The sequence below is a fragment of the Chanos chanos genome, chromosome 10 (assembly GCF_902362185.1).
Source record: "Chanos chanos chromosome 10, fChaCha1.1, whole genome shotgun sequence".
Classification (NCBI taxonomy): Eukaryota; Metazoa; Chordata; class Actinopteri; order Gonorynchiformes; family Chanidae; genus Chanos; species Chanos chanos.
Genome location: NC_044504.1, coordinates 26,150,453 through 26,294,631, shown reverse-complemented (window position 1 = coordinate 26,294,631; position 144,179 = coordinate 26,150,453). Strand labels below are relative to the sequence as shown.

At 40.9% G+C, this 144,179-nt stretch overlaps 6 protein-coding genes across 7 annotated transcripts; 2 read left to right on the top strand and 4 right to left on the bottom strand.

Moving 5' to 3' along the window:
• Positions 1 to 24,929: 24,929 nt before the first annotated feature.
• LOC115823487 (N-myc-interactor-like) lies at positions 24,930 to 39,936 on the bottom strand. Its single transcript, XM_030787539.1, has 10 exons — positions 39,892 to 39,936; positions 31,129 to 31,185; positions 30,445 to 30,558; positions 29,381 to 29,425; positions 28,929 to 29,045; positions 28,205 to 28,370; positions 27,238 to 27,344; positions 26,896 to 27,082; positions 25,448 to 25,551; positions 24,930 to 25,153 (listed from the first exon to the last, which is right to left on the bottom strand). Exons 1-10 carry the CDS (start codon positions 39,934 to 39,936, stop codon positions 24,953 to 24,955), a joined length of 1,143 nt encoding a protein of 380 aa, XP_030643399.1. The 3' UTR covers positions 24,930 to 24,952.
• A 2,016-nt stretch (positions 39,937 to 41,952) lies between these two features.
• Positions 41,953 to 49,272, top strand: LOC115823486 (kinesin heavy chain-like). The gene is made up of 13 exons (XM_030787538.1): positions 41,953 to 42,165; positions 42,473 to 42,619; positions 44,106 to 44,294; positions 44,707 to 44,824; positions 45,220 to 45,290; positions 45,423 to 45,532; positions 46,343 to 46,444; positions 46,540 to 46,600; positions 46,763 to 46,834; positions 47,535 to 47,639; positions 47,811 to 48,027; positions 48,328 to 48,483; positions 49,244 to 49,272. The coding sequence occupies exons 1-13, from the start codon at positions 41,953 to 41,955 to the stop codon at positions 49,270 to 49,272; spliced, it is 1,590 nt and encodes a 529-aa protein (XP_030643398.1).
• A 31,701-nt stretch (positions 49,273 to 80,973) lies between these two features.
• Positions 80,974 to 86,546, bottom strand: LOC115823073 (N-myc-interactor-like). The gene is made up of 9 exons (XM_030787080.1): positions 86,360 to 86,546; positions 86,199 to 86,261; positions 85,429 to 85,587; positions 84,977 to 85,093; positions 84,262 to 84,427; positions 83,295 to 83,401; positions 82,953 to 83,139; positions 81,504 to 81,607; positions 80,974 to 81,209 (listed from the first exon to the last, which is right to left on the bottom strand). The coding sequence occupies exons 1-9, from the start codon at positions 86,369 to 86,371 to the stop codon at positions 81,009 to 81,011; spliced, it is 1,116 nt and encodes a 371-aa protein (XP_030642940.1). The 5' UTR covers positions 86,372 to 86,546; the 3' UTR covers positions 80,974 to 81,008.
• Positions 86,547 to 86,880: 334 nt separating this feature from the next.
• parp14rs3 (poly(ADP-ribose) polymerase family member 14-related sequence 3) lies at positions 86,881 to 100,079 on the top strand. The gene is made up of 25 exons (XM_030787537.1): positions 86,881 to 87,052; positions 87,250 to 87,401; positions 88,213 to 88,405; positions 88,789 to 89,019; positions 89,340 to 89,576; positions 90,525 to 92,587; positions 92,738 to 92,837; positions 93,043 to 93,147; positions 93,504 to 93,566; positions 93,996 to 94,172; positions 94,305 to 94,471; positions 94,695 to 94,725; positions 94,837 to 94,941; positions 95,137 to 95,199; positions 95,429 to 95,605; positions 96,081 to 96,253; positions 96,470 to 96,494; positions 96,693 to 96,818; positions 97,051 to 97,113; positions 97,278 to 97,454; positions 97,560 to 97,745; positions 97,848 to 98,480; positions 98,882 to 99,039; positions 99,243 to 99,417; positions 99,751 to 100,079. The coding sequence occupies exons 1-25, from the start codon at positions 86,881 to 86,883 to the stop codon at positions 100,044 to 100,046; spliced, it is 6,048 nt and encodes a 2,015-aa protein (XP_030643397.1). The 3' UTR covers positions 100,047 to 100,079.
• Positions 100,080 to 101,095: 1,016 nt separating this feature from the next.
• On the bottom strand, positions 101,096 to 108,397 carry ubxn4 (UBX domain protein 4). 2 transcript variants are annotated; one of them, XM_030786845.1, is made up of 13 exons: positions 108,252 to 108,397; positions 107,359 to 107,461; positions 107,237 to 107,265; positions 106,783 to 106,901; positions 106,388 to 106,577; positions 105,534 to 105,666; positions 105,176 to 105,230; positions 104,722 to 104,886; positions 104,193 to 104,320; positions 103,780 to 103,882; positions 103,126 to 103,257; positions 102,417 to 102,631; positions 101,096 to 102,199 (listed from the first exon to the last, which is right to left on the bottom strand). In XM_030786845.1, exons 1-13 carry the CDS (start codon positions 108,331 to 108,333, stop codon positions 102,061 to 102,063), a joined length of 1,593 nt encoding a protein of 530 aa, XP_030642705.1. In that variant the 5' UTR covers positions 108,334 to 108,397; the 3' UTR covers positions 101,096 to 102,060. The 2 variants fall into 2 exon arrangements, with proteins under 2 accessions (XP_030642705.1, XP_030642706.1); XM_030786846.1 differs by having other exon boundaries at positions 102,417 to 102,628.
• Positions 108,398 to 112,513: 4,116 nt separating this feature from the next.
• On the bottom strand, positions 112,514 to 139,480 carry LOC115822462 (R3H domain-containing protein 1). Its single transcript, XM_030786316.1, has 24 exons — positions 139,406 to 139,480; positions 138,392 to 138,605; positions 134,765 to 134,800; positions 134,052 to 134,144; positions 132,327 to 132,453; positions 132,112 to 132,190; positions 131,824 to 131,883; positions 131,389 to 131,529; positions 130,937 to 131,045; positions 130,570 to 130,697; positions 130,228 to 130,287; positions 129,893 to 130,110; positions 128,282 to 128,539; positions 126,297 to 126,445; positions 123,233 to 123,481; positions 122,876 to 123,005; positions 118,999 to 119,150; positions 118,669 to 118,820; positions 117,736 to 117,839; positions 114,918 to 115,090; positions 114,472 to 114,616; positions 114,186 to 114,283; positions 113,687 to 113,771; positions 112,514 to 113,282 (listed from the first exon to the last, which is right to left on the bottom strand). Exons 2-24 carry the CDS (start codon positions 138,563 to 138,565, stop codon positions 112,825 to 112,827), a joined length of 3,378 nt encoding a protein of 1,125 aa, XP_030642176.1. The 5' UTR covers positions 138,566 to 138,605; positions 139,406 to 139,480; the 3' UTR covers positions 112,514 to 112,824.
• Between the last annotated feature and the right edge of the window lie 4,699 nt (positions 139,481 to 144,179).

Below are 144,179 nucleotides of genomic sequence, written 5' to 3'. Positions count from 1 at the left end.
TGCTGGCCAATACTGAATACCCTGCTTTTCTCAAACCATCTGGAGATAAAAGGCAGGAGTTGAGCTGTGACTCCCTCCTCCTACTCGCACTGGTAAGATAATAACATGCATTCTGATAGTCTGTTGGCAGCAGGGGGCATTCAAATTCACACAACGTTACAATTACACCATGGCACTAACCTGCTCTCAAAGCTAAAAAATAACAAAGTAAAACACACTTCAGCATAACAGCAATACATAACAATATTCTGTTAAGTTAAAGTGATAGACGCTCATTGAGACTAGCCAATAACAGCATATAATGGCCTTTTCATGTGCTAAATTGCCTGTGATTTTGCTGTAACAGTGTTTCAGTTCCACCACTGAAATGTTGATATTTGCTGTGTCCATGATGGCAAGACGTAGTGCTCATCTATGATTCTATGATTGCTTTTGATGTTTGAATGGAGGGAACAGTCATAGTATGGGAAAGAGAAGTTGGGTTGCTCTCCCAAACATAGCCAACAGAGAGGATTGCAAAACCCAAGTAAAGAGACATTCCACTGGATTACTCATACCCAGAGGAAGGGCAGACAATAAAATAAAAAACCCACAAACAAAACATGTCCCACTGATCTCAATGTATTATTTTTCATTTTTGAAGCCACCCTAAAAGAACTGAACTTGCTGCTAACATAGTTATGCCTGTCTGTGCGACGTTTGGCAGGACTGGTTGTTCCTCAGAATATAATCATATGTAATTACCACCACAATTCAGATGAACTGTACAGTCTATTGTTCAGTCAGAACCTCTTTGCCATGCAGCACATAGATTATCATGTTAATGTTTTTTTTACATGACAAAGTAATGTTATTAATCTTTTTTTTTTTTGCTGCTAGGCAAAAATCTTGCCTTCTTAGAATGGGTAGGTCTTTAATTGCCTGGCAGGGGCACTGCAGTAGTCATAAAAATGAGGGATTGAGAATGATTGGAGCATCCCAGGTGCTGATTTAAAAATGCAACCCTGAATACATTATTTGTGGGAGGCCTCAAATTCAAGCAACCACATAAGCCATAGTGAATACTTCTGCATGAATGTTATTACAGAAGTAGAGCAGCATTTCACACAGCTCTAAGAATTGTGCTTGAAAACCTTTTCTCTTGCTCCATTCATCCAGATCTGCTGGAACACAGGATGTCCAGCGAGCTTGCTGATTAACCTAGAACATTGGCATCAAATAGCCTTCTCCTATTTCATCCATCCTTGCACACAGACATGAGTATTTCACTACCACTTCACTTGAAATGGAACAAACTGCTCACTGAGACTGGTATCTTCCACTATTTCTGAAGAATGTGGAGGTCTGTGACCAATTTCAGTAATAAGCTGACCGTGCACCCCCCACTATGGTCACAGACATAGCCTTCACTGCAACACCAGGTGGCTGTGTTAGACCCCACTCCATCAGAGCAAGTCATTGACATTTTCTACTGCGTCATTTTTGCTCTTTTGTTCTCTGCATGAACATTTTTCTCTCCTTTGTACATAACCGGCAGGTTTAATAAGGAGAAAAATACTATAGACTGAGAGACATGTACACAGTACCACAGCATGGAAAAGGTGTACTTATTGATGTTTTTCTGTCTATTATGCTTAGTATCATTATAATAGTCTGTATTTTAATATTATAGCTGCAACGCATTAAAAAAAATTACAAAACAAATGAGGATTTATTGTAAACATGTGGAACCAAACATATATTCCTTGAGAGTATATGAGTAGTCACCGTTATTCATAGATGTTTAGTTTAGTAAACTAAGCTACAAAATAATTGCACATTTATTTACGAGAAGATAACATGAAACATTGCTCATTGAGAGCAAAAATTCAGCAAATTCTCATTGTGAGAGACATTATTTTTCATGTGCAGTATTGTGTATCCCAGACAGACTGTGTCAGAAGATGTAATAGGGATTTTCCAGCAGCGCCATTTTTAGGTTTCCAAACGCATTAACAGTTGATCGCTAATTTATATCATATAGTAACCTTTTTTCTTGTATCTCTACACCATTATCAGTTAGAGACAGTAAACCTGTGGCAAAAAAGAACTGCATATATAGAGTGATCCTCTGGTAACAAAATGTCACCTCCCTCATTTAGAGTCTGGATGTTGCAAAGGTGTGGTTCAGACTGTTGGCTCTGGGGGAAAGAGATAAATGGCCATGGATTTTGTTGGACTCCTTCATTCCCATGACCCCATCCAGGGGGTTCCTCATCTCACTTCCTATGGCAGGACTATGTTAATCCTTAGCTTTGGGACAGATAGTGGCAGGCTTTCTTTGTTTGCAGGCATCACATTTCAGCCAGAGCACAGATGATATTTCAAACCAGACCAGGCTGCCAGACTTTCATCATAATAGAGAGTGGAAGAAATGCAGACAGGGGGGAGGGGATGAGATAGAATATGGCATCTACATACTGTAAGGTATCAAAGTGTGGGGATTTTTTTTTTCTCCTAGGTCTGCCACAGCTGAGAAAAAGCTGAAGTTTATCCCTCTAAGAAAAATGTTTAAAAACCATGGACATGGGCATTGACAGAGTTAGATCAAATCCTAGCTCAAATTCTTCATTACTTCTTGAGATTCAACCCAATTTCAGAACATCTCAAGAAACACCCTATTAAATTAATATGGTAATTACCACTTACCATACTCCATCCTTCTTATGTAACACATTTGCATAACTTTATATTGCTGCATAATCTCTGAACGGGAGAAGGATAAATCCATTTACAACGTCAAAGCTGCATCGAGCACAACATGTAGACTTATGTACAGATGAATCTCTTGCATGATGAGGGAGCAGGTGGAATGGGCTAAACTGAGTCTCACGCCTAATTGGATATCTGCTGTGAGGAATACTTGGTCTGTGGTGAGATGACGTTTCCTAGGGAGACAGAATTCACTCCATAATTATCTGCCATGCAGCATGGTTCCAGATGCTTGACATGGTATCTAGACCATCTCCTGTTGCCCAGTCAACATTTTTCACTCTTACTTGAGAGGACAGTACTCTTTGTGCCGAAACCAGTTTCATCTGTACACGATAAATGCTAGTATGTATGCAGATAAGAGATTTTGTTAGGTATCTTTGTTTTAACCCCGTTTTACCATGGCTGCGTTGATCTTCAGTTGTTATGGCCATCCTTTCACTTCACTGAATGATGCATCTTGTGACTGTCATTGACTGGAACTCAAATGCATTTACTCTAGATGTCAACCTGTAGTGTTTCCAGGAAAAGCCACTGAAATCCCTTTCTAGTTTTGTGTTGCATTGCTCCTTCCCCCTCAGTAGTCTTTCACAAGATCATTTGACCTTTAGCAGGCACTGCCTAGCAGCAATCTACTTGACCTCTGGCACAGTGTTTCAGTGCGAACACTAAAAACATAAACAGTAAATCTTTTTCGTTCATCAGCTCTCTACCAACCTTCATTTCTCGGAAGTAACATCTGTTCGTCTGATGGTTCACTTCGAGGAGGCGTAAAGATATGCCAGTGGGTATCACCAGTCAAGAAGTACTGATGATATTAGCCCACATTATTGCCCACCTTAGGATAATAATTACAAATGTTAATTAGGGAGGAGGTACAAATAGTTGAGTCTGTTGTGTATATCACTCTCTATGTTCCGATATGCTGCACCGGCCAGTCATTAAACAATAATTAAAAGAAGTGCCAATTAGCCTTTTTTATATGACAGAATAGTTAAATGTAATCAGACTCTCCACTGCTTGCTTACATTCTGCGTGGAACATTTGAAATTGGGAGTGGTAGGCAGTCTTTGTTCATGTTGGCATGGTTGCAAAGCAGCCTTTTTAATTTGTAGAAATGACAGTGTTATTGCTGGTCTGGTACAGTTATACTTTCTGAAAAAACACCTTTTCACTCACATAAGTAAAACAGCCAGACTCTGATAAATAGCAAACATATTAAGCAAGTGAGACTCAAGTCTTTTTTTTTTTTTCACCATGGATATTTAAATAAGGTTTATATTCCAAATCATTAAAGAAAAAAAAAAACACATGCTTCGTAATGTTGCCTGGGAGATGTTGAACTGGTATTCATATTCAAATGAACATTCACAGACAAGTCAGACATGTGTGGGTGCTCATAAGATACATTAACATGTCCCCAAGGCTGTTCATAATCACCACTGGCAACAGGAAATGAGGTATAAATCAAACTGTCATGTCATAATTAAAACACAAGCCTTGCAATGGGACCTCACACACGTGAAATAACACATGACCTCAGCTCTGCCAACCTAAGCTATACATATGCTGGAGTAAGTGATTAATTGACCTCCTCAATACAACTAATGGCCCACAAACTACAGAAAAAAATCAGTCAAGTTTGGACTCATCACAAACATGTTACTGTTTGCTCAAATGGCAAAACTACCATCATTAGCTTTACAAGAAAGTGAAGCTAGCTGGAAATACAGCTCAGGACATCTCTGACAATTCACAAACCACATTTCATATGAGAGCACTAAATAACCAAAAGAGGTTGAGAGAGAAGATGGGAACAAAGGAAACAGAGAAATTGTTGCTGAGAGCAATAACATGAAAAGTGGTTTTGTTATGCAGCTATTTCCTTGTCATTATCCATACTGTTTCCTACCACTAAAGAGATCGATGCCACCTCGTCTCGAGCTGTCTTTTCATACGTGACATATGGAGATGTGTCGGCTGATGTGTACTAATGACTAGAATAACAAAGGGAAGGTTGAATCTTTCCAGACACCCCATAGAGAAATATGATTGTGCTCCATGAAGGATTTGAATGGCATTCCCCAAAATATACCTCATATCTCAGAAACAAGTGCTTCAAAACCCATCAGTGCACAACAGGATTATAGCATGGAACATTCAAAAATCACTGCATTTTCTCATATGACAATGGGTGTTGTTCGCCTGAGGTAAGGCATGCAAGGTGTTGCATGGAATCTGATCCTACTTATCTTTTTCAGATCCTTTACTGACAGACCACACTGATTCACCCACAGACCAGATGGATCTATTTTTGGTTGCTAATCTCTTTGTTAAGGATTCATCAGACCTTACACAAACTGTTATAGTATTGACAGAGGAAAACCCCCTCATGGCTAGTGTTTCATGAGACATCAGTCGCCAACAATAAGCTGTTATTTTTCTTATATAGTTTATAGATGTCACATAGCATTAATGATAAATGGTGCTTGACCATTGGATGAAATGTGTCACATTCTCTGTGCAGTGGATCTGATGATGAGCGATGGATGCAATATGCCACATGCACGGTGCCTGACGCCACTATAAATCATTGTGAAGTGGAACTGAGGCAGCATGCGTTGAACATTACAACCTTTAGAACACGTTTAAGGGTTGTACACTCACTCACAGTGCTTGCATCATAAAATCACCAGCAGAATAAGTTCTTTCCCAGCTAAATTCCCTCACCACAATCTATAACATGATAATGTTTCACAGAAAATATTATTTAAGGCTTTTGAGATAGAATTTAGTCAAACAATTCTAATTTATTTTTTGTGTTTAATGAGGAAAAAATAAAGTAATTTCTACATCACTACAAAGGAATGTATTGCGTTCTTGTGGGGAAAATCAACCCCTGAAAATAACCTATTACTGCTAATTTTTCCAATTTTTCCTTTTTTTGGCAGGCTTGCAGAAGAGCCTAATCAGCTGAGAGAATGAACTTGAAGTTACAAAACACGACCAGTGACACTGAGGAAAACAGGGCATTGCATCATCAGATTGATCAATTTACTTGAAATTTTGTAACCCAACCCCATAACCCCCCCCCCCCCCCCCCCCCCACACACACACACACACCACTGGTCAAACAGAGGTAAGGCCCTGTGAATGGTTAGAGAAATGAATGAACTGAGCTCCCAGTGTTTACTTTTGGACTCAGATAGTCAGCCACTGTCCCTTCAGTATGTTGCAATGGATTTGCAGTATGATATGTCTACACCGATGCACACAAGAAATTAATTAATCGTCTTTATGTGACTATTAATATACTGAATTTAGCAGTGTCATTTATGCAGAGACTGCTACATATTGGATATATTCTTGGTTTCTATTCTGCCTGTCTTGGAAGTGGCTTTGGATAAAGGCATCTGTTTAATGAATGAATGTAAATGTAAATGATTGTCAAAACTAAGTGCTGACCTTAGATCAATGAGCTAATTATTGCTAAGTGTGCAACAGAAGTATGAAAGAGAGGGATTGTCTAGTAGTACACTTATTACTCATACCACATGCCTCATGTCTTTGTTGCTTGAGCTGAACTTTCTAACTGTAAAAATATTTATCTCAGAGACTAAAATATCTCAATTGAAATCTGGGCTGCAATATTTTCCTTTATTATAAATGCCATGGCAGATCTTTTGATTTGTGGATTGTTCCGTGTGTGGGTTCAGAAGAGATGCTCCCTGAGTTTGGATTAGAGATCTCTAATAGACCAGGTGTGATGAAGTGATGAGAAATGTGGCTTGATTCTGTGACTGTCTGCACTTAATCCAGGGCAGAGGGGAATATGCCATAGTCGTGATCCCAGCCTGGATGTCATGAGGCTGGGGTGAAAGAACTAAAAGACCTGTCTGAGTCATGCTGACTTCAGGTCTGCCAGCTCGTACTGGTGATGACACACAGTGGCATTAATCTTGTGATCGTGCCCAGTGAGTGGAACAGCTTGACACACACTGTGATTTATGGTTTGCATATAGTTAGCAGTTGACCTCAACACGGTTTCTTGCGTTTGCTGGTGTCAAATTAGTTTTATTTGCAGTTAAACTTAAACTGTCAGATTATCATATTTTATGTTATGAAGGTGGTGTTTTTTTATTTGCATTCAGATAATGGCTGGACTGTAAACCCAATATTTCTGAGGGATAGGCAATATTTCAGTGCTGTTTCCTACGTACTTGCTTTTGCAAGACACTGATTCAGTAAACAAATCTGTGGGATTTCTGCTGTAGCGGAGGAAAGTTTCTTGACTCCCTTTTTAAATTATTGGCTTTTTTTTTTTTTTTTAACTCGTTTTATAGTTCAGACCAACACCATAGCTTGAAATAAACTATGGGGAAATTCTCAAAACACTGGTAGTAAAATTCTGTCCAGTTTCTCAGTAACTGCAACAGTTTCTGTAATACTAGCACATTTTAGAAATGTTACGCATCAACAATATTTTACCTTTATTAATTGAATGTAGAATAACCAAAATGTCTATGAACCTCCATAATGTTACCAATAACCACAACCACCTGTTTGTTGGATTTGTGGAGAGAAACTTCACATAGGCTTAATGCAGTTCTCCTGATTTTACACAGCTAAAATGACTAAACATAGTCCTGTTCAAGGCAAAAATGGTTATTTATGATGGAAAAGTATAGTCTTACATTATTATTCCAAACGATTGTCCACAAATCAGTAAATGTCTTCTTGAAAGTTTAGACATTTTTAAGGACTTATAAGGTAACATTAACTGGTTCCAAAGGCTCTCCTGAATGTGCCTAATAAGAGCTTTGGGGAGAGAAAGGAAGTGGTTTGAAAAGGAATGTGCCCATCTTTACCCCACTGCACAGACCCCATAAAAACAAAGCTGTGGTACAGATGCTGACACTTAGCTTGTCAGGCTAGTTTTTATAATAACACAGAGAATGCTTTGATCCATAACTTATTAGGAGAGAAGTTAATGTAGGGGGATTTTGCTGACATTTACCAAAGGCAAACAAATAAAACTGTGGCGTGATTCAAACAACTGGAAGCGATGGTTTTCCTAGCAACATTTAATTTAAAAATAAACTTTGACAAAATGTTTCAGAGAATGATCCCATTTGAGACTTTTTAAAAGCATTTCTCAGATGCTGATCAAATTATGCGAGGATAGTTATATGCGGGAGTTCATGTTAACCAGTCAAACATTCTGTGTGGAGCCAGTATCTGTGACGTCATGTCTATGACTATTGTTTATATGAGAAATATCTGTCAGTTCCATCACTGGTTTTGTTTTTCCTCAGTACTGAAATCTCAATTACACCATTAACAAAAGTAGATTTGGATTCCTGAGAATGAAATGTAATCGTAAGCAAATAAGATTATTTTGTTATATGATAATTGTTCTTATTAAAGATTGCTTTTGGATTGGAGACTTTAATGAGACTTTGAAAATCTTATAAATAATGGATTTTAGACACTTTCAGATACATTTTAGATCAATTTTATTTTCCACTGAAAAACTTGTGCAAAAAGATACATAGGGATAAATACAAAGAAACCATTATTATAGTCATTACAGTATTTAGGGGCTTGATTTACATGCTGGTGTTTTACAATGCATACAGCTATCAATGACAAGCAAAAAAAGCACGGGAGCTGAGGTTTTCTGGCCTCAAACTGGTAGCCTGCGTGGATCTTAGAAACTGCCAGTTTAATTTATGAGTACTCAAATTAACATGCAATTTTTGGGGTTTCTGGGGTAGGAACCACAAAATATGGGCTTTAGAGTATAAAAAGCCTAATGCTAACAGATGTATTTGTGTTTGTAAAGACTTTTATAAAGCTTGACTATCACTATTAGAAACCATATTGCTTGGACCACTTAACATGAAGAGTGGCAAGTGACAACCCCTAAGAATGCTGCAGACAGTGCTGTTATAAGATTAAAAACTGTTCTTACCACTTTCTGCGCTTGGCCTTCTTTGTCATATCTATTTTCCCAAATGGCACTTTTTTACACAACACTAATGTTTTAATCTTTTGATTCAGAAGCTTACTAGATCAGTTCCTCATATCATGCAACTCATACTGAAATGAATAGCCTTCCCTCTCTTAGCATGTATTTCACAAAAATGATCCTTTGGGAATTGTAAATGCTTGACAGAGGCAGATGCTGATTGAACACCCCTCAAAAGCAGGCTGTTCCTCCTGAGTTCTGAACGCACATTATGCTGTACACATGAGGCATCTAGCGCAGACACATGCACAGGTAAAGCTCATGGTTTAGGAATGTCCTCTCAGCTGGGAACTCTCTTTCAACAGCTGAGTCACATTTTGTTGACTCCAAAGCAATCCAAGCATTCTTGTCCTGTGGAGTCACTCATTCACCAAACAAAGTCCATGACTCACCACTTCAATATGTCACCTCTACCATATTGTGCTACTACACTCTGTGGAGTAGATGCAGAAGAAGTCTATACAACTCAGGTTCTTGTCTCATATTCTTACCTGACTAAATGTGCTTCTCACCCACTAGACAAATGGTAGTCTCACAACCATACACCTGGGTCCTTTCACTGGGCTGAGAGTTTATCAACCTTTAACCAACTGGACAGGGTCATTTCTCTTTTAGCGGGTAAGAAAACCATAAGGTTTTATGAGGGAAAGGAAATTAATTACTGGCCACTGCTCTGGAAAATGTCTTCATCGCTTGGGAACCATTAACACTCAAACAGTTTGCAGGGCACTGCTTTCAGGAGGAGTGCAGGGGTTCTAAAATAACTCAAATTTGATACTTCTTCTTTATTTATGTATGTGTGTATGTATTTGTTTATTCATTTATCCTGTGGTGGTCTACCTGGCTTATGTTAGAATGTTAATATCGAAGGGCTTCTGGGGGTTCTATGGATGGCAAGGCTAGAGGGTTATAGCAAACTCTTAGACCAGTATCTATTGTTTCAAAGAGTGTTTCAGCACATGACATTCCAAGCAGCTTCAACAACTGGCTAACCTGAATATTCTACCAGAGAAATTGTAGGAGAATATGGAGGAAACATGAGATTATGGACTTGAGCAACCATTCAAGCAGGAGTTACAAGAGAGTGTTCATTTGAAGATTACAGTTAACCGGGCTGTGTCAGCCAGACTCACCCAGTTCTGATTTATGAGCAGATGATCTAATACTGGAAAAAACAGAACAGATTAGAAAACCAAGATAAAATATTGTTCACATCTGAGATCAAGTGAAAATAATTACCTTTAATTATCTCAAAGATTCTGGAAAGTTGCCCCACAAGTTCCCAGAATTTCATTTTTAATAATACAGGTTAAATTCACAGGATGTTCCAGCTAAATATGACTGAATTACTAAGCTATTTTTTTAATGTCAGGCTATAATGAATGTTATGTTCACCATTAAGCAATCTGTATTTAATATGCAAAACCAAGGAGAACACGGTGTGACTGTCTGGGCAGCCTGTGGTTTGGTAAATTTAACTGACAGTGAAGATTTGTGCTGAGTGGGACAGCATTGCCCCAGCTGAGAATAACTATCCAATAACAACAGTACAAACAACAACAACAACAACAACAACGACAACAACAACAACAACAACAACAAAAAGGTCGCTCCTACCATCTTTACCTATGCTCTCCTCATATTCTCCTCATCTCTTAACAGTAGCCTTTCTTCACATTTGTTATATAAACACTGGTGACTGAGTGAATTTTAGCATCTTAAGTTGGTTTTAAAATAATTTGCATGTTATTAGTAGACATGATATACTGATAATGTGGCAGTGCTTGTCTGAAGTGCTGATTATATTTTGTTTAACCAACAGGTTTTTAGACATTTTTAAGATGGGGTAAGATGTTTTTTTTTGTTGTTTTATTCACCAAAGTCCTACCAGGAGATTTATTTTACTAAAGATTATTTTTTTTAATAAAGATTGCTCTTTAAATACTTTTGACACAGTGAAATCCCATGACTTTAGTAAACTTTACAAATAAGATTAACATGGTTTCCTCTTTCCTTTTTTCAGGTGCATCGCCCTTTCTGCGGGATGTAGAATCTGAAAGACATGAAGTAGTTATAATTTGTTGTGAATAAAACAAATTTTCCCAAATAAAATTTGGATCCCCCTATATTCCGGGCCCAGGTGTTCAAAAAGTTTAATCTGGATCAGAATGATCTGGATTTGGAAATCCCATGTTTTGCTGTCCAGGATGAGGTAATCCATCTTACTTTTGTGTTTTTCACAGCAACATTAAATTGGATCACCCTGATCCAGATACAAACTTTTCAAGATTACCAAATCCGGATAACCAGTGCTCTAAGTGGGATTACATATCACAATGTAGGCTCCTAGCTATGTAAAGAACAACAGGTAGAGTAGCCAATGTGGTGTCACTTTATTTGAAGAGACAGAAAACAGCACAATAAAACAATACAAACATCCACTTCCATTTTCAATTTCTTTTAAGCAGTCAGAGCCCTCATCTGACCCACAACAAATAAATAAAAACAAACCAATATACATTATTCACAAATACATTGTGGATATTTTGAACATGGATTTTAAAATCATAAAAAGGCTAAATGTCCAATAGTTAACAAAATAAAGAATGAGGGACAGACTGGATGTGTAATAAGAGATGCAATTGTTAGAAACTACTTTTGACTGGTTCATCTCTGATGATTGTGTCATTTTAATTAATATACAGTGATAAATGACAGCTACAAATAAATATATTGTTTTTATTTGATATTGACAGCTGTTCTGAGGATTATTTTATGGGGACAACCCCCCCCCCCCCCTTTTTAACTTTACTGTACTGAAAGGCTTAGGTAGGTAACCTAATAGATAGCCCAATGTCTACTTTACCTACCTTATCAGTGCAACGGTTAAACAAATCAAGTGCAAAATATAAATAAATGTATATATACTACATGATACAAATGTTGTATTGTTTGACCAATTTTAAAGTTTTATTACATTTTGTTCCTGAAATTCACCCTGAATCTACCGTTCTGCTGGGATCAGGATAATCCAGATTTTTTGGATTAAAGGGATCCCAATCCTACTAAAAAATTTGAATGACACATACTGAAGAATGGATTACATGATCTAATCTGATTTCAGATTCCTTTTTTTCTTCTGAACAACCCAATTTCAAGATTTGATCCAATCTGATAGCCGCAATCCGATCAGATTACTTCTGAACAACTGGGCCCCGATGATCAGATGCCAGGCGGGAGTCAATTCCAGAATTCTGCTTTGAGCACAATTATAGCTGACTGATGGCAACTGAGAAATATTATTACAATATTTATTGTGACCATTGGAAACTGTGTAATATCACAAATAAATTAGATCAAGAATATATTATTATTCCTTCTTAAATTCAGATTTGCAATTGTACATCCCACATCCCACATTTTCAAGCTAATGGACAAAAAAGAGAGTGTAAATAAACCAAAGTAGAGAGCAAATAGTATTTAGCTGACAGTCTATTGCATGCCGCTAACTGTTTAAGTAACCTTTCATCTCTTGGGTGGCTGACAGATCTTAAGTGCTACCAGGTGAGGAAACGATACATCAAAGAACAAAACTGCAGCACTCACTAAATGTCTGCAGCTTTGCTGAGGCAGAAATGTGTGGTGCTAGTGCTCCAAATTATATAAATTTATGAATTGTGGTTCTTAAATTTTGCTACTGAGCTGTCACTTTGATTGATGAGCAGTGTGATGTATGCTTTTGTTTGCAATCTGATGCTGATTTCTTTTGTATCGAAGACTTGAAGCAGATTAGCAATTTTCCGTCACTCCCATCTCCACGTGTCAGTGAGCCATGTATTGACTCCTGGATGAAAAAGAAACAGCATATGTCTTTTCATAACAACAGCTTGTCTTTTCAACATGCCAAATGCTATGTTACAGGAAGAAACAACTTCCTCTGGCAACTGCAGCCACTAAGGGAAAACGTCATTTCTGACATACAAAAAAAATAAATAAATAAAATAAAATAAATAAATATAGTTATCAATTTTTAAACACACAATCTTGTTCCTCTGACAGGTTTAGAAGTGGTAAACATCCAGGACGCCTGGCCCCTTTACAGTTTATTGCAGGCATTGCTGGAACCTGACTGAAGTTTCTGAGGCTTGTTAAAAACGAATTCCATTGCAAAGATTTACGATACAAAGGTCCTGTTTAAATATGTCAAACGTGAATTACAGTCCCAATTTTCCTCTCTCTCTTTCTATGAAATGATGTCTGCCAGAAAACGCCAAGCTACAGTTGATGAGGAAATAGTCCACATTTATTCAAGCCTCTTTGCCCTTAGGAAGTATCCATTTTATAGCTGGTTTTACTCATAGCACATCAAATTCATTGCAGGCAATGGGTGACGGCTCCCTTGATGTTTGGGTGCCGAAATGAATGAGGAAAGCATTATTTGGGTTCATGTTACAATGGCCCACATTCTGCATAACAAAAAAATGAAATGTAAAATATTAAGAAGAACCACATTTGCCATTCCCTTACACAAAGCTCTGACTGTATTCTTTAGATCTGGGAGGCCATTAGTTGTAGAGAGGCCTGAAGTTTTTTTTTTTTGTGAGCGCTGTGGTAGCCTTTTTGCTATTTCATTTTACTTAAAAGAACAGAAGGAAAAAATCAGACTCAAACATGATGTCAGTCCCCCTAAAGTTCACATTACAGTGGTCATAGCCAGTGAGGTACTTCCTGAAGAGCTAGCAATGTTTTTGGTATACATGGTGCTGTACTATAAGTGGTAGAAAACCAAAGTTGTGGGAAACCACTTTCAGGTCCATAGTGATTATGAAAGAGTTACTTACCCACATTGAAGCAACCCACAATTCCATGTCTCACTTAGCAAACATGGGAGGAATCCACTTTTTCCAACACAGATGATTGTGGCACAAGTTTTATAAACAGCATCTGAAAGATGGTTTTGTTGTATGAGACAGACTGGACAGATAGGGAGCAAGGAGGAGGAAGACATCACTCAAAGATCTCATCTGAGAACTAACCTCATCTAACGAAGGAATTCTTTTAGTCCTTTTTACCTTCTTTTAGTGATGAGTTGTAGCATAGCGGGACCCTCATGTGATGTGTTAAAAATATCTCCCTGGAAAACATGTGAAACTGGAACTCACAAATTTGGCCTGTCTACTCTAAATCAGCATTTCTTTGAAGATTGATTTAAAGATGTGTTTGGTTTGGTTTTTGTTACAGGTTGTTTTGTCTGTTTGGGTTTTTTGTTTGTTTGTTTGTTTGCTTTTTTGTTGTTGTTGTCTGTTTGTTTCAAGTTACACATTTTGAAGAATAAATGGATTGGAATGTCATCAAAATGTGCTCAAAATGTCAACTCTTTTAAGTGCCCTTGCAAAATCCACTGATTGCATGGCAGAGAATGAGATTCGCATTCCTTTTCCTGCAGTCTAAGAGAAAAACAATGCCTAAGAATATGTATCAGTCAGCACCTAAAAATGTCAGGAATTATTCTCAGTAAGCAAAGTGATCAATGAGGCATTCACTCATTTATTCACCAAGTTGTTGACTCTGTCTAAATTTCAAATGTAGTAAGAAGCACATAAGCTAAGGTGGTATCACAAAAGGAAGAACAACTTCCACTGTCCACCTGTCATTCACTTTCAATTTCTGCCATCATGCTTTGGTAGGCATTTATTTCTGGGAACCTGACATTCTGTTGAGTGGCACTGTTGGCAGATCCCAGATGGTCAATACGTGAGACAAGGTGAGGCTGTTCTCTCCTGTGTATGTCCATATATAGTATTCAGCGTATATACTATACAATACATATTGTACAGAATATCAGAATATATATATATATGTGTGTGTGTGTGTGTGTGTGTGTGTGTGTGTGTGTGTGTACATATATGTATATATGAAGAGAGACAGAGAGAGAGAGAGAGAGAGAGAGAGAGAGAGAACATTGGTCTACTGGGAGTAATTTGTCTCTAGTTTAAGTACATTTTCTGCCTTACTGTATTTTGAATCCAATCTGCAACAGTTATGAAAATGCCATGTGAAAGCAAGAAAGAAACCAGAATCCATGTTCCATTAAGCAACCCTAGGGCTAATAAATGTTTCCAATTCAACAGTATGTGTACACAATAACCCACTCTTCTCTGGTCTGGATCGGGAATTTCCTTTAAATTCTGGCAAGCTATGGCTCTGTGTCAAAAAAGGCCCCATCACAACTGATCCAACCTCCCTCTTTGATCCCTCGTTGGCTGAAATGCCAGCTGCCCAAAGTGGTGTTAAGGCACAACAGGCTAGCCAGACATCCATAGCTGCTGGGACTAGCTCCACAGACCACCAAGAAGAAGAAGAATTTCACAATGAGACAGCAGGACTCTGGCCAGGTCTAAGCCACAAAATACCCCCAGCTCTCTCTCTGCTTGATTGGGCTCCTCTCCAGCGGCCCTTGATGTTCTTGTTTACTACCACAGCCTGAAGTTGCATTGCACCAGTAAGAGCCAAATCAATCCTCTAAATATGGCCTGTGTTTTATTTTCACTTTCTTGCAGGTTTTTGCTTGCTGTTGGCTAACAATAAACAAAACTCAGTAACTACAAAAATAAACACGTGAGAGCCTCCTCTTAGAGAATATTTGCAGGATTATGCTGTTGACCAAGTTAATTTGTGTCATTACAGACAAAAGAGTGTCAGCTGTTTGAATAAATGACAGACTTAACTGAGCATTATGATATCCCCAAACACACAGTACCAACTGACTCTGCATAACAATAAAAAAATGCTTTTTTTTTTTTTTTATCGCTTCATTTCCGAGACAACGGCTAAGCACAGTCCTAGAACAAAATGTATTCTGAAGAGCAATCTATTTTCATAATCTTTGTTCTTGAAATAAGGCTTAAAAATGATCCATCAATCTCTGTCCTGGTCTGGCTCTGTACACAAGCATTCATAAAATAAGCCAGGGGGTCATTCACATAGGTAAACACAGCTGCCTCAGATTGGGTTGTCTTAAGAGAGGCCACATCACTGAGATGTAGCCAAGTAGCAGAAACTCATACAGAACTTTCCAGGTATTCAGAGCCTCATTTCCATTTAAATCACAGTGTAAAATATTCATGTGCATGACGTGGCATTGCCCAGATGAGGGGAGACATGCAAGCAGCATAGGTGCAAGCAGATTAATGAATACTGCCCTGCCTCCTGGATTGGAGAGAGTGCCCTTTAACTCTCCACAAAACATGAAATATTCATTGGACATTTGTTCATTAAACTTTCAGGGATGACTCCTGATTTTGGCTGTTTTACTCCCACTAGGGGTGTTATCAGCAATAATCAAGAGCTATGTTTCCTGTGGAAGAACGTTCTTTAAGGTTGATAGGTTATTAAGGTAGGTTATTCAACTCTGTGGATACATTGTATTGTGAAAGCATTAGTCAGAACACATAAGAAGCTCTAAGATTTTATTTTTTACTGACTAGGGAGCAATGTACATAATGAGTTAATGAGATTAAACTTCTATGTTGTTTTTTTCTCAGTTCGTATGCACTGATGGCCTTCAGATAGAAACAGACAGAGAGTGAAGGAAGAAGGACAATGCTGAAATGGATAGAAACCATGTCCAGCTGAGGTATTTCAGTTAGTTTTATTGCAGTTTTTCACCTCTAGGCTTGGCCATTATTTCTCCCATTAATATATGTCATCACTGAAAATTGTAGCATCATTGACCAGTCTTGCCTCTTCATCCAGGCTACCATTAATTGAGCTGTTCCCAAAATAGCTCCCATTACATTCTGAGGCAGCCTAGCCACTTAAATATTCTCCTGATAGTTAATTGGCCATCCACAGCAGTTGCTCCTGGCTCTTGACCAAAGGCTGTATCCCCTTTAATTCTGTTTAACCTACGCCAGGGACTAAGACCTAGTGTTGGTCCAAATAACAGATTCATTCATGCAGAATAAGAATTTTTATATACATATTGGGTCACTGATGATTGATGATACAGGCCTCTAAAAAAGAAAAAAACTTCTACTTTCCTTGTGTATTGAATACATTCTTGATGTTCTGTGTCTGAAAGTGTTGAGTTACATCATTATACCCTCTTCTGTTGAAGTCACCACACACAAAAGTATTTCAGTCAATGCTGAACCTCCCCCATGTGCACTAAGGATTTGAGTATACTTGCATCGCTGGCAGGACCTAAGTGCGTGCAGACAAATGGTTTGTGTATGGTTTGTGGGGAAGGTAAGAGTTATTCACAAGCACGACCCAGTTTTATTCTCCCTCCTTCTTGGCCTCTGATGTATTAAGCTATATTGATTCTCAAATAACAACTCAGATATTCAGCTAGCCAGGGATTAATCGAGATGTTGCCTACTGCTATTAGCCAATGGCAAAAATTAGACACTTTGCAATGGCCCTCCACTATTCCTCTTTCCATTGACAGCAGCTCAAAAGCTTTCAATCTCAAACTGTTTTATTCTGCGTCTGCCGTTTGGATCTCCTGGTGTGGCAGGAAAGCAGCAAATCAGACGACTTCATCTGTAGCTAGTATAAACAAGCATCATTTAAACCCACCACTTCCTATACTTGGGTACAAATATGCTCTGAACTTGTTGGTTTGACCACTGCTCAACTCTAATCATTTCACTGAAAAGTGAGTTTAGTAATACTCAAACAACTGAAAATCAAAACCCACTTTGAATTTGTCAGAATTTGTCAAGGGAATTGAGTCTGTTCACACCATCATCACTTTAGATGTAAGTCCAATAACTTAACTTAATATGGTACAAAGAAATCCAACTGGTCGTATTTATTTGTCACCATAATCCAACATGCTGTCCAACATAAACACAAATCCCATCCACCCTCCAGCTGTCAATGCACATAGCCTAATAAAAACAGGCAGTTTTCTCCACCATCTTACTTTTACAAAACTTTTATATTACAAAGTCTCCAAGCTGCCCATACCAACCTAAATCCATCTCCATCACTTTCCTTATCCAATACCCAGGAGCCCCATTCATCACCTAACTCCTGGTGCATGCCGAAGGGGGCTGGTCTCCCTTTCTTACCTCCAGGACTCCCGAGAAACCTCAAGCAAGTCGTGTAGTCTGTCTGGCTGGACCGGAAGCACATTCCAGGGGTTCAGGTCAATGCAGAGCCCATAACAACCAAGCAGCATCTGTCAGTCAGCCCAGAGACACTCAGCTAATGCTCACCTCTACATCTGGAGTCTTTTTCAGAATAGTTTGTTAACCCAAGGTTATCACAGTATGTGTCCTTGCACTGACAACATAACAGTGACTTTAGACCTGGCATTGCAATAGCAAATCAGAGCAAGTGGTCTCTGTAGGCCTTTAAGTAGAGCTGTGACTGTTGTAATTTTATTTCTCTGCTAGAGCATACAGAGTGAGGTGACAAATACATTGCATGAATGGTTACTTCAGGCCATAATCCAATAAGCAATGAAGGTCGAAGCTTGTGAGCTTTTTTTCAGTGAAGCCGAACCAAGGGCATGCTTTGGTCCATATCAACTGTACAACACAGGGGTGTCAAGGGCACCATGTGGAAGCCATTATGATATCAGGAGGGAATTTAAGGAGGGTTTGTGTAGGAGGAAAGAAAGAGGAAGATTTCTCACAGGAAGCAGTCCAGGAGACGTGACCCCATATGTAAACAATTACTCTGGGTTTTATCAGAAGGCTTTGGAATCACTGCCTCAGATTTATTTACGTCTGACCACGCACATGTACCTTTGAGGCCTGGCGCATTTAAGACAACTCAAATGTCTCACTCAGGAAGTAATAAAGCTGTTGCCATCTGCACTCTCATAGCTTAGAATCCTGTATTGATTTGACAAGATAAATATTTGATAGACTCTACAGAGTGAGCAATTATCAATATATATCACATCATGTTTGTTTATTGCCCAAAATGCTCCATGCACCAAACTGTCCTTAAACAGTTATTATACAGGAAAGATGACTTAAAAACCATGAGTGTCTTTATGCTTCTGTAACGACCTTGCCTCCCCCCTTGTCTGCTTCAGCCACTCAGCGTTCAGTGTCGCCGGTCTACTGATCACCGGTCTGATCATCACTCACCACCTTCACCTGTTTGCTCTTTAATTTAGTTAAGTCTCCTCCTTATTTAAACCCCTCACTTTTGCACACTCTTTGCAAAGTCTACACTTGGTTAAGCGCCACAGACCTTTGCCGGTTTCCATCGTGAGACGAATCCAGTTTGTACCTACTTGTGAGAATCCAGTTTGTATGAGCTTTGAGAACAACCTTGTCTAACTTCCCAGTTCCTTGTTTACCTCTGCCTTTTGTTTGAATAAAAGCCTGTGTTGCGCACTTGCATCCTGCGTTCGTTTTGGCTGGCTGACAGCTTCTTACCCTTAATCAGTACTCAGATATTGGTTTTCATGTTTCAAGGGTGCTTTATTGAGATTTATAAAGTATGATACTATAAGAGTTATGTGAGTTACCACAAACACACAGAGTATTCACCGTTTTCTTTCTCATGTTTCTCTTTCTCTGTTTGCATTGGGATTTATAGTACACAATATTATTTCTAAGACAATATTATTTCTATGTCTACAAATATCTGTAGGTTCACACCGAGTTTTCATTGTGTTCTATGCCTTGTGCACAGAGACTTTTATGATTTTCACACAAAACAGGTCGTTGCTTTTAAGCCCGAAGCCTGAAAAAGTTCCATTAACACAAAATACATTATGGTGACAATGGAGATAAGGCAAGCAAACTGGGTAAGTTGAGACAGAGATTTTAGCTGTTGAAGTTTAGAATGTGGCCTGTCTGATGCTGGCCCAGAACCATTAAGTTTGGAGATTTTTGAAGGGCTTGAAAGGACTTGGAGATCAGTGCTGAGCATGGTAATACAGACTAGACCTATGCACATGTTCCAGTGCAAAGTGTATCCAATTCTGCCGTCCACATAAGACTCTTAACAAGCTCATTATTACCATTTTAATACATTCAGTTCCCTCTATATATATTCAGATCAAGCTTGACATTTTCCCTATTGTGGGAAACCCTTAAGCTCACACATAAAACGTCATTCAAAAATCTGAAGGTCATCAAATTCATGAAAGCTTGAAAATTGCTCCTGTTTTCATTTAGAGAAATGAATTTTTGTCCCAGACTGTATACCTAACATAATTCCAGCAGCTGTAGCTCATTTGTCATCCATTAACCTTGACTGTGTTTGAAAAGTTCTCGTTGGCCAGGGGCCCGACAGGACAAGCCCGCATGGTGAAGTCAATGTTATTCCAAAATCAACTAAAGACCTCCAGTTCAGCAATAATGAGAAAGCTGAGTCACATTCAGTAAGCATCCAGATCACGATCTTGCAATAAACACTATGTCTAGTGATGAAGCTCACCTATATATGTCAAAGAAAGGGTGTGGACATGAAGAACTCTGGGAGTTTGCATTTACTGTAGACTATGAAAGAGGAGTCTGATTCCACATGAACCACAATCAGAGGAATTAAATGCTGGCATCACTAGAGAGCATTTTCCTTAGTGGCTATGAACAACTCAGTCCTTACATCTGATAAACCTGCCCTCATATTAATTGTCACTAAACTCAATTTAGTCCAACTCTTTAGTCTACTTTTGTCAGAGACACCTGATTATTAATGGTTAAACCATTTTTATTTTCCTTTCAACCTTTTCTATTCTGAACTTTTTTCGGAAAACATTCACTCTCATTTAAACTTCAGTGCTGTAAGTTATAATCTAGGTTTGTATTGTCTTAATGTGTATATGAAGTGAAACTCCACAGAAAATACAGAATGTAAACAGACAACCAAATTGCAATTAGTGATTTTAAACCTCAGATTAATCTCTTCTAAATATGTGATTTCTTGTTGTCCTCCTCTGCCATAGAAACCATCTTATGTGATGAGGTCAGAAAGCAGCAGCACTTGGCCCTCAGGAACTAGAACTGAGCACTCCTGGTTTGTATAGAATGGATTATTCACAGTAGTCTGAAGAATGCTTAGTTCCTCAGAAAGGTTAAGTTTATGACCAGAAATAAAAAAACTGATTTCAAAACACTAAGGAATGAACCCAGTTCCTTCAGTTATGGTAACCTTATGAGAAAGCAGAATGTGAGATAAATAGAGAGAGAGAGAGAGAGAGAGAGAGAGAGAGAGAGAGAGAGAGAGAGAGAAAGAGAGAGAGAGAGAGAGAGACAGAGAGAGAGAGGGAGCAGAGAATAAATATGAAATTGTATTGGATATGTAGAGGTCAGTAGTGGACTTTGCAAGTTTCTCCAGGGACTCTAAACATAAGCTGCTGCTTCAGTGAATTAAACAGCACTCTATTCATCCTAAAACTCCCACCTGTGAATAATTCAGATCTCCTGGTTACTCCAGCTAATCTCCCATGATTCGAACCTTTAAATTGAGGATGGTAAACTTTACCAGACAGATTGTCCAAAAGGGATGTGCTCAGATCCAGAAAACAACTGTATCCTTCTAAAAACAAACCACCTACATCAAAAAGTTGCCTGGAAATGTAGTGGATTTGAGGGAAGGGTTGTCTCATGGCAATTCCAAGGTTTATTTACTGCATACCATTTATGACTGTGATGCTGAGATGTCCGTTTTCAAACTGATTTTAAATCTGTAGAAAGGAACCATTTCTTGACATTCAGACTCTAGATAGCCACTCTCTGGTACCATGAAGTGTTCGCTGTATGCTTTTTAATAGACTTTATTTCTCCTGCCTAATGTTTGGAGTAGTTCTTGGCACTAGCTTTTGTTGATTTAAGTCTATTTGCTGAGCTCTTTCGTAAAGTGCTTTGGACAAAAGCGTCTGCGAATGACTAAATGTAAATGTAAATGTAAGTGTTTGCCCTGTCGTGACAATGGCATCTGGAGTTTTTTATGATCAGACAGGAACAGGAGGGGAAAACAGAACAGAAAGGAAGTAAGGATGGACAGAAATGGATCACCATTACTGCTGTTAAACAGCAAAAATGGTCTTGATACAAATTCAACAGACTAAAGGCTTGAATATCAGGTATCCTTCAAATGAAAGGGTTAGTATTTATAACTATCTTAACCAACCTCATAGATCTTGCTGATCATTAGCTGCCAATACAATAACAAATTTCTCCTTAGACTGCATAGCCTTCTTTCCCATTACCCTTCACATCTGAGCTTCCGTCATCTGCTGTGTCTAGTAAAGACAGTGTTGTCAGATCCAAGGGAACTGATCCCTGTCTTGAAGCCATACGTTGCCATGACAGTGGAAGAGTTCCAATCTGGTCTAATCCTGTTTACCAATCCTCGCCTGTCCCCAAACCCCGGAGCAATATGCATCAAATGGGCAAATGGCTGGTTTTATGCCGAAGGGACAAGCCAAGCTGATTTAGCCAACAGAAAGCGCTTAGACCATGAATTATTCACACCCATAAACCATAAAGCTTATTTGAATGAGAGTGCAAGTGCAAGTTAAATAATTTATGCCTAGAAATTTGTCCCGGTTGTCATTGTCACATATTATTGACATAGGTGTCTCTTTTTTTTATTTATTCATCAATTTATTTTTTGATTCTATAAAAAGGACTACATGGGCTCCACTCCAGCTGACAGTATTTTAATTAGCTACTTCTGTCTGTGAGTAAAACTGTGTGCTGTCAAAGACTCAAGGCACAGAGCGTCAGAACCATATGGGAGTCTGTCTATCACCCTCTATGTAATTTTTTGTTCTTTCTCATCATGTCATTGTTTTTGTCATTGTCGGAACTACAATATCTCTCTTCATTCATAGCAGACTTAAACGGAATATATAATACAAATAACTGCACATTCGTTCATTAGAAAATGTCAGTCTAAAAAATGCTGCAGAGGTAATAGGAGGGAATCTTAATATGATCATATTATCATTAAAACTTTGTATTGTGTTGCAATTTGGCCATTGATGTCCTCACCTCCTTCCTTTACCTCATGATAGTAAGATGCATTGCATGTAGGGACAGACATCATCATTTGATGTAAAATGCTTTCAAGCTATAGGGCAAGAAAATTGCACAAAGCATCCATGACACTGCATGAGTTTGGCTTAGGCTTAGCTTTAGTGTTACACATGCGAATTTATTGGTCTCTTTCATACTCTGGAGACATCCCATTCCTCGGTTGGGGCAAAAGCATCAGAAGTTCTTGCAAAAGGATGGGAATGCCTATAAACAGACCTTTCCTGTGAAGATTTTTAAATGTGATAAAGAACTTCAGAACCTTTTCACATAACTCATTCTGTCATTCCAATATATAAACTCATGAATGTGATGATGTGGGTAAGCCCACCATGAAAGCCCAACAGGGCAGAGCAGCAGCTTATGTTTGCATCATATTTGCGAAATCCCCTTTTTGACTTCAGTCAAATGGTTATCTCTGGTAATGAAAAATAAATAAATAAATAAAAGCCTGACAGCTGTGCTCTACTTATGCGTAACCCTTTACTTTTGTTTTGGTGTAGTCTGAGAATGAAAAATTCATACTACAAAATCAAACACTAGTGTCCATCCAACACGTCTCAACGTATTGCCAACTCACAGCAAAATAAATGTCTGAAAACCACCTTTAAAAAACATCTTAGAAACACAAGAGATTAATACACATTGACGTGTAAATACCATACCTTTCTTTCAGTTTCTGTTTCTTTGAAAACGACTGCTTCTGCTCACAGCGCCACTATGACATAATGTCATTGGACTGTACAGGGAAGCGAACCAACAGGAAAGCACCTAGGTTTACCACTGTGTACCATGATCTACTTTTGAATTATTATTTCTTGTAGCCTTGTTTCACATTTTATGAACTATGAATAAACAATTTAACTTCTTACTAACTGGGTTAGACATTCTGAAACAGATATTCCTAAACAGCCTACTGCCTTCAGAAGACCAACTGAACGTATTTCTTGATGTTAAGCATTGTTTGGGATATGGGATATTTATGTGTGAAATATTTGTTAATACATGTATACAGCTTTCATGACAATATGGTGGCAGGATTATGACCAACAACCAACATATAGTGGGATCAGTGCATTACTCCTGTGATAATGTGTGACCAAGCCATAGCATTCCAGTCCTTACAGACTTATCATTGAACTGTCAACTTTAGAGTTCAAAGCAGCTGTTGAAAACCGTAATCATAATTTCCTAAGATAAATATCCTGCTGAAATATTACTATAATTAATGAGGACCATTCAAAATGAACATAGAATCCGGAGCATTGCCTTTCCTCTTTTATTATGATTATGGGAACAAGAGTTAAACCAGGAATTTTCACCTGGCAAAATTCAATAATGGAGGGCTACTCCACATATCAACACTAGTTGTAACACAAAACAGTGGTGTTCCTGCTCTGTGAGATGGCTTTTGTAATCTTTCACCCTACATGAGTTTATGTGAATTTAAATGGGATATATCTTCAAAACAGGAAAACTGTTGTTGTCCCTGTAATTCAGTGAAATGACTTCAAAGTCATTTTTCCATTGTGCTTTAGCGCCCTCTACTGTTTTCATACAGCAAATGTCAGAACATATAAGAACCTGAGCAATTGTTCAGCATTAAGATTCACTTCACATTTCATATTACAAAATCTCTTGCAACCTAATTCAACTATTGTATGTATTATTTATAATCTATCTACTAATGCATCTAATAATTGATAACTGACCATATTGATGATAACTGATATATGATAATATGATAATATATATGGAAAATGATTTTTTTGAAAAGCAATATGTGATCTAAAACTTTTAATACCAGTTTTTATCAGGGTGAACTACATGCAGTATACATATTCTAAAACCCTACTAACAGGGAGAGAGGCTGATTAAGGATTGACACCTGTTTGATAACTTTTAAACGCTCAGTCTTTCTACTATGGCACACAGAGATTATTCTTGAAGTAACCAAAAGTTGTCCATGATGAAAATCACAAATTTCTCCCCGTTTTCTCTCATAGGCCATTCCCCATTTAACCCTAGACTGAGCCATTATTACTATTTATAGTGATTTTATGAAGACATAATATGACAGAAAGAGTAAGATAGGACCCCTAAGTTCCATTTAAACGCTGAAGCTTCACATACATTTGCATTGGTTTGGTGCTTATGCCTCCATCTCAGAGAGGTCTTCACTGAAGAAGGCTGTCAGCTCCTTCTTTGAGATGTATTTGATGGTCTCCACCTCTCCACCATAGTTGCTAGGCTTCTGGAAGTGGATCTCCAGGTGGTCCTGAAGATCCTCCTCATCCAACTCGTCTCTGATCCCATCCAGTAGGACTGTCCGTTTAGGCACCCCAGAAAATGTCTAGATGATATACCAGATTGTACTGTAAACAAGTAGCTCATAGCTATACTGTATTTACAAGTCATTTTTGTGTTACTTCTTATATTTCAACATCTCCAAGCACTGAATAACTTATTTTAGTTCTCCTCCCTCAAGGTCATAACTGTTTTTACTGTTTTCAAGTTTTTCCATTAAATATAATCTGTGTTACACTATACCTTCCAAGCAGGAAGTTTCCACAGTTTTTAAAGGTAACTGGGGAATGGGGATTCACTCTGAGGAAGTAATTGCCCATCAACATCGATGCAGTCTTACCTGAAACTTCTTTAGCTGGAAATCATAACTTGGGGCAACATCTACCATCACTTCACGGCCAGCATTAACACAGTGCTTCCGCTTGAGAGACAAGTTCTCAGCAACTGAAGGGAAGAAAATACAGATGACATTTGAGTCCTACACTGCAGACAAAACCTTGTTTCCATGACAACACATGATTTTTCTTATACATTCATGAATCAACCTTTCCAAAGACAAGACAGACCAACTATAAATTGGTAGGCTATATTTTTTTCTCCTATCCGGATCACAATAATACAGTATACACTACATCTTCAAAATGGAGCATTAAGGGGCTGTCCACACGACAACTGTGAAAATGGAGTCTCTGCGAAAACAGAAAAGTTTTGTGGCATTTTGGTTTTTGGTCCACACAACAGTGGCATTTTCAGGGCCTGAAAATGCAGTCTTTTGAAACCAGGTTCCAGAGTTTAATCTTTTGAAAACGCAACCCTTACATCGCTGACAGGCGAATACAGAACCGTTTGAAAATGATGATGACGTGGTCCCAGTTCACTCACTCGCTCTCATTCATTATCTAAGCTGCTTATCCTAATTAGGGTCGCGGGGTTCTAAAGCCTTTCCCAACATCCATTGGGCAAAAGGCAGGGAAACACCCTGGACATGCCACCTGCCCATCACAAGGCAAACACACAGACAAACACATTCATACCTAGAGGCAATTTAGTGTCTCCAATTCGCATGTCTTTGGACCGGGTGTGGTCAAATTTGGTCCTGGAGAGCCGGTGTCCTGCCGGTTTTTGTTTTCACCTCTTAGTTGCCTATGGATTTTCACCTTGAAAACAGGTGTGCACGCTCTTCAGCCAATCACAGGTTGTATTTAGTATGTCGACAAGAAAAACAGCAGGACCATGGTCCTCCAGGACCAGATTTACCCACACCTGCTTTGGACTGTGGGAGGAAACCCACACAGACGGAACATGCAAACTCCACACAGAAAGAACCCTGGTCGCACAACTGGGAATCAAACCCAGAACCAGCTTGTTGGGTGGCGACAGCGCTACCCACTACACCACTGGGCCACCCCAGCCCCAGCTTGCACATGGCTATTTATGTTTACGTGGTGTTCTTCTGTGGTGTTTGTACATTTGAGTGGCAGAGTTACACTGCACCTACTACCCTGGCATACATACATACATACATACATACATACTACAGCATTTTCACTCGTTTTTGCGAATCCGTGTGGACAAGAATGAATTCTCAAAATGTTGTCATATGGATATGAAACTTTTTGAAAATACAAAGGAAAAACGTCGTTTTCGAAACATTCCGTTGTCGTCAGGACGGGGCCTAATTTTTTACTGGTGGAACTGCTGAAGTGTCATTTTTCCAACATACTGAAAAAAAAGCAGACTTCAAAAGAAAAAAAACAAAGAAGAGAAAAACAAGACCCACAAACTTACCTCCAGTTTTGAGGAAGGTGATAATGCCCGTGCCTGTCTTTTTATCATAGTCCACTCTGTCCAACTCTCCTCCACCTTGACTTGGCTTGGAGAAGCTGATCTCCAGTCGGTCCCTCATGCGATCCTCATCTTGATTCAGAGGAGCTTGAGAGAACTTGATTGTCCTCTTGGAAACCTCAAGATGCACCTGTGGACAAAATCACACATACACACTTTCACGCTTTGTGCTGAAAAGGTTGTGAAATGACACTCTATTTTACGTGGAACAGACCACATTGTGAACGTAAAAGGGACTGGTAAATACTTTTGAAAGGTTCCCAATCCATTACACCTTATCATTACCTCAAATTTCACAGATGGGCCCAGGGGAATCTGTCTTGGCTTCACATCCATCTTGACTGTGTCACAGGCTACAGAGCACTTGGCCAATCTGAGGATTTGGTCAGCCACTAAGAGAAGGACCAAACAAATCTGCTTAGTGCTCCTTTCAATTTACCTGCCCATCAATTTTTTACTCAGCATTAGAGAGACCTACATGACAGATTCTCACAGCTCAAGTTCTAATGACTAATGAGATTTATTCTCTGCAATTGTAATAGTTGAAAGAGAGTGGGGACAGTTCTCACAAGGGGTTGGTTGTTACACTGCCTATTACAGCTAAACTGTGTAATGATGTGCATATTAAGCGTGCAAATTTCACCTTTAGTATATTAATCTAGTTAGTTCATGTACAAATGTAAACCAGTATTATATACCTGATATTATACATTTTTAACTCATTGGACTCTCTAACTTAAGAAACAAAAAAGTTCAGAAATTTCTTGATTTTTGTCAAAACCCACTGAGAGAAATATAGACACAACCAACTCAATGTCTCACAACAAGCAACCCAGGAGTGGCATTAGATGCTACAATTTGACAGACTATCTTTGAAAGCTGATAACTTTGTATTAAGTATACTATGAGGATAAAAGTGATGCCTATTTCTACCAAAGACTTTAAGAATTCCACTAATGTTGTAATGAATTTTGTTAGGGTTCACTGATGCTAAGAAATACAAACAAGAGTAAAAAGCATGGCAACCATTCCTAGATTACCTTGTGTGTCTTTAAATCTTTAATGCGTTTCTCATTTGTCCTGAGATAACTCAGACTTCAAATCAGTTGAAATCATTTGAATAAATATATGGAAGATGCGCACTACTATCAGAAGTATTCTGATGAGAAGACCGTGAGTGGTAAAGTGTCTAAAAATGGCTAAATATCAATGATGAAACAACGTGATGACTGGGAGCATGTCGGGTCAGTACCTTTCTCTTCTTCAAAGGTGATGAGGGCTTGCCCACCCCTCAGAACGAAGGAGGGTCTTTGAGTGATGGTGAAGATTCCTTTAATGTTTTGATATTCTTCATACTCTTCTTCATCCTTGACCGCCTCAGTGAACTTCACTCTTTTTTCAGGGATCACAACTCTGATCTAGAAGAGTTACAGTTGTGTTGCTGTGTGGCTGAACTAAAATGGATCATGATTTCTCTTTTATATGATTTCTGTGTTTAGTTTTCATGTTATGTTCCAAGCTTTTAGTCTCTGCTTTAGAAACTCAGAGTGGAGGTCTTTTCAGGATAACAAACTGCTCTCAAGAATATTTTCCTGAACTATCTCTATACATAATTTCCTCCCGTTGCGCTCTCTAATGTACTGTATTTTAACTAAAGCCAAATTCTACTAAAGATGTTAAACATGTAGCAAACTGACATTAACCACACAATCATCTCATTCATATGACTGAAAGGCTGTCAGATACTGTATCAGAGTTACTGAAATGTTTTTGTGTTCAGCTGCTGAAAAATCAGGAATAATTTATTGTTCAAAATAAATTTAAAAAATCATTTTAATAATAATTCTATTCTGCACTTAATACATCTCCATCAACAGGTACTGATGCATATTCTGCTACTTAATTTTCTCATTTATTCAGAAGAAATAACTGCCCTTTTGTCTGATATTCCTCTCAGCTGAACGTGCTGAACGTACCTTAAATCTTTGCTGTAGAGAAGTGGTCTCAGCCTGTTTAGCTTCGAGCTCCTGCTGCAATTTCTGGAGTTTCCTTGACAAATCCTGAATGGTCTTCTCAAGATCAGTGTTTTCCTTCTATAAAATTGACAGCGCAGATTTACTGCCTTATTCCACGAAATCAAAATGACTGAAATTCAAAGACTGTTACTACAGCTTTCCCAGACCGAGGAAGCTGAATTTGTAGTTAATGAATGTAAAATAACTTTGATAGTAACGCTGTGAAACTCCAGTACAAACACATATATTTGCTGTGTAATATATTGTGTTGTAGTTACTGTCATATTCATAGCCAGATCTATGAACATGAGGGTTGGCAATCAGGAACATGGAAATATTTTTTCGTTAGATCATCATAAGCCCTAAAAACTGATCAAGTTATTTCATACAACACGATAATACAACATTCCTACCTGTATTCCCTGCATTTTTTCAATAAATTTTTCTTTAAGTTGCTCATGGTGGCTCAATGGTTAGTGCTGTTGCCTCACAGTCAGAAGGCCCTGGGATAGAATCCCGGCCATCCAAGGTACTTTCTGTGTGGAGTTTTCCCCATGTTTGTGTGGGTTTCCTCCGGGTACTCCGGTTTCCTCCCACTGCAAAGACATGCATGCTAGGATTAGTACTCCTCTCGGTGACCTTGACCAAGGCTCTGGCAAAAAGACCTGGAGTTGGTCCCTGGGCTGCCCACTGCTCCTACCTCATAGTGTGTGTGTGTGCTCACTGGTGTTAGGATGGGTTCAATGCAGAGGCTTGTCAGAGAAATTATATGTTCCCTTAAGATAATCATTGTAACAATCATGATAAACACTGTAACAATATTTAATCATTGTTATAGGGGTGAATCAATGTAATCATTTGTATTAAAAGTTGTAACTATACAATTTTTTGTATTACAAGAAATATCAATTTCTTTGTGTTCAAAAAGAAGAGGTATGTGAGGGGGCCTCTGCCGGCGCGTTGTGGTCATTAAAAATGCATGCAGACGGTAAAACGTTCAAGGTTACATGGTATGTCTTATTCCACGAATGAGAGGGGCAGTAAAAACTGGTGATAACTTATGCTTGTTGTAAAGGGAAAATATGAAATAATGACGTATTGCAGAGTGGCTGGGGAATCTATGAGGTGGGGCCGGCAGGAGCACCCAACCAAAGGAATTGATAAGAATATGTATAAGAATCCACGCTTTGTGAGGATTGCTTCAGCCACTCCCGGGACCAGCTCCATTTGTTGTATGCTGCATTGAGTTCATGCAATAAATGTAGACTCTGACGACTTTGATTATTTATATTCTGAAAGTAAGTGAACAGCCTGGTTAGAATCTTAGCCATATCTAGCCCAGGCTGAGAATTCTCTCCCACAGGCTCCAGTTCACTGCTCAGTGTGTGTGTGACAAATAAAGTTCTTCTTCTTCTTCTTCTTCTTCTTCTTCTTCTTCTTCTTCTTCTTCTTCTTCTTCTTCTTCCTCTTCTTCTTCTTGAGCCTCAATTAAATCTGCTGGCTCCTTTTGGATTTGTTTCTTTTCTGCCTCTGAGTCCATGCTTTGCAGTAACAACGTGGATTTTTCTAGGTCTGCGAGCTCACACAGTTTCTGTGAGAAATGTTGTTTAAATTGAAAACTGAAGTATGCATTTTGAGAGAATTTTGAGAGAAACTGTTAGTCACATCAGTTTGTAAAATGTAATAATACATCAAGATGTCAACAAAAATTATTATTAATAATTATTATGCACAGTTCCCTGGTGCAGTTCATTATGCCCTACTCCTATCCTGAGGTTAAAAAAAGGAGGAAAATACGTAATCAAGCCTTTATAATGACAAGTATTTGCATAATACCCACCATGCATTGCTACACAAACAAGGAATGGATGTTTTTCAATATGCATTCTTGTCATTGAGAAACACTCAATGGCTCGCTCAGGTGAGCCATGCAGTCTATAAAGCATAAGGCTATATATGCTTTCGAAGAATGGGAATATTCCTTGTTTCACAGCTATCTTAAGCATGGCCACACGTTGATACACAAAATCTGAATTTATATGGCCCTATACTGTCCAAAGGCGGAAATTTGACGAAACAGGCTAAGTAGTCCTTGCTATCTGGAAGATCCAACAGGTCCTTAACCCAAAAGGTTAGTGAAATTAGTGGGTGAAGCAAGTACCTTCCATTTGTCCAGTTCCTTCATAGCCTCGGGCAGTTTATCATTGCTGCTGTGAAGCTGTAATAATAATTAAGTTATAAGATAAGAATTTAGTTCACCCTCTTGCACAAATATATACTGAATATATATATATATAAATATATAATGAAGTCCTTTATCAGGAGCCCTTGCTGTTCCAATCATTACGAGGTACTTTACTGAATCTCCTTGAAAATACAATAATAATAATAATAATAATAATAATAATAATAATGCAAGTTAATTTAGAACCCAATATCACTATTTATCATCTCAAAGGGCTTTACATGTCCATAACAAAGTCAAATCAAAATTATATTATCCATAAGCTAGAGAAAATAGATAAGTCTTTAATCTGGTTTTAAAGTTATGAAGAGAGGTAGACCATTCCAGAGGAAGGGAGAGCAGTTAGAAAAGGCTCGGTAGCCAATGGACTTCTTTTTAGTTCTTGTAACGACTAATAGTCCAGAATCTTGAGAGTGCAGGATACAAGGTGGGTTATAGGGTATAATTAAGTCAGATAGGTAGGCCAGTGAAAACCCATGTGAAATTATATATGTTAACAGGAGGACCTTAAAATCTGCCCTTGCATGATTTGGGAGCCAGTGAAGGGAAGCCAGGACAAGTGTAATGTGGTCAAACTTCCTTGTTCTGGTCAGGATTCTAGCAGCAGCATTCTGGACCAGCTGAAGACTTTTGGTAATAGAGGCAGGCAGCATAACAATGGAAGTTAATGTTGTAACTGAATAATGTCACCCAAAGGGAACATGTAAATATAGAATAGAAGAGGGACAAGGACCGACCCCTAGTTAAGCTCATGGTATTCAGAGGTCACAGTGTTATAATGGACACACTGCTTTCTCTCAGAGAGATGAGATTTAAACCAAGAGAGCGCCAGGCCATGAATGCCAATTTTGATTTTCCAGGTGCTTTAACAATATAGTGTGATCGACTGTGCCAAATGCTAAACTCAGATCAAGCAGAATAAGAATAGAAGTAGTACCAGCATCCATGGCTAATAAAAGATCATTAGTTACTCTAGTAAGCACGGTTTCAGAAGAGTGAAAACACCTGAAGCCTGACTGGAATATTTCAAACAGACTGTTAGAGGACATATTGGCTATAAGCTGAGCAGCTGCAATTTTTTCAAGTATTTTTGAAAGAAATGGGAGATTAGAAATCAGCCTATAATTATTTAAGGCTTCAGGGTCAAGGTTCGGTTTTTAAGTAAAGGCCTGATCAGGCTGGAGGGTAAAATGCCAGATTTAAGAGACATATTTAGAAGGTTAAGCATTGTTGAGCCAACGACTGAGAAAAGCTCTATGTAAAGTTTAGCAGGTAGGGGGACAAGCAGGCAAGAGGCTTGTTTATCAGTGTGCACCAATTTGGACAGCGCATCTAGAGAGACAAAAGAGAGAGAGTTAAACTCAGTGAAAAAGGTGCACATCCTGATTAATGTCAGGCGCAGTGACGGAGAGCGTGCAGGCAGTCTGATTTGATAAACTACTTTGAATATCACCACGAATTAAGTCTATTTTTTCGCGAGAAAAGTTCAACAAAGTCGTTTGCAGTAAAAGGGCTAGATTTAGGGGAGTGATTCTGGGTACGTTTAGATACGGAACGGAACCTTGGGTTGTTTTTGTTAAGGTTAACGATTTTCGAGTAATAAGCGGATTTGACTGTGGAGAGGGCGCGTTTATTATCTATCAGGCTGTGATATTCCACACAAAGTTCAACGTTCACTGCCTTAATTTCGAAACCCCCACCTTAACTTTGATTGTGCAGATGGTTTGGAATGTACTAAGCCTAATGCAGCCCAAACGCAACACAAAAGTTGTCGAAACAACAAAGACTGCCTTAATTGAACTGGGTAGTGTGGATGACGGCCTTTAGATCCCAGAAATCATGTGAATCACAGAATCAAAAGTGAAACTCAGTCTAAAACACAAGATAGTAGAGGCACTTTCAGTTTAATTTCTGTGTAATCGTCGTATGATTAAGAGTCCTCTCAGAGGATCCTCAACCCATTCGAGAGAGTTTGTTCAATCTCATGGCCAGGTATCTGGTTTTAGCACCGGTCGTATAGCGACTGGCTCTTCCAATGATAGATTAATGCAATTAACGCAGTATTTTAGGACATGGACGAGAAAACATTGGTACTAGAGGGGCTCCCTGACAATTTGGATCACATAAGAAAAAAGTTAGAGCTATACTTCAGGAACAAGAGAAAGTCCGGTGGGGAGATCAAGGAAGTTAGAGAACACCCTGAAGACACACGGAAAGCACTGCTCGTTTACATCGATGATGGGGGTGAGACAGAAATTTAAGATAATATTATGCACATTACAATGTACCGAGGAAGTGCCCAACACAGATACTATAATTTAGTTCATGTAAATAATATGTCAGTATGTTGTCATTAAATGTAAACTTATGTTTGTACTTCAGTGAGTTCAATGAGTTTTTGAGGAATGTGTCTATCTTTTCCCTTCTCAGATCTTAAGAGAGTGCTTGACAAAGGGATTCATAAAGTTGATTTAAAAAACAAAGGATTAGCTGAGTTAAAAGTAAGTCAACTGAAGGACGGGGGTCCCAAATCTATAAAATGCAGACCTGCACATCTACTTAACCCAGAATTGCAAAAGCAAGCCTCTGATAAGGTAAACTTTTTTTAATTATTCAAATTCTTCTGACACTATGCAATTAAAGTTGCAGGCTATAACCTAGTTTGCCATAAGTATGCGAGCGAGTTGAAGTTCATTCATTGCATTCCTTTCACCCTAGCAGTAGCGTGGTTCCATGGTGAAACACCTACATAATCACAGCTCATTCACAATCACAGACCATTTTAGCTAGAACGCAGAACCATCATCGCACTGGACACAATTTATCTGCCCCCTGCGTTTGAAATACGCATGCTAGTGCTTGATAATTATAAGGGTTGGAAGAAACAAAAATTAACTGATAAAAATAGAAATGATGAAAATGCACGAGAATTGAAAAATAGAGCGGTAAAAAAATGAAAAATAGAATGAAAAATTATCAAGTGATTTGATTAATGCCGATTTGATTAAAATAGTCGTGATATGATGAAAATAGAGCTATTTCATGATTTTCATTCATCATTCACAACCCAAAACTGCCATTTATCATTTAAGGAAAGTAGCCAAGGGTGGAAGTAATGAAAATTACCTGATAAAAATGGAGGTGATGAAAATGCATGTGAGCTGAAAAATAGAGGGATAAAAATGTATGTGAACTGAATAATAGAGTGATAAATTGTAAATTGTAATCCTTTTTTCCGCATGCTAATTTCACAACAAAGAGATGTTCTGTTGTAAGTGATGTAAGCTGTTGCTGTAGTGCTGAAGAATACTGTGAAAATATTTAGCGTTATATATTTAATCTAAGATGATATTATTTTTCTTTCTTTCTTTCTTTTCTTTCTTTCAATTTTTTACACTTTCATTTCTCTGCGATGTAACAGCCAGCATCAGAAAGTGACACAGGTAGGTCTATGACTTTTATTTTTTGTCCGAGAAACACATGGCGATCATCTCTCTCTCTCTCTCTCTCTCTCTCTCTCTCTCTCTCACACACACACACACACACACACACACACAAACACTTTCCTACAGTCTTTTAGGGTTCTTCTGACTTGTGGTTCCTATGAGTGCGTCTATAGGCTACACATTAAATATAATATGCTGCAAATATCATTATTGACAAAATCCACAACGTTAGGTTATTTCTAGAGGCATCAGCCCAATACCTTCCTCATCTTTTTTCCGCACCAAAAAACTCCATACCAAAACAAAAATTCAAAGGTATCACAAGGTAGGGATGGGACTGACGTTTCGACGCTTTGCCGAGCTTTCGGAGCGCAGACGTTTCGAAACACCGCTCCAAGGTGTGGTTCGAAACGCCCATGCCACGTGATAAGGGCTAAGCGAAGGTTCAGTGCGCTTCACCCCTGTTTCGAAACTCTGCACCCGTACTTACAGCTCCTACGTTTGATTGACAGTGTCAGGAGGATCTTTTACCTTATTGAGCTTCATTTTCCATAAGCATAATTAGCTGCATTCACTCAAACGTGGCGGCTGCTGAGCTGGAAACAGAGGACGCCCAAACCTCACCTTTATATCTATCATTAATTTCCACCTGTTCCCGTTAATCCGCCCTGATTAACAGTAAAACTAATGACTCGCAGAATAGTCAACACCAATCGCGTAAACAGAGTAAATGATTATCGATGTCATTTCTGTCTCTTTTCCACTACGACGGTGCTGGTGCCCGTGCCCGTGCCGGTGCGGAGCCAGTGCTGCCTTGGTGCCTTTTGAGAACCGGCCCGCATTTCCACTGGTTAGGGAACCGAACGCTACATAGTGAAAGTTTGGGTAATTTCCGTGGGGAAAAAATAATGTCGGACAGAACGCATTGCTTGCTCTTTATAAATTTACTTTTACTCTAGGCTTCCACACAGCGAAACACCTCACGAATTTTGTCCCAGAACTTTTCTCTCTGGGGGCAAAATTCATGAAAATAGTAAGTCTGTCACCTAGCTCAAAAGTTAAAACGAGTGTTTAAATGAAGGTCTGCATGAAGTGGTTTAATTGCACCAGCCAGAGCCGAGAGAGAAAGTGTCTTTTTCTACCACTCTGGGTCCGACTACGTTCATGTAACATGTAAACAACAGCCCGTATTGATGTAGACACAAATTGTTACTCATGCATCTTTTAATCATATACATTTTCATGCTACAAACACCCTGAGGGGTTAGTTCTCCAATACGTGCTCAGATAATTGCCATCCCAGTTAAGCAATTTCACGCTGTAGCTTTCGCTATAGCACACAAGCTTCAGACAATCCACGGCGTTTCGCGAGCATTAAAACGCCAGAATAGTGCAAAATAGACGAGCGCATTTGATATTAATATTTCCTGACGTCGGTCAGAGGGCGAACGGTTCAGTTATCCACAGATTAGGCCTACAAGAACGTGTGGGTAGCCTATAGCCTAACACATGCTACACAGTTCAGTAAAGAGAAATAATATTATCACGAAATGACATTGGTAATCATTTACTCTATTAAGGCGATTGGTGTTGATTATTCTGCGAATCGTTAGTTTTATTGTTAATCGAGGCGGATGAACGTGAACAGGTGGAAATTAATGATAGATTTAAAGGTGAGGTTTGGGCTTCACCACTACATGATGTTCCACAAAGAAGGTACATTAGAGGGGCACTTCATAAGCTACAAAGTACAGTCACACCCATAAAACCCATGTGGTTATTTATACCAGTAAACATTGTAGCCTTTTGTCAATAGATGATCCTCCTAAATGTCATGTCTTACACATGAAACTGAAATGCCAAGCAGCTGAAATAGCACCACAGATGTTAATAAACACGACACAACATAAAAAAAGAAATATTTGTTGAAACACACTGTTCATTACAGTCCCAATTTACTGTCTCTGGCAATCTGAAAGTTTTTGTTTCTTTGTTTGCTGTATGGTGATTTCTCCGAAATATGTATTGATCATATGCACTGATAGCCTGGCATAACCCACCAGAACAGTTTAGAATTTGTCAACGCTTGTCTGAATCGTTGTTTCGGAAAACAGCATTGTGAAGATGTGACGATCGCAAAAGTGGCCAGTAGGTGTCACAGTGGAGACGTGTGTCTGAATGTTTCGAAATTCCCGGCACAGTTGCTTCCAATGTTTCAGTATTTCACAAAACCTCGCTTTGCCCACCACTATCACAAGGTAAGAGCATGTGCAATTGCAAAGACTGCGATCCCCATAAATCCTTGTTGCCTAACCCTGCCCCTTCAGCTCTTTTTTACGAGAGGTAGGCCTATGTCTATATGTCTGCAGAACCGCAGAGCCGCAGTTTTACGCCTGACAGCAGTTTCATACCAGCAGGTGTCAGGCTAGTAGCATTTAGCGCATACGCTGATACTTTATGGTTAGAGTTAGGGTTAGAGTTAGACGATCGGTCATTGGCCTGAAACTGCTGGCGTGAAACTGCGGCTCTGCAGTCATGCAGTCAGACCCTTCAAAGCACAGTACTCCACGGCACGACTTCTACAACACACACACACTATGGTTGTGATTAGGGTTGTGGATAGAGTTATGGCTGCAGTATGAAGAGGGCAGTATCGAAGGTGGATGGTGTGGTGCAGATGCTGCTGGAAAGACGAACCACTGGATGCTATTTCTGAATCCCTGCAGTAGTTGAGAAAGAGAGGACGTTCTCGTCTCAATATAGAGCCGAGTCCTAACATAATTTATCCTCCGCTGTCTTAAGTTTGTTTTTCAAGCCTTCGAGTCCCCACAGGTAACCGCCTTGTTTTTGGAGAAGCTGATAGTTCACTGGAATGCGTGAGGGCTGTGGGATTTAGCGATTGATATTTTTCCCACAGTGAAACTGCTGCTGGTAGGGCTGCAAGCTTTTGCTGACTTGATCAAAATTTCCTCGGCTATTTTTTGTTCGGATTGACCAATAAATTAGATGCAGCCGAGTGGGGCGTTAAGGTGATGTGCCGATTCATCATGCAAACAGACTGTCTACAATTGCAATGACTTCAGTATGCAAGTGTCGCCTTTTTAAAAACCTTTAGGTAACCCCATTGTTTCGTAAGTGGTATAGCCTAATCGCTGCCATAAGCAAATTGGTGGAGTTTATAATTTTACCCCTTTATCATGTTAGTGGATAATTTAATTCTGTCATCGATAAGCAAACTAAAGCATGAAAGCAGAGTTAAGCCCAATTTACAGTACCATTAACTGAACAAAAACAACACAATTAAGTCACTTATATCACTCATTATATGCAATAATCGAGAAAATACTTTATCCTGCAAAAACTGGACTGACTAAACCCTGCTTAGTCTGACGATTCATTACATTTTCAGACCGCTACATACCTGATGTGTGACTGTGAAACATCTTGTTCATTTCGGCGCAGTCTAGCTTTGCTGCTCAGTATTGAAATGGGCATGGTGTCACGAAATTTTCGTTGCCGACCGGGCGCACCTCCAAAGCGGTAGGTCTTGTCCATCTACTCAACGATTTACTATTTTCTGTATGAATGGTTTGATCCCGTAAAACGTTGTGGATTACAGAATGATGCGCTACTCCATAGATACATACACAACTTGGATTCTCTCTTATCTATCATGACATCTTAACCGTTATTAAGACTGTTTCAAATATGTATTCCAGTGTAGAATTTAATAAGTGTGCGGACAAAAAAACCGAACCAGTAATGAGGACATAGTATCTCTAAATAATCTTTTACCCAAATCTCATCAGTGTCAGATTCCAGCTGCACACAGGTTCTAATCTCATTCTGGTGTAATCAATGTGATATCCTGGACAGAAAATGATTGTGTAGCTGGTCCTATCTTTAAATGTTTGAGATTACTGTAGTAACGAAATGCTACTGTAATTTGATTTTGTCTTAAGCGACTCAGTTCTGTTTCAATCCTGAAATAGGTCAGCATTTGCAACTTTGTACCTAGATTAAATTTTGTTAAAAAAAAAAAAACTCATCTATTTCCCTCTGATATAATTATTGTTATAAGGAGACGTGAAGACAAATGTGTTATGATGAAAAGGGAATGTCTTTGATGGAAAAATTATCATTCAAATCTGTTGTATGAGGATGTGCTAAATAAGCAGGAGGACAGCTGAAATTGTGTTTGTGTTTGTGTGCATGTGTTTGTTCTGTGTCAAGCTTTGGTCTGTTGCTGTAGAGGATGACATGTGGAATTTTGTATAAGGGTTTTTGTGTTTTCTCCCAGCTGTGATAGTGCTGTGACCCTTGCCTCTGTGTTTTGTTCTCTCTGGATATTGTCTTGAGTTTCAATCCCTGTTATGACTTACTGAAGTGGTAATCTATCCTACCAGCTATTTGCTCTGCTAGTTTTCACAAACAACAGTAATTGTCAGAACAGTAGCATCTCAAGATTGATGTAGGATCAGAAGACTTTTTTTTCTTTTCAGTTTGTACAACACAGTGAATTTTATTTAATTCTACAAAATTGTGTGTAACCTTCCTCATGAAGAGTTTTGAAATTGTGAAGTATGCTCTAAAGTTATATATCAGTCAGCTCCAAATTCCAATGCATTTGAAGAAAGAAGTACCCCTGTATTTCTGTACAGGGGAGCTGTACGGTTTAACCTCTCTCATGTTGCAATACAAAACTGTAATCATCTCTTTCTTGTATCATGTTAAGGTTTTATACAAATAAAGACAACCAATATGGAAATTGGACATGATTAAAATGCCTGTGGAGAGGTATGCAGAGCTTCAAGACTACACATCCAATCTTAAGACAAGTATACAAGTATCCAATCTTAAGACAAGTATTATGTGCCTAATGGCACAACAATATCCAGATGTGTTTGGTGATAGCCTGCACCAGAGCACAATGTATCATTACAAAACATCTCAGCTTTACCTTATCACCTCTGCAATATACCCTTAGAATAAAAGATTCAAAGTTCCTGAGATTAAAATTCAGAATGAACCATTTACAGTTCAACTTTGAACCTTCTTTAAAAGTTCTTAAAAGAGCCCCCAATGCAGGATACGTGTAGGAAAAAGAACCCAGTTTATCTGAGGGTACAGTGGATACTGAAATAGATTAGCCCCAAGTCAGTTTCAGTCTCCTGATTTCAGAGCAAGAGTCATATCTCTTTAAAGAAAGGAGAACAACCCTTGATTGGCATACCTTTGCCACACTTATCCCTTCAATCTTAGTACCTGTCTGCATCATGACGTCTCTGAGTGTTTTTATTCTATGAGTGTGCACTGCTATAATACGTTACACACTCTATATTCGTAGTATATGATATTAAATATTCATCATCATTGGTTTCATAATATTTAGTGTATTACACACCTGCCAGAAATTCGGTACAGGATAGGGTTTGGCAGTGCAGCAAGATTACTGTCTATAAGGATGTGAAGTGTAATCTCTCTCTCTCTCTCTCTCTCTCTCTCTCTCTGCCTCTGCTGCCCCCCCCCCCTTTCATCTCTATCTCCTGGTGAAACTTCTCCAGTGGAAGAACAGCTCAGTGGCAAAGAGCAGAAGAATTGCAATGCCACACCCTTAATTGATAGCCTGGCCCCATCTCCTGCACGACTGTCTGACTCAGAAAAGACTCAGTATGAAGAGTTAATCTGTAATTCGTATCAGCAGTTGGATGACCAGGTAAAAACAAATTAAAAACTATAGTGAACATAGCTGTATTCAATCATTCATTTTCTAAGCTGCTTATCCTAATTAGGGTCGCAGGGGTGCTGAAGCCCATCCCTGCGCACACTGGGTGAAAGGCAGGGAAACACCCTGGACAGGTCACCAGTCCATCACAGGAACATAGCTACATAAGTTATATATAAGTTATATAGCTATATGCACCTGAAGTGATGTGATTTTTTTTTACCACAGTAGCTATGGTATAGTGGGTGTCACAGTATGGTTGTGACCAATTTTTTAAATTCTCTCTCTCCCTCACACACGCACACACACGCACACATGCACACACACACACACACACACACACACACACACACACACACACACACACACACTCAAACCCTGCCTCACTATATGAAGCTTTTAAAGGCCAATCATAGAGCAGTTAAAGATTTCAGCATGAAGACAATCAGTATTTCCTGTAACATAAAGGGCTAATTAACCAAATAAACAGGCAACCTATTGTCTATTCAAGCTTTCATCAAAATACACAGTTACTTTACAATACTTTCCAGTGAGGACTAGCCCCCTCATAGAGAGCACTGTTTCATCTCAGATAGCTTCTGAATGGTTTTAGAATATTCATATTGTTGACAGCTGTCAGTGTGTCACCTTTTAAAGTAAATTAATTTTGTCTAATTAATGTGTGAATTGAATTGTACTGGAAATCTGGTGAAAAGGGATGGTTTTTCCACATTTAATATGCATAGGGGCTGGGATGATTGCTCATCATCTTTTAGACCAATAAAATAAATATCTTTTATCATTTTGTATATGGATACAATATGAAATACCTCTGCATGAACGAGTGGACATATAGCTAGTGGTGATTTGTCAGTATTTTAAGGTATTAATCATAATATAGCCCAGTGATTCTCAACTCCAGTCCTGTGGGTCCACTGTCCTGCACATCTTTGTTTTGACTCTTCATTATGACAGTTAACTGAGCTCATCAAGGGCTTGATGATTAATTGATCTGTGGAATCTGGTTTGTCAGTCCTGAGTTAAAACAAAGATGTGCAAGATAGTGGTCCCCCAGGACTAGAGTTGAAAATCACTGTTATAGCCTGTACAGAATACAAATATCACAGTCAGTTGCCAGCTGAAGAATGCAAAGATCAGGGAAATCTTAACAGCATAAAAATCATAATTTCATTCATCTGTGAAGATGAAACACCATTAAAGCAACACATTTGTTTTTCAGCTGAGTGCTTGAAAATGTCACTTGATACTTAAGAGCCTCTGGGATGTCAACATAGGAAATAAAAAATCACATTTTCATATCTTTGCAAGCTAATCATCTTAAAAATCCTCCATTTGAGAAATCAAACAGCAGCTGCTGTTTGCTGTGAAATACATATATGTCTCATTCTGTAATACTAAATCATGCTAAACTGCAGACAGCAGACTGTGTATTTTTTATTATTTTAAAAGGAGTTATTCCCAAGCTATTCAAACTATGTTATAGCCAATTAATATTTGTCTCATGCCTGTTCTCACATACATTAAATATGTACATCTGAACACATATGCATGCAGTTATTGGCATCGACACGGAGGGACTATGGAAGAATCGAAGAGGAGTTGTCACGTCTGCAGCTAGAGAATGAGGCAGCAAAAGAGGAGGTGAAGGAGCTGCTACAGGCCCTGAAGGAGCTTGCTATCAGCTATGATCAGAAGAGCCAGGAGGTGGAAGAGAGAGGACGCAACAATGAACAGCTCTCAGAGGAGCTGATGCAGAAGAGCGTAAGTAGGAGAGCAAAGGAGATCTCAGAACAAAGGAGAGGAAAGTAAAGGAGATGTAAAGAGTAGGGCTGTAAAGAGGGAGAGGAAAGAAGAGGAGAGGGAGAGGGTTAGACCTGGAGACACTGATAGTCACTCCTCACTATCTGGTGACTGAGTGGGTAAAAAAAAGCAGGTGTGGAGGTCAGAAACATAAGTGAAGATGGTAGAGAGAAGTTACGCAGAACTTCTTATCTTGACTGAGAGTGTATGTGTGTGGGTGGGTGTGTGTACTCATGTGTGTGGGCATATGTGTTTGTGTGTTTTCCAGGCAGCACTGGCGTGTGTTGAGAGGGAGTTGGCCCAGCTGCAGGAGTTGAGCAGCCACCATAAGAAGAGAGCTGCAGAGATCCTCAGTCTTCTGCTTAGAGACCTCAGTGAGATTGGCAGTATCATTGGCACTAGTGATCTGAAAGCTGTAAGACACACACACACGCACGCACACATGCATATCAGTGGATACTCACCAATTCAAAAAGTCTTAGTCATAAATGTTTTTTTGCTGTGTATTTATGACACTTCCGGCATACTATGTCATAGATGTGATTTCAAACTGGTCATTGTAGGCATTAGAGCCTGACTGATATATCGGAGTGCCAATATTATCAGCCGATATGAGCTACTTGCCAATGAAATGGTATCGGCGTTGATAAAGGCCGATACGTGACAATTAAAAAAGAAACGGAGAGACGGAGGATGTTATGAATGTGCTCGTTGTGTACTTTGTCCTCTAGAGGGCACACTACAACTCCATTGTTGGCAACACATGCGAAAACAACAAATGTCAACAATCAGCTGACCCAAGCAGAGCAGCTCGTGTCAGACATTATCTGTGTTCATGGTAAATTGATCACTGTCATGTGAAATACATTACTCAAATAATAATAAGCATCCCCCATCATCTCCTCTTAGCCCAAATAAACTTTACAACATTCATGTCAGCCATGCCTGGTTTTGCTGCAGTAATGTGAAAGCCCGAACCGTGAGTCAAACATCAAAATTACGTTAAATGTCAGGGTATTTGAGTGGTGTAGGCTAAGCTGTCGACAAACTTGATTGTAGATTTATTCATTAAACAGTACGGCGGTTCTAGCAAATAAACAAACAATGGTCCTATCATTTCTCCCTCCTTCGTTGTAAAAAATTTCTGGCAACATCGCTTGCAGCAGGTTATAATGCTGTCCATTGCTAAATGAGGTTACCCACAAAGCTAGCTAATGTCATCTTTATCAATTTAAAACAGCTAACGTTAATGCACGGTTTAACTATAGCATTTATCTTATTCTGCCTAAATGAAGCAATGGTAAATATATCTGCGACTCGTATGTCTGTCGGTGAATTGGAAATTATTAAACCGGAGGGGACACGTAAATAAACGTGAGCCGAACAAGTACCTAACATGACTTGGTAGTCAAACAAAGTTAACTAGATTCTCTTTCAAAGGTGTAGCGTGAAATCCCAAGTCCCAAGTCCTCGTTGCAGTGTTGTAGTAGTAGATGCGTTCAACAGCAGTATTTACTCCAGATCACTGTCAGATCACTCATAGCTTGCATTGGACAGAATTAAAAGCAAAAAAATAATAATAATAATAATTCTCTCTCTTATGTGTGTGTGTGTGTGTGTGTATACACACACACACACACATAAGAGAAAGAATATATATAAGAATATCGGCTGATATATCATTATCGTTTTTTTAAATCCTCAAAAATCGAAATCGGTATTAGTCTTAAAAATCCTGTATTGGTCAGGCTCTAGAAGACATCTATCAGATCTTAGGTCCATAACCCATGGGTATAAATCACACACTGTTCTTTCCCTCCTTCTCCATCAACCCACCTACCTTTCGTTCTTCCTTCCTTTTCTCTTTTTCCTGCCCCCCCTTCCTCCTTCCCTTCATTCAGATGAATGAGGCAAATGGTGTGATTGAGGAGGAGTTTACAATGGCGAGACTCTACATCAGTAAGATGAAGTCGGAGGTGAACTCTCTGGTCAATCGCAGTAAACAGTTAGAGAGTGCCCAGGCTGAAACTGCACACAAGATGGCGGCCAATGAAAAAGAGCTGGCTTCCTGTCAGCTCCTGATCTTCCAGGTAACAAAACTGGAGGCTATGCTTTGTTATGTAGACTACATTAAGTTTCTAATCATACCTAGCCAACTGATTCTTTATATTGTGTACTAGGCCTGCATCTGGAAAGAATGTATGCCCTGAAATTTAACCTTGTGTGCAGCACAAGGTCACATAATGGATCAGGATGGATCTAGATTAGGCCCAGTCATGACTCTTTTTAGCATTTTATGTGTCTTAAATAATTCTGAGGTTGCTGTATGATAAAATTCATGTCAAATTGTTAAAGTCCTTTTGTTCATCTCTTCATTCTGATGGGGTCATGTCCTCTGGAAATTTCTAGCATCCTACCCAAATCTAAGCCATAGCTGTCTTCACTCCTAGCCTGGGTGTTAAAGCTTATCAATCACACTGTGTTTGTCTTTGTCTGATTCAGCACCAGGCGAAGATCAGATCTCTGACAGACTACATGCAGAACATGGAGCAGAGGAAGAGACAGCTGGAGGAAAGCCAGGACTCACTGATGGAGGAGCTGGCCAAGCTCCATGCCCAGGGTGAGTTTCACGTTCTTCCTGTACCTCTTTGTCTTGCTCTTGCTTTCTCTCTCTCTCTCACACACACATACACATGCACACATGCAGACACACACACACACACACACACACACTTCCTTGTCACCCTCCAGATGTCCTTGCACAGATGACTTTATTGGCCTAATTATAGCCAGGGATTTATGTGCTGTTCCAAGAGTTCTCTATTTTTTTTATTGTCTCTTTTACTGCTGCCAGTATTAACATTAGAAGTCCTTTGACAATGTTATTGGCTGTGTGTTGCAGTAATGAAACTGATTTTATGGAGACAGCTGTATAACAATGCTAACATCAGCATTATGCTTCCATTGTGTGTTTTAAATATTTTGTAAAGACTTAATGTTGGTGGATCCAAACAGAAAAGATGCATGAAGTCTCTGTGATGGACAGGGAGAAGGAGCATATGAGCAAAATGCAGGAGGAGATGAAGGTATGGACTGTTCGCTCTCTCCCTCTCCCTCTCTCTCTCTCTCTCTCTCTCTCTCTCTCTCTCTCTCTCTGTCACACACACACACACATTGTGTGTGTGTGTGTGTGTGTGTGTGTGTGTGTGATATATCAGAGGACTCTGGAGGAGCAGATGGAGAGCCACAGAGAAGCCCACCAGAAGCAGCTCGCTCGTCTTCATGATGAAATTGATGACAAGCAGAGGACTCTGGATGAGCTCAAAGAGTAAGAGTCATAAAATCAGTACACATCTACTGACTGATTTTCCTACCCACAGCAACTTCTATCTGAGTATTTGTTTCAGAAGTTGCCTTCAGAGGAACATTTAGGATAAATACCTTGCTTAAGGGAACACTGTTAGTGAGCAGTTAGTGAAGACCTTTCACCAGCATTTCTCCAGAACATAGTCCAGTTTTTCACTTTCATTCTCAGGACTCGAACTCATGACCCTTCAAATAAGTGAGCTATTTTGCATACCTCCCTTAGTCAGCAAAACACTATCAACCTTTGAAAGTAGAAGACACCAGACAATGACAATGCAAAGCGTACACATCCTGTAACATTGTCACCCTGTACATTACAGTTTCATCCAAAAAGAGTGTAAAACCAGCCACTTTCTAAATGTATCATAATACCAGTCGTTTAGTTGCACAGTTTCAACAAGCCTAAGCAGTGAGACAAGATGTCCCATTAGCTGAAATCAAAATATTTGGAATTGACCTCTCTCTGGCTATGAGATAGTGAGTGACTAACTATAGAAGAACTGTTTGTTTTTTGCAGTGAACCAAATTCAGTTTCTGACATTTAAAATTAAGTTAAAATCACGTTTTGTGGTTTGTGGCAATTTAAAATCCAAACTCATGAAGTGAATAGCAGTCACTTCCAAAATGCTGAACTCATCACAACCCTAATGGTAGTGTTGTCAGAACAGGACCAGAGTAAAAAATATGACTGTAAAACAGACAGTGAAGTGTTATTTTAAAGGGTATTGTATTATAGTGTTGTTTATCAGACTAATGCAGGGTGCTCTCTCAGTCTGAACCAGGCTCTTCAGCTGGAACAGAAGAAGCTCATCTCCGACTATGACAAACTCAAACAGGAGGAGCAAGAAAAAGATGAGAGGCTGCAAAAGCTCATGTGAGTCTTACTGTAGTTTCTCACTTATTAACTGTAGATCTCAGGTCTGATATTCTGTAGTTGCTTGTCAAATTTTCAATTTTTGCATTTTATAGCATGTTGAATGTGAAGAGGGAGGAGGCCAAGGAAGATTTCAAAGGCCTGGACGAGACTGTGGTGAGTAGACTGCAATTCCCAGCATACGATGTTGTAATCCAGGAATAACTGTTGGTGTACCATTGTTGGGTCCGACATTGTTAGCTCATTTAACTCAGTTATTAGTCAGTCAGATATTGAAGCTTCAGTGCATGTTAACCACACAGTCCCTTTCACCTCCAGGCCAAGGAGCTCCAAACTCTTCACAACCTGAGGAAAGTCTTCATTCAGGACCTCACCACAGGAGCCAAAAGGGTGAGTGACATTTCCCAGGACTCCCAGGTGTCTCAGACTGACAGTCTGCTTACTCAGCCATTCTCACAGATGTCACTTTTTTTTAATGTGTTCCTATGTGGGCTCGACTGCTCTATTACAAAGAAGACTGATACATTACAATCTTCCTATGAGAGCTGAGAGGAACAATATTTTATCTGTAGGTGAAACATTGACAGTGTGCTCAGGAAACAGTGTTATGGGCTTCTATTGGTGTGTGTACAATAAATATATCATTACCTTGTTCATATGAAAACTGAACTGTATGACTAAGAAGGAAGGCATGTTGTCAACACACTAGATATTTGGAGAGCATCACTTTTCCATTCTTTTCGGCCACATTGTAAACTATGGTTACAGTATTGTAACCAGTTTAATGAATAGCTGTTATTGTATCCATGAATTCAACAATATTTAGGGAAAAAATGAGCTTAACTATTGTAATATGTCCATTATATACAAAGTGTTAACATACAATACATAAGTTGTATCATTTTTAAATCGTTATTTAAATTGGACATCTGATTACTTTATAACAGTATTATTGTGACTCTCAATGTATTAAGTGTAAAATGAAGTACTAGTTTACCTCTGCTGAGTGTATCATTTCTCTCTCTCTCTCTCTCTCTCTCTCTCTCTCTTTCTCTCTCCCCATCTCCCCCTCTCTTATCATCTCTCTCAGAGTGCTGAGCTGGATTGTGATGAGTCAGGTGGTAGTCTAGCTCAGAAACAGAAGATTGCATTCTTGGAGAATAATCTGGAGCAACTCACTAAAGTCCACAAACAGGTAGGTGGAATCTTTTTTACTCTCACTCAGTCATGTTTCGCTCTGTGGAATGGGTTGTTGGGGAACTCCTACATTGGTGACTGCATATATTAATTTTCTGTCCTTGTGCTACCATCTATCTTTCTTATCCTTCCTTTCTGTGATTCCCCCCCCCCCCCCCTCCACCCCCAGCTGGTGCGTGACAATGCAGATCTGCGTTGTGAGGTGCCTAAACTGGAAAAGCGTCTGTGTGCGACTGCAGAGAGGGTGAAGGCTCTGGAGGCTGCACTCAGGGAGGCCAAGGAGAATGCTATGAGAGACAGAAAACGCTACCAGCAGGAGGTGGACAGGATAAAAGAGGCTGTGAGAGCGAAGAACCAGGCCCGGCGGAGCCATAATGCACAGATTGGTTAGATCATTTTTCCCTGGAGTTTATTTACACACAGAAAGCTCACTTCAAAACTCACATGCTAAAACACTGTGCCCAGAAGAGGGTGCTCTGTATTCATTCATGGGGAACAGAGAAAGCATAGGCTTTAAGAGGGCAAACATGAAGGGATGCACACACCTTACATTTGTCTGAGGTGAGGATATTAGTAACACACATAAAATATGGTTTGAAATATTTTTGCCTGTTTTGCCAGAGAAAGGTGTGTGTCCATTACCTACAATATTTATTACTTTTACACCTCAAACCCATCTATTATAGCAAAGCCTGTTCCTGCTGGGCATCATCATCAAGTAGCCCCTCCCACATCAAGCTCTTCCATACAAGGAGGTGGAGCAGCGACCACCACCACCACCATCAGCAGCAGCAGCAGCAGCAGCAGCACAAGCAGCATCACAGTAGCAAGTGAAGGACAGGGTAAGCGTCAAAACTTTTAACCCAAGTTTAGGGGGAAAATTTTTTTTTTCAATATAACTTCACACCATAACAAGTATGAGTTGTAAAACCCCCTTTATATCCTTCACTGCAGTGTTGTTTAGCGAAATGTAATTCATTTTCACCTGACGGATATTTCAGTTTCTGTTTTGCTCTGTGAAGATTAATGACAGAGCATGAAAGACCTCCTCTAATAAAGTTTTACCAGCATGTGACAGGTCTGGGAATACCTCACAGGTTAGGCTTCTTGGAAAGGCATTGCCTGGCATTTGCACCAGTGCCAGCTGTTAGACTAAGATGGATGAATTTGGTTTGAAAGGGTACAAAAAGATCCTGTGTCCCCAAGGCCTCTGAAATCCATGGGAAACTGTGTGAACACTGAACAGTTTCTGGACATTTCCTAAGGATTTCTAGACATATATGAATGAGCTTTGGTTTCAGATGTGTTGAAAGTTTATCCCCTCTGATTGAACTGATGTCTGAAATCAGGTCATCCCGGTTTACAAAAACACACTCTTGTTTTAATTGAAGTACACACTTCTTTCATCAGTTTCTGCTTTACATGTGTCCACAAGGAGGGAGTAATGAATCCTCAGAGTTCTGAACAGGTCTTTTCTTCTTAATCTTTATCCAAGTCCATATTTAAAGACTGGGCCAGAATCAGTGGTGCTTTTTTGAGTAAATGTTTTCTTTCCATTAATGAAAAGATGTCTCCCTCTTTCTCACTCTGTTTTTGGTGCAGTTACGGTGAAAGTCCTGTCTCCAGAGTAGTACCTGTTTTGGCCATTTGGACTTCACTTACAGACAGACCAGGACTTTTCCCACAACAGGCTTGGCTATAAAGGGAAATGCAACAACTCCTATCAACTCCTTTCACAACCAGGACCTTGTATCATCAACAGCACCCAGGGAAACCACTTTCAGATCCATAGTGATTATGAAAGAGTTACTTACCCCTCAAGCAACCCACAATTCCATGTCTCACTCAGTAAACATAGGAGGAATCTGCTTTTTCCAACACAGATGACTGTTGCTCAAGTTGTACAAAGTAAAAAAAATGTTTACTTCATTGTCAGAGCTTGGACTGCTAGATTTTTGCTACACTTGGTCAGGTGTTAAATACCTGATTTCTACTACAGTAGCTCAAAAGATGGTTTTGTTGTACGAGACAGAATGGACAGACAGGGAGCAAGAAGGAGGAAGACATCACTGAAAGATCTTTTCAGAGAACTAATCTCATCTAATGAAAGAATTCTTTTAGCCCTTTTTACCTTCTTTTAGTGATGAGTTGTAGCATAGTGGGACCCTCATGTGATGTGTTAAAAATATCTTCCTGCAAAACATGTGAAACTGGAACTCACAAATTTGGCCTGTCTGCTCTAAATCAGCATTTCTTTCAAAACTGACTTACAGGTGAATTTTCTTTAGTTTGGTTTTGGGGCAGGTTGTATTGTTTGTTTGGGTTTTTTGTTTGTTTGTTTGTTTTGCTTTTTTGTTCTTCTTGTTGTTGTTGTTTGTTTGTTTCATCATGATCCTCTGATTGAATGGCACAGAATGAGATTAGCATTCTTCTTCCTGCAGTCTAAGAGAGAAACAATGCCAAAGAATATGTATCAATCAGCATATATATATATGTGTGTGTGTGTGTGTGTGTATGTGTATATATAAACATATATATATATATATATATATATATATATATATATATATATATATATATATATATATATATATATATATATACACACACACTCGGGGGTAATTTGTCTCTAGTGTAAGTTAATTTTCTCCTTTACTGTTTTTTGAATTCCGTCTGCAACAGTTATGAAAATGCCACATGAAAGCAAGAAAGAAACCAGAATCCATGTTTCATTAAACGACCCTAGGGCTAATAAATGAATGTTTACAATTCAACAGTATGTGTACACAATAACCCACTCTTCTCTGGTCTGGATCGGGAACTTCCTTTAAATACCAGCAGGCTATAGCTCTGCAGCAAAAAGGTCCCATTAGAGCTGATCCAACTTCCCTCTTTGATCCCTCATTGGCTGAAATTTTAGCTGCTCAAAGTGGTGTTAATGCAGAATGGGCTAACCAGACATACAAGGTTTGCTTGCTGTTGGCTAACAATAAACAAAACAAAACTACAGCAGTAAACAAGCGAGAACATCCTCTTAAAGAATATTTGCAGGATTACCAAATACATTTGTGTCATTACAGGCAAAAGAGTGTCAGCTGTTTGAATAAATGCCATACTTACCTGGGTATTATGATCCCCAAACACACATTACCAACTGACTCTGCATAACAATAAAAATGTTACAATAACAACAAAATTATTGCTTCATTCCTGAGATACTTGTTAAGCATAGTCCTGGAGCAAAATGTACTCTGAAGTACAATCTATTTTCATCATCTTTGTTCTTGAAATAAGGCTTTTTTTAAACAGATTTACAGTTTATGACAGATTTGACAGATGGAAAGACTAAGGACAATACAAAACAGGAATGTACAAACACAATGCATTGACAATAAAGCATCTACTGTCCCAACACCAGACCACAGAGTCCTGCTGTTATCGTCCGCAAACAATCAGGGTTTTAATTGATTTGGAAGAATATTTGGGTGATTTTCTATACCACAAATGCATGATGAAGGAGAAATGTTCACTGTTTGACCAATTATATCATTGATTACTTTAAGAACATCTTTCCAGGACTTGTGTGCACATTCTAGTAAACAGTGAAAGTATGTTGCTTCTCTAATCTTGCACTTATTACAAAACTTTGATTGATTTCGGTTAATTTTATTCCATCTCATTGGGGTAATATGTAGTCTATGATTTAGGTTAAATTGTAGTTCCTCTGCTCTGTTAGTGGTAAAACAGCCAGATAGGTTGAGCCACATATCATCCCACTCTTTATTTTCAGTTTCAACACCGAAGGCATCCTCCCATTCTGTTTTGAGTTGTATTTTCCCTCACTGTCCCAGAGAGTGATACAAAAAATCATGTCACTAGTTTGGTTAAATTATTAATGAATATGTGCTCTAAAGAGGAGATTGCACAGAAATACTGAGACTGTTTGAGAGTGGATACGCCATAGTTGCGTAACTGGAAGTACCTAAAAAATTGTATGGCTGGAATTTTGTGCCTATCTTTTAACTGATCGAAACTCATGATTCTGCCATTTTCTACAGTGTCTCCCAGTGTCTTAATGCCTTTATCAGACCATACACAGAAAGAGTTCTGCTCTAGACCAGGGGGGAAATCTGGATTGGAGTATAGGGGCATCAGTGGGGATGTAGTGTTGTCCAAGCCCTTCATTTTCCTAGTTAGCCTCCAAACTTTAAGAGTGTTTTGTAGAAGAAAGTTACCCTTAACAGCCGAACTGATCCACTTCCTGGAAGTGTACAATACATTTTTCAGAGGTACAGGGGATACTGAGTCTGATTGAATATCAAGCCATTTAGACTCTGGGTCTTCTTGAAACCAGTCTCGAATATATCTGCAGAGACATGAGAGTTGGTGCAGTTTAAGGTTAGGAACAGCTAAACCACCTTTCTCCAGCGGAAGCTGTAAGCAGGCCAGTTTGATCCTTTGTTTCACAATAGAAAGACTATGAGAGCACTATTTAACTCTGATAGTGATTTATGTGACAATAATATAGGGACCACTTGGAATGGATACAGTAGGCATGGTAGAACATTTATTTGAAATAGGTGTACCCTCCCCAGCAATGACAAAGGGGGACTGGACCAACAGACAAGATCCCGCTTAATACACCAGATTAAAGGAGTAAAGTTGGCCTTATACAAATCATGTAAAGAGGGGGTAATGTGGCTGCCTAAATAAGGAAATCCTGATGGGGACCATCGAAAAGGAGAAGCATCAGCGGGTACACAAGGATCCTGCTTGGAGAGAGACATTGCCTCAAATTTTAAAAAATAATAATCCTGTATCCAGAAAATGTAGTGAACATAACGATAAGCTCAATCACTTGGTTAATTGACCTGGCAGGATTACTTAGGTAGAGTAATATTTTGTCAGCATACAATGATATTTTGTGTTGCTTTGCCCCTGTTTGGGTGCTGCTTGTAATGACCAAAATATTGAATCCAGTTTTAGACGGTGTTTAAGTTACGCGCTAGCTTATAGGCAGTGCATTGAGCTGCGAGTCATACCTGTGTTCAGTGATGGTGGGAGAGAGGTGAGCAGGCAGGCGAGCAGGCAGGCAGGCAGGCAGGCAAGCAGGCAGGCAAGCAGGCAGGCAAGCAGGCAGGCAGGCAGGTGAAGGGGTAGGCAGGTAAGCAAGCAGGCAAAGACGTAAGCAGGCGAGTATGCAGGCAGGCAATACACAGTGGTTTAAATCAAAATTCCCAAGTAATCAGAAAAGGGGCTTTCTTAAGTCTCCAAAAGGTATAGAGTTTTCAAAATGGCATATTAAACTGAGTTTGTAGAAGTGTATAAGTGTAAAAGAGTGTAGTATATAAGCGAAAAAGCAGTAAAGAGTGTAAGCGGTAAAAAACTGTTGGTTCACCAGTGTCTTCCAGTGTCTAAACTATGAGGCTCAACCTGTGCACATGAAAAACGCCATCTTAACTGATAAGGTATCGTGTGGCAAATGTCAAAATAAAAGTCTCAAGCAAAAGGCCAATGAACCTAAGCAAAAAATAAGTCTCTGAAGGGAAATAAGTTTAAATTCCAATCTGGCTCCTACACCGCTAATGTCAGGATCTGTGCAGATGGCCTCTGTAAGTGGCTCTATTGCTAGTGCAAAGAGTAAAGGTGATAGTGGGCAGCCTTGTGCAGTGCCTCATTCAAGTGGAAAAACGGGAGATCATTTGCCATTTGTAATTACAGAGGCTTTCCTGTGGCATTTCCTTTCCTCTACAGTGGAAACATAAGTGTTGCTGGTACACTAAGAACCTCACGCTATTGTGTGACATTATTTTACTTTGGCGTCGTCGGCAGGATACCAGTTCCACTGTTGAGAAATGGACACGGCCCAGCAGAGTAGTGCTAATTCACCCATAACTGCACAGTTTGTTATGCCATGGTTTACGGAGGCTGCTTGGATTCCTAAATTTGATGGTGAAAAAGCAAAATTTACAGTATGGAGGGCTCAGGTGGAAGCCATGCTGAGGGCAAAAGGGCTGAGTCAACAGCAGCAAGCAGATTTTGTTTTGAGCGCCCTAGAAGGAGAGGCTAAGCGTGAGCTGCAGCTAGTGAATCCAAGAGATAAGAGCTCTGGAGCAAGTACTGGGTATCTTACAAAAAAAACTGTAAAAAACTGCCAAGCCACCCACTAAAGCACAGCTACAGGCCAGTTTTTTTTAACTGTAAGCAGCAAGCTGATGAAAGTGTGAATGCTTTTATACTAACACTGCGAGAAGTGGATGAAAATGAAGTAGGTGATGATCTGTTGCTTGACCAGTTTACATGGTTTAAATGGCTGGTTCACAAGCAGGACCCATAAAGCAGGAATTGAGCCAACAGGTGCAGTGAAACAAACATATGACCTTCGCAGCTGCCTGCAAAGAAGCTTAGGCCCTAGAACAGGAGCTGCAAGATGGGGAAGACGCCATCTTGGCTCAGAGGGTCACTGTTCCTGCCTCACAGAGCACCATTACAGCGAAATGGAACTACTAAAGGGCCAGATACAGGCTGAACTGCAGCAGGGGCTGATGGGAGAAATGAGAAAGGAAATTATGGAACAGCTGAAAGCCCTTTCAGCCAACAAAATGGAGGAGATGAGGACACACCTTGCAACTAGGGAAGCGCTTCCAACCCCTCGAACTCCACCTATGGATCAAGGGGAAGCCGCAACACAAGCCCCTCAGTTGAGACAACGGCAAGCAGGCACTGTGGCACCAGCCTATCAGTGGGACGCACAGGGCAGACCCATCTGCTGGAATTGTGGAGCAGCCGGGCGTGCTCATTGCCAGTGCCCCCGCAGGACATCCGGGCCTCAGGATTTTTAATTTCCCCTTTAGCTGAGGGCCGAGCAGTGGGGGCAGTCACCCAGGATAAGGAGCCCACCTTACAGCCTAAGTCTGCCTTAGTTGGTGAGTGTGCGTATGTTGTCATTCAACTGAATGGATGCTCTACACCTTTTGTGCTTGATACAGGATCGCAGGTCACATTGCTGAGCTGAAGTTTGTTTGGGAAGCACTGGAAGGAACCAGTGTGACCAGTGCCAACAATTACCCCTTTTCCACTACCGCGGTGCCGGTGCCTAATCGAGCACCCGGCACCGCGCTTTTCCACTGACAAAATACTGGTGCCGGTGCCAAAAAGCTGGCACTGGCACGGCACCACAGAATTGCTGGTCCCAAAAGTTGGAACCACTGACGTCAGAGGCTATGCAAATAAAAACCACGCAAAAACCAATCAGTTCAGCGTTTGATGTGTTTGGTATGTGAAGTTCTCTAGAGAGGCGGGAGTAACAAAAAACGTCTGACCAAGTAGCGGTAGGCTAAAGGATATTTGTAGCATGAAAATATGTATATGACTAAAAGATGTATGAGCAACAATTTGTGTCTACATCAACACAGGCTGTTGTTTACATGTTACATGAACGTAGTTGGACCCAGAGTGGTAGAAAAAGACACTCTCTCTCTCTCGGCTCTGGCTGATGCAAATAAACCACTGCAAACCTTCATTTAAACACTCATTTTAACTTTTGAGCTAGGTGACAGACTTACTATTTTCATGAATTTTGCCCCCAGAGAGAAAAGTTACAGGGCAAAATTCGTGAGGTGTTTCGCTGTGTGGAAGCCTAGCGTAAAAGTAAATTTATAAAAAGCAAGCAGATGCGTTCTGTCCGACATTATTTTTTCCCCACGGAAATTACCCAAACTTTCACTATGTAGCGTTCGGTTCACAAACCTGTGGAAATGCGGGCCGGTTCTCAAAAGGCACCAAGGCAGCACTGGCTCCGCATTGGCACCGGCACGGGTACCAGCACCGTCGTAGTGGAAAAGAGCTAAATGTCCCCTGGCTGACCCTGCGTGCTGCGGGCTTGAAGATCCCCTATGTGGGCTATGCTTTGGTTGACTGTATGGTAGGAAGTGTTCGTGTTCCTGGAAAAAGTGTGATAAATGCTAATGATGAATGCCTCGGACTAGATAAGGGCATACTTATAAGGGCATGAATATTATTGAATCTGTATGGTCCACACTCACTCAGGGGAACCATCCAGGGCTGTCAGATTTTAAAACCTCCTTGCCTCCTGCAGCAGGGCATGTCTAAAGCATTCGCAGAGTGCCAGCGGGTTGTCACTAGGGGACCTCTTCCACTTTACCAGGGCATGGCAAAATTACCATGGTAACAATCAGTGATTATTCCACCGCAAACTGAGATGGTCCTGTGGACACAGGTATCTGAAGGCACAGCCAACCTGTCTTGTAATTTTATTGTAGAGCCTCTTCCTGACAGCAACACCGCACGGCATGTGGGGTGGACCCTAGCCACACTAAATGGAAGATGAGTGCCCTGCAGGATCCGCAACCCCAACACTTACCCAGTAGAAGTTCCTCGGCACCAAGCAATGTGACATACAAAGAGAACAAGTTAAGTTTCAGTGATTGCGCACGCACACACACACACTGTGAATAGTGAGCAGTGAATTTGTCCTCTGCATTTAACCCATCCAACACACCAGTAGTGAACACACACCAGACGCAGGAGCAATGGGCAGCCTCCTTGGTGAGCGCCCGGGGAGCATTGGGGTTAAGTGCCTTGCTCAAGGGCACACAGCAATGGATGTTGGGCCTGGGAATTGAACCGGCAGCCCTCCAGTCACAAGTCTGGTTCTCTACCCGTTAGATCACGGCTGCCCCCAAGAGCTCATACTCAATAGTGTGGTGTCGTTGTGGAGGTAGCGGTGAGGCAGGTAGGGATCACAGAGGGAGCTGGTGGTGTTGAGTCACATCCTGCGCTGGACACAACAGGATGTGTAACGTGATTTACTTGCATCTAGCCAAAGACTGTGATAGGCTATATTTAGAAGTCCTACAGTTAGTAGTCCTATAGTAAGGCTGGCGATGAAAGTTCTTGGCTTACTTGAGAATAAAATGACATATTTGATTAAGTATTTTAAATGCACAAAATACAATCTCTCAAAGTATTTTCTTACAAATTACAAATACAAATTACAAAAGTAGAAAAGTTATTAAATACACATTTTAAATACATTTAATACTGCTCATTGTAGCGGACTCATACACAAAGCCAATGGTTGTGTTGGTGCCACATATTTAATGGTTTAATAAATGTCTGAAAATACACACAGATATATTTTATAACAGGGGTGGGCAAATCCGGTCCTGGAGGGCGATGGTCCTGCTGTTTTTCTTGTCAGCTAACTAAATACAATCTGTGATTGGCTGAAGAGCGTGCACACCTGTTGACAAGGTGAAAATCAACAGGTAACTACGAGGCGAAAACAAAAACCCGGCAGGTCACTGGCCCTCCAGGACCGGATTTGCCCACCCCTGTTTTATAAGCTTAGTCAATGCCTGCATATGTGCTTTGCATAGAGCTAACACGGAGAATATAGCAATGAGTTCGTTCTGTTCATTGAATACGTGTTTTTGTTTCTCATTAGCTTAAAACAGACACCATTCATCAAGAAAAATAACAGGTCTTTTGCACAGTTATTATCCAACGGGTGAGAGAAAAACACACACATTCAATCATGTTCTCATCCACCACAATGAAATGTACACTCCCACGACCCATTCTTTTCATTCGTATCACACTCGCGCTAGTCGCCAGCCTGAGAATTACTGTGCTAACCAATACGGCACCGTCTAGAAAACATTTAACATTTAACGTACGTTTAACACGGTAAACACAAATAAGGATTACTACACAATCGCGGCAAATTATTTCACTCAAACATCACCAGCTCACCTGAAAATACACACAGATATATTTTTTAAACTTGGTCAATGGCTGCACATGTGCTTCGCATAGAGCTAACACGGAGAATCTCAGTATAGCAATGAGTTCACTCGATACCTCGTGACTAGCAACACGAAGCACTATCTAGTGCGCCACTGCCACCTACTGTGCACCAATGAACTTGCTGGTGATAAAGAACAAAGAACTGTACGGCATGTATGTATGGGCTGCCGACTCCAAACTCGTCTGCTGAACTTAAAGAAAGAACGGATGACATCATGTCTTACTATGCTACCTCATCTCTGGCTGGCAGTACGGAGTGACATCATAACCGGGAGTCAAACATTAATCCTAAAATAATGTGGACTGGGCTGGCTATGAGCTCCCTCACTTACGAGCGCGAACGCGTTTCTGCTTATTCTCGTCTGAAGTTTGGATCAGCTAAAGAAAGGCAGGTGACACCCCCCCCACACATAGAAATACCTGCACAAATCAACAAAACTGTACATTAGAGGCAAGGTTCCTGCTGCAATCATTAACTTCTCTCTCTGGCTGCGTCCAAAACCGCATACTAACGTACTAAATAGTACGTCAAAACAGTACGCCACCATTGGTAGTACGTCCAAATGCATAGTATGCATAGAGTAGTATGTGAATAGTACCCGGATGACATACTACTTCCGTTGGAAAAACGAAATATGCGAGCACTGGACACTTTTCAATCCCATAAGGCTATATGGAAAAAAGGGGCATTTCTGTTGCGGTGTTTAAATGTACTGCTGTGTCCGTTTACAGGTAGTCGTCATTAAACCGCGATTATAAAGCTCGTGCGCAAAAATGTGGCGCAATTTGATTACCTCATTAGTGCGTCCAAATTCTAGCATACTTTCTTGTCTAAAATCTTTTAGTATGTACTCCGCACTACGTACTTCAATGCAAGTTTAGTGTGCAGTATGTAGTATGCGGTTTTGGACGCAGCTTCTGTCTTTTGGCATAACGTGGCGGTGCTGATTAACACAGATATTCTGAGAGCCAAAAGTCCCGCTTCCGATGCCCCAGGTGCAGACTGGTTTGATATTATTTTTAACGATTTTGCGATTGCATTTAACGATTTCAGAAGGAAATTTAACAATATGCCTGTGACTGATTTTACAAATTGCATTAGTGCTGTACAAAGTTAGAGGTGTGCAATTTTTTTGTGCCCCCCCCCCCCCCCCCCCCCCCGGGCTTCCAGTTGGGAGACCTGAGGTCAACCAAACCCCACCCCGTCCCCATCTCATACTTCTGAGCGGGAGTCTTTCTCAGGTAGTAGCGTACCTAACTCACAGACTAGAATCAGGGCACACACGCCGACAAAGTTAATTGACCAAAACAGTGACATTATATTATTGACATGATGTTCAAAGGAACGACAGAAAACTGATCGTGCAAATGTCACCATTCCGATTTTTTTTTGTGCAGGCGCCCTGTGCCGACCCTGGCAAGATGCCACCCCTGCCCATGTCACCCATGCCTAAATCCGCCCCTGATCTAGACGATGTGGTTGTGTTTTCTCCTGATTTTGACAGCCATGTGTGCCATCTGGAAGAGGTGTTTCCTGGTGGCTCCACCAGCATGTCCCGAAGCTGCAGCCCAAAAAGTGCCACCTGTTCCAGTGAGAGTTGACTTATCTGGGGCATGTTATCAGTGAGAAAGGGGTGGCGACAGATCTGGCTAAGACAGCAGCAGGCAGGGACTTGCCAGTACCCCAGACAGTGAAACAAGTAAAATCTTTTCTTGGCTTTGCTGGTTATTCTCGCCGCTTCATACCTGCTTTCTCCAAGATCGCAGTGCCACTGAATGCCCTGACACACGGTACCTCCACACCCGAAAAAAAAGACAGCTGCAATTGGTTGGTCCCCAAAGTGCCTGCAGGCTTCTGACCATTTGAAAGGAGCCCTGTTGAATGCACCTGTCTTAGCATATGCTGATTTCTCTCAACCTTTTAGGTTGTACACAGATGCCAGTTTTTAGGGCCTGGGGGCAGTGCTGGCACAGGTACAAGGAGGCCAAGAGCCGCCTATGGCAGCTGTAGCCTCCATCCTGCGAAGCGCAACGACCAGAACTACAGCTCCTTCAAGCTGGAGTTGTTGGAGTCACAGAAAAGTTTAAAGACTATCTCTATGGCACAGAATTTACTGTTTTTACAAACAACAACCCCCTGGTGCACCTTGAGACAGCCCAGCTTTGTCCATGCTTTGTCCAGGTTGCCTGATCAGCAAGGAGGAACGGCACCAATGCATGCTGACCGGGTCATGATTGAGGGGGATGAAACTTGGGAGGAACGCCAGGCCAGAGATCCAGATCTTGCCCAGTTATGACAGTGGAAGGAGCAGCAACTGCCTCGGCCAGAGGTATGCGATATGCAACAACTGCTTAGAGAATGGGACACAGTTTTACTGAGAAATGGTGTACAGGGAAGATTGTGTAAAGAGACGGGTTCAAGTAGGAGGCCAAGGGTGTGTGGAGAACATACCACGAGGGGATGGGCCACCCTAACAGTGAAAGAGCTTTGGCGGCTCTGCAGCAGCACTGTTATTGGCCCAGGATGACCCAGGATATAAAAAAGTGGACTGAAACCTGCTTACAGTGCGTCTGTGCCAAGGCTAGACCGGAGGTGAGAGCCCCGTCATTACCCATTAACACCTCGTATCCATTTGATGCCCAGATGATTGGTACTCCTACATTCTGGTTACTACAGACTTGTTCTCAAAGTATGCTCTTGCAGTACCTACCAGGGACCAGTCTGCTTACACGACGGCCCAGGCCTTATACAGCGGTCCTATCCAGACATTTGGCTACCCAGAAGTTATGTTGACTGATCAAGGGGCTGCCTTTGAGTAGTCATTAATAAGTGAGCTTTGCCAACTCTATGGATGCCAAAAGAGCCACAGCACAGCTTATCACCCCCAAGGGAATGGGGCCTGTGAAAGATGCAACTGTTGAGGCTGCTAAGTTCCCTAACAGAGACTGACAAGGCACAGTGACCCACCGAGCTGCCAGCCCTAATTCAGGCCTATAATAACACCATCCACAGCACCACCGGGATGGCACGGCACTGCGTGGTGTTTGGCCGGCATGCCAGACTACCTGTGGACTGGGCAACTGGCCTTAGCCCTGCTATGGAGTCCTACACACTACAAGGCTGAGTCAAGCAACACCAAAAAGCCCTGAGTCACGCATACCAGGCAGCAAAGAAGCAGTCTCAGGACAGACAAGAACGAGACCAGGCCCTTTACAACTGACGAGCTAAGCTTGCACCCCTGCTTCCAGATGAGCAGGTGCTCATTCACAATTTCCGCAGAGGAGCAGAAGGACAGATGACCCTGAGATGGGTCACAGAACCATTTGTTGCAGTGACTCAGCTGTGGGAAGGCCACTCGGTGTATGTCCTTCAGCCAGAGGGTAAGGGAGCCCCAACACACACAGTACATCATAATAATCCCCGACCATGCCCTTTAAATGTGCTACAGGACAGAAGAGAGCCAGCTCAAGAACAAGAACTCCCAGTAGTGGACCAGCCAAGTCAGTTGCCCCCTCCCGTGTGGTGGCTCCCTGGTTGGATCACAAGCGCTACCCAGCAGCAGGCAGCACCTACAACTGACCAAGCTCAGGTTGAACCACCTGACCCTCCAAGGGGACCAGCAGTCCTCGCTGAACCTGAGCATCCCAGTGTGCGTCACTCACAGCAAACTAATTTTGGGTTACCTCCAGCGATGTATAGTAACTGAGTAATTGTTCGGGATGGCCAAGGGGGGGGGGGGGCTTTTTTTGGCTAGATTTTGATTCATTTGATCCCAATGTTTGTTTGGTTTAACCTATCATTAAGTATGGGTTTGCTGGTTTGATGTGTATTGCACGGTTTGATTACTGTTACATTGGTTTGATTAGTATTGTTATTGTGTGAATTTATGGATTAGTGGTGTTACGCCAACTTTAGACTGAGCATGAAAATGATGAGATATTGTTGTGATTAACTGGACCACACCCCCCACAGCTCAGTATTGGCCGAGACAGGAGAGGGTAGTTTGCGAATGTTCATTTGAGCCAGGTGAGGGAGAGCTTCGCAGAGGAGCACGGGAGGTCAGCAGAACAGCAGGGATTTGATTCATGGAACAAGGACACCAGCAAGGAAGTTGGCTCGAAGTGCAACAGCACGAGTGTATCAACGGGTGAGAAACTACTGTTACTGGGCAAGGACTGGGACCATTGCCCAGACATATGTGAGTACATGCCTTTATTGTTTGCGTCGATACACAAGGCAAGTGCTGGCTGTGGGTCCAGGCCGAGTGGCTGGGTGTCCTAGGCTGTGCTCTTATTTAAAACATCAGTGTTACTTCTGTAGTTTTATCCCTGTAGTTTTTTTATTAACTGTTTTAAGTGGCTGTGATTTGATTGGAGATAAACTATTCAAAGTTATCCTGTGGCGTTTCCGTTTCTCAACAGTGGAAACATATTTGTTGCTGGTACACCAAGAACCTCACACTATTGTGTAACAGATTTGCAAGGTATTTACTTGGCTTATTTCCATACTTGTTGTTGGATTTTCTTGTGATTTTACAAGTAAACGAACCGGAGCAACAGCGCGCTTGGAGAAAAGCTTTATTTGGTGGTGGTGGAACCCGGCAGCAAGTCCGCTTGCGCCGCAGCTTAACTCAGAGAACTGTTACCGTGATCGACCTTTTATACCATGAAGCAAACAGACAATAGGTGTACAACATTGCTTGATGCAAATCAGAATCTAGGTGTTAATGCTAAATTCCCCTTTTGTCTGTGATGGCTGCCATTTGCCCATTACCGGTTGTATTTTGCCTTAATCAATTGCTCTTGGCTGCAACAGTAACGCGGCGCCAAAGGTGTGAAGCTTACTTTGTATCTATGGTAATAAGACCATCAGGTTAAACAGTTCTCCTATCATGAACCATGTCTGTTCAGATGTCACTATAATCTTACAATCCCCCCTTTGATCATAACAAAACATGATCACAAAAAGAAATAATTGTAAGAAAATACATGAACAGAAAGAGAAACCAAGATATGTTAATAGTAATCACGTACACAGCCTAATACTGAGTACAGGCATCTCTGCTTACAGTATAAAATAAAATATCTTTTTAAGATGATGCATAGATATTGAAAGGATGTACAGCATTATAAAAAATGACATTGTTGGCATGGTGGATGATTGTATTTAACAGTTATGGTGCTGGATTGTATTGGTGGATGAGATCTCCTGAAGCAGGCTGTGCTATACTGTGTGTTTGACCGATGCAGATGTGTCCCGTGTCCGGTGATTCTTCAGCAGATGTCAGTCAGGTGTCAGGTACAGTCCAGTGTAGATGTCTGATGTCAGCCAGGGCACCCTTCTCTAGAGGGTTGTTTAGGATCCTCCTTTTCACTAGAATACCTGCAATGACACACAGGAGAGGAAACGGAAACGCACCTGGCCAAAGTTCATTGACATCAAAATGAACTGTCATTTGTATAGACACCTAAAATATCCCTATTTAGCTTCGGCTGGAAGCTACAGTATTTATCAGTGGTGGTATCCTCAGGCGACAAGCTAGAGCCTAGACAACTCTAGTCCCGCCATTTCTGGACTCTGATAAATACTACCGCCATTCTGTCCCTAATTTTTAGGTGGATTTACTAATTTACAATGGCACCAGTTGTCTTTTCCCTGCACCTTAACTGCTGCATTAGTGACTAAAAGAACCTGATATGGACCTTTGTACTTGGCCTCTAATGCTACCCTTTGAGGTTTGACCAGGCAAATGACAGTGTCCCCCCTCTGGAGGTAGTTGCCAAGCACTGTAAACCTGTTTCTCAGCATCCTGTACTGCGAGACTGAGTTGTTCACAGTACTGCATCAGGCTGTCAAGTAAGGTGCGCATCGGCTTTGCACAGATCCATTGTTCCGGGTAGGGGCATGGGCTGGCCTGTGATGACTTCAAAAGTGCTTGGTCGATTTTCCTTGTTGTGTGTTGTGCAGCTCTGAGCCTTATTTTGCATTCCCTCCTCCAGTGTCCTAGCTTGTGGCAGTAATGACAATGTCCATTTCTTGCTTTGTTTAGGTCATGTGTCTTGCCCTTCATTGTTTTGTGTTCAGTTCCTGTTTTGTTGTACCTCAGAGCGTTAGATTGCAATGCTCTGAGTTTGACGTCCTGTGTTTCAGATCTTGCTGTTCTGACACCATCCCAGTCATCATAACAGACTTTGGATACCTCAGGTTTTAGTCCTGAGGACCGCTTGAACCACTTATCAGTTTGTTCTGGTGTAGCTGGTTGATAAGTCTTACATGGGAGGTATCTTTTGACCTTCTTTGTCACAATGCAAGTCTGTCTCTGGCCATCCTCCTCAAACTCCTCTTCACTTTGAGCTTCCACTTCAGTTCTCCAGTGTTTGATTACTACAGGAGCAAGCCTAACCTCTGATGAATTGTTAGACCTTGTCGTGGAGAGAGATTTGGCCTGTGAACTGCTGTCCTTTGTCACAGATGCAGGAGCAGGTGTGTCATTGGACAGTTCCTTGCCATCTGAGCTGCTGTCAAAGTCATGTGGCAGTTCCCTCAGCAAATGGCGATGTTGTTCCTCAGTGTCACTCAGCTCTTTGAATGGATAGAGCGGTTCTGGTTTCCCTTGCTTGGCGTCTTTTGATTGTAGCTGGTTGGAGATTAAGTTTAGCCATTTTTGATTTTCAGCTAAAAGTCTCTCTTTTTCCTTCTTCTCCTCTTGCAATAGAGAAGATAATGATTTGACCTTTGCTTTTTCTGCAATGATTTCACATTTCAGTCTTTGGATTTCACAGTTATGCAGATGTTGTCTGATTTGCTTGCACAAAATAACAGACCATCCGTCTCGTCTGCTGCTTGCAGACATCTGCTGTGTCTTTCCCCAGGCCTTTTTCATGTCGAGCAAGGTCCAGAGTCTGTCCCGGGAAGGTTTAATGTTGTATTTCTGTTGGATGTTGTCATCGCATTTCCTTAGTCCAAGCCTTTTTTCCATATATGAATTTAGGCTGTCCATCATCTGAGCGATTGTTACGCCTGGAGGAGCTTTTCCGTGACGTTCTGTCGTAGGTTTCAATGGCCCAGCCCCATGAACACGGATCTGCGCAGCCGACGACAACTCAGCAGCCATGACAACAGGATCCCTCTTTAAAATAGGTTATTAATCTTTCCGAACCACCGTCGGAGGGCTACTGCATACAGGTTAACACGAAAACAAAACAAAAACAAACAAAACAAACAGGCTACTTTCTTTCCAAACTCAAGTTGGAAGGCTAGATTGCTTATTATTTTTTTTTAGCAACTTAAAAACAAATACAAATTCTTACCACATATAACCTTAAGAAAAGTACAAATTTTCAAGCATGCTTTTGGGACAAAGTAAGTCCGTTCTTGCGATCGTTCACCATTGGAGTTCCACCTCACAACACAACCACACTACTTTGGGCATTAACCCCTATTGTTGCTAACACTTTAATTTCCAGACTTACAATCGGAACGCGAAGCTCAATACTACTATACTTCTCAACTTTCCCACTAAGAATAATTATACAGTATTGAATTCGGTGTAGCTTCAACACACTTTCTTATTACAGAAAGGTGTCTAGCAACCAGTTGCAGCGTTTCTAACTTTACTTAGAACATTTCCAGACTTATAGTCGGAACACAAAGCTCACTTAACAATACTAGTATACTTAACTTTCTCACAAAGAATAATTATACAGTATTGAATCCTGTGTAGCTTCTATCAACACCCTTTCATACCACAGAAAGGTGTCTATAGCAACCAGTTGCAGCGTTTCTAACTTTACTTAGAACATTTCCAGACTTATAGTCGGAACACGAAGCTCACTTAACAATACTAGTATACTTAACTTTCTCACAAAGAATAATTATACAGTACTGAATTCTGTGTAGCTTACACCAACACCCTTTGATACCACAGAAAGGTGTCTAGCAATCAGTTGCAGAGTTTCTACCTTTACTCAGAACATTTTCAGACTTATAGTCGAACACGAAGCTCACTTAACAACTTACAGTACTGGTATAATGCGCTACTTCTTAATTTTCTCACAATCAAGAAAAGCACCAATTTTAATTCTCTCACAGCGAAGAATAATTAAACAGTATTGACTTCTGTTCCCGAGCTTTACAACAACGCCCTTTCCTAACCATAGGAAGGTGTCTAGCAACCCAGTTACTTATAGTCTCTCCATCGATCTCCGATTAGAGGTCTGATAACCGGCTCGATGCGAGATGACTAACAACACTATAGTATAACGCTACAAAAGAACTCCGCTCTCGGAATCTTTCACCGTTAGACTTCCACGTCGGAACACGAAGCTCACTTAACAACTTACAATACCAGTATAATGCGCTACTTCTTAACTCTCTCACAATCAAGAAAAGCACCAATTTTTAACTCTCTCACAGCGAAAAATAATCATACAGTATTGAATTCTGTTTCAGAGCTTACGACACCCTTTCCTAACCATAGGAACGTGTCTAGCAACCTAGTCACTTAGTCTCTCCATCGACCTCCAATTAGAAGTCTGATAACCGGCTCGATTGGAGATGACTAACACTATAGTACACACTCCGTCAGTCTCAGGTCTAATCGAAACATATAACTGTAACAGTAGCCAAGTTACAACAAAGTATTTACGGGGAGACGACGTGAGCTGTCTATATAGGCTTTCCCTAGCCTGGACCTCGGTACCTCGGCCTAACTTAATAGAGCCTTTACAAACAGTGTTTACCGAAATTTCACTGTTAGTTACATGCGCGTATATTTACTTGCCTGTTTACTTATAAAACAGTCAAAAACAGGTTCTTCAAGAGGGGTAGTACGTTTCTTACCAAATTAAGATCTTTGAGATGTTAACTGGCCCACCGACTCTTGTCTTGACGATCTCCTACTTGAAATTTCAACCGGAAAATCTCCGCGATTCTTCTCGCTGAATTAATTATTATAGCTGTGTCGGTGAGTTGCTCTCGTACCAAGCCCTCCTGGCTGGCTCGCCATTTGTTGGATTTTCTTGTGATTTTACAAGTAAACGAACCAGAGCAACAGCACGCTTGGAGAAAAGCTTTATTTGGTGGTGGTGGAACCCGGCAGCAAGTCCGCTTGCACCGCAGTTTAACTCAGAGAACTGTTACCGTGATCGACCTTTTATACCATGAAGCAAACAGACAATAGGTGTACAACATTGCTTGATGCAAATCAGAATCTAGGTGTTAATGCTAAATTCCCCTTTTGTCTGTGATGGCTGCCATTTGCCCATTACCGGTTGTATTTTGCCTTAATCAATTGCTCTTGGCTGCAACAGTAACGCGGCGCCAAAGGTCTGAAGCTTACTTTGTATCTATGGTAATAAGACCATCAGGTTAAACAGTTCTATTATGAACCATGTCTGTTCAGATGTCACTATAATCTTACATTGTGCATTCTTTGTTTACAGAAGAGTAGTGACTTTTCAGCCTTTGATGTAAGAATGGTTTTGAAAGCCGTTTTAGTTGCATCAAGCTTTACTCACAATTTATGTGATGGATTAGCATCATGTTCCTTTTGTAGATCCGATAATTGATTCTCAAGCTCCAAGCGTTTGAGTGTCCGAGTTTCTCTGATGTGCTGTGTATAGGCGCTTTCGCACCGAACAGTTCTAGGGTCTAATTCGATAGGAACTACCCCCTGTGGAGCTTCCCCTAGAACTACATTCGTTCTAGGGCCTTTTTTCTGTTTGCTTTCGCACCGCCAGTAGGAACGCTGAAGTGACGTAAGCCGGCCGACGGTATAGCAGCTAAGAGCTGTTGTTTACGACTAACCAGGATAGCTGCACATTTTGAAGTACAAATTTAATGACTTTTAAGACCTTTTAAATACCTCCAAAAGGAAAAAAAGAACCATTACTGCGGCAAAAGAAATCGACAAACTAGACTACAGTATACGCAATGAGTTTTATTGAATTTGAATAACCGAAATATTGATTGCACATTAGATAACCTATAACTGCCTTCTCATTAACGAAAATAAAACTGTATGGCAATAGACCCAGTCCAATGGAGAAAATAATTTCCCAATGCATTTATGCATTTACCACCGCAGTAGCAGTGAATGACTTGATGGGCATAGTACCTTCGGGTGCTAGCATAGCGCTTGTGCCTGACCCTTGCTCGCGGCATCGTGTTTTTTTCCCCCTTTTTCCCCCGCCGCAGCCCTAAAATCGTAAGCTGGATAAACACATTCTTATTTTAGGTTAAAATGCGGATCACAGCCACACAAGCGGACACACAAGCACCTACCGAAGCGGAGTGTACGCTACCTCTTCAATGTACAAATATACATTGGACGTTGCAAAATGGTAATTTTTGGGGGATATAAAATACCGGTAAAATAAAACATAAAAACGATGTGCCCCCTCCTACAATTCCAGACATTTTGAGACATGAATATCAAAAGCTAAATGAAATACGTTCTAAGACTTTATATTTTGCACGGATCTTTAAAAATGGCGGTTGTAATCATCGTATACCTGCATCTGGGCCAATGGCTGTACACCTACGTCACAAGGTTCCTGTTGTGCTGCAAAAGTACCTACCCTTGAGTAGGGGCTAAAAAAGCCCCTCAAAACGGCGTTCGTAGAACTAAAATCGTTCTAAGTTCCTGCGGTGCGAACACGCCAAAAAGGGGGCACTTTCTCCAACAGTTCTAAGAACTATGAAAAGTTCCTCCGGTGCGAAAGCGCCTTATGAGATAATGGTTCCTCGTATAAATGCTTTGGCTGTGTCCCATAGCAGATGAGGCTTCACTTCAAGAATTTTGTTTTCATTAACTAAGTATTGAAACTGTTCTCCAAAATGGGTCCTAAGTGTGGGATCTTTTAACAAATAGTTTTTAAATCTCCAACTGCCATGCTGACACTCTGCTGAGCATGAGAGTCCTAGGAACATTGGTGTGTGATCAGAAATCAGGATGTTACCCGTCACAAGGCTGGACCAGTTGGGCTTCGAACCCAGGTTGCTAGGGCAGAAGACAAACAACCAGTGAACGCTCCACCCAGAACTAGGCTGAACCCAGTTGCAGAGTCAGACACTGGAGTGTAGGTTAGATCTCAAATTTTAATGAAATACAAAATCTCAAGTCCAAAGAGAGACAGCTCAATCCAAAAAGGGAAAAAGAAGAGGAGATCAAAATAGGGAAAAAACTTTTGCAAAATGCTTTTTCAAAAAACAAGCAAAACTAGTCCAAAAAGTAAAAAACAGGTTCAATCCAAAAAGGCAAACAAAAACATTTCTTCAGACAGAAAAAACATTGCACATTTCAACAAAAACCAAGAACTCAGGTGTCTTACATGAAACAGGACTCTAGAACGCTGGGAAAATGGCTCAAAGACTAAGCAACGGGTGAACAAAAGACCATGGTTTAAATAGACAGACAAGACAAGACACAGGTGATACACATACATCAATAATGAACAGGGAAACTGAACATGTGACAGGGACAAAACAGAAAGACTGAGGACCCCTATGGCCAAAAAAGGAATTACACCCACAGTCATGACATTACCCATTGAGCAAGAGATCACTTTTTCTACTGACACCTTAGGTGTAAAAAAATGGTCAACTCTGGATGAGGTCTTGTGTACATGCGAATAGAAGGAAAACTCCTTTTCATTGGGGTGCAGCATTCTCCAAGTATCGAGTAAATCTAATTCACTAAGACACTGTGTTAGGGACTGGTTTAGTTTTGGGTTGGGTTGTAATTTGTTGTTAGATTTATCAAGACGGTGCAGACAACAGTACTGCACTCACGTACTGCACACTGCCCTACCCCACCTTGACATCAGCAGGGAACTATGTTAGAACACTGTACATTGAGTACAGTTCAGCTTTTAACACCATAGTCCCCTTCTTACTGGTCAGTTCGCTATTGGACCTTGGACAGCATAGCTCTGTGTGCAAATGGATCCTAAACTTCCTGACTGGTAGATCACAGGTGGTTAGGGTGGGCAGCCTCACATCCACCTTTCTCACCCTCAACACTGCAGCTCCTCAGGGTTATATCCTTATTCCCCTGCTGTACTCTTAGTACACACATGACTGTGTGGCAAAGAGCAGCTCCAACACAATCATAAAATTTGCAGATAATGCTGTGGTGGTGGGCCTCCACCTAGAGGAGGTGGAAGACCTAACAAAATGGTGCCAGGTCAACTGTAAAAAGTATTTCAGTCAATGCTGATATTTCCCCGTATGCACTAAGGGTTTGGATATACTTGCTTCACTGGCAGGACCTAAGTGTATGCAGACAAATGGTTTGTGGGGAAAGTGGGAGTTATTCACAGGCACAACCCAGTTTTATTCTCCCTCTGTCATGGCCTCCAGCATATTAAGTCATATTAATTCTCAAATAACAAATCAGATATTTAACTAGCCAGTGTAACAGACTGTGAGGCCTGGGGTGTGGCGTACTGAACCCTGAAGCAGACTCTTGGGTGAGAGTTCAATAAAAGCAGTTAAAGTTTCAAGTTTCAAGTTTAAGTTTATTTAGAGCCCAATATCACTGTTTACAGTCTCAAAGGGCTTTACATGCCCACAGGATTACAACAAAACAGAGCAGGGTGGCACCCCCTGACTTGATCCTCATAGCGGGCAAGAAAAAACTCCTCAAAAAACCCAGACGTTAGGGAAAAATAGGAGAAATCTTGAGAAGGACCACAAAGAGAGGAGACCCCTTCTAGGCCAGCCAGGCGTGCAGTAGGTGCCAGCCCAGAGGGCAATTTACAAAACAACAGAGTGATAATAAATGAGAACACAACTGGTAGGTAGTATGAGGAATGACACAACAGCATGGGGCTCAGTTGGGGTGGACGGCACAGCTGTAGCAGCGCAGGAGGACACGAAGCCGCAGCAGCCATCGGGATGACGGTGAAGAGGGATGGCATGGAGGGTGGGGGGGGGGGGGAGACACCTAAGAGAAAGTAGCCACATTCACACCAGACACTCATGCTCAAAACAGATGAGCCACAGCCATGCAGGAGATGAGGGAGGGAAGGAGAGCAATTGGAGTAGCGGCACTTAACAGATGAAATAAGAAAAGTAATTTTATAGATAATTTTGTATTGAAAGTTGCAAGAGTAGTAGCTGAGGAGGGCGCAGGAGGAGCAGGGCCACGTGGGGGAGCAGGGCCAGGGACAGCAGGGCACAGTCATTCAGCCGGTCAGGGGAAGGTGCCACATCCAGGAAGCAGGCGCAGACATCGACCACTCACACAAAGAGAAGAGAGCAGGTTAATGACAGCAACTGATCAGGTTAAGATAAGAGCAGAGGAGAGGAGAGGGAGGAGAGAGAGAAGATGAGAGGTATCTAAGCCGGCAGCTACTAAGCTAAACTATGCCAGGAGAGACTACAGCAGAGACTGAGCTATACCGGAAGATTAGTTTGAGACTATGCTATCATACGACACGGAGAATAAATGAGTCTTAAGTTTGGTTTTAAAGGTAGCAAGACAGTTTGCCTCTTTAATATCTATAGGTAGGCTGTTCCAGAGAAAGGGTGCGCGGTAGGCAAAGGCGCGATGGCCAGCAGACTTCTTTTTAACTTTTGGAACAACTAATAATTTAGCAGCCTGAGAGCGCAGGGTGCGGGGGGGGGGCGTAGAGTGTAATTAAATCAGAAAGATAGGCCGGTGCAAGCCCATGGAGAATTTTAAATGTTAATAGGAGGACTTTAAAATCAGCCCTCATGTGAACTGGGAGCCAGTGAAGGGAAGCCAGGACGGGAGTGATGTGATCGAACTTCCTAGTTCGGGTCAGGATTCTGGCAGCAGCATTCTGGACAAGCTGAAGACTTCTGGTGCTAGAGGCGGGCAAGCCAGAGTACAGAACGTTACAGTAGTCGAGGCGAGACGTGACAAATGCATGGACAATGGTTTCTGCATCAGCTAAACATAGTAGGGGCCTAATTTTGGCGATATTGCGGAGATGGTAAAAGGCCGTTTTGGTAGTGTTCTTGATATGAGTGACAAGCGAGAGACTAGAGTCAAAAATCACACCAAGGTTTTTAGCTGTAGAATTTTGCGAGAGAATGCAGTTGTCAAATTTTAATTTAAGATTACTAAAAAGATGCTTATGCACAGGGGGTCCAATGACTAGCATTTCTGTCTTACCTGCGTTAAGCATCAGGAAGTTTGAGGACATCCAATTTTTAATGGCACAGAGACACGCCTCAAGGTTAGCCAATTCAGAGCGGTCACTGTGCTTGATTGGTAAGTAGATCTGAGTATCATCAGCATAACAGTGGAAGTTAATGTCATAGCTACGAATAATGTCTCCAAGAGGGAGCATGTAGATAGAGAAAAGGAGAGGGCCAAGGACCGCCCCCTGAGGGACACCACAGTTAAGCTCTCGATACTCAGATGTCACATTATTGTAGTGGACACACTGCTTTCTCTCTGAGAGATAAGATTTTAACCAAGAGAGCGCCAGGCCACGGATGCCAATTTGATTTTCCAGGCGCTTTAACAATATGGTGTGATCGACTGTGTCGAATGCTGCACTCAGATCGAGAAGAATAAGTAATGAGGTATCACCAGCATCCATGGCTAGTAATACATCATTAGTCACTTTAGTTAATGCGGTTTCAGTGGAATGAAAACGCCTAAAGCCTGACTGAAACACTTCAAAGAGGCTGTTGGAGGACATATATGCGATGAGTTGCGCAGCGACAATTTTTTCGAGTATTTTAGAAAGAAACGGGAGATTAGAGATTGGTCTATAATTATTCAAGCTTTCTGGGTCGAGGTTAGGTCTTTTAAGTAGGGGGCTAATCACGGCTGTTTTGAAAGCAGAGGGTAGAACGCCCGACTTAATTGACAAATTTAAAAGGTTGAGGATTGTAGGGCCGAGGATCGAGAAAAGTTCTACGTAAAGTTTAGGAGGTAGGGGATCGAGCAGGGAAGAGGCTGGTTTAGCGGAGTGCACCAGTTTGGAGAGCGCGTCTAGGGAGATAGGCTCAAATTGGGTTAAAGAGTGCACATCCTGATTAGGCTCTGGGGCAGCGATGGGGAGTATACCGGCGCATTGATTTTGTTGACTGTTTTTAATATCACAACGGATTAAGTCTATTTTTTGTGAGAAAAAATCGACAAAGCCGCATGCGGTAATAGAACTGGATTGAGGGGAGTGATTCTGGGTCAATTTTGATACTGTATCAAATAGAAATCTCGGGTTGTTTTTATTAAGATTAATTATTCTTGAGTAATAGGCGGATTTGGCCGTGGAGAGGGCACATTTATAGGCTATTAAGCTATCATGCCAGGCGAGGCGGAAGACCGCCAGCTTAGTGGCGCGCCAGTTTCGTTCAAATCTTCTGCATGCTTGCTTCAATACACGTGTATCATTATTAAACCAGGGTGTTCTATGTTTACTCCTATTTTTTAGCGTTAATGGTGCTACCGTATCTAAAGCATTGCGGAGGGTACAGTTTATACTGTCTGTCAGATCGTTCAAAGACCCTTGTTGATCATTGAGAGAGCTGAGGGCAGCAGGAAGTAAGTTAGCAAGTGCGGCAGTGGTGGAAGCATTAATGCGGCGGCAGCGACGAACCACGGTGGAGACTACAGGAGGAGAGGGGAGCGTGACCTGGAAGGTGACAAGAAAATGGTCAGATAAGGCAGTGGAATAGGGAGAAACAACCACATGAGAGACGGTTAGGCCGCGAGCTAGAATAAGATCTAAGGTGTTGCCATTGGAATGAGTGGGCTCGCAGACGTATTGGTTGAAGCCAAAAGTGTCTAAAATAGAAGTAAATGCTTTATTAAGAGAATCAGAGCTATCATTGATGTGGATATTAAAATCCCCCATTATAAGGATTTTATCCACCGTAGTTATAATGCTAGAGATCAATTCAGTGAAATCATCGAGAACTTGACTATAGGGCCCAGGGGGCCGATAGATCACTACTATGAGGAAGGGTGAGGTAGAGCAGGATTGTTTCAGAGAGAGCAGCTCAAAGGAGGTAAAATTTGGTGCATTAAAGATGCTAGGCGAGAATTCAGTGTTATAAATTAAGGCTACACCCCCACCTTTCTTCGCTGCTCGAGCAGCATGTGAAAAGGAATAATTGGGGGGTGAGGCTTCATTTAAAGAAAAATAAACATCTGGCTTCAACCAAGTTTCACACAAACCCATCATGTCAAGGCTAAGATCAGTAATAAGGTCGCTGACCAGCAAGGCCTTGTGGGAGAGTGATCTAATATTAATAAAACCGAACTTCAGGGTTGTTGGGCTTACAACGATCGAATCGGAAGAGGGGGTCAGTTGAATAGGAATTAAGTTATTGTGGGAAATAGGCTGTCTAAATCTAGGCCGACGTGGTCTGCGAGGGCGTGAGAGTACGCTAATAGCAAAAGCCAAATTGCTGCTGACAGAGGGATGACCATAGAGCGAGTTATGTTGAGCAACTAAGGCAGAATGAGGACCAGGCTCACAGAGGGAGCTAGTCTCTGCTGAAGCCCCTCCACTAAATGAATAACTAGTCAAATTAATCTTTGCCTTATGCTGGAGGAGAGGAGTCATTGGTTCATGGAACTCAGCAGCCTCTGAGGGGATTTCATTAGCAGGTTCTGTAATCACCTGCGACCTGGCCCGCTCTAGTGGAAGATGTCATAGCTGACTCAGACATCTATCTATGTTACCTGATAAAACAGCAGCGCCATGCCCATTAGGGTGCAGGCCGTCCGCTTTTAGCAAGCCAGGTCGACCCCAGAACGAGGGCCAGTTATCTACAAAATCAAATCCCTGATCTAAACAAAACTGCGCCAGCCAGCGATTCAGTTGCAGTAATCTACTATATCTTTCGTCGTTACCCCTAGCTGGTAGAGGGCCAGAGACAATTAATCGATGCCGACACATCTTTCTGGCGAAGTCACAAGTCCTAGCTATGTTGACTTTTGTGACTTCAGATTGCCTCATTCTAATATCGTTGGTGCCGACATGAATAACGATATTGTCATAGCTAGTGTCTGTGTGGTGTGCCTTATCGATACGGCTATTCCTGTTTGCCAGCACCCTAAGGTTAGCTTCTATGTCGGGAGCTCTGGCCCCGGAGAGACAGGTAACAGTCGCTGGCGTTGCTAATCTAATCCCTCGGGTCACTGAGTCCCCTATAACTAAGGTACGGGGCTTGGGGCGGTCGTGGGAGGTGGAGGACCCGGGCCGGCAAGCAGGAGAAACAAGAGTAGCATAGCGATTCACCACCGGCAGCGGTTGTGAGTCGGGCCGTACGGATGACGGCTGGTGTCGGCGTCGGCGAGACCTCCTGCCACTCATGACCGTAACAAACTCCTTTTCCGCCGGCGAAACTGCACTAAAGGGAGAGACTGAGCCGCTAATCGGCTCAGAGGCTAAACTAATGCTATCTGGGGTGCCCGTCGTATCTATAGTAATAAAACTAGGGCTAGCGCTGCCTTGTTCTAGCTGACGGACACGTCTCTCTAGGAGAGACAACTTCTCTACGAGAGCGAGGCAGAGAGAGCAAGACATAGTGGCAGATAAAGAGAGGTAACGTAAACGTGAACTATCAACACACTATTGCTGTGCAAATAAGGTTAGCAAGAATGCTAGGCTGGTGTTACCACGCTAGCAGCCAAACAGTAGAAAGAATGTGTTGATAGGTAACGTTAACGAAGCAGACACAGAGCGAGATTAAAACAAGCACACAATATTACAAGATTAGAAGCGCAGCACAACGTAAATGTTAGAGACAGACCGTAGAGCAGTGACGAATAATCAGCACAACAGCAGCAGCAGGCTTGCACAGGTACGAACCGGAAACCGGAAACGGACATAAATATAAATATACATTAAATATAGCTGCAAGCAGCAATGAAGGGGCCAAGCAGCTCATGGCCACCAGGTAGACAAGTACTCAGAGCAACCCCAGAAGAAGACACCAGTCCATCACAGGGTGAACAGACCTTGACACCCACTCTTATAGCTTTTGGACATGTCAAGAAAATCCACATAGCATTTCTATGGCCTGCCATAGAAAACCAAGGAAAAAAGGATAATGCTAAGATGGCCATAGAACAAAATAGACAACACTTAGGGTTCATAATTCCCCAACCAGGGTCCTTTACCATGATAATTCACAAGAGTTTTAGATGAAATACCTTCTTTTTTCTGAAGTTATTGGTATTTTACTACAATGCCCCTTGCACCAAACTGTCCTTAAACAGTTATTATACAGGAAAGATGACTAAAAACAATGAGTGTCTTTATGCTTCTTACCCATAATCAGTGCTCAGATATTGTTTAAAGGGTGCTTTATTGAGATTTATAAAGTATGATATTATAAGAGTTATGTGAGTTACCTCAAACACACAGAATATTCACTGTTTTCTTTCTCACGTTTCTCTTTTTCTGTCTGCATTGGGATTTATAGTACACAAGACAATATTATTTCTATGTCCGCAAATATCTGAAAGTTCACACCGAGTTTTCATTGTGATCTATGCCTTGTGCACAGAGACTTTTATGATTTTCACACAAAACAGGTCATTGCTTTTAAGCCCGAAGCCTGAAAAAGTGCCATTACCCCAAAATACATTATGGTGACAATGGAGATAAGGCAAGCAAACTGGGTAAGTTGAGACAGAGATTTTAGCTGTTGAAGTTTAGAATGTGGCCTGTCTGATGCTGGCCCAGAACCATTAAATTTGGAGATTTTTGAAGGGCTTGAAATGACGATTAGTGCTGAACATGGTAATACAGACTAGACATATGCACAGGTTCCAGTGCAAAGTGTATCAAATTCTGCCGTCCACATAAGACTCTTAACAAGCACATTATTACCATTTTAATACATTCAGTTCCCTCTATATATATTCAGATCAAGCTTGACATTTTCCCTATTGTGGGAAACCCTTAAGATCACACATAAAACGTAATTCAAAAATCTGAAGGCTATCAAATTCATGAAAGCTTGAAAATTGCTCCTTTTTTCATTTAGAGAAATGAATTTTTGCCCCAGACTGTCTACCTAACATAATTCCAGCTCTGTAGCTCATTTGTCATCCATTAACCTTGACTGTGTTTGAACAGTTCTCATTGGTCGGGGGCCCGACAGGACAAGCCCACATGATGAAGTCAATGTTATTCCAAAATCAACTAAAGACTTCCAGTTCAGCAATAACGAGAAAGCTGAGTTACATTCAGTAAGCATCCAGATCACGATCTTGCAATAAACACCATGTCTGGTGATGGAGCTCACCTATACATGTCAAAGAAAGGGTGTGGACATGAAGAACTCTGGGGGTTTGTATTTACTGTAGACTATGAAAGAGGAGTCTGATTCCACATGAACCACAATCAGAGGAATTAAATGCTGGCATCACTAGAGAGTATTTTCCTTAGTGGCTATGAACAACTCAGTCTTACATCTGATAAGCGTGCCCTCATGTTAATTGTCACTAAACTCAATTTAGTCCAACTCTTTAGTCCGCATTTGTCAGAGACACCTGATTATTAATGGTTAAACCATTTTTATTTTCCTTTTAACCTTTTTGTATTCTGAACTTTTTTCAGAAAACATTCACTCTCATTTAAACTTCAGAGCACTAAATTATAATCTAGGTTTGTATTGTCTTAATTTGAATATGAAGTAAACCTCAGATTAATCTCTTCTAATTATGTAATTTCTTGTTGTCCTCCTTTGCCATAGAAACCATCTTCTGATTATGTGATGAGGTCAGAAAGCGGCAGCACTCTGGCCCTTGAGGACTAGAACTGAGCACTCCTGGTTTGTATAGAATGGATTATTCACAGTAGACAGAAGAATGCTTAGTCCCTCAGAAAGGTTAGGTTTATGACCAGAGATAAAAAAAATGATTTCAAAACACTAAGGAATGAACCCAGTTATCAGTTATGGTAACCTTAAGAGAATGCAGAATGTGAGATAAATAAAGAGAGACAGAGTAGAGACAGAGAGACAGACAGAGAGAGAGAGAGAGAGAGAGAGAGAGAGAGAAAGAGGGAACAGAGAATAAATATGAAATTGTATTGGATATGTAGACGTCAGTAGTGGGCTTTGCAAATTTCTCCAGGGACTCTAAACATAAGCTGCTGCTTCAGTGAATTAAACAGCACTCTATTCATCCTAAAACTCCCACCTGTGAATAATTCAGATCTCCTGGTTACTCCAGCTAATCTCCCATGATTCGAACCTTTAAATTGAGGATGGTAAACTTTACCAGACAGCTTCTCCAAAAGGGATGCGCTCAGATCCAGAAAACAACTGTATCCTTCTAAAAACAAACCAACTCTGTCCAAAGGTTGCCTGGAAATGTAGTGGATTTGAGGGAGGGGTTGTCTCATGGTAATTCCGAGGTTTATTTACTGTATGCCATTTATGACTGTGATGTTGAGATGTCTGTTTTCAAACCTATTTTAAATCTGTAGAAAGGAACTATTTCCTGACATTCTAGATAGCCACTCTATGGTAACATGAAGTGTATGCTGTATGTAGACTTTATTTCTCCTGCCTAATGTTTGAAGTAGTTCTTGGCACTAGCTTTTGTTGATTTAAGTCTATTTGCTGAGCTCTTTCGTAAAGTGCTTTGGACAAAAGCGTCTGCGAATGACTAAATGTAAATGTAAATGTAAGTGTTTGCCCTGTCGTGACAATGGCATCTGGAGTTTTTTATGATCAGACAGGAACAGGAGGGAAAAACAGAACAGAAAGGAAGTAAGGATGGACAGAAATGGATCACCATTACTGCTGTTAAACAGCAAAAATGATCTTGATACAAATACAGACTAAAGGCTTGAATAACAGGGTTAGTATTTAAAACCATCTTCACCAAGCTCACAGATCTTGCTGATCATTAGCTGCCAATACAATAACAAATTTCTCCTTAGACTGCATACCCTTCTTTCCCATTACCCTTCGCATCTGAGCTTCCGTCATGTGTCATTTATTTTTTGATTCTATAAAAAGGACTATGTGGGCTCCACTCCAGCTGACAGTATTTTAATTAGCTACTTCTGTCTGTGAGTAAAACTGTGTGCTGTCAAAGACTCAAGGCACAGAGCGTCAGAACCATATGGGAGTCTGTCTATCACCCTCTATGTAATTTTTTGTTCTTTCTCATCATGTCATTGTTTTTGTCATTGTGGTAACTACAATATCTCTCTTCATTCATAGCAGACTTAAACAGAATATATAATACCATTAACTGCATATTCATTCATTAAAAAATGCCAATATAAAAAATGCTGCAGAAGTAATAGGAGGGAATCTTAATATGATCATATTATCATTAAAACTTTGTATTGTGTTGCAATTTGGCCATTGATGTCCTCACCTCCTTCCTTTACCTCATGATAGTAAGATCCATTGCATGTAGGGACAGACATCATCATTTGATGTAAAATGCTTTCAAGCTATAGGGCAAGAAAATTGCACAAAGCATCCATGACACTGCAGGAGTTTGGCTTAGGCTTAGCTTTAGTGTTACACATGCGAATATATTGGTCTCTTTCATACTCCCATTCCTCAGTTGGGGCAAAAGCATCAGAAGTTCTTGCAAAAGGATGGGAATGCCTATAAACAGACCTTTCCTGTGAAGATTTGTGGTGATAAAGAACTTCAGAACCTTTTCACATAACTCATTCTGTCATTCCAATATATAAACTCATGAATGTGATGATGTGGGTAAGCCCACCATGAAAGCCCAACAGGGCAGAGCAGCAGCTTATGTTTGCAGCAGCATCATAGATAGTATCATCATAATTGCAAAATCCCCTTTTTGACTTCAGTCAAATGGTTATCTCTGGTAATGAAAAAAATAAATAAATAAAAGCCTGACAGCTGTGCTCTACTTATGCGTAACCCTTTACTTTTGTTTTGGTGTAGTCTGAGAATGAAAAATTCATACTACAAAATCAAACCCTAGTGTCCATCCAACACGTCTCAACGTATTGCCAACTCACAGCAAAACAAATGTCTGGAAACCACCTTTAAAAAACATCTTAGAAACACAAGAGATTAATACACATTGACGTGTAAATACCATACCTTTCTTTCAGTTTCTGTTTCTTTGAAAACGACTGCTTCTGCTCACAGCGCCACTATGACATAATGTCATTGGACTGTACAGGGAAGCGAACCAACAGGAAAGCACCTAGGTTTACCACTGTGTACCATGATCTACGTTTGAATTATTATTTCTGGTAGCCTTGTTTCACATTTTATGAACTACGAATAGACAATTTAACTTCTTACTAACTGGGTTAGACATTCTGAAATATTCCTAAACAGCCTACTGCCTTCAGAAGACCAACTGAACGTATTTCTTGATGTTAAGCATTGTTTGGGATATGGGATATTTATGTGTGAAATATTTGTTAATACATGTATACAGCTTTCATGACAATACGGTGGCAGGATTATGACCAACAACCAACATATAGTGAGATCAGTGCATTACTCCTGTGATAATGTGTGACCAAGCCATAGCATTCCAGTCCTTACAGACTTATCATTGAACTGTCAACTTTAGAGTTCAAAGCAGCTGTTGAAAACCGTAATCATAATTTCCTAAGATAAATATCCTGCTGAAATATTACTATAATTAATGAGGACCATTCAAAACCAACACAGAATCCGAAGCATTGTCTTTCCTCTTTTATTATGATTATGGGAACAAGAGTTAAACCAGGAATTTTCACGTGGCAAAATTCAATAATGGAGGGCTACTCCACATATCAACACTAGTTGTAACACAAAACAGTGGTGTTCCTGCTCTGTGAGATGGCTTTTGTAATCTTTCACCATATATGAGTTTGTGTGAATTTAAATGGGATGTATCTTCAAAACAGGAAAACTGTTGTTGTCCCTGTAATTCAGTAAAATGACTTCAAAGTCATTTTTCCATTGTGCTTTAGCGCCCTCTACTGTTTTCATACAGCAAATGTCAGAACATATAAGAACCTGAGCAATTGTTCAGCATTAAGATTCACTTCACATTTCATATTACAAAATCTCTTGCAACCTAATTCAACTATTGTATGTATTATTTATAATCTATCTACTAATGCATCTAATAATTGATAACTGACCATATTGATGATAACTGATATATGATAATATGGTAATATATATGGAAAATGATTTTTTTGAAAAGCAATATGTGATCTAAAACTTTTAATACCAGTTTTTATCAGGGTGAACTACATGCAGTATGCATATTCTAAAACCCTACTAACAGGGAGAGAGGCTGATTAAGGATTGACATCTGTTTGATGACTTTTAAACACTCAGTCTTTCTACTATGGCACACAGAGATTGTTCTTGAAGTAACCAAAAGCTGTCCATGATGAAAATCACAAATTTCTCCCCGTTTTCTCTCATAGGCCATTCCCCATTTAACCCTAGACTGAGCCATTATTATTATTTATATTTTATGAAGACATAATATGACAGAAAGAGTAAGATAGGACCCCTAAGTTCCATTTAAATGCTGAAGCTTCACATACATTTGCATTGGTTTGGTGCTTATGCCTCCATCTCAGAGAGGTCTTCGCTGAAGAAGGCTGTCAGCTCCTTCTTTGAGATGTATTTGATGGTCTCCACCTCTCCACCATAGTTGCTAGGCTTCTGGAAGTGGATCTCCAGGTGGTCCTGAAGATCCTCCTCATCCAACTCGTCTCTGATCCCATCCAGTAGGACTGTCCGTTTAGGCACCCCAGAAAATGTCTAGATGATATACCAGATTGTACTGTAAACAAGTAGCTCATAGTTATACTGTATTTACAAGTTATCTTTGTGTTACTTCTTATATTTCAACATCTCCAAGCACTAAATAACTTATTTTAGTTCTCCTTCCTGAAGGTCATAACTGTTTTTACTGTTTTCACGTTTTTCCATTAAATATAATCCGTGTTACACTATACCTTCCAAGCAGGAAGTTTCCACAGTTTTTAAAGGTAACTGGGGAATGGGGATTCACTCTGAGAAAGTAATTGCCTATCAACATCGATGCAGTCTTACCTGAAACTTCTTTAGCTGGAAATCATAACTTGGGGCAACATCTACCATCACTTCACGGCCAGCATTAACACAGTGCTTCCGCTTGAGAGACAAGTTCTCAGCAACTGAAGGGAAGAAAATACAGATGACATTTGAGTCCTACACTGCAGACAAAACCTTGTTTCCATGACAACACATGATTTTTCTTATACATTCATGAATCAACCTTTCCAAAGACAAGACAGACCAACTATAAATTGGTAGGCTATATTTTTTTCTCCTATCTGGATCAAAATAATACAGTATACACTACATCTTCAAAATAGAGCATTAAGGGGCTGTCCACACGACAACTGTGAAAATGGAGTCTCTGCGAAAACAGAAAAGTTTTGTGGCGTTTTGGTTTTTGGTCCACACAACAGTGGCATTTTCAGGGCCTGAAAATGCAGTCTTTTGAAACCAGGTTCCAGAGTTTAATCTTTTGAAAACGCAACCCTTACATCGCTGACAGGCGAATACAGAACCGTTTGAAAATGATGATGACATGGTCCCAGTTCACTCACTCGCTCTCATTCATTATCTAAGCTGCTTATCCTAATTAGGGTCGCGGGGTTCTAAAGCCTTTCCCAACATCCATTGGGCAAAAGGCAGGGAAACACCCTGGACATGCCACCTGCCCATCACAAGGCAAACACACAGACAAACACATTCATACCTAGAGGCAATTTAGTGTCTCCAATTCGCATGTCTTTGGACCGAGTGTGGTCAAATTTGGTCCTGGAGAGCCGGTGTCCTGCCGGTTTTTGTTTTCACCTCTTAGTTGCCTATGGATTTTCACCTTGAAAACAGGTGTGCACGCTCTTCAGCCAATCACAGGTTGTATTTAGTATGTCGACAAGAAAAACAGCAGGACCATGGCCCTCCAGGACCAGATTTGCCCACACCTGCTTTGGACTGTGGGAGGAAACCCACACAGACGGAACATGCAAACTCCACACAAAAAGAACCCTGGTCGCACAACTGGGAATCAAACCCAGAACCAGCTTGTTGGGTGGCGACAGCACTACCCACTACACCACTGGGCCACCCCAGCCCCAGCTTGCACATGGCTATTTATGTTTACGTGGTGTTCTTCTGTGGTGTTTGTACATTTGAGTGGCAGAGTTACACTGCACCTACTACCCTGGCATACATACATACATACATACATACATACTACAGCATTTTCACTCGTTTTTGCGAATCCGTGTGGACAAGAATGAATTCTCAAAATGTTGTCATATGGATATGAAACTTTTTGAAAATACAAAGGAAAAACGTCGTTTTCGAAACATTCCGTTGTCGTCAGGACGGGGCCTAATTTTTTACTGGTGGAACTGCTGAAGTGTCATTTTTCCAACATACTGAAAAAAAAAGCAGACTTCAAAAGAAAAAAAACAAAGAAGAGAAAAACAAGACCCACAAACTTACCTCCAGTGTTGAGGAAGGTGATAATGCCCGTGCCTGTCTTTTTATCATAGTCCACTCTGTCCACCTCTCCTCCACCTTGACTTGGCTTGGAGAAGCTGATCTCCAGTCGGTCCCTCATGCGATCCTCATCTTGATTCAGAGGAGCTTGAGAGAACTTGATTGTCCTCTTGGAAACCTCAAGATGCACCTGTGGACAAAATCACACATACACACTTTCACGCTTTGTGCTGAAAAGGTTGTGAAATGACACTCTATTTTACGTGGAACAGACCACATTGTGAACGTAAAAGGGACTGGTAAATACTTTTGAAAGGTTCCCAATCCATTACACCTTATCATTACCTCAAATTTCACAGATGGGCCCAGGGGAATCTGTCTTGGCTTCACATCCATCTTGACTGTGTCACAGGCTACAGAGCACTTGGCTAATCTGAGGATTTGGTCAGCCACTAAGAGAAGGACCAAACAAATCTGCTTAGTGCTCCTTTCAATTTACCTGCCCATCAATTTTTTAATCAGCATCAGAGAGACCTACATGACAGATTCTCACAGCTCAAGTTCTAATGACTAATGAGATTTATGCTCTGCAATTGTAATAGTTGAAAGAGAGTGGGGACAGTTCTCACAAGGGGTTGGTTGTTACACTGCCTATTACAGCTAAACTGTGTAATGATGTGCATATTAAGCGTGCAAATTTCACCTTTAGTATATTAATCTAGTTAGTTCATGTACAAATGTAAACCAGTATTATATACCTGATATTATACATTTTTAACTCATTGGACTCTCTAACTTAAGAAACAAAAAAGTTCAGAAATTTCTTGATTTTTGTCAAAACCCACTGAGAGAAATATAGACACAACCAACTCAATGTCTCACAACAAGCAACCCAGGAGTGGCATTAGATGCTACAATTTGACAGACTATCTTTGAAAGCTGATAACTTTGTGTTAAGTATGCTATGAGGATAAAAGTGATGCCTATTTCTACCAAAGACTTTAAGAATTCCACTAATGTTGTAATGAATTTTGTTAGGGTTCACTGATGCTAAGAAATACAAACAAGAGTAAAAAGCATGGCAACCATTCCTAGATTACCTTGTGTGTCTTTAAATCTTTAATGCGTTTCTCATTTGTCCTGAGATAACTCAGACTTCAAATCAGTTGAAATCATTTGAATAAATATATGGAAGATGCGCACTACTATCAGAAGTATTCTGATGAGAAGACCGTGAGTGGTAAAGTGTCTAAAAATGGCTAAATATCAATGATGAAACAACGTGATGACTGGGAGCATGTCGGGTCAGTACCTTTCTCTTCTTCAAAGGTGATGAGGGCTTGCCCACCCCTCAGAACAAAGGAGGGTCTTTGAGTGATGGTGAAGATTCCTTTAATGTTTTGATATTCTTCATACTCTTCTTCATTCTTGACCACCTCAGTGAACTTCACTCTTTTTTCAGGGATCACAGCTCTGATCTAGAAGAGTTACAGTTGTGTTGCTGTGTGGCTGAACTAAAATGGATCATGATTTCTCTTTTATATGATTTCTGTGTTTAGTTTTCATGTTATGTTCCAAGCTTTTAGTCTCTGCTTTAGAAACTCAGAGTGGAGGTCTTTTCAGGATAACAAACTGCTCTCAAGAATATTTTCCTGAACTATCTCTATACATAATTTCCTCCCGTTGCGCTCTCTAACGTACTGTATTTTAACTAAAGCCAAATTCTACTAAAGATGTTAAACATGCAGCAAACTGACATTAACCACACAATCATCTCATTCATATGACTGAAAGGCTGTCAGATACCCTATCAGAGTTACTGAAATGTTTTTGTGTTCAGCTGCTGAAAAATCAGGAATAATTTATTGTTCAAAATAAATTTAAAAAATCATTTTAATAATAATTCTATTCTGCACTTAATACATCTCCATCAACAGGTACTGATGCATATTTTGCTACTTAATTTTCTCATTTATTCAGAAGACATATCTGCCCTTTTGTCTGATATTCCTCTCAGCTGAACGTACCTTAAATCTTTGCTGTAGAGAAGTGGTCTCAGCCTGTTTAGCTTTGAGCTCCTGCTGCAATTTCTGGAGTTTCCTTGACAAATCCTGAATGGTCTTCTCAAGATCAGTGTTTTCCTTCTATGAATTTGACAACGCAGATTTACTGCCTTATTCCACGAAATCAAAATGACTGAATTTCAAAGACTGTTACTACAGCTTTCCCAGACCGAGGAAGCTGAATTTGTAGTTAATGAATGTAAAATAACTTTGATAGTAACGCTGTGAAACTCCGGTACAAACACATATATTTGCTGTGTAAAATATAGCGCCGTAATTACTGTCATACTCATGGCCAGTTCTGTAAACATGAGGGTTGGTAATCAGAAACAGGGAAATACTTTTTCTTTAGACCATTATGAACTCTACAAACTGATCAAGTTATTTCATACAAAACAATAATGCACCATGCCTACCTGTATTCCCTGCATTCTTTCAGAAAATTTTCCTTTAAGTCGCTCTTGAGCCTCAATTAAATCGGTTGTCTCCTTTTGGATTTGTTTCTTTTCCAACTCTGAGTCCATTTTTTCCAGTAACAACCTGGATTTTTCTTGGTCTGCTTTCTCACACCGTTTCTGTGAGAAATGTTGTTAAAATTGAGAACTGATGTAGGCCTATGCATTTTTGAATTGTGAGAGAAACTGCTGGTTATATCAGTTCGTAAGATGTCATAACATGTCAGAATGTCAAAAAAAAATATTGTTAATCACATTATGCACAGTTCTCAAAGACAATGGCATTTCCAAAATTTCTCAAATCCCGAAGTTAAAAATTGAGAAAAATACATAACCACGCCTTTATAACGACGAGTATTTGCATAATACCCACCATGCATTGATACACGAACAATGAATGGCTGTTTTTCAATATGCACTCTTCATCTTGAGAAACAGCCAATGGTTCGTTCAGGTGAGCCATGCAGTCCGTCTAACATAAGGCTATATATATATATATATATATATATATATATATATATATGTTTTCGAAGAATGGCAATTTTAATTCTGTTTCAGAGCTATCTTAACCATTGGTCACACGCTCATACACGAAATCTGAATTTATATGGTACTGCGCCCTGCGAAACACGAAATTAGGTAGAAAAGGGAAAGTAGTCCTTGCCATCTTGAAAATTCAACAGTTCCTTAACCGAATACGTTAGAGGAGTTAGTACGGGAGAAGCAAGTACCTTCCATTGGTCCAGTTCCTTTATAGCCTCGGCCAGTTTATCATTCTCTGCGCTGCCGTGAAGCTGTAATAATAGTTTAGTTATAAGATTAGAATTTAGTTCACCCTCTTGCACAAGTACATTGATTCGGTGGAATGAAGTCCTTTAACAGGAACACTTACCGTCCCGTTCATTTCGAAGTGCTCGACCGAATCTCCTTGAAAATACAAGAATACAGTTGCTCTCTATATATTCCACAAAAAGTTCAACGTTCACTGTCTTATTTTCGAAAAATCCACCTTAACTTTGATTGAGCAAACGGTTTGAAATATAATAAGCCTAACGCAGTGCAAACGCAACAGAAAAGTTGTTAAAACGATAAACACTTCCTTGAACTGGTTCATAGAATGTAGTACCACGGCCTTTAGATCCCAGAAATCACGTGAATCACAGAATCAAAAGTGAAAGTTAGTCCAAAACACAATCTGGTTGAAGCGCTTTCAGCTCAATTTCAGTGCAATCGTCGTTTGATTAAGGGTCCTCTCAGATAATCCTCTAAAAACCCATTCGTGAGAGTTTGTCTGTTTTGTTTTAGTTTTGTTTCTTTATTGACAATACGCCGATTTTTCAATCATGGCCAGGTAGGCATCGGTCGTAAAGCGACTTGCTCTTTTAATGATAGGTTAACGCAGTATTTTAGGACATGGATGAGAAAACATTGGTGCTGGAGGGGCTCCCTGATCATTTGGATCACGTAAGAACAAAGTTAGAGCTATACTTTAGGAATAAGAGAAAGTCCGGTGGGGAAATCAAGGAAGTTAGAGAACACCCTGAGGACACACGGAAAGCACTGCTCGTTTACATCGATGATGGGGGTGAGACAGAAATTTACGATAAAATTATGCACATTTGAATGTACCGAGGAAATGTCCAACATATAGGCTTCCATAATTTAGTTCGTGTAAATAACATGTCTGTATACATGCATGTCCCCGTTACATGTTAACTTATGTTTGTACCTCGATGAGTTCAAGGAGTTCTTGAGGAATGTGTCTATCTTTTCCGTTCTCAGATCTTAAGAGAGTGCTTGACAAAGGGATTCACAAAGTTGATTTAAAAAACAAAGGATTAGCTGAGTTAAAAGTAAGTCAACTGGAGGACGGGGGTCCCAAAGCTAAGAAATGCAAACCTGCACTTTTACCTAAACCCAAACTGCAAAAGCAAGCCTCTGGAGATAAGGTAAACTTATTTTTTTTAATTAAAATGATTTCGACACTATGTAAATGAAGCTGCATAACCTGGTTTGCTCTAAATATGAGATCCAGTTCATTCATTGCATTCCTTTCACTCCAACAGTAGTTCCTAGTTCAAACACCTAGTTCAAACATTATCACAGCTCATCCACATTCACAGACCATAGGCACTTATCTGCCCCCTGTGTTTGAAAGACGCGTACTAGTGTCCGATATTACACTAAATGCGCAGTGCTGCGAGTTCATGTAGAAGTGGAGTTGAGAAATTCTGTATTAAAGGGCTTACCCTTCATGCTTGACACAGTCGCAAGATTTCGACCACTGTCAAATGTTACAGTACTATATAATGCCAGATACATTTATATGCAGCAGAAGCCACTAAATCCTATTTTTTAAATGTCAAATTTCAGCTTTCGCTTATTATGCGGCCTCTTTCCCGTAATTTCACAATAAAGAGATAAATAAAGCTGCATGATATGGTAGTGTTGAAGAATGTTTAGCATTATATATCTAATGTAATACAATATTTTTCTTTCTTTCTTTCTTTCTTTCTTTCTTTATTTATTTCTTTCTGTCTGTCTGTCTGTCTGTCTGTCTGTCTGTCTGTCTGTCTTTCTTGCTTGCTTTCTTTCTCATTTCAATTTTTTACACTTTCATTTCTCTGCGATGCAACAGCCAGCATCAGAAAGTGACACAGGTATGCATGTTTTTTTCATTCAAAAAACATATGGCGATCATCTCAAACACTGCGGGGAGCATTCCGTTGTTCACTGAGTAAAGAGCAATGTAATGATCGTCTTCCAGGGTTAAAACATTCCGAAGAGACAGACAATCGAGTGGACGTGCTTCTAGTGAACAGCACCACGGAGATTGACAATGAAACCCTCACACTGTATTTCGAACAATTCACCGAGGATTTTGAAATCACCAAGATCGGAAAAAACTGCTGGACAGTGAAACTAGCTAGACAGTCAGGTAATAGATATACTAACTTTTATTGTCTGTGATTAACATATTCTCTTACATTACCTCACCGTCACAGATGAATGTCTTGTACGGCATTGCATGCATGCGCTATGACTCGGATCACTGGTAGGAAATACGTCCAGAGAAAAATTTGGTTGTGAAACGACTGTTTTTATGACATTCAGTTGTACAGGACCAAAAGACTTAAGAGATTTTTTGTGAGGTCAGAGTTGAGGTAATATTATAGAAACATCTGCAAATTTTCTGAAATAAAGATTATTCAGTTCAAACTACAGACAGTCATGATTACTTTTCTCAAAATCACAAAAAAGGGAAGATTTTAGTCTGTCTGAATGACTGGCAACCAGGCAATCTGAAATGTTGTCTCTCAGATTTGCAGGCAATTCTGGACAGGGAAAGACATGAACTTGGCCTCTCCGTGAGGGTTTACAAACAAGAAGGAACATGGGACCCTCGACGTTTCATCTTAAGTGGATTCAAGGACAGCTGCAAATGCGAAATTATCTCAGTGTTTATCAACAGCTGCAGTCAAAGTGCGCCACACACTTGGGAAACAATAGATGATGAAGAGAGAATCATTGTCACCTTCAAAAAAGATATTGGTGGGCTTACATTCAGTTTCATGCAAAGATAAAGTCTTAGGATCCACCCAAGAGAGCAACAAGAGCACACTCCTTGTTATATAAAGACAGTTTCTATAAGCCTAACATGCTAGAATTCTTCTCAGCAGTGGATAGTTTACATCTACGAAACTTTCTCCATTTATTTTAAAATATTGGTCTGTTTCTTGTGACTTAATGATTATCTCATGAGCTCTAGGGATATTTTAGTCTTACTTTAAGTACTCTTGTCATGATGCATTACAGAACAGTGTTGGATTCAAATTAAGCAAATTCTGATTGTTGTGACATTATTTCTATAGATGTGGAATCATTTCTGAGAAAATGCTCCTCAAAGAAGTTCAAGGGCATGGAGATAGGAGCATCCCGTTTGGAGCTCACAGATTCTATCTTGGTCAAAGGAGACATGACTCGGATTTCAGAGGATGCCTTATTCTTATATTTTACCAACAAAAAGAAGAGTCATGGAGGAGACATTAAATCCTTAATATGGGTAAACAAGCATAAGAGTGCAGTCATAACATTTGAAGACTGTAATGGTAAGTTTTAATTCCTCACATTTACATCAATTTTCTAAAATATTTGTGTCTTTTTATTGACTATAATCTTATTGTACATAAAAAGTTAAAGAACAATTATTTACAATTTCAGAGTTTTGGTTAATGTTGTCTGCTTATGTTTTAATTAAATGTTAAAAAATGTTGTGAAAGTAACATTTTGTGGTAGGTAAGACCTTGCAGTCTCAAACAGAGGTCATAACCACTCCAAGGGGTCTTATTTTTTTTTGCTGTACATTAGTATACTTTACTTTTACATACTTTCACTGTATATAGTTCTGTTTATTCCATAGCTATGTGCCAGACAAATTAGTCAATTTGTTTAAAACAGCTTCCGCGACAAATCTTAATTCCTTTTGATAGAATGTTTTGATTAAACTATTTATTTTGACATCTGTGTAGCAACCATGAGAACAAAAACACATGCTTACCACCCATTCAGACTCTATAGTAATAACTTAGCCATTAGATACATTTAGCTAAGGCATGTTGCTGCATTATTGTGATGGACTGGTGACCTGTCCAGGGTGTTTCTTCGCCTTTCGCACAATGAGCGCTGGAATAGGCTCCAGCACTCTCCACGACCCTAATTAGGATAAGCAGCTTAGAAATTGAATAAATGTTGCTTCATTTCCAACAAAAGAGCATATAATGTCACTGAATCACATAACTGTGTTTCATGCAGAGTGATGTAACAAGGTGTGAAATAATAGTCATTAATTAGCTGTAATTATGTAAAGAGTGATTCAATGTCATTACATGCTCTTTTTTACAGAATTTCAAGAGAGGAGATTTGGGGAAAAAAAAAACTTTTTCATGAACCACAACTGTGATCCATAAATGCCAAATCTCATTCATTACACACATATTGATTTATTTAAGTCACAGTCAATGCAATGCTTATGTGTGCTTTCTATTGTTCTTTGATAGTGGCACACCAAGTGGTAGAGAAGAAGCACTGTCCTTTTAACACGGAGCTCAGCACTTCACTGCTCTACTCAGGCCTTCAGAAAGCCTTGACTGGAGAACTTAGGCCCTTGTCAGCCATTCCCACAGATATCAGCATTGTTGTGAATGAGGATCTTATCAATTTTATCAAAAGAAATGAACAGTGTAAAAAACTGTTTCAAAGCCAGCTCAAAACCATTCATGCAAATTTGCTTTTTGACAAGGCCACTACATCCAATGAGATTGTGCTGGGGATAGCAGTGGATAGACAGTCTTTGGCTGCACAACGCCTTAGCTCTACCTGGGAGAGTAAAGCCAGGAGAGAAGCACAAAGTTTTCTAAATAACTACTGCGTATCTGAATTGGCAGCTGAGGCGGAGGTCTGGAAAAAGATTGAAGATGACTGTCAGAAACTAAATTCCCCTGATACTGATGTATTCTATCATAAGTCAAGATCAGCAATTGTGGTTGTGGGCTTAACGAACACAGTTAATGCACTTTTTGACCTGATCAGGAAGCATGTAGACACTGCAACAGAGGAACTGAAACTGGAGAGGAACACCATTGAGAGAAGTATTCAGCTGAACTCTCTAGATGAGCTCAACTTGATTGAAGGTTTACTACATTCCAAGGTCACTGACGTAACAGTTTCCAAAGATGAAGTCAGTCTGAGCTTTCATCTGAAGGGTTTGAAGGACAGTGTGATTGTTGCAGAGCAAGTCATTCAGGGTTTAGATAAGCAACCAGTGAATCTTTCAGAAACAATGGTAACATTCCTGATGTCCCTACACCTAAAGAAATTTGAGCAGGACTATTTTGCCCAAAACAACATCTCAGCTTCATTTCTCAAAAGCAAGGATTCTCTTCAGATCCTTGCAGAGACAGAAATGATCCAGAAAGCTGATCTAAAATTAAGAGAGGTTCTTAAGGAGGACGTTATCCATCTTACACCTGATCAGACAGCTGCAGTGAAAAGTGAAAGCTGGATGAGCTTGATTGCAAACATTAAAGATGAAATGGAATCTAGCCAAAATGACCACAAAGTCCAAATCACACCATCAGAAGCAAAGATTGAAGTATGTGGATTTTCAAATGTAGTTGCAGATGTCTCAAGGAAGCTGAAAGGATACCTGGAAAATAAAACACCAGCAACTGAAGATATCCCTCTAAAATCAGTGCGAGAAGTAGAGTTCATAGACACTTGCATGAACTTGTCTGAGATCCCAGAAGTGAAGAACCTTGGTGTGACCATTCTTGTTTGCAGAACACAGAATTCCCCTTGCCTTAAAGTTACAGCTGCAAAAGATAAGATTAAAGAGGCTGTGGAAGCAGTAAAGAAACAGCTGGTGTCCCTCATAATGGAGACACAGACATATTCCAAAGCTGGACAGTCTAAATCGTTGGAAAAACATGAAGCCAACCTCAAGGCCAAAGCCAAGGAATTTCAATGCAAGCTATATCTTTCAAAACAAACTGGCAAGACTGGAATTCCAAAGAGTTTCACTCATAAAGTAGGAAGTGTAACTCTGACCATCATAGAGGGTGAAATACATCATCATGTTGCTGATGCTTTGATTTGCCCTCTGAACAACAACCTGGCCTTTAATAATCCCGTTGCCCAAGAGTTCCTCAAAGTTGGAGGTTCACAGATCAAAGATGTATGCGACAGGCGCCAGAACGAGAAACTGCTAGTTGGAAGTGTGGTCTTGAGTAACCCAGGAAAACTTAGGGCAAAGACCCTTATATATGCTTTGTTGCCCCGGTGGGGTCTAAGTGGACAGCCACTAGATTCTCGCCTCCTGCAGTTAGCCATATACGACAGCCTTCAGAAAGCAGAGGATAAATCCTGTGTTTCTGTTGCTATGCCAGCTCTTGGATGTTGTGGCTTTGGATTTCCTGTTAAACAGAGTTACATTGCTGTCAAGGCAGCAATAGAGCAATTCTGCCGAAATCACCAGAATGCACCAAAGAACTTAAGAAACATATTCGTAGTAGAATCTGATGTGAAGATAGTGGATGAGTTCAAGTCTCATATGCAGCAGTGGGTATGTTTCCTCATCTCTAAACTTGTCAAAGCAGTTTGCCAAACTCTACATACATTGTAAAAGCTAAAGCAAGAATTTCTGGATTTACCCCATGGAACTAAACCATTATTTTGTGGTGAGTTTGGAATTTTGTCTTGTCACTTTGTACAGGGCTCTACTGCAGCCACAGGCACTCCAGCTCCCTCCACAAGCATTATTTCTCAAGCTTCCCTGGCAGCTCTGACACTAAAACACGGATCAGACACAAAAGGTAGCTGCATGTGATCACTTAAAGATAATTGTTCATTATAATATAATGCTGTGAAGGAGGATCATGGACTAAGGGATACCTTTCAATATAGAGTGTTTTCTAAGCACATTTTATTTCAGTTTGATCAATTACCCTGCGTTGATCCATCAATATCTGGCACTATATGTCACTACTCAACTTTCCGTTGCTATATTTTTACATGAAGTGACAGTGCATGGAGTGACAGTATCCCTCAAAAATGGAGATATCACCAAAGAGACTGTGGATGTCATTGTTAATTCCAACAGCAGCACTTTGGACCTCAACACTGGCAAGTATCATTGCACATCAGATGAAGTCATTATCAGTTATGATAATAGCTATTTTTCTATTTTAAAGTTTCAAGTTTCAAGTTTATTTAGAGCCCAATATCACTGTTTACAGTCTCAAAGGGCTTTACAGGCCACAACAGTCAAAATCCCTTAGGGTGCATGGAGTTTTACTCTAAATAAAGCTAAGTCCATACTTAAATCTTATCAAGACATTTTTATTGCTGTCCAAAGTCTATGCAGTGCATTTTGACTAACTGTGATGAAGTTAATATTGCACAAGCGTTGTTGTACATCGGAACTGTGTGCCTTTATCTGGTGTGACGCTTTACTGCATGTCTCTCCATTTGTTTGTCAGGTGTCTCAGGTGCCATCTTGAAAGCAGCAGGCAAATGTGTGGTAGAGGAATGCAAGAAGCATGGTAATGTCTGAAAACACAGCTGACATTAATGTTGAGTAAAATATAGTGACAGGTTTTAAAAGTAAAAGTACAACTAATTGTAGTGTATGCAAGAGTCAGGGTAATCAGGGTAATCCTGGTACCCAAGAGTTAATATCAGCCTATAATCCAGTTTACCTGCTTTGGTAGCTCCTTGGTTGTTTCTGAGACCACCTTTACGGAAAAATTCACCAATATTTCATCATCCTCCTCCAACCTTTAAAACTTCTCTGTAGATGTTGGTTTGAAAGACTACACTGGCTGTGATTGCTAGGTTGCAACATTTTAACTACAGGCATTGTAAGCTGAAAACAGCATTAGCTGGGAGTTCACAAGGCTGTGATGTGGCCAGAGGATCTGCAGTGAAAATCTTGCGGTAAAACTGACTTTGTGTGGTACTTGTATGGCCAGGTCCCCAGAAAGGAGATGGGGTGGTGATGACAGGTGGTGGTTTGCTTAAGTGTAAACACATTGCCCAGATGGTTGGCCCCCAAACTGCTGAAGACATCACATCCTCCATACACAAAGTTTTACAACTGTGTGAAAAGGAAAAGACAACCACAGTGGCTATCCCTGCTATCGGGACAGGTGAGGTCACAACCAGTCAGATAAGACCCGGTTAAGGGATTCATTAAACTGCACTGATATAAAAATAAAAACAAACAAGCAAATAAATAATAAATAAAAACATTAATGGACTTGTCTGTGGGTTTCTATTAGGAAGGGGTGGTATTGATCCAAAAGAATCAATCAAAGCTATTCTAACTGGACTGGAGAACCATTTGTTGCGGTCGAAATCATCGAGCCTCAAGGAGCTCAGGCTAGTGGCATTTGAGCAGAGGATCTTTGACTCATATCGTGATTATCTCAAAGAAAGAAATAAAAAGGTATCTTTTCTCAATCATTTCATTCATACATCTTTTCAAGGTTTCTCTACATAGTAAGTTTTACTCATGACATACAATTTTCAAATTTACAGCGTTTTACTTATACTCATGCTGCTATCATATTGAACGAGACAAAATATCTCAAAAATGCTGAGTTTTCAAATCCCACTGTAATTAAATATATTTTAATTGTTTTGTTAAGGACACCCCTACAAGACCCCAGTCATCTCATAACACACTCCCTCCAAATCAAGGTTAGAATGATTCCTACATACCTAAATCAATTTTTTCTATATTGTAATCACTGTAACCTCTGTAATGATAAACAACATAGTGCATGAACCCATCTTTTCTCTACAACCCAGTCAAAATCGGTGGCGTCAGAGTTGAGGTGAAGAAAGGAGATATCACCACGGAAACTGTTCGTGGCATTGTGAACACCACCAACAGAGATATGAATTTGAAAGGAGGTCTGCTATTTTTGTTTAATTATATGTGTTTATATGTTTATTGAATTAATCTCTTTGAAACCAACACACATACGCCAGCTGTTAGATGTAACAGTGTAAGAACTTTGATGAGCATAATATGTGAGGGGGAATTTGTGTGCTCTTAAATTTGCGCTTTAGAAAAAGTAAAATGTTGTCTTCCTCCCATTATTCAAGGAGTCTCAGGGGCTATATTCAGAGCAGCAGGAAACAGTGTTGAGCTGGAATGTCAAAAACACGGTGAGTGTTAAAAACACAATGACACATCAGCTTACTTCTGAATAGCCGTTACAGCATAGAGGAGGAAGCGGTTGAATACCTTTACTATCCTTTATTTTTCCATATTCCTCCTGTGCAGGATGATTATTGTGTTTAGGGTATCTGGATGAAAAAGCAGATCATTTATCATGCTGAAGTTGTCACTGTGTCCCAAAGACTCATTTCTTCTATAATATATGTGTTTCTAAAGGTCCGTTGCAGGGTGACACAGCTGCAGTGACAAGTGGTGGCAACCTGCAGTGTGACTTTATCATTCACATGGCAGGGCCTCACTCCGCTGCTGAGGCCAGGTCACGGGTGAAGAAAGTTCTGGAGCGTTGCGAGGAGAATAAGATCACCACCGTCTCTCTCCCAGCAGTGGGCACTGGTGAGCAAGTCGATCATTTAGCGTAGCTCAGCCTAAATGTTGACTCTAACTTGGCACATTCAAATGTGCTCTAAAAGTATGTCTACACTTACTCATTTAGCTGCCTCTTTTATCCTTGGCAAAAAAAGGTTTTTAAAATGATGTTCATTCTTATTCATTTAGGTCATGTTCTTATTTAGGGCAACTTACATTTATTCATTTGTATGTCTGAGGTCACACAGTTTTGAAGTACTGTAAATTTGCTTGAGGTTCAAGCTAATAATCGTCCAGTGACTGGACTGTTTCCTTTTTCACGAGGCCATTAGTGCTCACGTGTCTTGACACACATTCATTATTTTTAATGTATTAATTCTCATAGATAATTCACCATACATCCTCAGATATGATAATGAACATTCTTGCGATGGCTCCGTAAAATGAACTTTCATTACACATTTTATGTGCTGCACTTAGCTAGTTTTCTCCCTCTATAAAGGTGGAGGTAAGGTTAAAAACGCTGAGGCCATTAGTGCCATGCTCCAAGGTTTTGATGATCACCTCTCACATCGTCTCTCCACGGAGATCAAACTGATCTATGTGGTCATTGATCGGGATGAAGTCCTGCAAGAGTTTCTCCAGGGTCTCAAGCAGTGGACTCTCAACGTCCAGGTAAAGACCGTTGTCATAGAAGCTTTAAATACACTGAATACAGGTCTTCACATTTTGATGTGTGATGAAGCACACTGAGGAACCATGCATTACAAAGTTGAGTAGAATTTTTGGAAAATCTAAAATATTAGTTATAGATCAATTATACAAACTACAGATTTACTTGAATGCAGGATTCGCGCTTAATTTACTTTGTCATGATGGTCTTCAAATTAGAGTAAGGATGAGGAAGAGGAGGAGGAGGAGGAGGAGGATGAAGAGGAGGAAATGGAAATGCAAACTGACAGTTCTGCTGATACTGTCACTGACTCAGAGAGTGAAGACAGCACAAGTGGTAATAACGTGTTAATTAGAAGTCATTTTTTGAACTTTATGACAGTACACCACTGAAAATGCTTTGCAATACTATATATATATATATTCTGTCATGTTGTTTTAGGTGTAACAAATACAACGGAAGCAATGATCGGTCCATTGAAAGTCAAAGTTCTGTGTGGTGATATCACCAAGGAGACAACAGAGGCCATTGTCAGCAGCACAAATACAACCCTTAATCTGAGCACAGGTAGGGACCCCCCCCTATGGAGGGGGTGTTTAGTATTGATTCCTCATCAGGTTAGTGCAGTGCACTATGGACTACACCCTGAAGTGAGCATTACGAATAAAAAATAATCAAAGGGCCCAATCCTAAAATATATCTGAAATACTTACTTATATTTTAATGAAATTATGTACATTCAGCATTACTCTGAAATAACTGCTGTACTAACTGATGTTTTTGCTGGAAAACAAATCAGGTGTATCTGGGGCCATTCTCAAAGCAGCAGGACAAACAGTGGTGGATGAGTGCAGTGCCCTGGGTATGCTTTCAATGCATTTTATTCCTTTGGTATTGTGCTCCCCTTTTTCTATGATAAAATGTACAGTTGAATTTGATAATGTACAGGGTGAATTTGATAACTGACTACATGTTCACTATCGCTGCCTCACAATTGCTTTAACCTTTTAACTACAACCCCCAAAGGTACCCAACCAGATGATGGTGTGGTTTTAACCAAAGCTGGGAATCTTCCAACCAAAAATATCATCCATATGGTTGGGCAGACCACTGAGATAAACATTACCAAATGCATGTACAAAGTAATGCAGAAGTGTGAAGAAAATAAGATTACATCTGTTTCTTTCCCAGCACTTGGAACTGGTATGTCAAGCCAAACCACCTAATTGCTGTACACAGATGTTTATTGTTAGAAAATATTTAGATATTCTTTAATATCATCTGTTGTAAAAAATTTTGTCTTCACAGGTGCAGGAAACTTGGCAGCTGCTGCAGTGGCACGTGCAATGATCGATGCTATCGCCAACTTTTCGATTGACTCACCAAAATCTCTAAATAATGTTCATATTGTAATATTCCAAGCAAACATGCGGTGCGATTTTGAGGATGCTTTGAAGAAATTCAAGAGGATAATTCCGAAGCCGTCAATAGCTGGTCAGTTTTATGTCGGGTATTACATAACATCAAAAACTTGATTAACAATCATATTAAGAGAACTATATCATTAACCTTTCTTTTGTGAATTTCTATAAGCAGGAGCACACAAACCAACAAAACAAGCACAGTCACAGCCAAGCAACACCAAAGCCAAACTGTGCCTTGCCACTGAGACAGCTGCTATCAGCTTCCCCATTATGGCAGTGGAGATCTATGGAAGTTCTTCTGCTGACATTGCTAAAGTCAAACAATACATAGATGATCTCATCTCCGAGGAGTGCACCAGCAAGTATGTCAACTCAAAGCATCTCGCCAATCTTCCTGAGGCTGACAAGGAAGCTATTGTAGCTCTCAGCCAAACCAACCAAGTACACATACTTGTAGCTGCTCAGGACAAGCTTACAGTGTCAGGGAAGAAGGATGATGTCTTGGATGCTGTGCTTAAAATAAACGTCTTCACCCAGAAAGCACAGCAGCAAGAGTTCCAGGAGAGTGAGGAAAAAAGAATAAGGGAAACACTACGTTGGGAAGTGGGTGCAATAGAGGCATGGAAACCACTGGATTCCAGTATTAGTTACCAGCTTGAGCTGGCCTACCACAGAAGAGAGCCAAAGCACACATACCAGTACAAAGGGAAGACCTACACTGTGGACTTCAAGGAAATGATGCGGACAGACAGCGGAGGGAATCAAAGTAGAGTTAAGAGGACTTTGTTGGCTGATTCTGATACAGGTATGTGCACATAAAGAAAATATCTAATTGGTTATATCATAGCTGGCCCTTACTATACGGTTTATGATTTTTGATAAGACTCAGACAAGCAACAATGCTCCATCAGTGAAATAAAAGATTTAAATGTCACCTTTACCTTCATGATCATAATCATTTGAACAGTGTTTGTGGACATGAGGTAACGTAATAAATTGCATATGCAATAGAGATCTCTTTGTAAAGCATGTCTGTTTTTAGCCATCTTTCTGCTCCAAGCTGCCCTGTGCCTTCAGCTGTTTTTCTTAATGCTACTTCATTCTTTAAGGCTGGCCTTTAGGCTAAATTCAGTGGACATTTCAAGAAATAACATTAAGAAATTAAGAAATAACAGCACTGACATTCTGACTGTCTCTCTTTTTCAGCCATCATCCAGCCTCCTCCAACATGGACTAAAATGGATGGAAAAGACTTGAAAATCATTATCCTTCCTTCAACTTCAAAAGAGTACCAGAAAATAGAAAAACACTTTCTGGCATCCAGCAAGAACCCACAAGACCCTAAAAATGTCCAAGTAGTGCAGGTAAACGATTCCACCGCTAACCTACAGTACAGTCAGTCTTTTTTTCCCCCCCAGGTGATCATTGTTTGCATTGTTGTCAGTTAAAGCTGACTGTTACATTTTGAGCATCCCAAGTTATGAATCCTACAGAGTGTTTTATTCCTTTGTTGGACACTTTCTGCATAACCCGTAATATCGGATTCTAAATTCGATTTACCTCGCAGATCAGTAGGATACAGAGCCAGGGACAATGGCAAAGGTATGCAGTGTTGAAACAGACTTTGGATAAAAAATACCCAAATCAGGAAAATGAAAAGATCCTTTATCACGGCACCACAAAGGACATATGCGAGAAAATCAACAAGAATGGCTTCAACCGGAGTTTCTGTGGGAGAAATGGTATGATAATTCTCTTTTGCTAGAAAGGAAAAGAGCATTACAAGATCAAATTAACCATCATTTAATCAAATTCGCAACTAAATCTTTCTGATGTGCATGCTATATAAATGGGAATTATATCTTTCTGTACTTGCTGTTGAAATGTCCCTTTTGATACAAGTGTCTGCCGAATGAGTGAATACAATGTAATGTAAAGGAAAGAGTCAAAAAGACCCAAACAAGGCCACCACTGATTCTAGTAATTCCCATGACTCTCTCCATTATGACAGTAACTGGCTACCTCAGACACACATATTGTAGAATCATTGCTCTAACCACTCTTTCCTTTTTCAGCCACATATTATGGTGACGGAACATATTTTGCCAAAGAATCATGGTACTCCTGCCAGGACACATATTCGAATCCAGATGGCAGTGGCCTGAAGTACATGTACAGAGCTCGGGTCCTGACAGGCTCTCCTTGCCTTGGGAAGCAAGGTATGAAGGAACCTGACCCCCTGGACCCCAACAACCCTCGTGCCGGTTTACACGACTGTGCCGTCGACAACCTACAGCAGCCTTTCATCTATGTGGTCTTCGTCGATGCTGGGGCATACCCAGATTACCTCATTTCCTTTAAGACATCTTGATCTGGTTTGGTTATACTCTTTGACATGTTCTCAGGGTGCAAAATATATATGCAATTTCTTGTGGACTTTTATAGAAATCAAAGTCTTAGGTTACCTATGACTAATAATTAATTCCACGATTCACCAGCGCTACAGGTTGAAAACTGTGCAACAACTGATTAAGCCATAAGACTGGCTAAATAATGAAGACGGTATGATGTCTGGTTTACTGTTTAAGATAATCACATTCCAAAACTGGCCTTAATGTTTTTCTCTTATAGTACTGTGTGAGCAAAATAATCTCATAATAGCATTTGTTGCAATCTCTACTGTTATTCTGGAAACTAAAGTCAACTAAAACAATTTCTCAAGAAAACTCAAGAAACAATAAACACACTTCACTGAAAACCACTTTCTGTCAGTGTATGACTGTATCCTATGTGAGATATTACTACATATTATTCAGAAACAGAATCAGAGCTGTATAATATTCAGCACACCTTTGTACTTTGTGAACCATTTTAAGGTACTGATAGGATATAGTAGGATATGATAGGGTCCAAAGAGGCCATGGTTCTTAAAATGAGCTCATGTGTCTTTTTCTCCTACCATCATGAACTAAACAGAACCACCTGTTTGAGCTGCCTATTGAAATACACAAGATAGAGACCACAGAAGTGATACATCAAGGCCAGATTCGTGAGGAAAAAGAATACTCCATATTCTTTTCCATAACCATGACATCATAAAGGTATCCCTTTTGAAACATGACTCCTCTCACGAACACTGCAGCAGGGTGCCTCTTCACGTATTGCTTGCAGTAGCATTTCATCAACTGTACATTTAGATTTTTATTCCAAATAAGATTCCAGTGGTTAAAAGTCAGAGGGAAGGTTTACAAAAACAGTTCTTAATGTTCCTTTTGTCAATGATTCTGGGTGTTTTTGTATATGTGTACTATTCATGTTATAAGACAAGAGTCACACAAACAATTTGGTAAAAATGCCCAATTTTTTCTACAGTACGAAATTATAACATAGTAGAGTCCATTTTATTTATTTTGAACACTTTCTAAATGAAATGTTTGGTTAAGACATGCCACAAAGAAGATGGTAACAATGGTCAGCATAAATTTAATCCCAGCGTAAAAAAAAAAGACTAGGTAACTCATCCTGACTCTTTGAAAACTTAGAATCAAATGGTGATGATTATTCTTGTTTCGTATTTGTATAAGCAGCTGACACATAAGGAACAAGTCACAAACACAACAACAACAAAAAAAAGGAGCAAAACTACCATCAGTTCTTTGTTACCACCCATTGCATATCCTTCCATTGTGTGTTTCATAAAGATCACTTTGATCAAGTTCAATAATTCTCACATTAATGAGTCACATCAAATTGTATCACAGAGCCAAATCAAAAATTTATTCAAAAACATCTTGATTATGTTCTATTGTTAATTGACACTGGTAAAGTGGCTTCCATGGTCAACTAGTACAAACATTCTATTGCCAAGGCAGTTGATGCCAAGGGGACCAAGCCTCAATATAAAACACACTGGCTATGAAAACCCCTGGCCCAACCCCCTAAGACATACTTCTCTTTATTTGGGACACCACTAAATAAAAAGCTCAATATCATCAACCACTGGTGAGATCTTCGATGTCCCCCTTATTTGCCACCCAAATCTCTGACACCTTGAACTTACAGTATGGACAAAACAGACAGGGAGGACGTCTCCTCAGTTTGACTCTGAAGGGTGAATCGAGCAGTTTGAATGCAAAGCCAACAGAAGGTTAACTTGATTTCATCTACCCATGCTGGGAAGAAGCAGAGGACTGACTTGTAGCAGATGGGGAGGGCATAACCGGAACAAAGAAAGATTAGAATCGTAGCCCTAAATCGGCATGACCCACCAGTAAGACTGACATGTACTCAACAAAGTCAAAACAGGTCAGAGATAAAGAGTATGAGAGGTGAAGGGGAGAAAAAACGAGAGAGAGAGAGAGAGAGAGAGAGAGAGAGTTATTGCACTACATTTGCTGAGTAGAATTGCCATTCCATGTATTATTGTCGTCCTCACTGTCCTCTTGAGTTCGTAGTCTGTAGATTTTGCCATCTTTTTTAAAGTCCTCTGGCCTCTTCTCCAGAACCCTTTTCCGGATAGTGTCTCTATGGGTATGAACAAAAAACCCACAGTGGAACAGTACAACATCAGAGCCATTTCCTTCTTGCCAAATATAATATCATCTGTAACCTTTGACATTTCGTAAATTTGCCCCCGATTTTCCTGCCTAATAAATGAACAGGCATCAATTTCAATGTAACTAAACATCTCAGTCGTCTATGAGACGCTGACATAAAGATGTGTCACACTGGCTGGACCTACCTCTTTGGTTCTCTGGAGGAAGCTGAGGTGGAGGCGGTTGAAGGATTCTGAGACTGGTTGCGGGGGGCTGCTGCTCCAGGGGGAGGGGGACTGCTGAAGAGGAACCCACTGAGGAACCTCCACACTGCCAACAGTGGGTACAGGATAGTCCCCAGCACTGCCCACAACCCCCCACCAGAAGACTGGACCACAGTATTGGCTGGTCGACCTGTCTGCTGCATAGTTCGAAAGTGGAAAGAGAGCAAAATTATTCTTATTTTTGAATTAGTTTATTTAACATTTAAAACACCTTATGGCGTGTTTGAGAGAAGACAGCTCTACTAGTAGGACTGTGCTGTTCATCACAAACAACCTGGAAAACATACAGGCTTCAGATGTCCAAGGTGCTTTTAGCAGAGGCGGAGTGAAAAGTTTGTAGTACCTGAGTAAAAACTAATATAAAAACGATATGCGCAGGTGAAAGCAATATGATATTTAAAAGGTGCTTTCCATTTTAAAAAATTCTGAAGGCCCCCGAAAAACGGAAGCTGAATCCACAACTAAAATACACAAGCAATCAGTTATTGGCATCCAAAAGTAGAATCACTCCAGTACATTTAGGTCAAGCTGCTCGCATTACAACAAGCATATTAGGTTCAAAGAGACACAACTACGATCAGGAGTATGTTAGGTCATAATACATAAACCCTTCATTAGGCTGTCAACTCACAGGCAACAGCACAACAGAGGCACTGGGTGCTAGCCCAAGCTCTAGTAGTGTTTTTTGCAGGTCCTCTCCTGTGAATTCCCTCCTAGGAAACATGGTCGCCAAGGAAAAGTGGCCATATCTGTTGCCCACTTCCTGTAAGGGGAAAACAGCCACCTTTAGAAATCATTTAGACTGGTCTGCAAAACTAGCCAGTTTGGCTCCTTGACAAGGGACTTTGCTTGTGAGTTCTTGCCCAATCCTGTTAGGTAAGCTAGTTTGTGTGATGATCCATAGATATTTCTTAAAGGCCGCATGACACTGAGGCACATGCGTCTTGTTTTTTATATATTTGACAAAGACATTATTTTATTATCTATCTTAGTCTGAGGGTTCAAATAAACAGTGTCAGAGCAGATCTTTATTGGCCTTCACCTTTAAAGTGGAGCAGCAGGCCAAAAGCCTACGTGTTTACCACAATCTTGGTATGGCCCACACAAAGTTCATCAAATATTTGAAATGTGTTTTAAGCCATGTCACACTCTAAGAAATGGATACTGATTTCTTCAGAGAATTGGATAGTCCTCATCTCAGTGTTGCAACATGAGAGACAGGGTGTGGATTTCTGTTTGTGTGGTTGAGTATTTAACTTTAGAGCGACTGCTGAGGGAAACAAACCTGTGCTGCAAACTGTCTGGCCTCCTGCAGCCGGGTTTCTGAAGGAAACTGGTTGGTGAAAAAGGACCCATCAGGCAGGCGGAACTGTATCCTTGCAATGGCACTGGAGAGGACAGCAAGACAAACAAAACAAAACAAACACAAACACACACGCACACACACAAAATTGGTCATAAATAATGTAGAAAGTGCCATATATTTAAGATTTTATTTTAAGATTCTATTTAAAAAAAAGAGTGAATTAATTATTACACAAGCAGTATTTTAAAATGTATCTGCTTCTCATACATGAGGCATACACTTCCCAAGACAAAAATTACACATAAAGAACACACCCACGCAAACCAATACACACACACGAGCTTCAGAGACAGCCGGAAACATTTTTAATGGGCTGTGTGATGGGGCAGTACCTCCTCTCTCTCTGGTTGGCCTCTCTCCGGGCTTCCTGCTCTGCGAGCTTGGCCTGCAGCGCCGCCTGTCTGGCTGCCTCTACTTCTTCCTGGTTCTTAGCATAACGAGCCGCCCTATCAGCACGGTCCTGTGGGAATGGATTAACACCCAGTGATCAGCTATACTCAACTCTGACACAATCCTAAACCGTAACCAGCTCAGTTCAGACTGTATTTAGCCCCGGCTTTAGTTTCAAAGAAATGCATGGAAATATCACCAAAATACTGTGTGTGCAATTACTATATGAGCTTTTTAATATAATATTGATATAGACATGTATGAAGGTACACAGCTGTCACGGAGGACTCAGATGAGGCTGCATTTAACAGCAACACATCAAAGCACTGAAACCTGTTGTAGTTTCAATCCTTCCATGTTTATCTGAATTTGAAACTGCAGCGTTTCACAAACGGGTATATAAAAAAGTATCTCAGCATAAACTTTACTTTACTGTCAGTCTGAGTGTGATGTAGTCAGTAGAGTGGTTACCAATGCAATCTGTTGTTTAACACGCTCCCGGGCTGCCCTTTCCTCTGCTTTCTCTCTGTTCCTCTCCTCCAGTAAGCGTTTGGTCTTCTCCTCCTCCTGCTTCCGCTTGAAATCCAGCATGTCTTTGCCCAGCTTCCGTCTCTCAATCTCCTTCTTTATCTCGTTCTGTCAGTGAGACAGGCCAACATCAGAAAACTTTTTTTCTGACGCTAACAATACCCTGATGGGTTTTTTTTTTTTCTCATTCCAGACAGATACACCATCTTACCAAAAACACTTCTGACGATATTAATGTTAGATATTCTTCGTACATATACTATATGTGCAATGGGTCTGCTTTTATAGCCTTTAAATCAGAGATAGATGTATTTATGGCAGACACCTCTGTCAGAGAAATATTAACATAAAATGCAGAATGTGGTTTTTTTCTCTCTCTCTGGAGATAAAGGCTTACCTCCTCTTCTCCTTGTTTCCTCTGCTCCCTTCTCTCTTCAAGTTTCTTTGTTAATCTACAGGGATTGTTTTTGAACAGAAAAACAATGTTGGGGACAGAATGGCGAATGCTCCGGTTCATACAGCAGACCCTGCTTACATTTTGAGGGTTAATATACAGGAACCACTGAAATTAATAAACCAATCAATACAGCATTTCCTAAAAACCACTTATTCAAAAAGGGAAAGTTTCTTAATTAAGAGCGTTATACAGAGCAGTCCCGTTCAACTGGGAAGTTGAGGATACCTCTCCTGACTAAAAACTCTCTCTCTCTCTGGTTAAGCCACATTAAAGAGGGTGACCCACACTCAAAACTCACCTCTGCACCTTGGCATCCAGGTCCTCCTCCACCTGAGAGGCCTGTGAAGTGTCATCAGAGGAAAGGCTTCGATCGTCACCTGGAGTTACCTGACCTGAGACTCGACTCTCCTCCTCAGTTGTGGACAGTGATTCTGCAAAACACACAGTTTGGTCAGTTCAGACAGCCAAAAAGGTGATTTCTTTGTGTTAAAAACATATAGACAACATTACAGGCTTGGCCCTCACTGGATGGGCTCAGTACTGCAAACCTGAAACTAGTCCCTAAGATACGTCTGTTAAATCTTGTGCCACTTTTTGCAAATACAGGAAACTGAGAACAGCAAGATGCAAATGACCAGAATTTCCTGGGCAGCCATTTTGGCAGAGTATGACTTGGCAAAAAGCAGTAGGTCTTTACTAAAATGCAGAGAGCTCTTACATATGTCATTTTGCCAACATCGGTTGAGAAACACAAGCTTGCTGTCTTGCTTTATACAACACCACAAAGAGGACAGAAAAATAGCCTTCAGTATAACTGTATTTACTTCTATAGCAACTTATGGTGTACGTTAAATTGTATTGGTGTGCCAATAATATTGACCACATTAAAGGCTACTGCAATTAACAACTTCATGAAGTATATGAAGTATTTCACCTACTAAATGTAGAATAATAAACTTTATATATACATATATATACACACACACACACACACACACAAACACACACAGTCACACACACACACACACACACACACACACACACACACACACATACATACATACATATATGCACACACACGTTTGTGGGGGAGATACCCTCTTAGCAATGCTGAAATCAATGAAGACTTCTCGTTATCAAGCAGGCCCTCACCTTTAGACGTGGCAGGGGTAAAGACACTTGGTGTAGCAGCAGGTTGGCTTTGAACAGGCAGAGAGTCTGTGTCAGGTGATGGCTGCGGTGCAGTCAGGTCTGAGACTGTGCTGGCAGGGCATGGAGGATCTGCACAAGCTCCTGTATCAGCATGAGCGTTAGCAACAACATCCAACTGCTGAGAGTGCATCTGTAAAGAGAAGGGAGAAAGAAAAAACCCATACATTTAAGTGCAGTCATAAAAAGTATGTGTTATGAAGTATGCAATAACTTATAGGTGATTATTTTGCCCATAAAGCTGACTTGTGTAAATACATACTGTATATGAAGTCTACTACTGTTTGAATAATGTTGACGGTATGATTGTGAGAGTGTGATCTTATTATCCTGTGCACCTCTTTGACTTTGCTGATCCTCTTTGTGAGCTCTTGAGCTGATACACTGCCAGCAATAACCTCCAGGGGAATTCCATTTTCACCTATGAAGAAACTGGATGGGATGCACACCACGGGATCTTTTGCAACTGGAATTAAGGGCTAACCACAATGACTAAATCTCACAATAGCTTCTACAATACTCAGTGGACATTCTAAAGACTTTCAGAAAATCGGACTCCCTCTAAACTGAGAATTTACCAAAAGAAAGGCAAGCAGTATTATCCTGACAGTTGAAATAAGTGCAAAACTGAACAATATGAATAAATAACTATATAAAGACAGACAGATTTTCCCTTAATAATATTAAGATTTAATCTGGAGATCCACAGTTAATAAATACAAATATTTTATTACACAGAACAAGACACACTTATCAGAGAGAACAACATTAACAAAGAATCATAAAGGATACAGATTTGGGAGAACTGGACACACGTCTCACTACACAGAAAAAAAAACTGTTGTTAAACAATGGTTACAACCACTTAAAACAACAAAATGTCTTACATTTATAATATGACAATTGTGTCATACCTCTTAGCGTCCACTTTAATTGCTACACAGCTGTTGTTTGTGGCCTCTGCTACACTGTCATCCTCCCAGCTTGACATCAGCTGTGTCGACTGCTCATCGTCTCCTAGGAAATTGGAAACGCAAACCGTTACAGAACAGGTTGAATCCTGTTGGATCTGAATGTACATATTATTCAGAAAAAGTTCGAAGTACTTCGTATGTGACAACGATGACGTAGCGTTAACACTGTGAGGCAAAGGCACACAAATGTCACGACAAATATTATTGGATGAGTGAGTCCTTACGAATGAGTCTTTTTAATTCTAAGAACATACAAATGAGTTATATCTTTCAGCGTCGTTAACCACTGCGCTAGAATAACAGAAAAATTTGCTTGTCTCCCAAAGATTAAGTTTGGTGTATAAGAATCGCCTACTCCGACAGCCACTTTACAACTGATACAGACTGGACATTCTAAATTGACACAAAAGATCGTATGTTGTTATCGTGCAAAATATTTGCCCAGCTCGGAGTAACGTTAACTTGTCTGACAAGAATGACATCCAACAATTCTGTTAGCTATCACCGAACAGCTGACTACTTGCTAGCAAACTATAATCTGGTGTTAAACACTATGTAAGAATGTCCTAAGGTGACATTATCCCTTGACAATATACATCACTGGCTGACAAAACGTAGACTTGATCAGGCATTGTTTTAACCTACAAAGCCCACCTTATTTTAATCTGCTTCCTCCTTATGAAGCTGCGAAGTTTGTGTATGTCCCTGACAAGGCCTTTTAAGCACTAATCCAAATTCAGCTAACGCTAGCAAAGACGGCTATTTAGCTGGCAAGCTAGCCTTGCTAACAAGATATGGCTGTTGGTGTTTAAATACAATCCAGAAGCAAATACCTGTGATAACGACCACAAAAATCGAGTTGTTTTGTTTAGCAGAGGCAATAGCTGCTGGTATAGATCCCTCAAACCAACGCATCTTGTCTAAACAGGCTTGATTATGTCAGTTTCTGTGAAGCAGTTCTTTGATAGCATCTATACTGACAGAGCAACTAGAACCTTCAATCTCATCACGGAAATGGATTGCAAGGCATCATGGGTCTTGTAGTTCACCAAGGCTGTGTTTAGTTGCTGATATGGAACCTTCCTGCGATTTATAGACAGCTGTCGTTTTGGAAATACTTGGAAGTTTTTCCCAGAAAACCCATTGAAAATATTTGTCCTTTACCCAGTTCATTATTTTTTTAATGGTCACCATCTTAGAGTCGATGATGAAGTGAAATCGTAGTCACACATGAGGGCTGCGAGTACACTCTGAATTCAGGTATCCAGAACCTCATCCCTAATTTCGCTTAGGCATGAATGACAGGTGACTGTAAGATTCTCGCCACATCCCCAACTGTAATATGCCTGTATTTTCATTACGGGTCATCCTTGAAATCAAGATATGTTTGTTTAAATTATTTGTTTAGTTTTAACGGACATTGTTGTAACCTCTATATATTCTTAATTTTGAAGAGATGAAACAGTAGGTGGTTGGACTACAGGGATTTTACTTTTAACCGTTCAGTTTATTAGACTCCCGGAGACAGTAATGGTACATCGCACGAGTTCTTCAGCAGAAGGTATGTAATCTGGTCTACCCTTTTCTTCCATTGTTCTGACGCCACGACCTCCCCTATGCCTGTTTCTACCAACATACGTTAATGTTTTCTGGAGTGTACCATCCGGATAAAGCACTTTTAAAGAAGACCAAAGAATGCAGTTAAATAAACTAAACGATATCTATTTTATGTAGAAGAGAGCTTGGTTGATGTAACCCCCACACCATCAAGGTGCACTATTGTTCAACTACAGCTCAATTCGGGTTCATAGCGCGATTGACCAGAAGGGGGCACTATCCCACCATATAATGTACCAGACAACCAAATCGGGAACAGTTCAGTAAGCCTGAAAAGTACAATGTAGAAATTAAATCAGAACAGTTTGATTTTTCAAATTATCAATCAGAAGATGTCATTGTTGACATTATGCTCCACTGATCCCTACCACTCTGGGAGACTAATGAATGTAAACTTGTTGTAATGCAATGCTTTGTCACAAATTCAAATTAGATCTGGTGAATCTGATGATTCTCGAGTGAACAAAGGCCTGATTTGAGTTTCATAATGAGTCTTATAATTGTGTGTTGACATGTTCAGGTAACAATAGTAAGATACTGGCATGAACCGAACAACTGGTTAAACCCTATGAAAACAACAATGGTGGAAAAAAGAACAATGTTATTTGTCTGTCGTTTCAGAGGCTAAAGGTCTCTGTATTCAGTTAGGATTTTATCTGTTAGGAAATGTATGACAATTTGGGAGCAAACTAGAGGTCCCAAAGATATAATAAAATAAGCTAAAACACTACCCAACAAAACAATTATGAGGCAGTCAGTTTATGGGTTGCAGTGTTAGCATTGCACCTCTGCACCTGTGGTCCTCAGTCCTGCACAGGTCAGTCATCACCACAAATGAATGGGGGGGGGGACTTTTTTTTTTTTTTGAAGAGCATACCAGTAAATAGTGGCTCAGGCAAGGAAGACTTAAAGTACACTGGCACTTTCTATATTTGCACTATTGCACTTCAGATCCATCCTTTCAATAAAATTATATTTCAGAGGAGCTTTTCAAGTCATCAGTTGCTGTATGTGGTTCACTCTATCCATTGACATTTAGTTTACTGCAGTCTCAGCAACTTTTGTGTTTTCATGTGTTATTATAGTTTATGAAGAAAAGACATGTTAACCAGAGCCTCGTTTGAGTGATGTCATGCCACACACAGGTCCAGTCAGCACAACACAATCATCTAAATTTTATTTGCCATTTTCCTGTAGACCATATCCTAAATTGGCTCTGTGAAGTGTCATTTGGACACAATGGTAAGCGATACTGAATTGTGTCCCTCCATGATTACTAAGCAACCCTGCATTCAGTTAGAGGACATGGTATTTAATAAAAAAAAAAAAAAAATATATATATATATATATATATATATATATATATATATATATATATATATATATATATGAGGCTCATGTCTTTGTGGCTGTGTGTCACAAAATCAAATGGTTGAGAGAAGCTGAAGAACAAAGCCTTTCAAGGACATCAAGTCCAATTCAATCAGGACGTAGTCAGCAGCTGTAAAAATGCACACCTAATGGCCTCGCCAATCTTTACTATGACTAGTGCTCTCCAGGTCTTTTTGTGCATTTGTGCTCAGTGTGTGTGTGTGTATGTGTGTGTCACAGGAGGTGGTCACTAAATTATTAAAGAATTCATCTCGTGTCCGAATTGTTCCGTGGCTTCCAGCAGTGAGTCTGGATGTCCAACACAAATGATACCATATATCAAACCATATAGCATAATCTGGACTGTTATCATTTCTGTGGCAAAAAAAGGATTTTTGTCCTTGTTTGAAACAAAAATATCATTCTTGTGCTATGTTTGCTGTTATTCTAATAGTATGAAACTCTATTAATTCTGCTGCTGCAGTAAATACTACTAAAATGATTGTACTTTTGAGTATTCCCCAATCACTACATTAAAAAAAAAAAGAAAAGAAAAAAAAAAAGGTATCACTGTGTAATTTGAAGAGCGAACAAGTGAGGGTAAATGAATGTGAGAGACATTTCTCTCCTATTATGAGAGCTCAATTTCACAGGTATCTGCCACATCAGAGGGGTTCTCCAGATGCTGACTTAATTATGCGTTAATAATCTCACCGTTGTGATGGCGATCCTTTCCACGGCAACTGGACGTGAAACTCTTTCAGATAAAGAGCAGCGGATATGAAGCCATCCATTTTAAACTGGTTCTGGCAACTGAAACTCCCTCAGGCCCAATGTGAAACATAGGTGCAGGTGGGGAGGATTTTTCTTGCGGTAAATTGCTTTGACGTTATTAGAGGGAAGAGGGGGAGGAAGAAAAAGAAAAACCTAGATGAACTTAGGGGCATTTGGAAGAATGAGGTTGGAGAGAGGTTAATGTAGCAGACAAATGGCCCAATAAAAAGACAATTGAGATGAATAGCACCTACTGCAACATTAGATAAGGCCAGGGATAAAAATGACAGGTCTGGGAGCCTGTGGCTAACAGACCTTATTTCAAACTCTAGTCATTCACATTATACCTTCATATTGATAAATACATTTTAATGGTAAGACCAAGGACCAACACTTCACAGATTTGAGGGAGAATCACCTGGTTGAAGTAAGCAATAACTCTCAGACACACACACACACTCACTGAAAAGGACTTTGTCACTTGAAAAAGTATGTTATTTGGTGTAAACATTTATTGGTTTTCAAACTGAAATAAAAATGACTTGCACCAGCAAACATCGAACAGCCTTTCAGAATCCACACATTTTCTTTGAGAAATAAAAGGAAAAAAAATATATTTATATATATCGAGTTGTATAAATGTGCAAACTGTTTTTTTTTCCAGTGACCCAGTAGGTATATAATTTAAAAAGACCTCAAAATGAAAGATTTGACATGGTCTGCCGTGAATAAGGTGGTGGTCAGAGAAGGGGGAAATAAAGAGTGGGACAACTGAAGCAGATGATGTTAAAATATGTCATTGAGAAAGAGGAGTGTTTTCATTTTCAGCACTGTCTTAAATTAAGTTAAAACCTAGGGGATGATACAGATGAGGGGAGGGGAGGGGAGGAGAGGTGTTCTCACTCGTGTCTGTGCCTGTTCCAAAATGTAAAACATTCATTGTGAAAAGAGAACCAAATCAATTATTAACTGCTGTATGAATTATTTACAAAAAAAGGTATGGGTCTTCATTTTACAGGAAACACTGAGGTGTCTTCATTTTTTCTTTTTTCTTTTTTTTTTTTTTTTTTTTTTGGAGAAAAGAGAGGTCGACCTCTGATTGAAGGCACAATGAGAGACCCATTCTGTAGAGGCGACTCTGTGATGGTCTGACCACACTGTGGGGCAAGGAGCTGGACGGGTGACTGTTTATGTGGGGGGGTGGGATGCAACTGAGCAACAGATCTAGTTTGGAAAATTTCAGATAATCGTACTAATAATATCAATGATAAATGGTAAAGCAGTTGGTTTGCTCTTTGGGTCAAACACGAGATTTAGAAACTATAAAACAAACTGAAACCAAAAAAAAAAAAAAAAAAAGTCCTAAAAAGAAACAAAAGAAGTAAAGAAAAACAGAAAGAGTACAGGCTGTACTTTGATATGTTCCGGTCAATTATCCAAAAGATAGCAGACGGGTCTAATATTTGGAACCTTGTGAGAGAATTTCTTTTTTTTTCTTAGATGGGCTGGTAAGTTCAGTTGCGTTCCTTTTTCAAATCGATAGAACATGACAAAGACAACACGTTTCCCACCCCCAAAGTGTCAAGAGATCGAGAGAGGAGGGGGGGGGGGGGAAGTGTACCCCGTCTAATCAGGCCGCTTAAGTTAGTGAGGAGAAGAGAGAGAGGGGGGAGTGATGGCAGCTGGAAGTGACTGTATGGTGTATGTGGGGTGCGGGGGACGTGAGTGAGGCATCACATTGGGAGCTGGCCCTCTCCAGATTGGGGGGGTGGGGGCTCGCAGTGTCTTTTGTATAGGGGCGAGTCTGAAGGGCGCGAGGGGCCGGCCGTGGCGGAGAGGCCCCCGTGCCACCTGTCTGGAGGGGAATGTGAGCAGGACTTTGCAGGTGGAGGCTGGGTAGCGGTTGATGATGGCGGAAGAGGGGGGTTTGGCGCGTTCACCGTCGGCTCTGTGTTCATGGGCCCCTCTAGGGGACTCGTGCATACGGTCCGGCAGCCAGGTGACAACATCGCCGGACCTGCACAGCTCCCCCACAAGTGAGTCAGCCTCCATCTGACTGATGCCTTCCGGCAGGCCAGTCACCTCCAGGACTCTCCCATTTACTGCCAGAAAAGGGGAGAAATGAAACAATGAAAGCTTTTGATCATTTCACACACTGTAGGATTTGACATGTCTGACTGAATGGAGAGAAAGAGAAACAATTTGCCTGAGCAAATCAATTCAAACTGTAAAGTACTACTGCTGAATCAATATCGAGACAAAGTACTACACAAAAGGACCCAGTGAAGTGGACAAAATCACAGAGCAAAATAATCTATACTTCAAAATGTGAATGTATTTTCTTAAATTAACATGCATAATATTTACACACACATGGCATTTACGTTGCAAAAGTACCTTTCATGTACAGCTTGTTTGTGGGTGGGAGGCCAGACAGACATTAAGAGCTTACTGAGGCACATAACTGAGCTCTCGTCTTAATGAGCTGTCTCCTCCCTACCATTACCTGCTTCACTCACACTGAGATCTGTAGACAGCGCTTTCCTTGGCTGTTTCCTGCCCCGACTGCCATGTCGCATTCCCGCAGGACCCTGAGGGAAAAATTAGAGGGGGGGGGGGGGGGGTGTTAGTGTGATTCATCTTCACCTGTGAGGTGTCGAGGCTGGGGAGTACTGTAGACAGCTCTCAATCTGTCCAAAACACTCAGCTTTATGGTGTCTGCAGTCAATCATTTGTGATGGATTATGCAACGAGTCAATGATGGACACGAAAGAGACTATCTGATAGTCACTTTATTATTACATTTAAATTTGTTTCATTTTCCCACCAAGTATCTGTCCACCAAACCTCTTCTGCACTACTTTGCGTTTTGTTGCCACAATTTAAACTCTTCACATGCAGGGATGTTACACATTCCTGAAGCTGGACTGTCAAAATGATCACATGACATCATATAATTCAGATAAAATAGCCAGAGGATAGCGCTGTTTGGCTGTGTTACTCACCTGATGACTGGGGACCATAGGGGGAGCATGAAGTAAAGGCGGACGGATTGGGGGGTTGTACTGGAGAGGCTGTCCGAGAAGGGGGTACCGTGTATCACCTGTGAAAATATAAAGACCTCAGAATCACAAACCACAATCAAGTCAAAACCCACTTTACCCAGCTTTACATTCTGGTAAATAAAACGGGCTCAGTGTTTCAATGCTTTAAAAATGAGCTAAATTAGCCAACTTAGAGTCTGATAAACAAAACCTGAATGCCAGAATTAGCCAGACAGTGCTTACTTACCTTGTCCTGGGACAAAGGATCTGGAAAACTGAGGCATGATGGGAACTGTGGTTAGGCCAGGACGGATGTTCTTCACATTGGTCAGGTGGGAGGGGGTGGGCGACTGGGCAGGGGAGGTTGACGGACTGCCCAGCTGTGGACTGCTCTGTAAGTCATAAGAGAATGGAGCACATGATCCACTGACTAAAAGTGTACACCACGTCAATAATTATATAAGTCAACTATTATACAAGTCCTAGACAGAGAGAGTAATCTTTACAACATTCTACTCTCATTTCTACATATCAGTTTAGAACAGGGTGAACAACTGATGAGGACGTAAGTATATCCCTCGGCCTAGAAATAGAAAGTTGTGTGGTGTGAATGGCGTTCCATCAGCACACTAAAGTCAAGAGGACTGGGAGCTGTGCCTCTCGATGGCTGCAGCCTTTGTTTTCTGTCCTCACCTGTGAGGTGTCAAGGCTGGACAGCTCTGTAGATTTCTGGCTCCTTTGATGATCCAGACTGTAGTACTTGTTGTGTTTCCACTGCGGAGGCGAGTGTGCCCGCGGTTGCTGGGCTGGAGGTAACGTCAGCTGCATCATGACCATGCCACCACCGGGGGGTGGAGGAGGCACGCCTGCGCACACATAAAAAAAAAACGTTTGAAAACATTCCGTGAGGAACTTGCGGTATCGGTGCCTTGACGCCTATGGTGGGCTAACAGCTTCATCCATCACTCATGTTCACTGACAAAAAGCGGAAGCCAGCTGTCATGATTACTCAGTCAGTTTATGCTAATCCCAGCAGTGGCGTGTCCGTGTTCACACAGGTATAAAACTAACAAATATTCACAGAGAATACCGACAGCTAGGTGCAGAGAGCTGAATGCAATTATGTGGGCGTGTATAACAAAGCGGAGCTTATTACTGATGTGATACAAACAAATTCACTTTCCCCTCTTTGACTGTAAAATTCACAGAACAGAGCACTGGTGCATATCCAACACGAGGCCTCATGCATAAGATATCAAAGAATTCAGGATCGCTTTAATTCGAGCTATTTTTTGCTCTTATTATTTAATCAATTTGCGATTATTTACTACAGAGCTAGAACAAAACCATATCGTGTTCAGTCATCCTCTGAGTGCAATGCATTCATCAAATTATGCATGTTGTTAACCTCAAACTGCCTTGTATGTAAAGATTTCCTACTCATTTAATATTTTAAGAGGCTTAACACTACTGTACAAATAACTCAATGCTGCCTGGACACATACTGTGCATCTGAAGAATGGCCCTGCTATGAATGTTTAATCCTATCTAAAAGTTAATATAAGAGCCATCCAATTAATTATGTTTGGACACAACGGAGGTTAGAGTGTTCCTGAAGCCCACACTTGACCTCATTACAGACAAGCTCGGGAAGCTTGCTCTTCTTTCAGTAATTACGTTTTGCCAGTCCCTGAAAGTAAACACCAGTTACAATTCACTTCTGGGGGAGTTGGCGCAACAAATATTTAGTCAGGACAGCAAAATTAGTTATTGTCTGATATTCTTTTCCTCTCTATTACGCTGTCTTAGTCAGAAATACGAGGACTTTAGCGTGCTGCTTTTATATACAGCTCAAGACAGGAAAAAAAAAAAGACGGAGGTAGGCACGGAAATTGGGCTTTCCAAACTCCACCCTCATTCGGCGGTGGCAAAATGCTATCAGCATGCCATGACCGTTATCTGAACTTAACTGTAATCTAATGGTGACTGATAAATCACGAGGAGAAAAAGAGAGTCAGAAACAAAGTAGGCGAACGGGGGTCTAATTATCTTCCAGTCTACACAGCATTACCACCATCAAAACAAAATCAAGGGGCATTAAAAACGGGCATTTTTATTCTCTTGAATTCGCCGAGACAGGGGTTAAGAGAGCGTTTCTTTTCACTTGATAATCCCCGCATGAAATTAAAACATTTCGACCACTGGCTTCCGAGGGAAAAGAAGGGTGAAAATCTAATTTTGGGATTTGAAAGGCTGTTTTCCTTCTTCTCTTTTAATTAGTTATTAAAGACAGAAGAAACAGAGTGTGATGGAGAGATGGAGAGAGCGATGAGAGGGGCTTGCCGCAAGAGGCAATTCACATTAATGGCGGACACATAAAATGGCAAATTAGAATTAGAAGACCCATGAAGGCCCTCTTCTCTCTCTCTCTCTTTTTTTTTTTTTTTTTAAAGACGGCCGTAACTGGGAACAAAGCAGGGAAAGAATTACTTTTTAATTACCACCCCATATCAGTTCAATAATTGGATCGTTAAGACTGGAGAGTGTAATTTCAATTAGCACCTTAAAGCCTGCTGGCGAATTAAATGGAGGCTACAAAGGTCGAGGCACGGGATTCTTTAAGCATCTACATGACTACCTTTTTCTTTTGTTGTTACCAAATAATATGCTCTTGGCCTCAGAAATGAGAAGCACCCCTCCTTTCCCCTTCCTTCGCCCAGAACATTCATTGAATCAATTCAATCCACTTTGATTTGTGAGTGAATATAGTGGGTAGTCGTTTCTCCAGACGCCCCGTTCCTTTGTTGAGCCCCTCCGTTTTAATTCCAGGGTTTGGAAGCGAGGTGCCAGCGCTCTGTGTTTAGCACTGTGAGATTGGGGGGCTGTATTGTGTGTGCTGAGGTGATGTGAGGATTAAGAACAAAGAGGGTCGAACAGAAAGGTGGAGAAGAGAAACGTGAGGGAGGAGGGGGAAAAAAAAGCAAAGGGATATAACACATATTGTGTTGAAAAGGTAACCTGTCAAAAACTGTAGAACTGATTAGACTACATCAAATACAAGTGGTGCAATACACAGATGGAGGTTCATTGATTTTTTTTTTTTTTTCCCTTACTGTGTTTCTTGTAGAGACTGCAATCAAAAATCTGTGTATGTGTGTGTGTGCCTGTAAATCTATTTCTGCATCTACAGACAGACATAATATAAACACATATATATGCACGCCCACATTTTAAATCTACGTCAAATTATTAGCATCAACTCATCGAAAGGTTCACTTCAGAACGCATAAACACATAACACTAAATCCCAAGGAGGAAAAATTAGATGGAAATATCTCTGATCAAGCTACAAGAAAGAGGGTTCAAATTTATTTAAAAAAAAAAAAAAAGAAGAAAAAAAAGCAAACCCATTTGTTTCATCCACAGCCCATAAAAACATATGCACAAAGACAAACGTGATGGCAGAGACGGAGACTGTGGGTGAGTTATAGGTCATTTTGGGCTTAAGCACCTGAACACTGCTGGGCAGGAATCTGTTGGGAGCCACAGGGGGACGACGTCCGAGGGAACGGCATCTGTTCGCTTCCTGGAGGGGGCAAGAATCCCACAGAGGAGCTGCGGACAAACACACACACACACACACACACACACACACACACACACAGAAGACAATATTACCTTATATTTCCTGAAAGCCGAGGTTGACTTAATTCAATTTAACAATTCAGCCTGAATGTAATTCCAAATTTCTCTAACTGTTTTAAACTGAGAAAAATTGTAAATGCTGAGAACTCTGGGAATCAATACAGCACAGTTCATCAGAGCTACTTTAAATATAGTTACTGTAAAGCCACAGGAGAGGTACCTCGAAAATCACTGCGAATCTAATTGCCATGAACTAAAACAAAAACAAATAAACAGAACAAACATTTATCATCTATCACTATAACCAATTTCCAGTTACCTGCTCCCCTCCCCCATCTTTCATGGATTCTCTATACTGACTTAATAAGGACGTAAGAAATGTAGTCTGTGATGCACTAGCCAAGTCAGAGACGCAGCTGCACCCTGAGGAATAGGCCCGTCTGCACACTGGCTCATATGAAGGATGATGTGGGGAAGAGAGAGCTCTCCTCGTGGGACCTGCCGCTGTTATATTAAGACTCGCTGGATACCTAGTCTTATAAATCATCTCCAGCATGCCCTACTAAAGTCGAAGAAGCCCCAAGAGAAGGCAGGAGAACGTGAATGTGACCTCTTCCTTGCCTAGCTATGCTGCCCAACCGGAGGCAGCTGTAAGTCTGACCTGTTTAAGCGGTCCACACACACACTCATACAAAAACTCTTACAGACACAAAAAGAAATGTGAAAAATCTAAGTGACTACTAAGATACGCTTAGCAATTAAGACTTGGAATGTTCTAGATGAATAAGCTGTTTGGTACCTCATGGTATTCTGTTGGTTGGGCGGGATAACACTATAGTAGACCTGAATGCCAGACGCTGGCATGGGCCCCTGGTTAGACTGGTTGGGGATGATGATTGGCTGTTGATATGTCTGCTGGGGCACACCCTGGGAACCTTGAGGCATGGATACCTGTAGAGACATTACCAAAGGGACACAGGATTCTTAGTCTTGCTTAACTCAAATGTCAAATCACATCACATCGACCCTGTGTTGAATCTGCGCAAAGGAAACACTGGTTTTAATCCCAAGAGTGTCACGGAAAAATATTAAATTTGATAACCATTTTAAAAGAATGTTTTGTTTGTACCTGATAAGATGGCATGGAAGAGTACTGGACCATCATGCCTGGCATTTGACTTCCCATATTGCTATGTTGGCCACTGACAAGGGCTTGACTGGGTGGCTGCTGGACCATGGTCTGGTAGCTCTGGGTTTGATTTGGCATCACAGTTTGATAACCTAACCAAAAAAAAAAAAAAAAAAAGAGAGATAAACACAAGAGAGAGAGAATGTAAAAACAAATGTTAAAAAAATGCCTGCAAATTAAAAACTGGTGTCCTTTATGACATTTGTTGTTCACATTAGTCTTATCATACTTCGCTACTTATTTTATACATATTTTATACTTTTATTATTCAATTGGTCGTTCGTATCTGCTCTTAGCACAAGTTGCCATGAACATGACTGGTATCAACCTGAATAATAATAAAGTCCAGCCAACCTCTGGGACAATAAGGCGGCTAGAATCTAACAGCAATATAAACAAATACGGCCCACAAACGGTGGGGTACCGCATCAGAGTATGATGTATAAAATCCTTGCTTGAAAGCCAGATGCTTGTGTACAGTTGCCGAAAGACAGGCGAGTCTTACATGTCTTCAGTTCACATTTGGAAAAAGGACTGTATCTGTTCAGTGCATGTTAGCTTATGACTCCCGTCCTCCCAGTTATTACTGGAACCACGCCAGGGATTGGGCTGCATGTAATGTACTATTTTTTTTTTAAAAACTGCAGATCTACCAGAGTTCCAGTGTAATTTGAACAGCCAAATGTGTGTGTTCCTCTCTGTGATCACTGACTGTCATCCACTGACTGTCATGGGCAAGTTGTCATGTCTTTGGTCATTAGTTTTCTGTAACTTAATTTTACTGACCGGTTATGTTTCATCACTCTTCATGCTGCTTCCTACAAAGCTTTCACCATTAAATATTTTAAAACATATTATAATTGATGACCAGGAACTAATGGTCCAAAAAACAACCGTACCCTCCTGGTGACACACATCAATAACAGGGAAGAAAAAAAAAAGAAGGTAACTACGACGGCTGCATTAAACACATTTTCTCTCATTTAAAAAACATCCTCCTTAAAAAAGACAGGGAAATGTACGCAAGTGTCAAGGTTATCAGGGAGAGCTCATCGCCCAGTGATGGTATCAAAAAACCCTCTCGCAGGGGGAGGGACGCGGCGGGAAGACTCAGCAGGAGGCCAGTGAAGGAATGGCTGAAGGTAGGGGTTTGGGTAGGGGGAGGGGAGGTGGAGGGTGGTTGGGCAATTTTCAATTTCTCCTGGCTTTTGGCCAGAACGACAGCAATCAATTTAGTTCAGATGAGAAAAGAAGTGGGACAAAAGGAAATGGATGGCCCCCGGCAGGGGGAGGCGACAAAGGCAGGCTATTTATAGCCCAATTCTCTCACCTCCACTTAGAAACTGAGCATGAAGGGAATATAATATTAAACACTTTCTCTTCTGGCCGACTGAGTAAAGAAAGAGAGAGAGGGAGAGAGCAAAAAAGAGAGCGAGGACAGAGAGAAGGAAAAAAAAAAAAAATAATAATATTCACTTGACTCCCCTGGACGGCGAGTGTTTTCAAAGGCACCGGAGTAGCTGCTTGCAAGGTTGCCTACTAAAAAGGTTGCACTGTCAGACGCTTTGCGATAAGATTTGAGGTAAGGAGGGAAAAAAAAAAAAAAAAAAGAAGAAAACTTCTACAAAGCCTTTTTCTTCTTGTTAAAGCAGATATTCTGTTACTTCCCCAGGCTCTCTCATTTTTCAAAACTCTCCGAGACTCCTCAGGGGTTCGCGCTCCTCATCCATCACTTCCCTACAATCCATTCCCATATTTTTTGCAAATTTTCCTCACTGAAAACAGTGTATATTTTGTCTGCTGGATTCAACTTAACATTACGCATTATTTACTCCCTTCAGGTCTTTTTGTGTTTCGCCTTCATAACACAAGTTCGTTCATAGAAAGACTAAATTTTTTCACAAATCACACGTTCATGGATTCAGTCATTATGCTTCGGGGAGACGAGAATAAAATCGGGTTGACATTTCGATGACTGACACTACAAAGTTACCAATCTGGGCCAGATATAAAGTTGACGATTCAGGATGAGTCAGAAGCCAAACTAGGGCGAATGGCTGGCAGAGGCGAGATGAGGGAATTAACATTAAAAACAGCGTTATTTTTGAAAACCCACACAGGGCGACCGAGCCTTGTGAGACTCCGTCACTGACTCGGGCCCAGATCGGACAGATGACCTTATGAATGTGATGATTCCACTGCAGGGGAATAAAGACAGGTAATTAAATGGTGGTTGGAGGGGGGGAGACAAGTTCGCTTCTTCAAATGCAAAACCCGGTGAAGTTTAATAGCTGCGGGCTGATTAGGCAGTGTGCACACGTAAGCTATAACCGGCCAGGGAGTCGAAGAGGAGGGAGGGGCTGAAAAAGAGACCGGTTCACTGTGAGAATCTTAGGGCCTCTCAGACAGTGCCCCGGCCCCGCATTCAGCCGCTCTGAGTCAACTCATCCTCAGGTCAAACAGAGTGAACCCACAACTGCAACTTCAGTACAACTAGATCAGACAAGCACCCATCAATAACTCCCCATAGATAAATAATATGAGAAGAGTTGTTTCATAACTAAATTATTAGGTGGTAAATGGTAATTGGTGGCTTTTTAGTGGTGACCTAGCGAGGAATTAGTAGAATCTGATCTTGTACTACATCACATCTGTATATCCTGCTCAGGTAAATCAGGTGAGCAGGATCATTAACATATATTAACCAACGCTGCTCTTCAACTATAGCGTATTCAGAAGTAGAACCACGCAGTGTCAGAATTCATAAGGACCGCCAACACGGACACACCAGAATGTTGAGCGAGCGCCTATTTGCCTTTCAAAGAGTCAGCTGGCTCTCTCTTAAAGGTTCTCCCCGGATCTGCATGCAAAGCCTCAAAGCGATAAAGGATTCCTTTTAAACTGAAAAGAACGCTTTCAGGCTTCAGCTGAACAAAACATCTGTCTTTGTGTGTCAGGCAATGAACAATAGCCAGGCTAACGCAGTGGGGGAGGAAACAATGCAAAATGTGTATTTGATTGGAGGTGTTTATTGTGTAGAGGGGGAAAGGGCAACACAATGCACCTAGCCTGTGTGCTAAAGCGCTCGCTGTTGTAATTAGCTCTCGGCTCGGCTCCCCTGCCCCTGGGGCGCTGCCTCATTTCCTTAGACAATTCTTTTGTGTGCCCAACAGAAGAGCGGGATAACCGGAGACGACAGAATGACGAGACAGATAGAGGGTGCACTGAACCAGAGAGTGAGAGAGACAGAGAGTAAGAGAGAGAGAGAGAGAGAGAGAGAGAGAGAGAGAGTGAGAGTGAGAGTGAGAGAGAGAGAGAGAGAGAGAGAGAGAGAGAGAGAGAGAGTGAGAGAGAGTGAGAGAGAGAGAGACAGAGAGTGAGAGTAAGAGAGAGAGAGAGAGAGAGAGAGTGTAAGAGAGAGAGAGAGAGAGAGAGAAAGAGCCGCATATAAAGCCGCATATAAACAGAATTCAAAATAAACATGAGGTACAAAGCAGGAGCAAAACACCGAAGCTCACCGCACCGTTTATGAACGGTCTGTTTCAAACATGCGCATAAATGAACAATTTCCAAAATTTTTCCCAGTTTTAAACTTGATACATTTTTTCTTATCTTATGCTTACCATTTATGTACAAAAATCACCAGTGTTAAAAGGCACAAGTAAGATGTTTAACTTCTAAGTTAAAATTCAGAATAAAGTTGCAGTGTGAAGTGAACTTCTCCCAGGACTTAAAGTATTCAGCTCTTAGAGTGGGCGGTTATGTTGTAGAGATAGAGATTGTCAGTGGGCAACTCTGTCTTCAGACTGAGCTTTACCTGGCTGTTGGGCAGGCGGGGGTGGGGGCATGGGCTGGCTCTGCGGGCTACTGTACTGCACCGTGCCCACAGGCCGATACTGCTGGTTGGAGAGAGGGTACTGGCCTGGTGCACAATAACAAGCTGGCATCTGCGCAAAAGAAAAATGGCATACATCTCAATGGTCATTCTTTTTTACTTCAGCTTTCTGACACCAAACCAAACAAGTGATACTGACAAAACGTTACCAGCGAGAAGGAGAATAATGAGACTTTCATAAAACTGGTGATGGGATCAGAGGTTCTACATGTCAAGCTCAGGGGACAGGACAGTGAATGCTTGAGGAACATAACTGTACAGAAGAGGGAGGGAACATACTTGCTGCATAGGCTGCTGCATGTAGCCCTGCTGCTGCATGACTGGCTGGTTGACGGGAGCAGGAGCCGGCGTGGGATAGGTCTGGGCAGTGACGGGCTGCCCGGGGGAGGACACCATGTAGCCACCTTGCTGCGGAGGGGCCTGGAGCACCACGGAGGACGGGTACATGGCAGTGTGAGCATCGCGGGCCTCCCCAGAAGGCTGTCGAACCAAGCTCATGTGGCTGAACTGGGCTCCCAGGTTATCTTGCTAATGGTTCACACACACACACACACATGCATAAAAAACAAGACTCGTTCACAAAACCAACTCTGATGCATTTAGATGTGTTATAAGTGAAAAACATATTGATAAGCTAGATCAATTTTAAGTGGACTGCGACAAGTCAGTCTACAAAACAACACCTAAAACACCTTTAATTTAATTACTACACTTGTTTCACATGGTTGCAACCCGTTCCTACGTGCATTAACAACTTTAAGCCTCAGAACCTAATTACTAGTCTCTATCAATTTGTTTTAGCTTTTTTCCCCCCATTAGGCGTACGTGGGGTCTCGCTGCACTTCTATTCATAGAATATTAACTTCAACATCTGCTTCAACAGATTAATTATTCAATGCCATCCCCCACTCTTTTAATTAGTCATTAAGGGATGTTTATTGGTAGAGAGAGGTCAAAAAAAGAGAGGTTTACAGAACACATGACAGGTTCAAGAAGGAAAGACAGACAAACAGAGTGGACAGAAAGTGACTGACTTGTTCAATTTAATCATTGATTATGGTTGAGCCATGGAACGGTTTACTAGGATAAAAAAAGAATTCCAGGCTTCCGGGTTTACAGAAAAAGCTCAAGTGAGTGTACTACTAGGGGAATGCTACCCACAGATTTAAAGATAAGACCATTTTTAGGGTTAAAATACACAGCCACAATCAGAAAATGATACTGTGCCGAGACTAGATTATTCTTTTTAAGTTGTTTTATACAGAAGGGAGGGGATTTTAGTTGACTATGGAAATCTAACTCGAGACTAGTATCATTAATTTGGGAAACTTTGCTTGCACCATTCATTAATTTTTTTTTTTTTTTTTTTTGCAAGACAGCTTCTCTATTTTTTATTAAGTAGAGCCATCCATCACAGAGTCTTCATAAAATGATCTTATTATATTCAAATTTAGGCCCACTGGCATTCATCAAACACCATGAAATAAAAACATGACAATGCTGATCCTTCTTTGAAGGTTTTTTTGTCCCCAACAAAGATTTCTGCTAAAAGCCCTCCGAATTATTTTCAGTTTAACTTAAAAAACCTCAAATGCTTAATAACAGCCAATTGTGTGACTTCTTTTTATGAGCATGTCAGTATTCAGCGTGTTATTATAAATTTGCAAATGTATGTAAATTGTATGCTGATGATTAAGGTACAGTGTGAATTAGGAATTGTGTCTAATTACTGCAATACCTTGTAGCCCTATATAAATGACTGCCTTTAAAAACTGACCTATGACAAACAAGAGACACCTAAATAGGTGAGTACCAACATGTATAATTTTGCCTCTTATTAAAAAGCATCAATATAAATTGGTCCGAGACCAGTGATATTTTATATCTCCCTTTTCGTCCTAGAGACTGAGCTGAACTTCATTTTGTTAATTATAAACGTATCAGCCAGTCATTTTTGTTGTGGCTATGATTTCTTTAAAAAGGATCCGCCTCGTGAACTCTTGAACACGACCTGATTTCAAAGCCGAGGATCATGCAGAAAGAGGATTAAAACTGCTCAGATGTAGGACGACGGGACTAAAGGTACGAGAGGGCTGGATGACGGGGACAGGGACAGAGGGGAAAAGAAAAGAAAAGAAAAGAAAAAGAGAGTGGTACCACAGTGTATTGTTGGTTAGGGGAGACGGAGAGGATCTGTGGTGGGTAAGACACCGCCGAGTACTGCACAGGCTGAGTGGAGGACTGGAGGGGCCGCAGAGGCTGAGGAAGCAACAGATGAAGGAGAGGACAGGAGGAAAAGAAAGAGATGAATGGGTTTAGTCAAAAAGATGGAGAAGATGGAAGGACCTGGAAGAAAAATATACACATTCACTAGTTCCAGAGAAAGAAAGCATACACATGCCTACAAGGAGAGAAAGAAAATAAAGCTAGGACAAGGGTAAAGAAGCCAATGAAGTGTTGTTAACCACACCAATAAAAACGTTACCGATAAAAGTACACGGCAAAAGGCGTTAACACAAGACCATCAAAGACAAAAGAGATTAGTAGTAATCACTTGCTGTTTTAATAAGATATCCATCTAATTACAAACCTCATTGAGTTGGACCCATCTTGCCTTGATGGAGTCAACACTGGGCAGGGAAATAGGTACACTGTTTGGGGACCAAGGCGGCTGTTTTTTTTTTTTTTTTCTCTTCCCTAGCATGGGTGCCCGTACCAGAAAGGTCAAATCAATTTGACCACCTTTGCATTTCATTAATGAAGCTCATGTCCCCACTGCCCCTTATCTGGGGCTCGTCATGGCGACTGGGGACGGGAATCTTAAACGGCTAACAGATTGTCATTTCTAACTAAATGGGCCTCTATGAACGCCAATGACTCCCATCTGGACACTGCAATGCACCTCGATTGTGATCCTTAGCGCATATGCGCCTGGAAATTATTCACTGTGACAGGGTGAGCAACTCCTGTTCCCGAGGGCGCAATTGCTACAGGTTTAATCTCTCCTTAATAGCGACCAAGCTACCTGGGCCATGCAATTAATGACCCCCAGGGCTCAATAACGGGCTGGCAAGACGAGCGGCATTGGCCAATTTCCTCCATCTCTCTCTTTTAATTGACTTAAATGATACATCTAGCTACTGGACTCCCTCACTCTTCTGCCAAAACAAATTGTTAACTTGATAGTGAACTTATCCTGTGCTTTGCACGGTCTTGAGAAAGCACATTGCATGACTTGGAAGTTGTATTTAATAACTGCACCCTGCAAAACTTAAACCTGTCCGTTTTCATGTCTAGTTGTGAATGGGAACAGAAGGTTTGGCTGAAAGACTGGTGCACACACCTGGGAGATGACGTGATTGGCTGGTTGGTGCGGAGGAGGGCCAGGCAGGGGTGGAGGAGGGGGCAGGGGTTGCTGGGTCCTGCCTGGCTGTGGAGCAATAGTGGGATTGTACACCACGGCACTACCGTCTGCGTTCACAAATGGCTGGCCTGTAGGGAGAGACAAGAAACTCAAGACAGGCTGAGTAACACCACGGCAGAGATTTCAGATATCTCTATTCCAAACAACTACTGTCAGGCAAGGCTCACATAACAATAACAAAATGTGTATTAATGTCACGTAGCCAAATGGTTCAGTCAATTAATGCCCTTTAATAACCAAGACTCTCTGGAGGATAATGAAGAGGCTTGGAATACACTGAAATGTGTCTGTGACCTTACTTATTTTCACCCCTTTACTGAAGTCTCAGGGCTTGGTTAGTATTAAAACATTCCCCTTGATTTTGTGAATAGCTCTATGTGCATTCATAGGTGTTGTTCTTTTGCATGAGACAGTTTGTGACTTTATAAATTCCCTGCACAAAAATGGCATCTGTGCACTGGAGAAATGAAAACAACTTGCTCTGCTGTGTGTAGAAAAGTTGATATAAAATGATCTAATCAAATCCACATGACCTGTAGTCTCAACTTTTATTCTACAAAGGCAAAGAGAAATTCCTAGGACAAGTCCCTTAGCTTCACATAGTCCTTCAATTTTCAGTTTGAAACTGGAAACATACCAATTACTAATAAATATTAATTAAAGTGAAGTTTTTTTTTTATTATGGTTTAATGGCGCAAAGGACAATCGTAAATACAGAGACACAAGCCTTGATTAATTCAGGACCCAAAGTAGGCTTGCAGACTATCTTAACAAAGCAACCACATCACTGAGTAGAACGGGAATTCCCAAATTTGCATTCAAACTTCATATGACCACTCAAAGACCCTGAAATAAGTCCCCTCGAGTTTTGAACCGTACTTTCCCCAAAATGAATTCCCGGGGCTTCTACACTTGTGAAAAATTTCCCTTTTCCCAGCTCCTCAAAAAAAGGTCAATAAGCAATTACACAGTCGGACTGCTTCTCGAAAATATATTAGTACCAGCAATATACCCAGTCTTATCAGCCCTGTGCATATTTAAGGACGAGACGAGAAGGACAAAGTGAGTAGGAATATATTATACATCAAAGGCCAGATTTTCAGTTTCTCTACACTCAATGACACGTACAGTATCGGCCCATTATCCGTTTCCCAGCGACACTTCAGGGAATTTGTGTAGGCTAATACCAGATTTATCAATTGTAGCAGACAGATATCGTATTTCAAAGTGCTGACTGGTGGTTGATGGTTGAGCATATGAGCTGCATCATTAGACAGGGACCCTGAGTGATTCAGTGTTGACACGACGCATTTAACCAGTTATGCTCTTACTTTTTCAAAACACAATCAAGGCAAAGTAGAGGCTTCTAATTATCAACACAAACGCTGAAGAAAACCCAGGCTCTCCAGATAGGTAAACACATTCATAAAATATAACGCCTCTGTGCATCCTTCACAGACTAGCACCCCCCTCCCCTGAGCATACCGCATCCAACTCCTTCTCTTCTCCCCCATGAGACACAGTGTATCCAAGCCCCATCATATCTTAGAAAGTACCACACTGAGCAACACAAGAGAAAGCACTGCATGGAACGGTTAATCTGAGTGAGCAGAGACAGTTAGGGTTAGAGTAGTTTAAAGAGTAAGTAGAAAAAAGTTTGTCCCAGCGAAAAATAGCCAAGAGGCTCCTTCTGACAAATCTTGAAAGTGGTGCGCAGGTTTAAGTCATACTGCGTGCTCACCGCTACGTCAGCTACAGAGGAATGGGGAGTTATGAAAAAGCTCACACCAATGCAGTCTTTTCAGGTATATGATGGAAGGGGCTTGAGGGAAAGAGGGCTGTTGAAATTGGATCAGGATTGGGCTCTTTACTTAGACCAGCAAGCCTCCTTGGAGAGTACCAACCTGTGTGGGGGTTGACCAGGACACTCCCAGGCGGTATCCCCGTGGCTTCCAGCGGAAGCAAATAGTAGCTAGTGTTAGCCGTGGATGCCGGCGGACCGCTCCTGCCGGCCTCGTAGGACACAGTGCTACTAGCACTGATGGCAGGGTAAGCCAGCGGCGCAGCGTGGGCCGACTGGGTTAGACTCAAGGTAGGTAGGGGCGGCAGGGGGCGAGAGAGTGAACCCGTAGACGAACCTACGCTACTAGACGACTCAGAACCTGGGGAGGGAGGGAGGGAGGGAAGGAGGGGGAACGAGAGGAAAGCTTAAACTACATACAGAGCAGAGACACCACGCTAATCGAGCCAAATAATGGTGGGGCAGGAATCGATGAGACATGCGTGAAATCAAAGGGGGCAGTGGTGGGCTGGTTTAAGGACCAGTGTGGTAATAAGAGTGACTTGAATTCATTGGATTTTATGAGCTGGGTAAAATGTTAGAGAGAACAATTCTTCTTAACTATCTACAGTATATGTGTCATCTAAACTGACTACATACATTGAAAGTTTGGAAGTTCCGCTATTTTTGTGAGGTCACAAATGATTTTTCATACGCAACTAATTTTCTTTTCTAATTACCTCTGGGATCAAAGCAATGAAAAGAGATAATGATTTTATTAGTGATGAATGACACATTAATTAATTTTTTGATTAATGTCTAGGTTAATTTGGCAATTCACTTTGTTTTTAATACTAAACTGGATTTTTACTTTGCATATCAGAGAGAGTAAACCTGTTAGTAATGAGAAAACTTCAACTTCTAACTTTCATAGTCTGACAAGATATCACAAACATACAAGCATTTGATAATGTCAAGGGATGAGTAGGAGGGGGCCTTCACTGTCTATAAAAATGAGAGAGATTAGAAATGCTAAAACTGACCTCATATAACTGGGGTAAAGAACGCTGTCGCCCAGAATACAGTTTTTATGACCAATGAATTCATATGGCAGGAAAAGACAAGTTCTCAAGAATGTTAAATGAGTGACAGATTCATGTGTTGAGTGGAACACAACATGTGTTGAGTGGAACACAACAATGTTGAGCAAGCCAGAACATGTGACCCCATAGCAAGCACAAAAATAATCAAATAAATAAATCTATGAGTTCTATGAAAAGCAGGCAACTACCAGAAGTGTGAAGCACACAATAAGGAAAGGTGAGGAACGTAAGCAGACTCCATCTTGTGCTGCCCAGTGACACAAAGAAAAATCTAAGACAATGATTTAAAAAAAACCATAACAAAACAAAACAAAAAAAAAAAGACAACAAAAACACACAGCCTTGGTGAAAACAAAGAAGAAAAATGCAGCCAGATATACCGTCATATGCTTTCATACAAGCACAAGTCCAATCAAAGAAGCACTTATTTCAACAAGTCCAGACCGTGATACTAAAAAAAAACAACTAAATAAATGAGTATCAGTGGATATGATGGATTAATCAAATTAGAGTTCACAAGTCTCTGCACTTCTGACTGGAAAAGGGTGTGCAGGGCTTATAGAAGGGGGGGGGGGGGGGGGGGGGGGGGGGGGGGGGTGGGGGGGGAGTGCCTGGAAAAGAATGTCATTCACCTGTCTTTGAGAGCCGGCCGATGCTCTTGCTGCTTCCGGAGCTGTCTCCACGGATCAGGACCGAAATCCCGCTGAAGCTGCTGGCCTTGGTCATGGCAGGCTTGAGGTTGCGATTGGAGCTGTCGGAGTCTGTGCTACTCCAGGGCCGAGGCTCTGAGTACTTTGGCTCATTATCTGAACTGCTTTGACGGCTATTCCCTGATCGACCTTCTTTCAACCTTAGAGGCCATATCGAGGAAAAATTAATGAGGTACCACATTATGTATCATAGGACAGCAATGAATGAATGACACAGTCAGACCAGGACAAAAAAAAAAAAAATCGTATTCATATACCTGAATATTTGCCGCCTCTGTTGTGTGCTGTTACAAGCTTCATCCTCTTGGATCCTGCTACTGTTAAATAGGAAAATACTAATATCATTTCAAACAAGCCACAAGCTTATGAGACGAACATACATCAAATGACAAACGTTTAAAATAGGGTTGCACTAACCTTTTATCAAGAGGGAAAGCATCTAAACCCTGAAAAAGATGCCAATCGTGAATAAATTGTGCAGAAATAAATTAAACGGTTGTGGCAAACTGCATACACTGTAAACATGAGCACAAAAAAATAAATAAATAAATCAATTCAGTAGTCGTAAATGCACCAAATCTTGTAATCACACTCCTTACTCCATTGGCAAAGACATAACTGCCAATCTTACATCTTGTGCAAATATTCTCTCTCTGGCTCTCTGATACTCCTCTTCCCGTTCCTCTATTGATTTACTCCGCCTGTCTTCCTTCAGCCTCATCCGCATCTGACAAAGGACAAACCACACTCAGCACCTGCTTTTAAGAGGTCTTTCACAGAGTTTATGAAATACTGCACGACACACTCAAAAACCACACATAAATGAGCTTCAGCTGAACAGATCATTACCAACAACAAAGACCCAATTACACAAGTACTTCAGGGCAAAAGAGATGTTTTTCAGTAAACGTTTTATGCCCTGCAGGTAGTCCCTTTTGTCCCAACCTTCCCCAGGGTGAAACTCACCATGTTATCATCTTTATCTATGCTGGAATTGTCCCTTTTCAAGATGTACCGCTTCTGAAAGTCATCCGTTTTGTCATCTTTGATGTGTTCTGAAAATTTCTGATCTGGTCTGCTCAAGCAAAGGCAGAGAAGAGGCAGGAAATTATGTTAAATATCTGTCTGAGGAGTTGGAAGACACAATTCAAGGAATCAAAGACGTTTACACCACCTATACATGAACGCAGTTCCATATCTATCCAAGTAACAATACTCAAATCACAGATAATTAAGTGTCCCTCTTAAAAAAAAACTGTGAGAAATGCATAAAAACAATCTGTTGTGCACCAGTGTGGGACGTCAGCACCGGTAATTTTTGCTGCCTAAGCCACTTGAATTTAGCAGTGTAAAAGAATCTCAATTTTGTGAGCAGCTGAAGAGAGAGAGAGAGACAGCAGGGGAGAGAGCGCACTCACATTCTTGTATTGCTAGTTTTGTTGATAATTACAGATTTGCCGGTTGGGTCGACATTGTGGTCTAAACCAAAGTAGGCAGCGACACGGTGCAGCAGCATTCTGTGGTAGGAGGTCATGGGGGGGAACTTTCTTCTCTGGCTCCTAAAACAAGAGAGAGTGGAGAGAGAGTGGAGGGGGGGGGGGGGGAGAGAGAGAGAGAGAGAGAGAGAGAGAGAGAGAGAGAGCAGAAAAGACCAAATCAATAATTCATTTGGGACTGACTACAATTAGAATCAGTGCCTTTGGACACCATGTCCAATTGTAGCCTTGGGTTAAATCTCATTAGTGTCCCCTAGGCAATGAGAAATATCACAGAACTTTTTGCATGATTTATTTGTTAAGGAGGGGAAAATGGTTATTCACTGCAATGGACACATAAGGAAAAAGCTCACTCACTCGTTATTACTGATAAAGTCGAGAATCTCCTGTTCCAACTTCAGCAGCATCATTCTGTCCCTGAAACAGACAGACGTACAAAATAAGAGATCCCTCAACCAGCAGCCAAAGAAGCATGTACATGCCAGCAACTGCTTTTGTGTGACTGCATTCACAAGAGAGAGAGAGAGAGGGCATTTGTTTAAAAACTACAAGAAAGCAAATCCAAGAAAAGTTTTAGGATTCCCTCACTTGGAAGGAGTTGTAACACTGGGGTAGAGACTTTGATGTGAGCGAATGTCTACAAACCTGGGGTTGTTTTTCAATGTGTTTACCAAGAATTCATGAAGATCAATGCCAGTGGAGTCAGTGTATTCTTGACTTGAATCTGAAAAGAGAAGATGTAACACACAGGTCTCAGGTCTTACGGCTAAAACTACCCGCTGCTAAAATGCGTCCATAAAGTGACTGCCCACGCCCACTGGTGTGAAATCCCATTTGAAAACACACACACACACACAAACCTCTTGACAGCATCTTGCGTGGCATTTTCTCCAGTTTGTCGCCACTTCTGTCTTTGTCATCTTCATTCTTAATGAGTGGTGGCTCCTCTTTGTCAAAAGACTGGGAGAGCTGGACCTGAATTTCATTCTGTGGAGAGCAGAAAGATAGATAAGAGACCGTATTTAAAAAATCATTCCCTTTTCTCACCCACACAACACATGAACCCATACCAAACTAAAGTACGTCAAAGCCTGAAAGAGTGGAATGTGACAACTCCTTATTTGAAGACACATACACGCACAGCTATAAAGAGTTCAGAGTTGAGATGGGCTTCAAAGAAAAGGAAAGAAAATTAAATGTCGGCAGTTCATAAACCACCCTCTTATCTGTCTTCAATTACCATTTAAAACTCTAAAGCAAGAGAGAGTACGATGATAAATAATACAATGAATCACCGATCACTGTAATAACAGGTGGATTAATTTTTAAAAAGTATCCTAAATATAGAAGTGACAAAACCCACAAAGACTGCAATCTATTTCATTTACTGTGGAGCCTCAGAGGACAAGCCTGCTATTGCATTAGAGCTCAAAGGGGAGCCACCTGAGAGGGCTGTGCTGAGAGGTAAAGAGGCCGGGGAGGGCTTTAGCTTTTAGAGTCTTCACACTGCATTCTCAGAGCTTTACGGATCTCTGGCCCTCGTAATGTGTCCTAGACCACAGCACCCTGAGGAGAAGCTTTCAGCCACTGGTTTTTCTTATCCTCTGCACTCAACAGCCCATTGTTCATTCAGTGCCTCTAAGTGGCCTGGACCAAGTCACCTCTTTCCTCCCTCTTCCTTTCCCCTTTGATTACCAAGCCTGCAATAATACATGTCCATTTTGCTTTTAAACTTTGGTACAAAAAGTTAAAACAAGATTGAGCGGGTGCCCGACGTGACGTCGAGGGGAACGGCAGAAGAGGAGGAGGAGGAGGAGAAAAGGAGGCAAGAAATGGAGAGAAGGGGGAAAAAAAGCCCTCCCAGTAAGCCTCATCTATTAATTAAGGCACATAAATCTAATTTAAAAGAAGCTCAGGCGTTCAGTCATCACTTCTGTTAAGCTTAGATTTTTCCACATGTCTCCAACAGTGAGTGAACAACCATGCAGTCAAATCACTGAAACTGGCATAAAGCGGATCAGTGTTAAACGGGATATTTTTACTGAATCAAAACCAAGGGGGAAACAGACAGTCTTGAGAGAAAAAGAAAAAAAATGGGCTCAACAGAAAGGTAATACCCAAAATCAACTTTGGCTGATTGCCAGAATTGTGATGAGTCTGTATTGATTTTACAATACTGAGTTCAGTAATTAGAATCTGTAAGCAACCTTTAATCACAGGAAAGGTTAAAAACACAGAAATGATGACAAACCCTCAAAATGCAAAAATGCCTCTATCACAAGCTTAACATTCGACAAACTTCACCTCTAAAATATTAGAACAAAAATGAAGTTTGCTATGTATAACATACTGAAGAAAAACTAATTACAATTCTTCAGCATTCTTTTTTTTTAAATGATCTTTAATTTTAGATAAATAGACTGAGCTGCAGGAGACGCAGTGTACGTATTAAGTGTGTGAAAACCTGTTTTTATTGCTGGGTTCCATGGACAACAGTAAAAGTTAGTGAATGGCCCTTTGAGCCCTCCTAAGCTCTGCGTTACTTGGAAAGCAGACACACTGGGGCGGCCGTGGTAGAGGTTTACCTGACGTTCTCCAGGTAGTTCAGTGGTAATAGGGGGAGGAGAAGACTCTTCGCAAACAGCCAGGCTCCGAACTAACTTTAACTTTGCGTTAGACTAAGGGGAGAGTAGTGAGGGTTAAACAGAGTCATGATCTATACAAAACCAGTGCATGTAGAGTTTAATATCCACAAACACCACACAAGCCTATGCCCAAATTACATTTAGGGAAATCGGAAAAAAACATAACGAGAAAAAAAAAAAAAAAAATCAGGGACAACAATACAGTTACGGGGCCAAAATGATACAAATTTTCAGAGCTCAAGAACGTATTACAGGAAATAATGTATTATCAGAGGACAAGTCACAAACTGAGAAAAAATATTAATATTATAAAGTGACATCTCACTTTATAATAATGCCAGGAGCCAACAAATTTGAATCTGGTTCTTGAATATCTGAAAACCTTAGATTTAATAAGAATTGAAGCAAAAAAAAAAAAAGGTTCAAAGCCAAATCAAAAATTGGTCTTTCCCATACGAGCAATCCCTTCAAAATGACAAAACAGGGAGACCAGAGTTGGGATGTTAAAAACAAGCAGTGATACACTGGTAACAAACACAAGCAGCATTCCAACATGTTGATAATAATAAAAAAAGGGGAAAAAAAAAAAAAAAAAGACAAGCAGATGGAACAACTAAGCAGCCACGGTTCAGACATGCCTCTTGCCACTGTACCTTAGGCCTCTTTGCTGTCTGTCCAGGTATTTGCCTCTGTACGGTAGGCAACGAGACAAAATGGAAAACATGAGTCACACTAGTGAATCGTCTGTTAGTCCCAAGAACAAACAAACGACTGGAACACTGTTCTGAATGAGATGCCACATATACACATGCGCAAGGAGGCAAAGCACAGATCACATAATACCAATACTCAGAGGTCGTCACCACATCACCAAATATGGAGGCCTTCACCCGTCCTTTTAGTGGGTGAAATGAGATTTGAGAAAGACTAAATATTAATCCTTTGCTAGAGAGGAAAACTAAGAGAAAATGCCATCTAATATTGCAAGAGTGTGTTAGTTTAAAGGGTGTTTGAGTGGAAATATTGTAGAGGGAAAGATAACATTCAAAGGAGAAAGAAACACTCTCTTGCACTGCAAGAAATTTCATAAACAATTTGAATAGAATACCAGTAGAAGGGAAAAGTAATGATAATTTGAAAATTTGCCATTTGAACCTCTCTGCTGTTTTGAGAAATACACTGTTAAGTACAATGCTTAAACCTTTTTCTGTAGTCCACGATGTTAAACAGAAAATACAAGTGAAAATTTATAATGTCATAGTTAATGCGGTTTTCTGTCAAATATGTGCATTCGTTTCAATCGAGAATTAACTGTTTGCAACTGGAAAATGACCACGTTAAATATGGCCAAAAAGGATTTTATTTTAAAATTAAAACACAGCGCAAACATCTTCGATCCGAAATGAAAATCTGTGATAATCTGCAACTCAACAATGAGTGCTTCAACATTCAAATCCTGATGAAATAAAACCCTGTAAAACCAATATTTGTAATTAGTATAGCAAAGTTCAATTCTGATGCTCCTGAACATCCCCGATTCTCAATGAATATACCAAAGAAAACAGCTCTGTAACAAAGAGCAAGGTCAACCCAAAATAGCGCATTTCTCTTCCCCTTCCACAAGATAAAGACCTCTTAAAGGAGTTCTCTTCTTTGGAATGTAAACAAAAATGTAAAAACAAAAAAAAAAAACATAAAGGTAAAATAAAATGCTTTCTGTGTTCTCTCTCAAAAATCGTAATGAAAGAGCTGACATCATAAATAAACTAAAACGGGGTCCTAATTGCCGGAAACACCCTGGTTTTTCGGCAGCCACAGATCCCATCATTGCAGACAAGTGATTAAAATTCAATTAGAGCAAAGACAGCCGATCCACATCTTGCGCCACTATTGGTTTTAACAGTGTAACAGCTGGGTGCATGACAGCTGTCATCTTCCGTGCTTAATTGCATTTCCTGCAGATCACAGGACTGGCGATCACAGACAACAAACACAAGGTAATATTCATTCAAATGGAAAGGAGTGTAGTCTGTGAAGGGCTATCCACTGATGCATAAATGTAATGAGCAAACCTATCCTTGAAAGTAAAAGCAAAGCTCCCGTGCCCATGGCCTATTACACGCTCAATCATTTATATATATATATATATATATTTTTTTTTTTTTTTTTTGGGGGGGAAACTGATTGAGGATCATCAGTATGCATCCCTATAAAAAGATGCATTAGAAATTATTTACACTGAGCACTTGTGACAATAATGTAACGACATAATGTACAAGATTAATTTCTTCCCCCCATTGCACGAGAGCTCTTTGCCTTAAAGAGAATTCTGTTTTTATGGGAGACGTCGTTCATTAAGGAGAGCCGAGCCTAATTTAGATACACTGAGCTGTGCTCTGCAGAAGAAGTGCAGAGGCAGCGGGAACGAAATTGAAAGAGGTGCCAAACTCTGCCGTCCATAATCCATCCTCCCTTTTCTTCACCTCCACTAACCTGTCTTCTTTCGCCTGAGGCTCCGGCACACAGCAGCAGGGCATTTTAAACCAACAATACTGTGTCCTTCCAAAGTCGTCATGGACGCTTCTTCACATTTAATTGGGTGCTGAATATCACCTGCCTTCTGCGTGCCAAACGCTGGCACAGATCCATGCATGCGCACTTTGACTGCTTTGGGGGTTATGGGGAAGGGGGAGGGGGGGGGATTGCTGTAGGAATCTGTATTCTGCACAAGCCTGCAGAGAGGCACAATAGAAAAAACGGATGTTAAAAAAAAAAAAAAAAAAAAAAGAAGAAGAAGAAGAAGAAGAAAAAAAAGTGGATGCAGCATCAGAGGAGGTAGCACTGGCTGTGTGCAGTAAGCCACCACAATGGGCAAAAAATGAGAACATGAAAAAATAAAACTAAATTTAAAAAAAAAAAAAAAAAGAGTGAGAGACAGATGGTGGCAAAAAACCCACACTGCGTTTCCCCTCCCAACACCACCCCCCCCCTCCCCGGGGTGACACAGAGGAAGTTTGCGGATAAGCTTGGATTGCCAGACACCCGGCTGGTGCCTCAGCCCTTTCCACTCTTACTGACTCCTTTGCGAGTAGCTCTTCAAGGGATTGGAGGAAAGCAATTTATGGAACAGAATAAAATGAGAGCGAGAAAAAAAAAAAAAAAAAAAGAGAGGAAGGCGAGGGGTAGAGAAAGGCTGGCATGGTTCAAGAACGGACAAAGCGAGGGGAAAATGTCACAGCATCAAGGGAGATGCTGTCGTTCAAGAGGTATCTGTCAAATAATAGGGAAAAAAAATCAAGACACACTACTGTAACCTTCAAATTCTTAACCTTCACAGACAGAACTGTACCGAGGTAGACATCCATTTCGCCTGGTTCTCATAACACAATTACCTGACAATTGATTGGCTGCGCTTGGCCAGGAGCTCCCTTAGGCTTTGTGCGCCTGTTCAGCGCGAGAACAGTCGTTTTACCGATCTGTTTTTGCTGGACTCGCCCCCCCCCCATCCCCCCCCCCCTTTCTAGCAGAAACCTTCCTCTCAGAACAAAAAGGGGTAAAAACCTAAGGGCCTGTTCTCACCTCCCATACCAGAGCTAAGAACGGCAAGCAATAACTTAATAAGGTGCTCACTGGGAAGTACGCACAAGCAGCATTCCCTGTTTTTGCCGAATACTCTACACATTTAAGATCTAGAATACTGAGTGTTCTACACAGTGTGGATATGGTGCCATAAGCATACACTACACCAGTAAAATGATTCCTGTGTGAGACTGACCGTTATCATTCAATGGTTCAGGCTGAGACCATTCTGAAAAAAAAAAAATTATGATGTGGCACCTGAGGTAAGATGACATGTAAATAGCCCGTGGGATGTGTGCGGTGTCTAAACATGTTTTAGATGATTAGGACTTTTCTGTCACAGTCTACAGTATTACCTCTAGTATGCACAGTGACCCTTAGGTATTTGCAGTTTATTTGGCACAGTCACGCATATGGCCCCCAGAGTATTCTTGTGCTCTATGGCTCGTCGACATGTCTCATACATACCTGAAACACTGCTGTGATTAAATAAGAGAACTGGTCATTTCGTTTGGAAAGATTTTCAGTACTTATTTGACCGCCTCCCTGACAGCTGCTATAAGGTTTTGAATTTTACAGCTTTAAATCCCCCCCCCCCCCCCCCCCCCCCCCAATTCCTCCATTACCAATTTTTAAGGCTTTCAATTTTTGAGACAATTTTAGTTTGCACATGTGACAGACTTCCTATGCGAGACATTTACCTGCATGTCATTCTTGTTGTCACAGCAGTTCTCGTCCCTGTCAGGTTCTGTCTGTTGGCAGCTCTCTGATTTGAGCGGGCTGTCGACCCCGGGCGTGGTACTGCTGTCCTCCACCACCAGACCTCTCATGTTTTCACTCGTCTCCTTTACAGTGACAGTATCAGACATCCTCATTAGAGAGGGCTACTTGGAGCATCTACCAAGAGCTTGGGACCTAGAGGAAAATAAACATGTTTTCTGTATACAATATTGCATCATACTTAACCAGATTGATTCACGCTAACAACCAGTGCAATAACATTGATAAATGGGGCAATTTCTTAATGTGAAGAAATATGGACGTGGTGGCAAATTGATTTCTTCAAAACTAGCCTGAGAGCGCGGGGTGTTACTTAATGCACGAGCATTAATGTACGAGAAGCTGGAGTAAAAAAAAAATCTCTCTTGGCAAATAAATAAAAAAAAATAAATGAAAAGCAGTTCAAATAATTTGAGGTGCTAGTGAATCTTGGTGTCTACAGCCTGCTTCCTCTATTCTAAATCAAATCTCATTTAATGAACCTCAACACACACACACACACAAAGAATAAAAAGCTGGAGCAGACAACCAGCCACTAGAGACCAGAGACCAAGATGTGCTAATGAGAGCTGCTCAGATCTGAGGCTTCCATTTACACATTAACACAGTATGAAACTTCTAACATGTGTGACACTCCCAGAACACCCATAAGAGTCTCTGGGCTCTCACACTTTGTCCAGATGGTGGGAGAGAGCTGTGAATGCATTCTGCTTCTCCGTCATGATCATATCGCTAAGCTTTCACTTGGGGGATCTTGCAGCACCAGTACTCAGGTTATCAGTTTATCAGCTCAAATCAAGCTCTGAAGCAAAATTCCATTCACAGACCAGCGCGAAGTAACTATATTTTGTTGTCACGGAGACACTTATTCAGACACAGAGATTAGCGTTATATTTTTCTTTGCATTTCCTTTTTTCTTTTTTATTGTTTTTTACCCGATGTTTTGTCGCGTGCTGAGCCTGTGGTACCGTCGCGTCGGTGAGAAGGGTGAAGCCCGCGTCCCTTTCGATGCCGCTGTCGACCAGGTTGTCGCTTGTGTTGAGCGTGCTGGCAGTCCTGAGGAAGAGGCCCATGTCCCCGTCACCAGCACAGGGTCCAGGTCACAACGGCGCTGGCCTCCAACAAGGCGCTCATGTCCCTCAGGAACCTGTGAGGTAGACAGTGACAACCGCCTGTTAGAACAGCATCCACAACTTACGAAACGCGCATAGTCAGACACGGAAATCTTACCAGAAGAAAAAAAAACATTTAACACACAGGCAGATTACCAAACCTAACACCCCTCCCGGTGCAAAGCCACTTGTGCTGAAACCCTGAGACTGAGTAGACTCTATTAACCAAAAAAGGAAAAAATGAAGACTAGCAAATTGGTCAAGTCAGTTTCACTGGCTGTGAAGAGCTGAGACTTTGCAAGAGGATGTAAGGTCTTAGAAGCCAGCAGAGGGGTCAGGTGTATTTCCACTTCACTACATAATCCATTGAGAGGCAGCTCTATTCTGCACACTGGGCTAAATGCCATTATAGAAGAGCTGCCAAGGCTAAGCTTGCCCTCAGCGAGACACATTTCAACAACTCGCTGCCCGGGTAGAGCCGGCAGAGACGCGCTCTGACGGGTCAATAAAGCAAGCAACCGGCGGACGGTCAACACAGAGTTAGAGATTCAAAAACAAGGAGGGCAGCCTTTCCTCGCCAAAGCTCCAGATCAAAGAGACGTGGTTGGAATTGGAGGGCACGGCTAAGTAAACACTTGCCGGGCCTGGGCTCTGACAATACGGCACATTTATCACGCTAATGGAGCCAAGGCGGGCGCTGCTGCATTATTTAAGCTGCTGATGGCCCAGACTGATTGGGATTCATGAGATCTGGGGCCCGAAAGCCAGAGGGAAGAAAGGAGGGGGGGGTGCCTTTGGAAGGGACAGGTGCGAGAAAGCGACGACCACACACGCTCTCTCTCTCTCCCTCTCTCCCTGTCTCGCACACGGACACAAACACATTTAGTCTGTCCGGACGCTGGCCCTTTGACAATCAGGCGGCACAGAGGTAGCTGTCAGAGTCACTGCTGTAGCAGAGTCCTCTCCCCTATCTGAACTCCTTCTGTCTGGGCACAGTGTGTGGGAGTGAATGACAGCTAACTGGTCTCTCTATGTCCCTCTAAATGAGTTTCACAGACTCCGTCATGTAGGTTGGGGGGGGGGGGGGGGGGGGGTTAGGGTGCGATGGGTTAGCAGCGACGGGGCTGAGTCAAAGAGAGGCTCACCATATTTTTCTCCCCTGCTCTCTAAATGCACCACTCAAGGACAATTATGTTTTGAAGCGAGCATAACAGAGGGAGGGTTGTTCTGGTATTCAAGAGTGGCAGGCTCCTTCTCTCATTCTCTCTTTCACTCACTCAATCTCTCTCTCACTCTCTGTCTGCCTGTCTGTTGCTGTGGGCTGGATGCGGTGCTCAGAGAGCCAGGACTCCCACGCCAGTGTGACCCTGCTCCCCTACTCCCACACACTGGATACACTACAGATGGAACCACCGCAGGGGAGACAGAGAGAGAGGGTGGGCAGTGCCAGGAGCTAGCAGCTCCTCCATAAGGTATATGCGCCAGTAAAGACAGGGACCTTATACAAGCCAGTATACAGATCAGTCGTGATGAGGCCACTATCAAAAACGTATCAAAACACCCGCAGCAGAGACCTTTGTAGCACGAACTTGTGATTCAGATATTCTTTAATAACTGCTTTTGAAAACACCTTTGGCTTAAAGACCTCAAACAGGCCAACGCCATGGAGGAATACACAATAAAAAAAAGAGATAATGATTAACTCATGACGATCCCATCTCAGGCTGAACGTTCCAGCTGGATAATGTGATCTTCGCACAAGGACTGGTGTGTCGAGAGAGATATCCATGGCTCTACAGATATTTCAATAATGCAAAAACACCAGAAGCCGTCTGCAAGCTCTTCCTCGAGGGGTTTCACATCTTTCGAAGATACAAGCCATTTTTACCGGGCTAGAGAGCAGCTGTGTATTTAGGACCACATTTAGACTTAATTGGGCAGTGTGTCTAAGCCAAAGCGTCTAAGCCAAAGCTAGACAGCAGCACGGCGCGAAACGGACTCGCAGCCGTTTACTGCTTCACAGTTAACCGCACCAGAAACTTCCAATAGTAACAGGAAGGAAAAATAAGTTCAAAAAAAAAAAAAAAGAACAAATATAACACAGATAAGAACATGTGTCTGAAATGTCTGTGTGACTGTGTGTGTGTATGTATGAAGCACAGATGTTATCATTTTTTTTCCCCCTTGCCAGTTTCAAATGAATCTTAGGAGATACAAATGAGACATCCATGTTGGTGTCAGCTCAGCAAGGTGGATGTATTGATTTTGTCAGTGTAGCTAAATAAGCTGTTTGTGTTACCTGCAGCTTGTAAAATGATCTAGGCTTGGACAGGAGGTGAGAGTTTTATTGCAGCATCGAGCAAACTCATTAAATACAGATTTAACATGTCTGCCTTCATCACTGTTATTTCGCTTATCATCTTCTAATTTACAGCGAAAGGAGTAACAGAGAAAGGTGATTCATTTAAAAACCCCCTGGAAACAACATGACCTTGAAAGGGGTCTATGTATATACAGGCGTCTATTATACATTTTTGTACATATGTATACATACGTATATATTTTTTCCACCAAAAACTTGGAACTACAGGATTTTTAAAAATCTTGCTAGAGTGCACAGAACAATCCAAACATGTGTGCACACACACATTCTGCATTTCTCTTCATGGAGTTAACTCCCACATTACTACCAATAATAACATGATTATGTTACCTATGAAACACAGCATTCACAGACGCTCGTTCCACCACCAGCTCTCTTTACACGTGTCACACTCACACACACACACACACACACACACACACACACACAGAGTTCTTATTAATATAATCCGCATCAGCCCTGGTGAACTATTATTATTTCACAGCCAATTATATTCACGGATGATTGGCAGTTGGGTGGTGCTGAACAGAATGCCAATGGTAAAGCGGGCTTTGATACTTGGTTTTTGCTGGCTTCATTGTAAGTACTTGAGGAAAAAAAAGGAGCAGAATAGAAAGGGGCTAAAAGCAAGATGAAAGTATAAATCCACAGGGTGCAGACTACTGGCTCCACCAATTTGGATGTACAACGGCAGTAACAAGGTGTCACTAATCTGAGACACCTTTTTGAGTGAGTAGTGAGAATTTCTATCCTTAATCAAAGACAGAGCCCTGGATACCTTAACAGACTTGTTCAGATGACGTTAAGCACTCGTACAAAAGTGCGTGTGGAAGGTTTACACGGACCCGGTCAGCTCTGGAGCTCTCACAACAATCCCACTTGAGAATAAATCATCGTTTGGATCGTGTTCATAAGATGCCCTTCACTGATGCCTTCTGGGAGCTATGAGATGAACTTGCAAATGCTACCATCTGTCTCATGATATCATATCAATAGCTGTCGCACAGTCACCACAGCAATTACAGCATGCCGTGTCAAATTAAAGAGGGAAAAAAACACACAGCAAAACGGTAGACAAAAAACTCACACTCACACACGCACGCACACACACACACACACTCACACACTCACACACTCTTCCCTGCCTTTTGGCATAAAATCCAGTGCACAGGTGTTAGCTTAAGGAACCAATCCCAGTTGTAACCTTGTCCCACTTTGTGTTGACTTAATTGGCCCATTTTACAGAAATAAAGCATACATAGCCACAATCTACATGTATGAGGCTACGCTCAGCCAAATTATCCCACGACGGCAAGACATAAAGCACAAAAATAATTTGCTAATGGTCCCCAAAGGTATACTAGCAAGGAAATGTAATTGGAACGATTACCAGCAAACTACTAGCAAGGAAACGCACACCAGCAAAATCAGGGGTAGATATATGGTCTCTTTTAATACCGACACCGAGACATTGACTCCAGCTTCTGCAAAATGTACCTGGATAAAACAAATGAGAAATAAGAAAACTCATTCATAGGTCAGAAAGAAAAAGCCATAAAGGCCTCTTCAGTGAGCGTTTTCCTACACAACTGCGACACAAATTATGAGTGAGTAACAATAAAGCACCCTCATCTCACCCCCTGCGTATCAAAATCGGAGTTTAGTAAAAGATCCACACCCTGTTCATCAACTCTGTAGCGCATCTTCTGCTCGGTAACCCAGCCAGTCCCACATGTTTGTAAAAGAGCAGGAATCAACAGAGTTTAAGAGAAGGAAAACGCTTTGTGCGACGGTGGCGGCGGCGGCGTTCAGAAGCCCTCCTCGCCGAGTACGCCACGGCAGACTAGGATTTAGAGACTAAGGAAACAGCTTGGGTGCAGCCACTGGGGAGCAATTCAGGGTACATCAAAAGATTTCAGCAGAGAAGAGGGCAGCCCCCCCCCCCACACCACCCCCCCCTCCCGCCCCTTCTACTAAACCCAGTAGCGCTGAGAAAAATGTTAATGTTTTGATTGGGACAATGGACAATAGCCAAAAATCTGCTTCGCTAGTTTAAAAAAAAAGAAACAAGCAAACAAACAAAAAAAAAAACTTTCACAAGAGAAAAACAGAACTATACAGCATGGGGGGGAAAAATAAAGGCATTTTTGCAGGAAGAACACTGCTTGTATCTGCGCCGTAGGCTTTGAGAAATAAGCAAACTTTGACACGGCA

What these genes read in the sequence shown, in the direction of transcription:
- LOC115823073 (XM_030787080.1), bottom strand. An exon ending in AGGAACTGGACCAATGGAAG is followed by an intron (nt 85,588 to 86,198) that starts GTACTTGCTTCT and finishes CATTTCTCACAG; the next exon opens with AAACGGTGTGAGAAAGCAGA. An exon ending in CACCTTCCTCAACACTGGAG is followed by an intron (nt 81,608 to 82,952) that starts GTAAGTTTGTGG and finishes TCTTCCCTTCAG; the next exon opens with TTGCTGAGAACTTGTCTCTC.
- ubxn4 (XM_030786845.1), bottom strand. Translation starts at nt 108,333, where the DNA reads ATGCGTTGGTTTGAGGGATCTATACCAGCAGCTATTGCCTCTGCTAAA. An exon ending in TGTCCAGTTCTCCCAAATCT is followed by an intron (nt 106,902 to 107,236) that starts GTATCCTTTATG and finishes CAGTTGCAAAAG; the next exon opens with ATCCCGTGGTGTGCATCCCA. An exon ending in TACCCCTGCCACGTCTAAAG is followed by an intron (nt 105,667 to 106,387) that starts GTGAGGGCCTGC and finishes TGTGTTTTGCAG; the next exon opens with AATCACTGTCCACAACTGAG.
- LOC115823486 (XM_030787538.1), top strand. Translation starts at nt 41,953, where the DNA reads ATGCAGTTATTGGCATCGACACGGAGGGACTATGGAAGAATCGAAGAG. An exon ending in GGCCAAGCTCCATGCCCAGG is followed by an intron (nt 44,825 to 45,219) that starts GTGAGTTTCACG and finishes GGATCCAAACAG; the next exon opens with AAAAGATGCATGAAGTCTCT. An exon ending in AAATGCAGGAGGAGATGAAG is followed by an intron (nt 45,291 to 45,422) that starts GTATGGACTGTT and finishes GTGATATATCAG; the next exon opens with AGGACTCTGGAGGAGCAGAT.
- LOC115822462 (XM_030786316.1), bottom strand. Translation starts at nt 138,565, where the DNA reads ATGAGGATGTCTGATACTGTCACTGTAAAGGAGACGAGTGAAAACATG. An exon ending in ACAACAAGAATGACATGCAG is followed by an intron (nt 134,801 to 138,391) that starts GTAAATGTCTCG and finishes CCTACCGTACAG; the next exon opens with AGGCAAATACCTGGACAGAC. An exon ending in TAGATAAAGATGATAACATG is followed by an intron (nt 130,698 to 130,936) that starts GTGAGTTTCACC and finishes GTCCTTTGTCAG; the next exon opens with ATGCGGATGAGGCTGAAGGA.
- parp14rs3 (XM_030787537.1), top strand. Translation starts at nt 86,881, where the DNA reads ATGGATGAGAAAACATTGGTGCTGGAGGGGCTCCCTGATCATTTGGAT. An exon ending in GAAACTAGCTAGACAGTCAG is followed by an intron (nt 88,406 to 88,788) that starts GTAATAGATATA and finishes GTTGTCTCTCAG; the next exon opens with ATTTGCAGGCAATTCTGGAC. An exon ending in GTTGGCTGATTCTGATACAG is followed by an intron (nt 98,481 to 98,881) that starts GTATGTGCACAT and finishes TCTCTTTTTCAG; the next exon opens with CCATCATCCAGCCTCCTCCA.
- LOC115823487 (XM_030787539.1), bottom strand. Translation starts at nt 39,936, where the DNA reads ATGATGCAGACAGGTACTAAGATTGAAGGGATAAGTGTGGCAAAG. An exon ending in AAGGGATAAGTGTGGCAAAG is followed by an intron (nt 31,186 to 39,891) that starts GTATGCCAATCA and finishes TTATTATTACAG; the next exon opens with CTTCACAGCAGCAATGATAA. An exon ending in AGGAACTGGACAAATGGAAG is followed by an intron (nt 30,559 to 31,128) that starts GTACTTGCTTCA and finishes CATTTCTCACAG; the next exon opens with AAACTGTGTGAGCTCGCAGA.